This window comes from Esox lucius, chromosome 14, assembly GCF_011004845.1.
Source record: "Esox lucius isolate fEsoLuc1 chromosome 14, fEsoLuc1.pri, whole genome shotgun sequence".
Lineage (NCBI taxonomy): Eukaryota > Metazoa > Chordata > Actinopteri > Esociformes > Esocidae > Esox > Esox lucius.
Genome location: NC_047582.1, coordinates 23,957,458 through 24,076,035, shown reverse-complemented (window position 1 = coordinate 24,076,035; position 118,578 = coordinate 23,957,458). Strand labels below are relative to the sequence as shown.

The window sequence follows — 118,578 nt, the reverse complement described above, 5'->3', positions numbered from 1 at the left end:
GTATGCAGGTTAGCCGGCTGTAGTTACGCTGACCTGTAATCAATAACTACACAGTAATTATCTTTTGTATTCCTTTTACACAAATATGTTACAATGGCATGTTGTACTATCACAAAGCAATTATGAGGATGGCATGCAAACCAGGGAAGAAATTCAAAAACTGATCTTATCCCTTAAGCTGAGAAAAACAATGTTCTCCTAGTATACACATAATCTGGTTATATTTTGGTCAGAGAATACACTTAAAAATAAATGCAAAAAGAAGACTTATTTGGATGGTATTGCATAATTTTCGTATCAGGAAATTCATTACAAAATAAATGCATTATTTACTGTATAATAGAAGTGGAATTTATATAGTATCCCACTTCATCTGCAATTGCAAAGGCTAATTCCATGTCTGCCATTCTTGCATTTCCTAGTAACAGCAGGATAGTCGCCTGCATTGCTGTTTGAGCAAACCTACCTCTCCATAAAGAGGGTAAGAGGACTCAAGTAATTTTAGCAAGGACATGGCCACTGAAGGCTTCCACCATTTAAATGTAAAGTGGGTTGGACTTTCAACTTCATCTTTTCTGACAGCCCAGTCAACCAGATGGGACTGAATGGCTAATCATTCCTGATGACAGGTGTCATGCCCTGCAATCTGGGATATTCCAGGACAAGAGATACTCTTGTTCAAGGAATGAATGAGAGTCAGTTGAGCACCTGTTTAAAAACCCAACATCGGCATGAATTGTATGAACAAGTATCACACCGTCATGAATATATTCAGACATCTGAACCATGTAACTGCCTCTCAGAGACACCGGCCGTCATCATGACATTATTTACTTTCAAAGAAAAGTAGCAGTTTTACGACTGGCTGTGTACAATGGTTTTTAATTAACTTAACAACCATGTAACGTGAATGTGATTGGGTGACAGTGTATTTTACAGGAAATTATGCATTACTCAATTTATTGTCCAAAAAGATTAATATCTAATTTCTGTGATGTCACTGGCTAACCAGACATGCCAGGTGCAAAAATGCATGACAATATGTTCCCCAGCTGAGAGTTGCAAAGTATGGAAACAACGTCTTGCCAGAAGTCAAAATTTGTAGATATGGCGGGAACATTAAAAAATGCTTTTAAAATGTTTTCCTTTTCAACATTTCCAGATCTACATGAGACACAAGGCAAAAATGCAGACTCTATTTTTATGTTCTCTGTCCTCTCACATTTGATAGATGATTAAGGGAGTTTAGCATGCGTGTCACCACATATTTATACCCCAATGAAACAGGAAGTTGTGGATGAGTATTCCTGACTCAGCTGAATATAAAATCTATATAGTGGGGCAAAAAAGTATTTAGTCAGCCACCAATTGTGCAAGTTCTCCCACTTAAAAAGATGAGAGAGGCCTATAATTTTCATCATAGATACACTTCAACTATGAGAGACAAAATTAGAAAAAATATCCAGAAAATCACATTGTAGGATTTTTAATGAATTTATTGTTAAATTATGGTGGAAAATAAGTATTTGGTCAATAACAAAAGTTAATCTCAATACTTTGTTATATACCCTTTGTTGGCAATGACAGAGGTCAAACATTTTCTGTAAGTCTTCACAAGGTTTTCACACACTGTTGCTGGTATTTTGGCCCATTCCTCCATGTAGATCTCCTCTAGAGCAGTGATGTTTTGGGGCTGTCGCTGGGCAACACAGACTTTCAACTCCCTCCAAAGATTTTCTATGGGGTTGAGATCTGGTGACTGGCTAGGCCACTCCAGGACCTTGAAATGCTTCTTATGAAGCCACTCCTTCGTTGACCGGGCGGTGTGTTTGGGATCATTGTCATGCTGAAAGACCCGGCCACGTTTCATCTTCAATGCCCATGCTGATGGAAGGAGGTCCCATTCATTCTTTCCTTAACACAGATAAGTCGTCCTGGTCCCTTTGCAGAAAAACAGCCCCAAAGCATAATGTTTCCACCCCCATGCTTCACAGTAGGTGTGGTGTTCTTTGGATGCAACGCAGCATTCTTTCTCCTCCAAACATGACAAGTTGAGTTTTTACCAAAAACGTATATTTTGGTGTCATCTGACCATATGACACTCTCCCAATCCTCTTCTGGACCATCCAAATGCTCTCTAGCAAACCTCAGACGGGCCTGGACATGTACTGGCTTAAGCAGGGGGACACGTCTGGCACTGCAGGATTTGAGTCCCTGGTGGCGTAGTGTGTTACTGATGGTAGCCTTTGTTACTTTGGTCCCAGCTCTCTGCAGGTCATTCACTAGGTCCCTCCGTGTGGTTCTGGGATTTTTGCTCACCGTTCTTGTGATCATTTTAACCCCACGGGGTGAGATCTTGCGTGGAGCCCCGGATCGAGAGAGATTATTAGTGGTCTTGTATGTCTTCCATTTTCTTATAATTGCTCCCACAGTAGATTTCTTCACACCAAGCTGCTTACCAATTGCAGATTCAGTTTTCCCAGCCTGGTGCAGGTCTACAATCTTGTTTCTGGTGTCCTTTGGTCTTGGCCATAGTGGAGTTTGGAGTGTGACTGTTTGAGGTTGTGGACAGGTGTCTTTTATACTGATAACAAGTTCAAACAGGTGCCATTAATACAGGTAACGAGTGGAGGACAGAGGAGCCTCTTAAAGAAGAAGTTACAGGTCTGTGAGAGCCAGAAATCTTGCTTGTTTGTAGGTGACCAAATACTTATTTTACCGAGGAATTTACCAATGAATTCATTAAAAATCCTACAATGTGATTTTCTGGATTTTTTTGTCTCTCATTGTAGCTACGATGGAAATTACAGGCCTCTCTCATCTTTTTAAGTGGGGAACTTACACAATTGGTGGCTGACTAAATACTTTTTTGCCCCACAGTATACTGCACAGTGCCTCTCAAAAGTATTTACCTTGTTTGAGTTTTCCACATTTTATTGTGTTACAATATGAAATTGGGTATAATTGTCACAGAGGTGGAGAGGCAGAACACACAGAGCAGAACTGAAATGCATTTCTTTATTTCTTTGACCTCAAAACAACACAGGCGCACCACCTACCAAGACAAAGGGGCCTACGGCATAAATAAATAATCCACAACTCAAACGACAAAAGGGACAATTTAAATTGGATCCCCAATCAGAGACAACGCAGGGCAGCTGCCTCTAATTGGGGACCAACAAAACCAAACATAAAGATGCATTGAGTGTATCCCTACAGTCAGGCCCTGACAATAATTGGATATAATTAGGGGTCGATAAAAATATATATAATTTCAAAGTGAAAAATAAAACCTGCACATTGTTCTAAATTAATTGCAAATGTAATTTATTTCATAGGTAATTCCTAACAAAATGTATTCAAAAGTACCAATCAGGGATAGGATATAAGAACATCTCCAGGGCATTTAATAATACCAGGAACACTTCAAAGGCACTAGTCAAGTGGCCTATGGAAACTAAAAAGTTAAAAGCTTTCAGCTTGAGCTAGGATACACTGTGCATACAGCACCAATAGCCTTTATGGGAGAATGACAAAAAACACCTCAAATGTTGATTCCAGTTTGCCAAAAGATATGTGGGAGACACTGGAGTGGCTTAAAAACTAAAAGGTCTGTGTCCTGGTGTGGCCCAGTCAAAGTCCAGACCCCGACCAGATTGAGATTATTTGAAAAGAGTATTTGCTGTTCAGCAAAGGGCCTTATCCAACTTGAAGGAGCTTAAGCAATTTTGAAAGGAAAAATGGTTGAAAGTTGCTCTGCAAAGCTGGTACCAAATATTGACTAAAGCTTTGAATACTAATGAAACCAATTATTTTATGCAATTGTTTTATAAACTGACCTCAATTACAAGTTTGATTTCTTAAATTTTCATATGATTTAGCTGAAAAACTAAAATTTTCTCACAATCTACCATTATCAAGGTTGCCAATAATTGTGGAAGGCGTCTGTACTTAAGTGTTAACGTGTTTGTTAGAAGGGAGCAACAGATAATACACCAAACAAGAATTACGAGAGTACAACCGACAAGTATAGAGGCCAAAAAATTAAGCAATGCTTTTTGTGTGTTGATTCAAACCTAACACAGCTGATCCCTAAACCAACAAGGCCTAATCTGAAGAGGCCTACAAAGGCCACAGTGATAGATTATATATTGACAAATGCGTAAGCAAAATATATGGCAAATAATACACCGATCAGCCATAACATTATGACCACTGAGAAATGAAGTGAATAACACTGATACACAGATCAGCCATAACATTATGACCACTGAGAAATGAAGTGTATAACACTGATACACCGATCAGCCATAACATTATGACCACTGAGAAATGAAGTGAATAACACTGATAATCTCGTTATCATTACACCTGTCAGTGGGTGGGATGTATTAGGCAGCAAGTGAACATTCTGTCCTCAAAGTGGATGTGTTAGAAGCAGGAAAAATGGGCAAGCGTAAGGATCTGTGCGACTTTGACAAGGGCCAAATAGGGATGGCTAGACGTCTGGGTCAGAGCATCTCCAAAACTGAAGCCCTTGTGGGGTGTTCCCAGTCTGCAGTGGTCAGTACCTATCAAAAGTCGTCCAAGGAAGGAAAAGCGGTGAACTGGCGACAGGGTCATGGGTGGCCAAGGCTCATTGATGCACATGGGGAGCGAAGGTTGGCCTGTGTGGTCCGATCCAAGACAAGCTACTGTAGCTCAAATTGCTGTAAAAGTTAATGCTGGTACTGATAGAAAGGTGTCAGAATACACAGTGCATCACAGTTTGGTGTGTATGGGTCTGTGTAGCCTCAGACCAGTCAGGGTGCCCTGTCCACTGCCGAAAGCACCGACAATGGGCATGTGAGCATCAGAACCGGACCACGGAGCAATGGAATAAGGTGGTTTGGTCTGATGAATCACGTTTTCTTTTACATCCCGTGGATGGCCGGGTGTGTGTGCATCGCTTACCTGGAGAACGCATGGCACCAGGATGCACTTTGGCAGGGCTGGCCAACCCTGTTCCTGGAGAGCCACAGTCCTGTAGGTTTTCTCTCCAACTCTTATTCAGCACACCTGATTCTAATTAGTAGTTGGATGAAAAGCAGACTCAGGTTAGTCACAAATGAGACTGAAGAGAAAACCTACATGACTGTAGCTCTCCAGGAACAGTGTTGGCCAGCCCTGCACTATGGGAAGAAGGCAATCTGGTGGAGGCAGTGTGATGTTTTGGGCAATGTTCTTCTGGAAAACCTTGGGTCCTGCCATTCATGTGGATGTTACTTTGTGGATGTTACATACCACCTACCTAAGCATTGTTGCAGACCATGTTCACCCTTACATGGCAACGATATTCCTTGATGGCATTGGACTCTTTCAGCAGTATAATGCTTAGGTAGGTGGTATGTAACATCTGTAGGATGTGCTGGACAAACATGTCCGATCCATGGAAGCCCATCCTTGCAACTTACAGGACTTAAAGGATCTGCTGCTAAGGTCTTAGTGCCAGATGCCACAGCACTCCTTCAGAGGTCTAGTGGAGTCAATGCCTTGACGGGTCAGGACTGTTTTGGCGGCAAAAGGGGGACCTACACAATATTAGGCAGGTGGTCATAATGTTATGGCTGATCGGTGTATATGGCTATTTCTATTTGATGTTAATCACCATCACTCTATTCAGTGTCTCGCTTACAACCTTAGCAATGGTGTAACGATAAAACAAATGGTTTTGAATCAACATTTCTTGCAGTGCACAATGGAGTTCTCCAGGGTTTCATTTGGGTCTTTTACTTAAATTTGGGTCTTTTACTGTTCACCTTTATATTCCAAAAATCTAGGTTTGGATAATTTTACAATTACAATAAATACGCTGGACATTTATGTTATATGTGTTAGTTCATACAAAAATGTATTGGAACAACAGCAGTTATCAAACACACTCACAGGCCTTTATTCAGAGATGGATAAAACCTATGTTAACTACTATGACCCCACTCTTGGAAATGTTCTGAAGGCCGACCTTAAGTTGAAGGCCTTGTGTTAAGTTAAGTGACTAATACACTGTAAAATGCTGGCATCAAATTCAAAATGGGCATGTATTTTTTCAAAAACTATTACATTTCTCAGTTTCAACATTTTATATTGTCTTAAATTAAATACAGGGATAAATGATTTGCACATAAAAATTTCATGATTTGTCATAAGAATTCCATTGTACAGAATGACACTGTGTTGCTCGGTGCATTTGAAAAAGAAACTTTGAAACTGAAACGCATCATTGCATTCTGTTTTCATTTGGATTTTACGCAGTGTCCCGACCTTTTTGAAAACGAGGTTGTAAAATGTTCCTACATTTGTCACACACTCATGGGCACGCTCATGCATATACTGCCGTTCAAGATGACATGGTTTTATATTAATTGACATCTGATATAATGATAGCTGATACTGAAAGGTTATTTGATACAATCTAACTAAATTTGCAGGCCTAGACTACTTCATTCTAATAAAAGTTAAATGCATTGGAAACAAGATGAGCACTGATGTCACAAAGGATAACGTCCAATATAATTACATAAATGTAGATCAAGGAGGAATACATATTAAATTAAATGAATACAGTGTTATACAATTATTGATGCCTTTGTATCTTCTTGCAGTGGATTAGACAGATTAAATAAAGCCACCAGATCTCCAACCCAAAACCAAAAAACATAGGCAAATCAACACTTACATGAAAGGTAATGGTTTGCTTGAATCTGTGAATATAAACAATCCTGCAAAATAAGCAAGGAAATATCCAGTAGTATTCAGTACGTAGGTCACATTTAGTCATGACAGGCAGTTTATTTAAACACATTTTTATACCAAAGACAGGAGTTTATAGTTTTTTTTTTTCAACCCTTCACTAGCACCGCATTTAACTAATCGTGGTCTAAATTGAAAACATGCACAGTGCAATTGGAACAGACATTTTCTGGAACAGAAGTCACGTGTTCAATTTAGAATGACCTGCAGGACTTACAATGACATGGCAAATCTGCATGATTAACAATAACATTGGCAAGTCTATTTCTATCTAACATTTTGTACAATCCTGTGTACAATCCTGTGTACAATCCTGTGTACAGTCCTGTGTACAGTCCTGTGTATCATCCTAGTGTCTGGCCACTCCCACAGGGTGTCAGTTCCAAGGTGTTATGCTGCTATATTATTGTGCTGGGAGATATGAGGAATGCACTTTCTAACTTTTCTCAGTCTCCTCCAGTTTTAGATTTTAGGAGGAGATGAGGTCCTGGTCCACACCTGCGTAGTACCTGGTTTGGGGGGCCCGTTGCTGTCCCTGTCCTTGTCCACCTGGTCATACTTTTGACCTAGTCTAGAATCAAATAGACTCTGGATTTAGCCCAGAGAAATGTATTTATTATTGCAATTGGACTCTTAATATCTCACCCGGCACAGCCAGAAGAGGACTGGTCACCCCTCTGAGCCTGGGTCCTCTCTAGGTTTCTTCCTAAAATTCGGCCTTCTTAGGGAGTTTTTCCAAGCCACTGAAATCCAACACTACTGTTGTTTGCTCCTTGGGGTTTAAGGCCGGGTGTCTCTGTAAAGCACTTTGTCACAACTGCTGTTGTAAAAAGGGCTTTATAAATACATTTGATTGATTGATTGATTGTCAGGACAAAGGCTGGAGTAATTAACCTCACTGCTGGATTTTCACTGCTGGTCTAGCCACAACTATTTTGTTTATGTTGTGTTGACAGTTTTGCATAATTACAGTCTTGTTTATTGGGGATCACTATTCATTTCAATAAACAAATATTTCACCTTCGTTATCTTTCGATTAAGAGTGTTTCCATTACATCAGCATGTTTTTCGCTTCAATAGTTTCATTTAGATTACCAGATTTGTGTCGGAGTCTCATTTTTTTATAGTGTAAACAGAGGAACATGTCAGTTGTCACCGCCCCAAGGTAACGTGAGACAGTTTACACATACTCCCCTGGCTACTGAGGTCTAACCATTATGTCGCACTCAATGTGCATTGCAGTGGAATGACTGCTGATGTAGGAAGTCTGGTTCTGTAGGTCCATCCAGCTCCATGAACCACATCAGAAAAGAAAATAGAAATATTTGCGAAAAACTAACAACACCTTAAACTGAAACAATTCAGCTTCAACCAGCAACAACACTTGTAAAACTTAAGAGAGCCATTTTAGTTAGTGTGTGAGTTCATAGCCTTCCAAGTCAGGGGTCTGGCTAAAGCACTACACATGTGTTGCTCGTTGCTAGGCTGAAGAGAAAATTATATTTACATATTATGTTAATGTTATTTAAATTAAGTCGCTGTCGCAACAATTTATGTAGTGCAAATAGGCTCTTAGTTGAAAAAAACCACACCAGTTGTAAAAATGTTGACTAGCAAAAAAAAATGTTTTGGTATACTTGCCAACTGTCAGAGCCATAATGTTACCCTGATTAAGGCTGGAGGATGCTAGCTGAAATAGAGGAGCAAACGTTGGGATTGTGAATGCCAAGGACATTTTAGCAGCATACGCCGGCCAAAACCAAGGCACAGACATAAAGATTGCCAATGGACATTTCTCTATCATGCATGGAGATACGTTTTTCAAAGGCCTGTGTTCAGCAACCAGTTTATAGGACTGGCAGTACACACCGTTGTCTCTGGTAAGTCATATGTGAAAAGTTTGCAAATGAATTACCACTTTGACTTTTTTCAATCATAGTTATTGTAATCTTACAAACATTTTTTTATTTTTATATTGCTATTGGCTAAAGCATCAAATTATGATGTTTTATAAAACCATTGTTAATTAAGTATTCCTTTAGGTCAAGTCATGGCATCTATCAGCTGCCTTTCCCCAAACTAGAGGAGGAAATGTAAGTCTGATCAATTCTTGGGCAACTTCAACCTATTGGCCCTAAATATTTCTCTGCTCATGTATGTTTTCAGATGAACTATTATATAACAATATACACTCACCTAAAGGATTATTAGGAACACCATACTAATACTGTGTTTGACCCCCTTTCGCCTTCAGAACTGCCTTAATTCTACGTGGCATTGATTCAACAAGGTGCTGACAGCATTCTTTAGAAATGTGGGCCCATATTGATAGGATAGCATCTTGCAGTTGATAGAGATTTGTGGGATGCACATCCAGGGCACGAAGCTCCCGTTCCACCACATCCCAAAGATGCTCTATTGGGTTGAGATCTGGTGACTGTGGGGGCCATTTCAGTACAGTGAACTCATTGTCATGTTCAAGAAACCAATTTGAAATGATTCGAGCTTTGTGACATGGTGCATTATCCTGCTGGAAGTAGCCATCAGAGGATGGGTACATGGTTGTCATAAAGGGATGGACATGGTCAGAAACAATGCTCAGGTAGGCCGTGGCATTTAAATGATGCCCAATTGGTACTAAGGGGCCTAAAGTATGCCAAGAAAACATCCCCCACACCATTACACCACCACCACCAGCAGCCTGCACAGTGGTAACAAGGCATGATGGATCCATGTTCTCATTCTGTTTACGCCAAATTCTGACTCTACCATCTGAATGTCTCAACAGAAATCGAGACTCATCAGACCAGGCAACATTCTTCCAGTCTTCAACTGTCCAATTTTTGTGAGCTTGTGCAAATTGTAGCCTCTTTTTCCTATTTGTAGTGGAGATGAGTGGTACCCGGTGGGGTCTCCTGCTGTTCTAGCCCATCCGCCTCAAGGTTGTGCGTGTTGTGGCTTCACAAATGCTTTGCTGCATACCTCGGTTGTAACGAGTGGTTATTTCAGTCAAAGTTGCTCTTCTATCAGCTTGAATCAGTCAGCCCATTCTCCTCTGACCTCTAGCATCAACAAGGCATTTTCGCCCACAGGACTGCCGCATACTGGATGTTTTTCCCTTTTCACACCATTGTTTGTAAACCCTAGAAATGGTTGTGCGTGAAAATCCCAGTAACTGAGCAGATTGTGAAATACTCAGACCGGCCCGTCTGGCACTATCCACCATGCCACGCTCAAAATTGCTAAAATCACCTTTCTCATTCTGACATTCAGTTTGAAGTTCAGGAGATTGTCTTGCCCAGGACCTAAATGCATTGAAGCAACTGCCATGTGATTGGTTGATTAGATAATTGCATTAATGATAAATTGAACAGGTGTTCCTAATAATCCTTTAGGTGAGTGTATACCATGCCATCAGTGCCATTTAGCAATAAAATAACACGTTTTCAGGTAAGACCCAGATGCAGATAACGTCAAAGTAATACATTTATTAAACGAACAGGGGCAGAAAAAGACAGGTCAAGGGCAAGCAGAGGTCGGTAATCCAAATAGGGGGTCAAAGGTACAGGACAGCAGGCAGGCTCAGGGTCAGGGCAGACAGAAACCTGGGAAAACTAGGAAACAGGGAAAATGAAGAGACAGGAGCAGAGGGGAAAACCACTGGTAGGCTTGATGAAAAAAAGGAACTGGCAACAGCCAAACCGAGAACACAGGAATATATACCCTGGGGATAATGGGGAATATATACCCTGGGGATAATGGGGAATATATACCCTGGGGATAATGGGGAATATATACCCTGGGGTTAATGGGGAATATATTCCCTGGGGATAATGGGGAATATATACCCTCTGGATTATGGGGAATATATACTCTGGGGATCATGGGGAATATATACCCTGGGGATAATGGGGAATGTATACTCTGGGGTTCATGGGGAATATATACCCTGGGGATAATGGGGAACATATACCCTGGGGTTAATGGGGAATATTTACCCTGGGGATAATGGGGAATATATACTCTGGGGATCATGGGGAATATATACCCTGGAGATCATGGGGAATATATACCCTGGAGATAATGGGGAATATATCCTCTGGGGATTATGGGGAATATATAACCTGGGGATAATGGGGAGGGTTGGGGGACAATCACAAAGACAGGTGAAACAGATCAGGGGGTGGCTATTAAGAACCCTTCATGGAATCTATGTTTTGCTTAGTATATCTACACACTCAAAATGTTCTGTGCTGTGCTTGTGTAAAATATGGTTATAAACCTTGGGGAAATTAAAGCTCTGTTGTCAGCATGTTAGCTTACATCTTGAGTTGTTTTAGGGCCCAAACGGTTGATGTAGTGTCACGTGATAAAATGTTACATTGCTCTTCTTTGACAAGCAACTGCTAGTGTATGCATGCACATTCGAAACAATACAAAATGAGATCCTGCACATTTTGTTATCCATAATGAAAGGTAATATCTACATTTATTCTATTTAGATTTCTTTCCTGCAGAATGTTTCTGTGTGTGACATGCCTTTCTTCAGTCTGTGTTGCAGTGACCCACATTGCTCTTTTGACCAGCAGATTATAAGTACTTTTTGTCAGTTTTCCTACAACATTCTTCAGCCTCTAGATGAAGTAACTAGCTAGCCATGACATGAACATGTCATGTCTGAAAATTAGCATTTCATGAGGTGTTATTGCCAATGTGTAATCATAGCTATTTAGACCAACCAGCTGGCTCAAATTTGCATTAGCCATCTGCGTAGAACTGCCTACTAACATTACTAATCATCATCACCACAAGCAAGCTTTTAGGGAAGTTAAGCTGTTTCATAAAGATATTTCTGAGATCACTCAAATCCTGTAGCTGTCTAGCAAGACAACCTCTGCATTCATTTAAAGAAGGTTTACATTTGTATTTTAATGGAACTGTTCATTTTAGAAGAGAGAACAAATTAATTCTGCCATGGTTTTTTGTTTTATTTGTCATATTGATACTTTGACATTCTACTTCAGGTTTCAAACGTTCCTGCACCATTCATCACCACCCTGACCATTATTTATCTGCTGCATGTGGATATCATTAAAATGTTTCTACCCCAAATTTGTTAATGTGTATTAGTAACGTCAGATTTATATTCTGGTGGATTTGGTCTGTAGCTTTACAGTGCCAAAATGATTTAGAGTTGGTGGACAGGTTTAATGACACGGTTGATGTAAAAGTAGACTAATCCGGGGCTTCAGTGCAATATGCCTTTCACATTACTTAAGATAATGTAATTGGTTAAAAAGTTATGCATGCCAAAAACAACTAAGGTTGATAAGACGTATCATGTAGTATTATGTCAAAAACATATCAAACATGTAAAAAAATTCACTTTTGCTAAATGTTTAACGTAGCATACCATTATATTTACCTTGGTTGTCTGATGCATGCTATACAATTTTCAGCTGGTGATGCCTCGTCCTAATTAATTATACCCCAACATTTGCAACAAACGTCAGTGTGAGTCATTGTTACTTCCGCTTCTGTGCTACCTCAAACTGTTTTGATTACTAGCTTAGATGAACTTTAACAGTTGATTTTACTCACACCTCAGAGTTTGTGTTTGCAGTTTCTTAACATCATCCAAAAATGGATTCTGAGATTGAAGCAAGATTGTCTGAAACATGATTTAACAGGATTCCTATTACCTTTTCTGAGATGCTTTGTGGTCGGGGGACCAGGATTCAACAGTGCTTAAGATATCAATGAGAAGATCATTGAGCTGTAACCCTGGTGTTTCTTGACAGCAAGAAAAAAGACAAGGTGTATCCATATCCATCTAGTGACAAAGTACAGGACGTCCCTTTTCCCTGCTGAACTCCTGCTGTCTACACTATGTACATATTATTATTGTCCTCTCTTTACGCTTAAAAGCTATTGATATACTGTCTATGTATACTAATATTATACTGGCTATATACCTCAATAATATTGTTGAACAGTCTGATTACATACTATTATTGTATAATCATTGTAATCCCTATTGTTATACTGTCTATATAAATCAGTACACTGGGGTTGATGGAGTTCCTGTCTGCCATGAGTCACTATTAATCATTGTGTCAAAGCAAAACAGGCCTCCCAACTCTCTTCGTGGTGTGTATATGGACATGATGCCACCATTCTCCACATCGAAAAGCTTTGCTAATATTCTTTTTGAAGTTTGGGTGTTGTTGCGTTCACTGTGCGATGTAAATTCACACACTGTTCAGAATCACTTCTGCCGAAAGTGACAAAAGATGAATTTGGAAAAAATTGAACAAGCTGATAGCAGTGCCGCTTTTGTTCACCACTGACTCACAGCAATTTACTTTGATAATGAGTTTTTGAATCTCGGAAATTGGTTGCATACTGAGAGAGGAATACAGAAAAAATTGCGGAAGATTAAAAAGTGACGCAGAAAGACAGAAAGAGAGAGCTGGATACAAAAAACCTGAAAGTCAGGGAGAAAGAAAAAGAAGGATAGAGAGGAAATGAAGAAGGCACAAAGTGTGATTTGACTTGGGGCAGAAGAGTGCCAGTATTCACTGCTGGTCGCTATGAGGTAGCTTCACCATTGTTTTGTGATGCTTTCAATGTTGGCGTGCTGAGCATATAGCAGTATTGAATGTCCTCGAGGTTAGTCCATGGGTCCCACAGAGGGTGATACAAATACCTGGCACCGTCTGGGTTTTGGGGTTTAGTAATTGATGATGGTTGTGCTCTAGTGACTCCTTCAGACCGCTTGGGCACCTGTGAGCTCAGTTGATGCTGAATATAGGAGAGTGCATTTCTTCCAGAAAGTAAGGACTCCAGAGTAAATCCCTTGTTAAGCATGCAGCGTTACAAGAGGCAGAACGGCATCAGATGTCCTTCTGAAGATGCATCTTGAAATCGACAACCCACTGGGAGTTGTAACGATGAAGTAGGGCCTTAATCACAGATTGGATCTCATGAACATGGATAGTAAAATAAATCAATAAATCTACACATAATGACAATACTTTTGTGTCAGTACAAGAAACCAAGCAATACAACTGCCCTCCCTTAGTCCAAGGCAACAGGTACTAAAACAAATTCCATCCATTTTCACCAGATGGAAAACATACCTAGCAGAGTACCAGGACCAGATTAATAAAATCCCAAATTGAAGAGACGGAAATAGTTTGTATCTCAAGCTCTGCTGACTGGCTGAGCAGTCGTACATCTCATTCGTGATAACAGGTTATTAAGAAAAAAAAATACAATACCTTCAGTCAAAACAATAGATGGAAATCCATCAGATTCATGTCTTGCTCGGGGCACTACAAGGGGTGCAAGGCTTATTGTTGGCCGTTCTCCAGCCGTCACCCTCCAGCCTGGATTGTAAGGATAGCATTACTGGGCGCTGTAGTAACGAAAAACATGAAGGCTGTGAAAAAGGTTACAGAGCAATGCACCGAGAGTTGTCACCATTCTAAGCTTTCTCATCACTGCACACCACTGTTATTCCTATAGCCAAAAGACATACCAATAACAGCCAGGTTTAGAGGTGAGAGGACTATAAAGTCCCCACAATAGTTCAATGGAATCTTGCAGGTGGGAATTTGTGATCATTTCTTGTGGTTGGTGAAGAAACAACGCGGAGACCAGGGCAGAGAAAAAGCAGTTCGGCAAAACGAGCGAAAGAGAAATGAACAGAAACTCAGAGGGACACCAATGATGAGGTCTGCATGGAACTTTGGATCCCCAGGAAGTAGATCAAAGGAAATGGAGGAATCAATGATTCTTTCTGGTGGCAGGTTGGCAAGGTGACAGCAGGGAGAACAGTGCAGAACATGGTGGGAAAGAAAACGTAACTGCAGAGTAGACGCAGTAAACCAGAAAAACCTCAGCCAAAACTAGTGGCTTGTCCAGGAGCCTGGGGTCTAGTAGGTTAAGCAGGCTGGTTGGTAGGTTATTTAATGTAACAATAAATGTGCAGGAAAACGTTGTTTCTTTTTTGACCTAACTAACTGTGTGAGAGCTGGACCAAAAAAGGGCTACTTTAAGGCGTGCTAGTGTCCACAGTTGAATAAACATTGAATTCTATGTTGTTGTACCAGGATCCTCCCATTGTTTCCAAAACCAAGCTTTCATTTGCATACCTGTTAATGTTCAATGTTACAGTATTGCACCATGTTATATCTTACAGGGGACAGAGAGAGATGAACTGTAATATGGACTGAAATCTTCTGATTGTCATGAGTTCCCATTGTCTGACATGGAGGATATATTTGGATATGGGCACTGAATTAGGACTAATGCAAAACTATAGTTAAACAATTAGAATCTCTGTTTAATCTATGCTAACCTTTTTGGATAATTTTTGTAACTCTTTCACTGATGTTTCTGGCTGATGACCTGTCTAAATAGCTGATAGAAACTAAGAATGAATGTCATTCACAGTTAATAAAAACAGTATTTCTAAATGTGCAGATGAGGAAGAGGAGGGCAGACTGAGGGTAGAGTAGGTTGTCCAGTATTACAGGCCTCTGGTGCTCATTCAGCACTGTAACATGGTTTAATGTAGCCCACAGTTCTTTCAGCAAAAAATAATAGGCTGTCTCTCTCTATTGTATTTGTCTAGTAAAAAATGTGTGTAAAATATAGATGAAAAAACACTTCACAAGTTCAGTAAGTTGTTCTGCATAAAATAACCTATAGATTAATGTTCTTGCTTTTCAACAAGGTTCTTCCAATCTTTTGTTAGATACAATTATACAAGGTAACCCAGATCAACACTGTGTAAATAGTAACCGTTTGTTAAACATCAGCAATTGTAAGACTAAGGGTAACTGTGTAAATTGTTGAACAATATCTCTATCACAGGTCTCCAGGGGGTACAGTGAAGTATAACCTTAATAAAATAATGTGTAAGGGTTAATTGTGTGTGTCTGAGTCTTTTATTTTCCAGACCACGTTGAACTCTAGTCAATGCGGTTATCCTATGGCTTGCATGACCAAATCAGTGCCCTTCTGCTTCTTGTCCTTCCTGACAGTTTAGTCACTGACAGAGTGGGACTTAATGTATTTCTGCTTGGCACACATCCTTAAGAAGAAAAAGGTGGTGTATTTGAGCTTCAAGCTGCCTCACAGTACAAAAACAGGAGAAATCATTGTATTAATACTGTCCCACAATTTCTGTTTCACACACACAGTCATTGTGTCAAAATATACAGCTATATAAATATACTTTGTTGGACTAGAAACATTTCAGTAGGCTATATCCATCTACTCATCTATTAAATAGTGTTGATCACTCACCATGTCTACCGTTAGCTACATACAGTGAACTAACCATTATATTTGTTTGCTTTGCTAAATGTTCTTGAGTGCTGCTATATTTGTATATTAAATTTTATTATATATTGAACTGATATCATATATAATAATTAATCTTTATAAGGTGTATTTATAAGGTGTATTTGTGTTAAAAAATGTCTTTCTTATAACTGTAATAAAGGTGAAGATAAATATTTTTTGTGTTGGTTAACACTGATATTTTATAAATCATTATTCAATGAGCTATATAAGATGTGGTAAGGGATATTTTATTTCCTTTAATATGTAAATATAGATAAATACATACATGTTTAACACCTAAGCAGGTTGAAACATCTCCTGCCCTTTTGTGAACAATCCACTTACATTTATTCGGATTTAAGTGCCTGAGTTTGACCAACGTTTTTCAGACTGTCAAATATGACCTTCTTGGGAAAGCGTATAAGAAACTTTTGAAGTAAGATAAAAACATTTGCAAAGATGTTATGATAGATGGCACCACATAGTAGGAATAACCCAGCTTGGTCTAACACAACCTGCAAACAAAATTGCAAAGCATTATTAGTATTTTATTTAGGGCAGCCTTGAACCACATAAAACTCTGGTTCCCTCTCCCTCTCTTTTGTTCCCTTCTTCTCTCTCCATGTGTTTGTCTCAGTCACCAGTTGGGGACCTACTTCATGTTGTTTTGTTGCATTCTGAATAGTGTCTCAGTCTCTCCAAATGCCTGTCATATTGTAGACGAAGCATCACATGTCACATGTCTACGTTTCCCCTCTATGTCTGAGCCCTCTATTATCCCCTTTTACATGTAGCAACAAGACAGTTTCTTTTGTCGTGTTTCTTTTGTCCAGACAGTCCTTTGGTCTGTGATGTCTACAATTTAATCTCTTAAAAGAGGTTTATGATTTCTTTAGAGGTAGTAATTTTTATCATCCCCTTTTTGGTAGGGATTTTTTCTTGTTCTGACATTTAAAGCGTAGAGTTGATTATTGTTAAGCTATGTAGTTGTCCCACCTAGCTACTATATATTATCTTAAGGTAAATTACCTGACTGTAAGTCACTCTACATCAGAGGGCTCAATTACTGAATTGTCTGCCGAGTGTCATTGGGTGTTAACTCGAATAAAATGGAATGAGGGGGAACACAAAACATAAACAGTATTTAAAACAAATGCTTTAATATTTTAAATATATTTTAAATAATAAAAATGAGAAGAGAAAACATACTTGTATTCCTGGGCTCCCATTAGCTAATACTTTGATTGCCTAACGGAGAAAGGTCTTGGCAATTGTGAGATAATTTCTGCAGATTATAATGGTTTGATCTTCTGACTGACTCATACAAAGGACTGATCTCATCAGAGGCCAGATGGTGTGTAGGAGTGTGTGTCTGTGTGTGTGCTTGTGTGTGTGTGTGTGTGTGTTAGTTTCCGCTCTGTGACATCACCTACTGCGTTAGAATGAACGTGGGAGATCAACAGCACACGCACCAACACATTAGCGTTACACACACAGACACAGCTCAATATCAGTGACATGTGATGTCATATCAGGATACCAAAATAACACGTTATCTCCACCTTCTTTAGATCCTCTTCTCATGTAAACAAACAGACTATTCTGCAAACTGTGAAGATCGAAGATTTTAGAAGTCTAGTGATTGGCATTGTATTAGCATTCTACTGTATCTACCATGAATCATTTCACCACAACAGTCTCTTGAAAGAGATAATCTCTTTGTATTTGTCTGTCAACCAGTCAGTTACTCAGTCTTCTGGGTTGGATTAGGTCAACTTTTTTTCCAAACTAGGAGTTTGGGTCAAATGAGATGAGTTATTGCATTCATCTATAGTGCTGTCACACAGCATTTAGGCACACAACGTTCCATAAAAGAGCCAGTTGTCCCTATAGAGGAAGCTGCACAGACTGAAAATAATCACATGAACTTATTGCCTTTAAATTTAGCTGCATCTTTCAGACAGCCTTTGGCGAGTTCGGTTTCTATGGTTTTAAAAGCATTTGGCAATTCTGCCAGGAACGACAATGGGAAATGATATCTGTGGAGCATGAGTTCCAGCAACAACGTGCGCAGAGGCAGAGAAGCACAATGGCAGCAGGAGAAGAGACCGAGACACTATTTTGGGGACAGCGGCTGCGTCGCAGTGAAGCAAATGGATGCTGTGACATCATCACTGCGATGGCAGGACACGTTACATTGGGGACAGCAGCTGCGGGAAGTTGGTGCCTTGATGTTGCCATGACAACAACAAATTAGTAGCGATGAAACAATTAGTCGAAATAACTGTTATTTTTCAATTATGATGGAACAAACAGAACCGAGCAACGTCAATTCAATTAGTTGGATTCCATTTCAATCAAAAGGTTTTTGCTCAAATCACTGTATTCCTCAGATATTTTGTGGTTGTTTAATAAAAAAAATTGGTAGTTATAAAATCTAGAAAATCGTTTTTTTTCTAAATTATTAACGGGACACTATCATAGCATTGTAATCCATGACTGTTTTGCTTACATGATGTCTGAGAGGATCTCTCTGGTCAACATTCACCTGTATTACTTGTGGCAATCTGAGGATAATTATTTGTCCCATCTGACCATCCAGCATCTTATCGTTGCACAGTTCAAAAGCCAGCGTCCGTGATGCCATGGGGGTGCATTAGGGCACATGGCATGGGTAACATGCACATCTGTGAAGGCATCATTAATGCTGAACAATATATACAGGTTATAGAGCAATAAATGCTGCCATCCAGACAACATCTTTTTCAGGAAAGGCCTTGCTTATTTCAGTAAGACAATGCCAAACCACATTCAGCACGTATTACAAGAGCATGGCTCTGTAGTATATGAGTCCAGGTGCTAAACGTACCTGCCTGCTGTCCAGACCTGTGACCCATTGAAAAAATTTGGCGCATTATGAAAGGAAAATATACAACAAAAGGAGACCCCGAACTGTCGAGCAGCTGCAATCCTATATCAAGCAAGAATGGGAAAACATTTCACTTTCATAACTACAGCAATTGGTCTCCTCAGTTCCCAAATGCTTACAGAGTATTGTTAAAAGAAGAGGTGATGCAACACAGTGGTAAATATAGGGATAAATGATTTGCACATCATTGCATTTTGTTTTTATTTGCATTTTACGCAGTGTCCCAACTCTTTTGGAAACAGGGTTGTAGACTATACTAAACAGACTATGCAAAAAATGCTATGGAAAAAAGACTAGGAAACAGACTGAGAAACATAGTGAACAGACAAGACAAGATAAAATAAACACAGACTATGGGACACAGACAATGGTTATGAAAAGGTGGTGCAATGTGGGCCTAGCACAATACCATCTGAGACCTGTAAAAGGTGATAAAAGGTAAAAGTGCTCTAAGTTCAAGGGGAGCCTGTTGTTTCCATCAAAAGGACCAAAACCTGAAACATCATCCTCAGACACCTGTTACAGACTGTAAATGGTAGCAAAGATCAAGGGGACCCTGTTGATTCCATTAACAGGTCCAATGCCTAATACAAACCATTAGAGCCCTGCAAAGGGTAAGGTCAAGGTTCAAGGGGACAGAGTTCATTTCATGAGTAGCTTCAAAGCCTTCAATTATCTCAGTAGAGAAATGGATTGCATGACTCTGATTATTGTGCCCTGGGAGATTCACTGCCTTGTGGTATGTACTCTGTTATGGTGTTTACAAACATATTAGAGTTAGATATATTTGAATCTTAATGTTCTGTATTATGTGTTGTTTTATGTGTTGTGTGGACCCCCAGGTGCTTGTTTTGCTAATACTGCAGTAGTTAATGGGGATAAGAATAAAACAAAATAAATTACACACAGGATTATACACAACCATTGCCTGATCTTCCTCAATGTTCTTCTGAACCTCCTTTCTAATGCATTTAAAACCATACCTCTTTCAGATTATGTATCATTACAAATCACTCAAAATGTTGGAAATATTGTCTCTTACAAAAGAAGGCAACATTTGTCATTGAAAATATATTGTAAAAAATGTTATGTGGTGGGGTTGCAAAAAATGGGATAGCAAATTTGGTAAAGATTAGGAACTTCTGTCTGAATGTGTATTTTGCAAAGAGCATTGGGGTATCTTATTGCTGCTTTTGCTATTTCATGTTCCTCACATGTTAGGAAGGTAGGACTTTACTGGCAGCAGGGCATTCTCTTTGGTTGCTCCATGACTCTTGAACTACCCTGCAGCTAATTAACTATACCAATATTGTATTGTCTGTCATCAGTTCTGTTTAACTATTAGAATGCTGTATGATCAGTCAGCCGTTCTGTTTAACCGTAAGAATACTGTATTATAGTGTGTAATAATAAGGGTTAAGTGCATTGCCCACAGGCAAAACAACATATTTTTCACCTAGTTGGCTCTGGTATCTGTATCCGTGATGTTAAGTGATTTCCTAGTGGTAGTGGCTAGCTTACATTAGTGAACAGCAGAGATAACGCAACCCTATCCAGACAATATCCACGGTTTTTGTCAGGTCAGTTGAACAGAGAAATCCTACAGTATTATTCAGTCTATCTGTGCTCATCAACACATGCACCCACACACACACACACACACAAAATCTCCACTTCAGAAGTGATTAATGCTTTATATTAGCTGCATCTTCACTGAAGTCCCTACACCATACCCTCCCTCTGCCTTTCCTCGCTCTCTCGCTCTCTCTCCCTGCTCAGAGCAGAGCTCAACACAGACAAGCTGATGGTATCTGAGCCCAAGTTTGAGGCCCCGTCCCCTGGGAGTGAAACAGCCTATAGCTCAGCACATTTTAACACAATAATACTGGCCAGGAGAGTGGAGAGATGGGATCAGGCAGGGATAAGTCAGGTTGAGGAGAGGGGAGAAGCGGGAGATTGGGAGAGGGGGACGCTAGGAGGATGAAATGGGATTTGATGTGAACCCAATCTCCCCCTGCCAGAGACACTTACCACACCCTGCTGTCCTGCCATCTCTTCTGGTACTCTTTGAATCATTATCTCCCTGCCTCTCCTTCCTTCATTATCCTAACCACATTATCCTCCTCACATCTGTCCTACCCATTACCCAGACTTCGGGCTGTTATCATCGGAGCTGATGTGCATGGCATGGTCACACCTGACCAATCACGACAGAGCGTGATTATGTGCTCCTCTCCACCTTTGAATCGCTCATTCCAATTCTTGGCTCCTTCTCCGTCATGTCTCCTCCTCTACATCCTTCCTTGGGTCCAGATCTGGCTGCTCAGTGAGATGAATGTTGTTGTAATATAAATGAGAGCGGTCAGGGTAAGTCCTTAGTAAGATGAATGAATGCGATGGGGTTCTGGAGAATCATTTAATTAGATAAAGGCAGCAGTAGATGTGTGCGGGTAGGCTTGGCTGCTGATGGGTGCCAGGGTCGGCACAGTTATGTGTGTTCATGTGACTTGGTGGGTTGAGGGGAATCAGGAAAAGAAGAAATAAACTGAACACATAGTTTTTTCACATGCTTTTCTGGCTTGATTTTCACTTTTCATTATGTTATGGTTGATAGCCATTTTTGGAAATGTTTTATTCCACAGTGAATCAGACAGATTGTTTTACTTTACATTACAGACAGTAGAGGTTTTCAGGGAGGAAGAGGGTAGGGAGAGAGAGAAACATAATCATTACTGACCTGTCTCCCATGTTTTCAAGATCCACCTACACTCCTAACAGAAAACAGAACATTAACCTATATGGTGAATTTCATGTTTTTAAGTTAGCTCAATGTTAACCAGTTCATAAAACATCAGTACATGCACAGAGGAGAAAGTTGAAAGCTAAGATTCAGCTATGTTTTATTAGGTTAAAGGAAACAGAGAAAGTTTTAAATCCCTATAGGACAGATGATAGACAGTCATTTAGGGTAACAGTTAGGTTGAAGGGTTAGGCTGGAGCTTTGGGTGAAGATGCAGAGATAGGTTGGAGGGCTCCAATGCAGGCAGAACAGTGACACAGGTTTGGTTGTTTTCGCTCTGTACTCCGACACATTGGAATTGGAAGAGGTTAACGTGCCGTGTCAGCATTCATTTGAATATATTATTCAAATTAATATAACATTAAAAAAAATAATACTGTTTAAGAATTATAACCCATTTTATACATAGCCTTCTCCCACTTTAAGGGACCAAAATTAATTGGACAAATTAACATAATCTTAAAGTGTTCATATTTAGTATTAGTTACAAATCTTTGCTGTCAATGAGCCTGAGATATCCCCAGACACTACATATGCTGTCTAGTGATGTTCAGCCAGATCTGTACTGGAGCCATATTCATTTCTCTGTTTGTTTCTGGGAATTTTTGCCTTTAGTGTTGTTTTCTTCGGCAAGTGAAATGCATGCTCAATTGGATTCAGGTTGGGTGATTGACTTTTTGGCCCTACCCTCACAACTCACACCAGCAACTGACTCCAAATGCAAATGTAAAGTATTTTTGGTAACCTTAAAAGAGGGGACCGAAATTGAAATGGTAAGAACATTTGACCACTAAAACTATACAATGCAAGAGAAAGTCCAAGAAAATAGCCCATTTGAATGTATTTCGAATGTATATATATTTCTATTCATACCAGGAGGTGCACGCCTTCTCATAGAATATTCATATAGACTTCATATAATATTTAAAGGGCTGTGTGTGTGATTAGAGAACAGTTCGGCTGCACAAAGAAAATATTAGACAGTGTGAATACGAGAAGATGAAAATGCTCAGGGTTAAACAGCCCAGTTATTGACTATGGTATTGAAATCTGGGGACACAAGTGTGGGAGCTGAGATGAGAGATGTGTATGTACATTCTGGAAACATTTGGTAAAGCTGAGGACCTCAAGTTACAAGATGCAGCCAGGTTGGACGACGTTGCATTTGGTTTGTATATACTGGAACAGCTGAACAATTTGAAGGTGAAACTCCAGCTAAAGGTAATTTTTTTGCCATTAACTTCAGTTCAACATTTGCAGTGTTCAATGCAAAACTGATGTTGCTCTCCAGACAAATTAGCAACAGATCCCCATGTTAATTCCCCAACACTGACAACACGGAACGCGTCCCCACCGCAGTGCAGTGAAGTGCAGTGCTGTGCTGTGACATACAGAAGAACTTTGATCGACTTGTATTCCAAGTTCCCCAGACACTACTCAGACTTCTATGAAAAGTGAGATTGAAACTGAGTTCCAGCTTGTATCATGCTCCCCGTCTTTCGACAGCACCACCAGATACAAGCAGAGTTCATCAACATCCAGTGATGGTGCTTTGAAGGAGAGACACTACACAGCCACAATAGAACAGTTTTATGGCTCTCTGAACAAATCGTTTCTGGACATAAAAAAGCAAGCCCAGAGGATGGTTTTATTTATGAACTACCACAAATCTTGTCACAGGTCAGACTTAACAAATGACCCCTTTTTTGTTTTCCTTCTAGCAATGTATAATACAGTGAGGACTAAGCATAAATGCACTTGAATGCTGTCCTTGTCAACTTTTGACAATGAACACTTACTACAAAGCATAGACTGTGCTACTTTATTTAGGCTGAAATTATTTCAGAACTTTTCAGTAATCTGCTTTCATATACAGACTACGATTAATATTAACATAAGAAACTATGTATTTTTTAAGGGTGGAGGTGAAATAAAAATTCTTCCATAATTTAACACTGTAATGAACAGGCTATTCTATAATAACCAAATAATAAGCTTTTGGTTCTTACGTGTCACTCAGACTGCACTTGAGGTGGAGGTGTTTATTTAGTGCACTATCCTATATTTGCTGTCATATAGTAAGTAACATTTCCTTTTCATCTCCAGTTATATAAACATTTCTTACTCCCATATTTCCTAAGATTGCACTTATTGTGTCTGTGTGTCAGACTGCACATTCGATGGGTAGAAGCAGTGCAGAATCGGGTTATATTCTTAGCAGCATATGTACACCTATAGCACACTAGTAGTGAAATATCAAAGTAAACAAGAACATAGGCTTTGCATTAAGTCATACAGTATGGGGGCCTTTATTTGCTTTCAAAGCTCAATGCGTCCTTGAGTAAAACCCAAGGTGTAGACCATCTCCAGGCATAATCACTGCACGACTCCAGTACTTAATTTGTAGCTTTATGGTGGATACAAAAAGTCTACACACCCCTGTTAAAATGCCAGGTTTTTGTGATGTAAAAGAATAAGACAAAGATAAATCATGTCAGAACTTTTTTCACTTGTAATGTGAACAATTCAATTGAAAAACAAACTGAAATCTTTGAGGGGTGAAAATGAAAACTAAAAACCTTGCAATAACCTGGTTGCATAAGTGTGCACACCCTCTTATAACTAGGGATGTGGCTGTGTTCAGAATAAACCAATAACATTCAGACCCACGTTAAATAGAAGTCATTACACATCATTTAAAGTGACTCTGATTAATCACAAAATTTAACTGTTCTAGTAAGATCTTCCTGACATTTTCTTAGTTGCATCTCAGAGCAAAAGCCATGGTGCACAAAGAGCTTCCAAAGCATCAGAGGGATCTCATTGTTGAAAGATATCAGTCAGGAGAAGAGTACAAAATAATTTCCAAAGCATGAGATATACCATGGAACACAGTGAAGACAGTCATCATCAAGTTGAGAAAATATGGCACAACAGAGACATTACCAAGAACTGGACATCCCTCCAAAATTGATGAAAAGACGAGAAGAAACTGGTCAAGGAGGCTTCCAAGACGCCTACAGCAACATTAAAGGAACTACAGAAATTTCTGGCAAGTACTGGCTGTGTGCTACATGTGACAAAAATCTCCCATATTCTTCATATGAATGGGCTATGGGGTAGGGTGGCAAGACAGCCTTTTCTTACAAAGAAACACATTGAAGCCGGGCTGAAGTTTGCAAAAACAAACGTCAAGTCCCCCGAAGGCACTTGGAAAAATGTGTTATGGTCTGATGACACCAAGGTTGAACTTTTTGGCCATAATTCCAATAGATATGTTTGGCGCAAAAACAACACTGCACATCACCCAACAAACACCATGCCCACAGTAAATCATGGTGGAGGCAGCATCATGCTTTGGGGCTGTTTTTCTTCAGCTTGAACCGGGGCCTTAGTCAGGGTGGAGGGAATTATGAACAATTCCAAATACCAGGCAATTTTGGCACAAAACCTTCAGGCTTCCGTTAGAAAGCTGAAGATGAAGAGGAAGTTCACCTTTCAGCACGACAATGACCCAAAGCACACATCCAAATCCAAAAAAGCATAGCTTCACCAGAAGAAGATTAACATTTTGGAATGGTCCAGCCAGAGCCCAGACCTAAATCCAATTGAACATCTGTGGGATGATCTGAAGAGGGCTGAGCACAGGAGATGTCTTCGCAATCTGACAGATTTGGAGCGCTTTTGCAAAGAAGAGTGGGCAAATATTATCACGTCAAGATGTGCCATGTTAATAGACTCCTACCCAAAAAGACTGAGTGCTGTAATAAAATCAAAAGGTGCTTCAACAAAGTATTAGTTTAAGGGTGTGCACACTTATGCAACCAGGTTATTGTGAGTTGTTATTTTTTTTCAAATATTTCAGTTTGTTTTTCAGTTTAATTGTTCATGTTATAGGCCACGTTAAAGGTGGAAAAAGTTCTGACATGATTTATCTTTGTCTCATTCTTTAACATCACAAGAACCTGGCATTTTAACAGGGGTGTGTAGACTTTTTATATCCACTGTATATGTCTGCCTTTTGCTCTTAGTTTGCCACATTCAGTGTGATCTGTCCTGCTTAGGGGCCCGATTGTATTAATCCACATTAAGTGTTTTACCAAGGAACCAAGGGAAAGTGGAGTTGAGGAAATTAATATAACCATGGTTCCAGGAAGGAGATACAACACAAACCGAGTTCAAGTCACAGTAAACAGCAGACCTGAATCAATCTGGGTCAAACAGAGTTTTATCACTTCTCAGACTTCTAAGACAAATCGAGATTGAAACTGAGTTCTACCTTGTATCATGCTCCCCGTCTTTCGACAGCACCACCAGACACAAGCAGAGTTCATCAACATCCAGTGATGGTGCTTTGAAGGAGAGACACTACACAGCCACAATAGAACAGTTTTATGGCTCACTGAACAAATCGTTTCTGGACATAAAAAAGCAAGCCCCGAGGATGGTTTTATTTGTTATGAACTACCACAAATCTTGTCACAGGTCAGACTTAACAAATTACTCCTTTTTTGTTTTCCTTCTAGCAATGTATAATACAGTGAGGACTAAGCATAAATGCACTTGAATGCTGTCCTTGTCAACTTTTGACAATGAACACTTACTACAAAGCATAGACTGTGCTACTTTATTTAGGCTGAAATTATTTCAGAACTTTTCAGTAATCTGCTTTCATATACAGACTACGATTAATATTAACATAAAAAATTATGTATTTTTTTAGGGTGGAGGTAAATTTTAAATTATTCCATAATTTAACACTGTAATAAACAGGCTATTCTATAATAACCAAATATGTCTTAGCAGCATATGTACACCTACAGCACACTAGTAGTGAAATATCAAAGTAAACAAGAACATAGGCTTTGCATTAAGTCATACAGTATGGGGCCCATTCATTTGCTTTCAAAGCTCAATGTGTCCTTGAGTAAAACCCAACCCCAGGTGTAGCGCATCTCCAGGCACAATCACTGCACGACTCCAGTACTAAATTTGCAGCTCTATATGTCTGCCTTTTGCTCTTAGTTTGCCACATTCAGTGTGATCTGTCTTGCTTAGGGGCCCGATTGTATTAGTCCCCATTATGTGTTGTACCAAGGAACCAAGGGAAAGTGGAGTTGAGGATATGAATATAACCATGGTTCCGTGAAGGAGATACAACACAAACCGAGTTCAAGTCACAGTAAACAGCAGACCTGAATCAATCTGGGTCAAACAGAGTTTTATCACTCTGCAGACAAGGCACCTAATGGACCTTGACGAATATAAATACATTTTGTGTTCAGGTAGTGAGTACACGAAGGCATGTTCACCACAGTGTGTTCCCACTTTCAGGGAACCATGGTAATATTCATAACCTAAAGACTCAGTGTGAAGTTCGCAGGGCCGGTAAAGCCATGATCGGCTAAACAGTCTTTCCAGGCATGGTAGTTTAGATAAATTTAATTTTTTCAGTTTGTACAAACTGAAAAAGGAAAAAGATGTAACAGCAAGCTGTTAAACACACACACACACACACACTCTCCCGACTCAACAGACACACCCCTCTGCTGCAATTACAGAACTGCAGGGGCTCCGTTTCCATGACAACACTTCAGTGGATCGGATGAATCTGGCCCGGGTAGCCGTGTTTTGCACCGGGTGAACATTTATGACATTGGTTTGGAACCAGGCTGGCATCGGAGCATGAGGCAGGGGCTCTTTGCAAAGACCAAGGCCAGATTAGCTCAAAACAAAAGAGGCGTAATTAAGCATGTGTTGTGATGGGTAGGATTCAAACATTTACTTCATGGAAAGATATTTTTCTAGACAATGAACCATGCAGCCCTGTTGACAACATTACTGAGTAGTACAGATAACTGGTCCATTTGAGTATGGCAAACCTCACGCAGCTTTCGCCCTGTCCTATTGTTTAGCATAATTTATTCCGTCATTGTGATCCTCCGATCAGGGATCGGCCTCGGCAGTTGCTTAATGAAGTAATGGAGTCCGACTCCTGTGGTTCATTCCGTCCACTTAACAGAACCTTTAAGCAGCAAAACGTTTTGCCAAATGGAATGAAACACGGTGGGAAATACCAGGATCTTTCCAATAGAACATTTGTTGCAATTGAACCTTTTGTTTGACGGAGTGAACAAACGTCTGACAGATTGATCAGTGAAATGAGTTGTCCACCATGGAGGAACGACTTGGGACGTTGCTTGGAAGCAAGTACCAATCTCACCATTGACACCATCATTTTCCGGAGTTCGGCTGTGGGAAAGATCTGGCTCCACAAGTCATACTGGAGTTTCTTAGCTGTAATCCCATAATGTGAAGATTGTATTTTGGAGTTTTCGACCTATTAGGACAGCATGAGAAAAAGACTGGATGTGGTCGGCAATGGAAAGGGCAACTGGTTGATCCCCTGTCTTAATTTGCTGTGAGACTGACAGGTTAGAGATTACACCTCTGTGTGTGTCTGCTTTATCTCTATCACCGTGCAGACATTGTGCTTTCTGCCATCACTAATAACCGCTGTGTTAATATTTACATGGTTGACAGAGGTTAATAATTGAAAGTGTCTGCTAATTGTCTGAGTGTCCCTGTGTGCGCGTGCGCGTGAGAGGTCTTTTCACATCCATTCATATGCATGAGGCAGCCTCCGGGCCTTTTGGTACCAATTGTCTTCCATCTCCCGATGTGATACGTGTTTAATGAAGCCAGGGGCGATGGGCGCCATGTGTGTGCCGGCATTAATCGGCTAATATGGAACTGCTTGATACCTCCTCGGCGTGTGTATTCAGGGAATACGTTAAAAAGCTACCCTTCACAATCAGTTGCAGTCAGATAAACAACAGTCAACAACAAGGTGGCTATGGCATCCAGGGCCAACTTTAACTTTCCCAAAGAGCCATGAAATGCAATAGCCCGTGGTGAGGAGCCGTGGTGAGAACAAACGCACACACCAGGGTCAAGGAGAGGAGGGCGTGACTGTCTCAGACCCATCTGGCTGATCTGACCCTACTACCCCCAGGGCTGGAGCTGACAGGGGGTTCTCGGAGCAGACACGTGCCCACAGACGTTTAGCCCTCTATGGGGAGGAAGCCAGGGTCAGATAATCTGGACCTCCTGGAGAGGAGACCAGGCTAGCAGCAGCCTGAAGGCAGGTCAGTTCCCTACACATCAGACCTCTGAGTTTCAGAGCGAGGAAGAGAAGATGTATAGAGACAGGAGTTACAATGGAGAGAGAGGAGAGAGATTAAGAGAGACAGAAAAGAGAGAGGAAGGGAGAAAAAAAGGGTATGGAAATAAAGATGGAAAGAAGAAAAAGAGGAGAGCCGTGGCTTAGCAGAATCAGAAAACAAGTAACATCCTCTCTGCATTTTAATAAAGTAACTTATGCAATCCTCCTGGGTTCCTTTTCCTAAACACACTGTCTGTCTTTCGAGCTCTTCTCCTCTATGGCATTCATTCTATGACTTCTCACTTATCATATCTCTTCCTCCCTACCTTCTTTCCTTCTGTATAAATAATTTCCTAGGTTGTCCTCCTCACATCTGGCATTTCTCAGACCTGTAGGGCGTGACTGTACTCTTCCCCCTTCATCCTATCTCCTTCTTTCAAACCTCTCCTCTCCAACTGAAGGAGCAAATTAATGCTAATGTGTGGAGGAGAGGGGGCGGTTCTGAACAAATTAGTAAAAAATACACTGAAAAACATACCCTGGACCCCGATCTTTGCGACAGCTGAACTCATGACACACACCACTGAAAATGGCATCTTAGCTGTGAATTCAGCTCCAATGGTGAGAATGGTTCTTGCTTTCCTTCCAAGAAATGTTCCAAGTCGTTCCTCTAAAGTACACTCACATATTCACACATACTTTTTTCATTAAGGGTGTATACACTTTACAAAAACAAAGTGTTTTCGTTCCAAACAATTCTACAAACAGATTTTCTGTTGGTCTGACTTTCTTTCTCCTTGCGGTTTCCCCCTTCATCCTATCAAGTACCCCTCCTCTCAACCCCTCCTCTCAAAGTGGAAGACTAAATAAGAAGTAATGTGTAGATAACAGGGAGATATAGTGGTACCAGGAATTAGTCAGAACTACATACCCAAACACATACATACTCAAAGAAACACACACACACACACACCCGCTTACACATGCACACGTACATACAGAAACACAAAAACACACATACAAATATGTAGTTGGGCATTACTGTCCTTTCCTATCAGTAACCATGGAAACTCTACTTCATAGGCCACAGGGGATTGTAGCCCTGGGCAAATCTCCAGTGACCACCTAAACCTGGGCTATTCCCTTTCCGCCAAGCAGGGCACTCCACGGGCAGCATGGTGTCTTAAAATATTGCACTATAGGGAGTTATGTGTCGTTTGAGACACTGGTGATGTCTGGCAAAGAAGCCACATGTATAGGCCATGATAATGCCACTAACACGGGAAGACGTGGGTTAACATCAACATGATAACCCTAATGCTTCAGGACTTGACTATTAATTTGCTAATTAAGAACTGAGGCCATATTTGATGTTGCGTCTGACACAGGATAAGCTGCTTTGTCACCAGGTGACAGCACAATAGACCCAGATGCCTATCCAAACGAACCAGCTGAATGACTCATTCAGACACACTCAGAGGAATAACAAGCCAGAGGAGATGGGTTATAATTACAGCAACGTGTCAGTGCCAGGAGTCAGTAATCAATGATGTCATTATGTAGGATATGTATGGAACATCTGCAGAGAAACGCAGAACTGGGGGATGTAAAGGTAGATGTCTCCCTCTGCTGGTGACTGTCTACAGGTAGCCACCCAACATGACGCGCCTGACAACCTGACTTCCAAGTTTTCGGGGCGTACTGGAGCGTGAGTGTGTGATGCAACTTCCGCATTTGGCATAACTCCATCTTAACTCCCCCTCCACATTTACTGGATAGGTTGAACAAAGCAACACCTCCCAGGAGTGTCCAGATGCAGAAGAAAGTCTCATCAAAACACTTCCAACTAAATAACCAAATAAAATGTTTCCACAATGAAAAATATAATTGCAAGTGTGATAATAGTTTCCATCCAAATGCCAACAGATTATCAAACTGGCTGTCAAAAAATCGTTATCAAACTGGCTGTCAAGAAATCTTTATCATGAAAATAGACCATCTGTAAAGACACAGCAGTGCATATAAACAGTGGTGTATTTTTCTTATGCATGTACTGAAAAGCATCAGCTTTGTCGCCCCAAAAAATAGTTCTATCTGATAAATTTGACCAATCTTGATACCTGGGCCCTGGCATCACCACACAGACACAGTGGGGTAGGCTACCCAACATAAGATCAGTATGGATGTGTACATGATTTCTCTGCCAAACCTCAGCCATGTATCAGTCATCTTCTCAGCACCCTTGATATTTACATCAGTACACTTTCACCATGCTGTGAAGTTCATCATAAATTATTTACAGTTTTCTCTGTCGCTTTGGCTCAACTCCTGAATGAGAATATTTTTTTTCAAAACAATAAGTTCAAATCTCTGAACAATGAGTTTCTTGCTCACACCAGATTATAATTTCTTATTCATTTCAGCCAATTGCATGTGTTTTGGCACATGTAAAAGAGTAAGTATAATTGTTTACAATTTGCCCAATACCTACATGCACATGGTTTGCTGATCAAAGCTGATGAGTTTATTCTCAGTAAATTGTCATACTCTTCACAACTTCTAAGCATTCTTTCACCGGGTGAGCAATAACTTGCAAAATGATCTGTTAAATTATCAAAATCTGTCAGAAATACATGTACAGTAAGGGAAAAGAGTATTTGATCCCCTGCTGATTTTGGACGTTTGCCCACTGACAAAGAAATGATCTGTTTATAATTTTAATAGTAGGTTTATTTGAACAGTGAGAGACAGAATAACAACAAAAAAATCCAGAAAAACGCATTTAAATTTTTTTATAAATTGATTTGCATTTTAATGATTCAAATAGGTATTTGATCCCCTCTCGAAAAACAATATTTCTGTCTCCCAGGTGTCTTTTATACAGGTAACGAGCTGAGATTAGGAGCACACTCTTAAAGGGAGTGCTCCTAATCTCAGTTTGTTGCCTGTATAAAAGACACCTGTCCACAGAAGCAATTAATCAATCAGATTCCAAACTCTCTACCATGGCCAAGACCAAAGAGCTGTCCAAAGAAGTCAGGGACAAGATTATAGACCAACACAAGGCTGGAATGGGCTACAATACCATCACCAAGCAGCTTGGTGAGAAGGTGATAACAGTTGGTGCGATTTATATGAAAATGGAAGAATCACAAAAGATCTGTCAATCTCCCTCGGTCTGGGGCTCCATGCAAGATCTCACCTCGTGGAGTTGCAATGATCATGAGAACGGTGAGGAATCAGCTCAGAACTACAATAATCTCAAGGCAGCTGAGACCATAATCACCAAGAAAACAATTCGTAACACACTACGCTGTGAAGGACTGAATTGGACAGTCAAATCTTTAGTGAAAACCTCCTTCCCTTAGCCAGGGCATTGAAAATGGGTTGTGGATGGGTATTCTACCACGACAATGACCCAAAACACACAGCCAAGGCAACAAAGGGGTGGCTCAAGAAAAAGCACATTAAGGTCCTTGAGGGGCCTAGCCAGTCTCCAGACCTTAATCCCATAGAAAATCTCTGGAGGGAGCTGAAGGTTCGAGTTTCCAAACGTCAGCCTCGAAACCTTAATGACTTGGAGAAGATCTGGGACAAGAGAAGTGGGACAAAATCCCTCCTGAGATGAGTGCAAACCTGGTGTCCAACTACAAGAAACATCTGACCTCTGTGATTGCAAACAAGGGTTTTGCCACCAAAACCTGTAAGCCACCAGGTACTAAATCATGTTTTGCAGAGGGGTTGAATATTTATTTCACTTATTGAAATGCAAATCAATTTATAAAATTTTTGATGTGTTTTTTGGGTTATTTTTTTTTTTATTCTGTCTCTCACTGTTCAAATAAACCTACCATTAAAATTATAGACTGATCATTTCTTTGTCAGTGGGCACATGTACAAAATCAGTAGGGGATCTAATACTTTTCCTTCACTGTTTATTCCATAAATATCTATGACATGGAAAGTTTGTGACGTCTGCTAAATTGGCAAAACACCTGCCAGGTGACATAGTAATGACATTTCTGAGATTTCTCTGCCATGCATCAAAAGGGAAAACATCAGATGTGATGTTGATGAAAATATCTTGCCAGACCAACAAGAGCAACATGATGTCCACCAAAAAGAAGTGTTACGTGCTGTGTGGAGATACAATTCATTGTTTTTTACAGAACTACCACAGGTTTTTTCATTGTTGTTGCAGTTTTTTTTCATGGATGTCATTTTGTGGCAGATTTACAGCTCACATATCTATCACTTTATAAGAAATATGTAAAAATGTACATGCAAACCTGGGTTTTCTGTTTACAAGTAATACTTAGCTAAATTTACTGTATACATACAAATGTGCATATCCCTTTTCTGTGTACTACAGTATTGTACAGTATTAACTTTTCCCAGTAAACCTCCACCTACTGTTGAAGTAGGCCCGACGCCAAGTAGAAGTATCTGAGGAGGCTGTTAAAAATGGCAAGTTTTTAAAACTTAAACTGGGGGGACCGAAAATATAACTGAGGGGGCTAAGCCCCTTTCTTGCCCCCTCGTGTTGAAAGCCTGTTGTAAGAAAACATTTCTCTATTTAAAAGTATTGGACACCAAATGATCACCACCATGTGCCATGCAAAAGCAGCCATCCTTCTTTTTGACCCACAGTCTACAAATAAGACAAGCAAATGGAGTCATGGTTTACTAGTCTGCCCACATTGGCCACTCAGTTGTTCATCAAATGGGATGGTTACATGTCACATTATACACTGGTTGAAGCACATCAAATGGAAAGGACTGCTCATGCTGGTAATTTATTTTCCTCCTGTTTGGCTGTAATCCACTCAGCTTCATGATTAACATCATAGGTTATTGAAGATGAGGCAGAGGAAGATAGTGTTTGTTGATACTATACTTCACTGACATTCAATTAATGTAGTGTAAAGTGCTTGAGTGGCTATTGTGTGCATGTAGAACCTATGGATATCCCTGATCTCCTCAGAGAACAGATTTTGAGCACAGAAGAATACATTATCAAAGTTCTTTGCTTATTTTCTCAAAGGGTATTAATGATCATGGATCACATTCTGTTCTTCATCCAGGAAGTTTCTTAAATATATTCATTTATTTTGTTATGGCGCCATGTGACAGGGCCTATAACCTAATCCTTATTTGGTAATGGATGGGATCTTTTGTGTTTCTTGGCATTGCTTAGTCTAGCCATCAATTTGAATGTTGAATACAAACAAAACAGACCCTTTTCTAAGTCGCTCCAGACGAGTTATGACGTTCACTTTAATTAGCCTATGGGCTGAATTGTTACATAATGCATATATTTAATAAAAATACATCCCCACCATGCCTGCTACAGCAATATGAAGGGCTACACACAGGCCGCTAACCTATACCATCACAAAACATTTTAAACAGAAACCAAAATGGAGAGAAAGACTTTATTGGTTTGATAAGAGTGATAACTGGACCACACACACCATTGTACAGTACATAACGTAAACCACTGTTGAATGGAATTGTTTGAAGAATATTGCGTCCCACACTAGGTATTCTGTACCCTTTTAAACAATAACTGGTACTGTAACTACAGATTGAAATTGAGGTTAGCAGGTTAGAGGATCAAGTAGCTGATTAAGATAAAATGTGGAATTGGACAGCAAGAAATTTAAATAAACATCACGAAAGAAATCCAGAGTTATAGCAGGAGACCAACATCCTAATTTAGAATATCTTCCTCCCAGGACACACACTTCCGGAAAGAGCATTGCCATTTCACAGTCCAAACCCTCATCATCCTATTCTAAGAGCTGGAATTTTCAGAGTGAACATAATGGTAATAAGATGTGTGGGTTTCAGTGGGGCAGCTCATGGGGCACCAGTTTGTAGTGGGAACCACAGGAGGGACAGCGTTGAGCCTCGCCCTGATGGAGCCAGAACCACACCACTGCTGTGTTGTCCTCCTCACCTAAAACACATCAGGGTATAGAAGCAATTAGACCAGAACGCAATGAGGAATCAGACTGGTACAGTACGTGTCAAGAAACAGCAACCAGACAGCAGCTGTAGAAACACCAAGCCATTCACATACAGACACAGCCCACAATCCTCTTGGTGGTGATGGAGGGCACCAGGTGAGGGTCAGCCTTGGAGCCAGCATACTCTTTGGGCTTCAGCATGCTGTAGGGGTCCTGGGAATGATTAAAACGAGGCAGGTTACATTTTGTAAAACAGGCTATTCTTGGGATACTTGAATTCTCAATTTAACATTGGATTGGCCCTGGGCCTGTAGGTCGAGTTAACCTAGCTACAACCAGGCCAAGGCACAGAAAGGAATCTTGTCAAGAAACTTTGCTAAATTGGTAAAGTAACGAGGTATGCCAGTACAATCACTGTCAAGCTATGCAAGTGTTGTCCCTTACAATGGCAGGTATCAGTAAACAAGGTATTTACAGATACCTGTAAGTCAGGAAAGATAGCTGATGTTCCAATATGAATACTTTTATAAAAGTAACAAACGTACTGCGCCCTTTTTTGCAGCATTCAAAACGATCTTCTCCAGACCAGTGGCTTGTTCCTCGTCGGTGGGGATGCCTGAAAACATGTCACCAGAAGTGTTAGGTAGCAGGTGTGTCTAGTTTGCTATGGAATTCGCCATGTTGGAGTTAACTAGCAAAATATGAAATGGGCTGCTTCCACATTTACCATATTCAACAACACATTCTAAAACTCGTAACTCGTTACCGTGTTTAGCGAGCTAGCTTAAGTTCCGAGCCACCTCCGGTCGGCTAGTAAGGTCGCTAGCTAAAGGGTAAATAGCTCAATACTACATAAAAATGATAACCATATTTGCTCAGGTACAGTAATTAATGCGAGCAAAACAATTAACAGGTCTACAAAACAGAAAACATTATATAATAGTTACTGTGCTTACAGTTACTACACTACAGTAATTAATGATAGAATAACTTTGCTAACACACAAGACTGAGGAACCCTTCCGCAATCAGTTGAATGGCTAAATGACACAGCTGGTCCTTGGCAAAATGACCCGTTTCTTAGACGATACCTCCGCGGTTTCTATTCAAAACATTGACATTCCAGACTTACCTCCAGCAGCCATACCACGGGTAAGAGCAGGCACCGGGGCGGCACGACAGGTTGTCGCGGCCTTGATAGCCGAACGGAGCAGTAACCTTGCAGCCATTTCTTCCCCTGATCGAATATACAACTGGCAGCACGTTGATGACGTTGATATGTACGTGACACTCGCGGACCTTTGACGCTCAAGTATCCCGCGATAATGTAATGACCAACGCTCGTTTCATTTTTGTTTAATGTTTTACATGAAATATGTCCGCATTATATCAAAACCTCGTTGCATTTGCTCTAACTGTTTTAAATATTCGTACAAATCAGTAAAACATTAAGATTGTGCATTATATATAAACAGATTATATATCTGTGAATTATCTACTATCCGTGTAGCATTTAAAAAAAATCTGATTTCTAAACGGCAATTGTTCTATGCATTTTGTTGTTAAGATATAGTTTCACGTCAGTCCATTTTTCCCAAAACACAAAATAAGAGAGTTTATCCAAAACCCCTAAAACAAATACGAGTAATTTTAAATCCACCAAGCTTCAGAGAAACCAAAGGAGTAATAATATTTGTACGGTTTTTGTACAAATATTATTAGATTTTTTTGTATCTTCTAAGCATCGTATGCTGCATTTTCAATTGTGACCTGTAATTTATATCTGGGGATAGCCTTAAGACCTAACATTGTAAAACTGATACCAACTTTCTGTCCTCTGAGGTTTTCCCCAAAAGTGTATTCAGTTCCCCTCTTCACTTTTCCAATTTCAAAATTGGAAAATAATAAAGTGAACTCCAAATGTATGTAAAGCATTATTTTTTTATTCAATCAATATTAACATATAAAGGGCTATAGTTTAAAAATCTTGCCACATATTATTTCAAAGTAGGAAAACATTGCTATTTGAATACCTGAAGTCACGACAAAATCTCTGGATAGCATTATGCAATGGTTTATGTCCTTTAACATATTCAATATTTTTTATTTATTTAGGAGTTGAATATCCAACTCCAGCTATGATGTTCATCCAAACAGAACTTAAGGTTCAATGAGCGCTGATAATAAAACATAACCCTGTGATCTGATTGAAGACCATGAAATAGAAACTACTCGGAAATCTGATTAAATTATACAGTCATAATGAATAGCCTATATAGTAATTAGTTTACTTTACTTTCCCTAAAAATTCAAGTAATATTATAGTACATTATAGACATTATAGTATTTTGATGGTGAGGGAGAAATAAACTCCTGTATTGTTGGCAAAGGGCCTCAAATTTATCTAACAGATCCAACTCTAACGGGTTGTTTAGGCATGTGACGGCTTTGAAACTACAGCAGCTCAACGTAATTGGCCGGGAACATTCCATAGTGCCCATCTGGTCCGTACCCTCTCCACCAACCCTCATCTGCCATGTCTATTCCTGTAATGATGTCATCGGGATCAAAGGTGATCTCAGTGTCATCAACTGAGGAGCAGAAGAGGGAAGGAATGAAGAACATTTAATTAAATACAAATGTAATAGATCGTTATAAGCAAAGGCTGAGAGGAGTGAGAAGAAATGGAAGAATAGAAGGTTGACATCGGACAAATTATGATGGAAGACAAATCGTATGAAAGAAAATGTGTGAATGATGGAAAGGATTAACACTCACTGGCTTGGTAGTCATATAGGGCCCTGGCACACACATTCTGTCCCCTGGCCTCCTGTCCTGTCTCCTGCTCCAAGACCTTACACACAGATTTATCAGTCGACCGGATGTTAAAGCAGATTACAGAAACATTGTATTTATAACATCAGTTTTAACCGCTTTAGGATCAGAAACAAAAATAAGTAAATAAACCCAACCAAAATGAACATGTGTTTCAGAACATAACTGTTCAAAAGCACCCCCCCCCCCCAAAATCACACAGAACACAATCCAAGCAATATAATGCAGGTACATAATGCAGGTCTCCATTTGTCATTAAGAAACCTTTCAGTGTCAGGCCTGGCAGCTGAAGAGCAGATCTCTTGGCGGCACCCTGTGAGGCTGCCTTGGTCTAGTGAAGGCTACTATTTTTTCTTACATTTTCTTACTAAAGCTGACTGAATATTACAGACACATTGCTGGATTGTTTTCATCCTGACATTCTATCATCATCCATTCCATCATCATCCATGCTTAGCCATCATCCAATGACTAAGCCTCAGATTTCAAGCAATGTCTACGGTCCTGGAAAGTGGATGCAGCGAAGGAAGAAAGCTGGGTCTTTGGTTAACTTCAGAAAGATGTCTACAGCAGCCCTAACAGGTCTCTTCTGTTTTGATATCTACTAAAGAAGAACAAAAACACCTGATGAAAACTAAAAAAACTTACTGACTGCTCTCTTCTTTAGATAATCATGACTTGGTGACTACATTCCCAACATTGTGAGGAAATAAGCAGGTCTTTAGCTGTACTGTACTGAACACAGCCTGGAAAAATGCAGTGAGTACAAGGGTGGTGGAGTGGGTTATTATAGCAACTCAACAGTTTCTATAACAGTGTAAGCATTAGTTCACAAGAGGTTAATAATTTCTGATCAATTTAAAGTCGAGAACTCATAGCTTCAGTGGGAAGCAGGTTCTCCATTCAGGTGTAAGGAAAGAGCATTGACTGGACTGACCAGCAACTGCCCTCCAATAAGTTTGGGAAGGCAAAAAGACCAAATGTGTAATAATTGAGAGCTTCGTTAGATACGTAGGGTTTGAGCATTACTTGATGGTAGACACAGTACCCCTAGCTGGTCCGTAGGTAAATGAAAGAACTGTTGAAAGAACTGAAGAGGCTTTAGCTCTCGTATGAATTGATGACAACAGCCAAAGTCATTCCCCTCCAATCATGGCACTGATTACCCAAGCAATGCAAATTGCCCTGGCCCATAAACCTAATTACTCGGTCAACAATCACCCATAAACCCAATTACTGTCAACAACCTGTTTACAACCTGTTGTCTGTGAACAGTTAGGGCTTGTCCGATAAAATACTACAATAGAGTATGACAGGAATATACTGTGTCACTCAAGTGCCCTTTCCCGTCACAGTGCGACCCAGCTTCCCGTGAAGTAGGTAGGGAAAAGAATAGTGAGACTCCAAACCTTGCATCCCATGATTTAGCCCGACCCCAGTAACCCCAGAGCCGCAACAGGAGACTGAAAGCCAGGAACTGACACCAGTGAGACTGCCCAGATGATGCCACCTTCCCAGCAAAGTGGTTTGTCTTTCAATGTTGAGGTTTACCCTGCTCCTTCTGGTATTTCTGTTGACAAAACACCCTCCAAGGCCATGAGCAATTTTCCTGTGTTGGTTCCATGCCTCTCTATGTTACAACATCTATATATCAATCCTTAGAGCAGAAGGTCTTTAGCTATATGGGACATGATATACATAGATGTTTACACCACCTGGATAGATGTTGATCTAATAAACATGTTGATCTGGAGTAACCTAGCTCGGTCCAGAGTGATTGTAAATTATTTAAACTCCAACCCCTTATTCATTACTTAATCTTAATTCATGCAGACTCACAGTAAGTGGATTCTGGTAGATATCTTCATAAATGTCCTCCATTGTCTCTCCATCCAATGGCAGGGACTTGTATGCAGTGTCAATGAACGCCTCTGTACCTGGAACAAGAACCACAACTTTTGGCACCGAGATTACATATTTAAACACTTCCAGGGTTATTATTTGAAGTGTTAAAAAAATGCAAACGGAAAAGATTGCACTTACTGTCCTCTGGGGCTGTGTAAACTGGGTCATCATCAAAGTCATCAGACCAGTACTCCTCATCTGTGAAAGAATACTATATGTCACACACATACAAATAAACACTATTTAGACAGCCTTAGCCTTGTGACAGGGACCAGTCTGCAGTTTAATGCATATTAGATTAGATTCAACTTTATTGTCATTGAACAAGTACAGTAAAACGAACTGCAGCTAGTATCTAACCAGAAGTGCAAATAAAAGAGGGCTGAAAATGTATTCAATGTATATAAAAAAGTATTAAGTATAGTGTATGTTACAGGTGGGATACATAGGTAGGAACAGTAGGTTTGGGGATCAGAGCAGCAGGAGTTCCTTGAAAACGAGGGTCAGAAGCTTCTGGTAAAGGAGGAGCAAGAGATTTGATAAAGGAGTATCAAGTTTTCTTTTGAAGGAGGATGAAGAGTTTTTGGTGAAGGAGGAGCAGGAGTTTCTGTTCAAGAAGAAGAAGGGTTTTCTGGGAGCAGTGGTTAAAAGCTATACGATACAGAGACGCGAGTGGTTGCATATTTTACCTGTGTCTTGAACAGCTGGGCTCAGGGTAGTTGGTGCCTCAGACTTTGGCAGTAGATGGGCAGGGACCTCTGTCAGGGCTGGGGTTTCTGGGAGAAGAGAAGCATGTGATTGTGGGGACCGGGGTCCGATGGGCATCTCTCCCTCACTAGACATCTGAGACATGAAGGGGCTCTGCAACTTCCCTGAATGCAGGGGGAGGGAGAAAAAGAAAAAATACAGTCCATAATGATTCATTGGAAACTATGTAAGACTTCACTCTCACAGTCATTCATGCTGTAACAGTGTGGTAACCATGTTAGAAAAACAAGGGAGGAGAAAAATCTGTGTTCAGAGTTGTTGAGAAAATGTAATCAATTTGCTGTCAACTTAATGCATCTATCTATGTAAAGTCTCTAAATGTACCTTTCAGAGTGGTTAGTGTTGACTGTTTTTCTGTGTCGATAGCTACCTGGCTGGTTGTTACTTATCTACACAAAACTATGGACATGCCAAATGTTTTACCCGGCCTGGAGCTGGGTCGTGTGTATCCATTGTCCAGGGAAGCGTTCTGCTCCCTCTGCTTAAACAGCTCCCGGGGGTTTAAAGGCCTCTGGGAGATAAGACTGGCTGCCTCCTGACAGACACACACACAGTTCAGTAAAGTACTTCATAGTACAGACACACACGGACACATAGTAACGTTAGTGGGACTCACATTTGCTTTTTGTACAGATGCAGGCCTTTTCCTCTGAGAGGTCTGACACTCACTTTCCTGCTGCTTCTAACAAACACACACACACACACACAATATAGCAACTCGCAATACCATTTTGTGCAACATATATAAAACGCGCTTAGTGCCTAGTACGTCTCACCGACTGAGAACCATGTATATCCTGGTCTTCATACTCTGTCTCCTGTTGCTTCTGGTGAGCCCTGTCACAGACAAATGGACACATACACAAATGCCCTCAAACAAATGGACACAAACACACACAAGTGGAGACACACAGAAAATATACTATTGTTCATGTGTCTGTGTCTATTTTGTTGTGTGAGTGTTGTGTGTGTGATGATGACTGACTTGGCCTGGTCGATCTGAGAGGCTCTTTCCTTGGCCCTACGTATTCTCACTGCTGCTTCCTTTTCATCCATCTCTTTCCGCTCCATCTCCACCCTTTTCCTCTCCTTCTCCACTCTCTTGCTCTCCTCCTTCTGACGTAACTCCTCCTCTCTCTGCGATGGAGGGATGGAAAAGAAGAGAGACGAATGGAACCTTCTCTTTGAAGCAAAGTCCCATACGACTAGCAGAGTTATGTAGAACAGGATTTCAAAACAAGTTTTCACAAGGAATATGAAGAGTGATAAGAACATTTCAGAAAACGCTTTTACTTTATTTTACCTTGTGAGAAACAACGTCATTGTAGCTTAGTAGCTACACACAATACATAAAATATAGGCTAGACTTGGAAGGTCTACCTGTGATTGGGCCCAGAAGTTGTCCTTGTCAGTTTGCTGGATCTCATCCACTGCATTGGTCTTCTGGTACACTGACCCCTGAAACACGGGCATAGCAAACCACGGGAAATTCAGCGAGGTGGAGGACATTCGGCTGTTTTTCACAAACATGTGGCTATTTTAGGATCGCAGGGTAGGATTAGGATTAGAATTAGGGTTTTCATAAGGGGCAAGGGCAGGTGTTAGGAGTTCTACTGTACCATATGTGTTCTTACCACAGGTGCTCTGGACGTGTTGTTGTGTCCCTGAGTCTCTCTTGTTTGCAGGATCTCATCCACAGCGTTAGTCTTCTGATACACCGACCCCTGAAACACAACACATTATTTGGCACATGGGTGTGTGTGCGTTTGCATGTTCATGTATAATGGGCGCCTTGAAGGCCTGCGTGTGTGTGTGTTCTTACCACAGGGCCGCTGGGTACATCTCTGTATTTCTTTGTCTCTTTGCAGAAGTTAAAGCTGGCACCCGACGCCTTGGCCACTTTATCCATAATGCTCTCTGGGTCCACATCGTCTTCTCCCCGTGCATTTATGGTCACGTGAGCACCCTGTAGTGACAAGATTGGTCAGACAGTAAGTGAACATAGTACAATTTTAACAACATTACATTGTATTTATCAATTGTTCTCTTTAAAACTCACCCTTAAAAAATTTGCCATGGCAATAACATGGTTGGCACACTGTCCTTTTCTAGAGTCCTTTACCCCATCACCTGTCTAAACACACACAATTAAATGATGATCGTTTGGCTTTGGTGTGTGTGTGTGTGTGTTTGTGCGTGTGTGATCTTGTTCTATATGTACATGTGAGAACCAGAAGTTCCCAAAAAGTTAATCTGACAAATTGTTCCCCTTTAGGAAAAATTTGATTTCCAGGTTATGGTTTAGGTTTAGAGCAAAACATACTATTGGGAATAGTGTTTCGAATTATAATTATGGTTACATTCAAGTTTAGAAATGATATGTTAGATTTAGGATTAGGGTAAGGCATCAGGGTTAGGTTATGTTCGACCATAAATGTTAGGTTATCGAAGTTAAGGTTATTGTTAGGTTATGGTTAGGTTAAGGGCTAGAATTAAGATTAGGTTTAGGTGATAGGGAACTGGATCTCTGGTGCCCAAAATAATAAAAGACAAACATGTGTGTGTGTATGTGTGTGTTACATTAACTACTTACCCAGTTGATGAGAACATATTTAGACAGGCCAGAGTTGGGGTCCTTAATGCGACAGAAGGCATACATCACCTTGCCACTGCTCAACGCCTCCACCATCTCCTCCAGACCACCATCTACACACAAACACATTAACACAAAGTGAACCTGGACTGTCAGTGTTACTGATGATCATGTCAGCCAACTGAATAGACCTTTACTTACCTCCCTTCTCTGCCAGGCGCATGTCATTGGTGTTCCCCTCATACGTGAACAGTGCCCTTCAGACATCCAGAAAAACAAGTGCAAGATGATTCTGTCTCTTGATGTTGCTGATTTAACATTTACATTTAGGTAATATAGCAAAGGCTGTTTTGTTCTATCCCCCACTGAGAATCCACAACCCTTTCATTGTAAGCACCATGCTCTATCAACATAATTACACAGGAAACCCCTAATATATCTATTTTTCTCACACACAATCACACACCTGTAATCCCTGTAATTGAACTAATCGAATCTTTCTTCCAGTGTTTTTTGCTCACCAGTTGGTATCAGACCTCACATCCACCACTTCTTCATACGCGGCGGTGAGCGATGCTCCATTTTTACTAAGATTCACTGACATACTGTTGTCTCTAACTCTCTGCCCTGTGAAATCCAACACGTCAAAGCAAACGCCACACAACAACTGTCCAGGAAATCAGAAATGCTCACGACAGTTGGACTAGCTGAGATATACCGAATGATGAAACAGCAGTCTCTAGGGGGTAAAGATGGAAGTTCAAATGAGAAGCTAGTTTTGTTCAAAGGGGATTCCTACAGTTCTGTAAAAACTGTGATTAATCACGATTACAACTGCAAAACTATGATTAACCTATTCCACCTACATGAAATGAATGAAATAGGACCCACCAACACATATTACCACCAACACATGGACTGTTCAAGCTGAATCCATGTACTTCACACCAACCCCTCTGAAACGTGTTAGATCAGTATGTGTGTGAGAGAAACCGGTTAAGGGAGAACCGGAACAGTCACATTTTTTAAATTGGTGCTGCAGAATCACAAAGTCCTTCATTATAAGCAGGTTGGCTGACTAAATATTTCCTGCTATGTAATCAGATGCCTGCTATTTAGGCTTCAGAGGAATCACAAACATCTGCCTTGTTGATAAACACTGTAAATGTACAGAGATCATCAGAATACTCTGCCGTGTTATGTTATTCCATACACAGCAAAAAAGGCTTCCTGAAAAGTAAGAGAAAAATGCTTGAATCAAGCAAAATAATTTTTTGCTTGTAACAAAACCAAAAAGTCTATAAACAAGCTTCCTCTGTTTAATTCAAGCACATGTTCCCTTTGTAATTTCTTTTAAACCTATCTTTGAGGAAGCATTTTTTGCAGGGTTCACTCTTTCCTATCTCCTGCTCTTAACAAGCAGTTCCTTCTCTCCCTCTCTTTCTCTGTAGATTAGCTCCCTCCAGCTGTCAGATAGCAAGGTACATCCGTCCCGTTTTAGCCTACTGGTTTACACATTCATACACAAAAACACTCACACTAGCTTCCTCAGGAACAAAAGAGGGGTTTCCTTTTCATCAACAGACACACACACACACACAAACACACAGAGAGAGAGTGAGAATATTTTTTCTTAGCTGCAGTCAAATCCTATTGTCCTAAACTTGTTGGTGAGTGGTATGAGTGGTATGTTTGTCAATTAAAAACCTATATTACACACACACACACACACACACACACACACACACACATACACTCTCATCCAATATCACTGTAACCTAAAAATGCCTTTGGTTTGCTATAGAATTTTTTAGCAAAGACCTGATGTCACACCATCTGACTGGATTCTAGAGTGGGGGGATCTGATAACAGGCTTAGAAGGGCTCACGTTACACACAAAAAACACAAAAAGGGAGTGAAGAATGGTGGAGAGAGAACATCATCACATCAGCATTATCATAATCATTCCCATTAGGAAATCCTACATTCTTCAAAGATCTTCATGAATATGCTCATTCCCAACAGGAATCAAATTGTGTGTAGTAAAACAACAGCTACATTTAACGAGATGTAGCGTGAATTTTCAACTAGATATACAAAATGTCTTGCCAAAAATCTTGCCAGAACTTTCCCCAACATTTTTTTAGTCTTAAGATATCAGCTGGGAAAACGTGGGGCACTCCACATGATTGATGGCTACACTGGCATTTCTCCGCCCAAACATCTTCCCTCCTCCCCCTGTCTACACTCCTCCTCCCGTCTTTTTTCCCTCCTCCTCCTTCCCCCTCCTTGTCTCCCTCACCCCCTCCCCCAGTCTCCCGGCGGCGGCCTAGCTCTTCCTTCCACTCCAGAAACACCAAACGACTTTTCTTCTTTCCCACGCCACCAGAGACATACAAAAACACACAACACAACCTAGCTACATAGAACGCTAGTAACTTTTTACTGATCTCGCAAATATTGCATTTTCTTCTTCTCATGGATAATAGACGACGAAATAGGTAGCTAACTAAGAAAGTAGGGCTGGTGTTTCGGACGGATTTTACACGGGGGGGACAAGAGGAGAAACTTTTATGTGCGTGCGTGTTTCAGCAAACTTCTGCAACGCACAACTTTTCATTGTTGTCGTTTTCCCTTTCATTTGGAGGAGATAAATAGCTATTTTTACCACAGCATATCATTATTTGTGGATGTAACTTTTTTGAAGCGTCGAGGTGGGTTGTTGCTTGTTTTTCAACCCCAAAAGACGCGACAAGGAACGAGGGGTACAACTCAAGGAATCGACCAGGTAGCTAGTTAGCTTAGCATGGCTAGCTAACGTTAGCTAGCTAACAAAATGAACAGTCGTTGAATGCTTATTTTTCGCAGAGTTTGTAACAACTCGTCTTGTTTGTGGATAAACTCATTACTGTCATCGGGAATCCAATAAGAATTGCGTTTTAGCTCTGTGACTATCAAAGTTATCTAGCTAGCTTAGGGGTTTAAGAGGATATTTTGGAACTCGGCAGGATATTTTCCAAACGGAGTAAGAGCACTTCCACCGCAAGATAAGGAGTGTTTTTAGAAATTCAAGATGCCGCAGCTAGACGGGGGAGGAGGAGACGATTTGGGAGCCAACGACGAGCTGATCTCTTTTAAAGATGAGGGGGAGCAGGAGGAAAAGACTGCCGAGAATGTGTCCTCTGAGCGGGACCTGGACGATGTCAAGTCGTCTCTGGTCAATGAGACCGAGAACAACAGCAGTTCGTCTGACTCCGAGGTAACGTTAGAATCCAGCTGTAGGCTAGTCAATCGAGTAAACTAACATTCTGTAGCTAACAAGCTAAGAACACATGAGTGAATCACTAGTAAGTTAAACCCTTTTCTACCAGCTAGTTATTCTAGGGTTGTTTGATAAACAACAGTGTGTGTGCGTGTTCTGTCGACAGGCAGACAGTCACAGACGTAGCCAGCAGCACAGACCCGATTGGGAGAGCTATGCCAGGCAGAGGGAGTTCTTTGCTGAAGGTAAAACTCAAAAAAACTAAGAAGTATTATAATTGTCTCTTCTCTTCCCCGCGGTTATCTCATCTTCTTTATACCCCCCTCTATAAGCTTTCCGTCTCAATCCCTCCCATTAATTTCCAAAAGCTTTGTTTAAATGAGAGGTCATCTTATGCCCCTTAGGAAAAGCACTGAACATATAGCTATAAATCAACAACTACAAACCCCTTCTGTCCAGCCTCCTCACCAGCCCTCCCTCCATTTGTTTCGCTCACAATTCAGTGTGCTAGCAACAAGAGAAGTCACTGTCATTCATAGCTACCAAAGCAACAAAACATATCATAATAGATTGACAACAGCCCACCCCAATGTACACCAATCCCTGAGGAGACAGTAAGTCAGTATTGTTAAAGTTAACTGTGTATCTCCAGCGCTGAGGAGACAGTAGGTCAGTGTTGTTAAAGTTAACTCTGTGTGTCTCCCAGCTTTGAGGAGACAACAACACGACAGTGGGTTGTTCAAGGCATCACCTTATGCTGGCTATCCTTTCCTGATGATTCCTGACCTGGGTAACCTAGCCAACCTGGGTCACCTGGGCAACCCCTACCTGTCTCCAGGAGGCCTCTCACCCGGGGCCAGGACGGTGAGTCCACCACACATACTCAATCTTATAAATTTATATTTATAAGGAAGACTGTTGTACTAACTTAGCTCTCTGTGTTGTGTAGGGTGTATGATCTGTGTGTATTTTCTCTGTATGTTTGGGGGGCTTATAGTGTGTGTATGGTCTGTGTGTGTGCGCCGTCACTGAACAGTGTGTTGTGTCTTGTAGCATTAACGGTGTGTTATCATAACACTGGCACTACTGCAACAGACAGGTCTGAACACAGTCCTGCTAAAACATTGCTGCAGGAATGTGTGACAGACAAAGGGTTGTGGGGGGGGGTGCTTGTAGTATCTCCGTAATAATCATCATCATCCATGTTTCACTATGTTGTCCTTGTCACCAACTTTGTATTTAGTTTGCGATCTGTGTTTTGGGGCTGCTACCCTTTTTGAGTTTCTATACTTCAAGCGGTGTGTTTGAGAAGACAAAACCCATCGTCCCTTGGACACGACTGGATGTAGTTGCCCACCCCCACACGCCCCCACCCTGTTGGCCTTTACATTCCCCTCCCCAGGTATTAATGGGCTATTGTTCTCATTAAAAGGAGGTGGAGAAGCTGAATGGACCCATTGCAGCTCTCCACAAGAGATTAATACCACACACAAACTCACACACAGAGGGTGGTTGTTGTTGATTGGGGTAGGCACTGTGGTTGAGTCTCCTTCCTCCTCCCCGTTGCATTGTGTGTGAGAAAGTTAAACATGCTAATGCTAACTGTACAATAGTTGAGACATAGCACACCACCAAGTAATGTGACCAAAATGGACCCTCGCCACAATATAAACCAAAACCTCCAAGATTATTCACAACACAGGGAGTGACGTCACTGGAGGAGGTACTGCAGGGTTCGACAATAAGACTTGTAATAAGTCAGACAAGGAGAATGTACACTGCGCATGTCCAAATAGAAAAGTGAAATAAATCCTTATTAAACACCAGTTACAGTGATTTTTCATTTGCATTCTCAGACATCGTACTCTGAGAGCCCGAGATGGCTACTGTTAGTCCTTCATCATAACTTGTCTGAAGTATGAGTATGCAGGTTTTGATTTATAGCACACACAAACTGACATGCCTGTTTTCAAAGTATTTCTGTCGTTTGTTTAATAGCTTGATTTTATTGCCAGACCGTGTAAGCAGAGCCGGCCTAGAAAAGCAAATGTCTCTTACTGACTGACTGACTGACTGACTGACTCACTAATAGTGTAGTGGTTAGAGACGCGGACTACTGAACTACAGGTCCCGTGTTCGACTCCTGTTACAATCAAAACTAATTCTGCGCTAGGATTTGTTCAGGATAGACAAAGACTTCGCTGGCTACAACCTCCAGTAGCTACGTTATAGGAAGGCTAAAATAAAACTGTTTACTGTTATAATGCGACTATTTCTGGTGGATTTTCGAAACATGCATTAGAATTTATTCAGGATTGACTAAAACATCGCTGGCTACACGATTCTCATCTTTTTACTTAACGAAAAGTCAGTTAATGTCACCAGTGTTGATAGTTATTGTATCAATGTCATTCACAAATGGCTAATAAGCTGCTAAAATGGCCAGTGGCAAAAGCCATAGAGTTCATAGATGCTATTTGTGGTGGAGGTAAACTTAATAAGAAACGTTAGTCAGTTTATTAACACAATGCATAATGCTGTCTAGTGAAATATTATTGGCTAATAAGCTTTTAAAACAACCAGTGGCAAAAGTCATACAGTTCATAGATGCTATATGTGGTGGAGGTAAACTTAATAAGAAACATTAGTCAGTTTAACACTAATTAGCCATTTTATAGCAAAATATTCAAACTTGGCATGATGTGTGACATTGATTTAATGTTGAAATGCTATACCAACTCTCGGCAGATGTATAGCTCCATAGCGTAGTGGTTAAACATAGCCTCTTACGTGGGAGACCCGGGTTTGAATCCAGGGAGGGCAACTACATTAATTACTTTAGAATGCGGGCTGGCTGAACTAGGCTTTCCTTGTTCCTTTTCTGTATTTATTCAACAGCAGTCAGTGGGAGCCAGGCTGCTTAATGCTGCCGACAAAGGAGTGTTGAAATATAGATTTTTAGAAGCCCAACGCAGAAGAATATTTCCTTAGATTAAACTTAATCCTGTATTTCTTAGTTTCTGACATTGTTTTGTTTACCAGCTTTGCAGTATTTTAATGTTATAGTTTAAACTGCAGCTGCTAACAAAAAAACGACTAGTAGCATTCAAGCAAGCTGGCGTTGGACAAATACATTCTCCAAGGCAGGTTAACAGAGGCAAGGGCAGTGACTCTGTTGCCTTGGTAACCTTCTTGCCATTAATATGGCCTTTTTTTGTCACATCTGATATTTTAGTTAAGGGAATTATGTATGTATTAAATATGGTTTGGCTCTTAATAATTGGATTAAGAGCCAAACCTAGCCAATCTAGCTACCTGCCACAACAAAATGGGGGTTTGAGGCACCATGGTGTTTTTATTTGTGTAATATGACATGCATAACCAAAGGCAGATGGACTTGGTACTCGCCCTAATTTAAGCACCCCACTGACTTAGGTAAAATGGCTATGTTCCTAAAATCACAGAATTCACTCCCTGATTGACATTTTTTAATGTAAATTAGTTCCAAAATGGGTAAGACTTTACCTGGGTTCAGTTTGATTCCGAGGGAGAGAAATACATCTCGTTATTGCAGACGCTTGTTAATGAAAATACTAGAAAATTCTGTTTCGGAGTATTATCTGCTATTGGACCGGTAAAAAATAAAAGAGAGACCCATTCCAGTGACCAAAATATTATCAAGCCCTGTGCTGTCCACCCAGGACCAGGCAATTGAAACACACTCCTGATTGGCACCTTCCCACACACACCATTTGTTAAATATACATACTGTGTGTGTGTATATATATTTAGACAACTGCACCTTTTTCTTTACTCCCCAAAAACTTTGAATAGGAAGGTTTTGAGTGAGGAACAAAAGCATTAATTTTGCAGTGGTCTATTAATTTTTTGCGGAGCTTTATGTGTGTGTGTGTGTGTGTGTGTGTGTGTGTGTATATTGGGACGTTATGGATAATATTGTTGGAAACCCTCAGCCTTGTAGTAAGTGACTTTTTTCCCACGGATACTGTAACCCATAGTTACCCCAGGGAGAGTAGCATGTGGACCGTTTCCTCTTCTAACACACATTTGTCAGTTGACTGTGGGTGTGTGTGTTTGTATGTCAATGCCAAAGCTTTAAGAGTGGTAGCAGTGGTTGCCGTATTGCGCGTTAAGTGGCTGAACCTTACTTGCCAAGCTTTCAAAACCCTAATATGGGTGCTTTGGGCTCTCAGGCTGGGGGTCTGTATAAGCACTTTGTGAACTGCTGATGTAACAAGGGCTTTATAAAATACATTTGATGAATTTAATGCACTGGGCCTTCAAACTTGTCAGTTTTTTTGGCCATTTTTTTTTAATGTAAAAAAGGAAACCGCCCATCCACATGGATCACACAGATCCGGGGAGGGGGAGGGGGGGGGGGTCTCTTTCCCCATATGGAAGTGATTAACTGAGCACAGAATGCATCTTTCCACAGGAGAATATCAAACCTGTTTAGACTCCTGGATCTTCCAATGCACAGAGTTTCAGCTTACCACGTCTAAATTGTAGATGTCAGATTAAAATCACTGAGTATTTCGTTCACATTTCACGTTGGGCGTCTACGTTTGATCCGCAGTGTTTCCTGCCAGTGCGCTTTTTCACCTTTAGTATTTAATTCAGCCATGATGGCCACCAGTGGAACTTCCTAGGTGTTACTGGCTGCGTTTAACCCCTGGGCAATATCTTGTTTTAAAAAATAAAATAAAAATAATTTCCAAAAATGTCAGAAGGTAGGTTTTGAGTGAGGGACAGAAGGGTTAAAATTAAAAGACCACTGCAAATTGAACACTTCTGTTCCTCAATCAAAACTTTCCTTTTCAACTTTTTGGGAAAGGAAAGAAAAAGGTGTAGGGGTCTCTTCATTTTTTCCCGAAGCTGTATAGATAATAACCCCAACTACCAACGATGTTTGGGCCAATGCACAACTAACACAGCTTTCACAGTTAAACCATTATTTTATTAATCTATTAGTAATACATTAATCATACTGTCATATTGTTAGAAAACATGTATTTATACTTCTTGACATTGCTGCTTTTAATTGAAAGCACATTTTCTGCCTTTGTGCTACAGTCACATTTTAGGGCCCTTACCAGTTTGGATCCCTCCTAAAATCATAATTTTATTTTTGATGACTGGCAAATGTTTTTTGTACAATTTTTTGTAGTGCTCTCCATGTAATTTCAGGAACTCAGACATGTGGCCCTACAAGTGTGTGAACCCACACACAACAGTGCTTCTCAGTCACCCTTGGGCATTAGTGTATTTCAAGAGGGTGGAGAGATTGGTGACACTGTTCTAACATGCCGGTGTGTGTGTGTTTGTGTCGTTGAGAGACTTCTATCCTGGTATTTTAAGACCAGTGAGACAATGTGGAGAAAACACAGGCCAGAGGGCCTCATACTTAACATAAACACACCACACAAAAACGGACCATCTGAACTGTGCAGTCAAATGTGACAATGAGGTCCTGTGCACGGTCTGAAGAGTCCAAGTAATGTTGACCGGTTCTTTTGTGTTTTTTCTCACACACTGAACTAAAGTAACTGAATTTTGAAAGGAAACACTTGAGTAAATGAGGTATATTACAAGCAGGTGTTTCCTCACAGGTGTGGCATTAACATCCCATCGTGCTTAGGGTTATGTAGGGAGGTTCTTTGCCGTCTGAGTTGCCCATTGTTTTGGTTAGCAAGGCTTGAGGGGATCTGTGCCTGAAAAAGGGGTGATTATTGGAGCTCATTTGGAAGGAGGTTCAGTTTCTTAGACTGGTGAGCTTGCTGAATCACTACAATATTCCATGACTGTCTGTGTCGCCAGATCTCAACCGACATGTGATATTCTGTTGTCCCACCACCCTTCACAAAACTCCAACTGATGCTATGTCTTGTGGGAGATCCCCCGGGCTCGGTGAGTCCATGGACCCGGGGCGTCCCATGGTGGCCCAGCGTCCTGAAACGCACAGCAGTGCTTCGTAACACTGTTTAGGCTCCCTGTGATTAGCCTTTCCTAAAGTGTTTACTCTAAATGAACCTGGGGGTGTTGTTGTGTGTGGTTTGTCTTCGTATGAAGCAGTACTTTCAGCCACCAGCCGTGTAGTGACTTCATGATTCTATGGCTAACTTCGATAGTTCAGGGATAAAGCGAAAGTGTGTGTGTGTGTGTAGGCTTCATCAGTATGGTATTTCTAACAGCTGGTTTCAGTTAGAGCTCACAGCCAGAACTTCCTGGGGCCTTGGAATGGGGGGGTGTAGTGGGTGTATGGTGGTGGGAGAAATAGAGAATGGAGTGCTTCAAACCCCCCCCCCCCCCCACACACACACACACACACACACACTTTCTCTCCTCATGCAGTGAACACGCACTCCTTGCTGAGGCAACCACTTAATGTGTTCTTGTGGTACTCATTATTAGAGTTTTATTTGACCTGCTACACAATGGGGCCCTTATTCCTGATGTGTGTGCATGCATGTGCTTGGTTTGTTTTCTCCTCATCTGAAGGTCGGGAACATGTCGTTGTTGGTCGGCTAGGAACATCTTACCACACTTCTGGTAGTCTCTGTTTCTCCTCCATATTGCCGTGGTCATTTTTAGCCCTCTCTTATCTTTTTTTCCTTCCTGTCTCACCTCTGTTGAATGGAGACTGACCATTGAAGGCTTGGTCTCTATGTTGAAGCTGTGCGTGTCCGATGTTTTCCTAAAAGTAAGCGTTCCCACACATAAACCCTAATGTAGAGAGACGTACAGCTGGAGTCTGATACGCTCACCAGATGGTGTGTGTGTGTGTGTGTGTGTGTGTGTGTGTGTGTGTGTGTGTGTGTGTGTGTGTGTGTGTGTTTGTCAGTCTGTAATCTGACCAGGACCCATGTGGAGAGTGAGTGGAATTCACTTCTCTCTTACCTCTCACATTCTGTAACACACATCCTCTCACCACCCCCCCCCCCCCAAGTCCCTCTGGAGACCCCCCCCCCCTCATACCCATTTTAACGTGTAGGTTTTTCTCTGAGAAGTTCAAATATTGAATTGATGCGTATTACATGCCGACTTCAGCGAAGTGTTCGATGTGTTTTTCTGTCTCCAGTATCTGCAGATGAAGTGGCCCTTGCTTGATGTTCCTGGAACGTCTGCCTTAAAAGACCCTCGCTCCCCCTCCCCTGCTCACCTGGTGAGTGTGAAGCTCTTCAGTCTGGGCACTTGGCGGTGACGTCGTCTCCCTGGTCTCAAAGACCAACCTTTGCTCTGAGTCTTCCAAGCTGTCTCCTCGCTATGCACTTTGCTCTGGTACTATCGGCTATTTAGCTTGTCTCCCAGATTACCCACGGACACGGCATTCAGCTGTCTTGACTCCTGACCCCCTATAGCCTCTTTCTCTCTCTCTCCTTCTCGCACACAAACGCGCTCCTCCTGACCTCCGTCGAACCTTCTGCAGACAGACAGACGCTGGAATGTTCCGTCTGAATGGTGTTAATCCGCCCAGAGACACAGAGGGTTGTCACACCTCTGGGATGGTGGTGTTTGGCGTGTGCACTTATAACCGTGCGTTCTCTGACTGACGAAGGGGTGTGTGGTTGTGCATATTGATATTAATTGCAGTGTCCCCGTCACTGCCCTGGGGCATTGTGATGAGCTACCCGGGATAATGATTATGTAGCTGCTCCACCACCGCCAGCCGTTGTCTCTGCCCTCTCGGGAGACACGGCAAGTGCCTTGATACAACACCGGTGCCTCAGCCATTCACACTAGCATGACCACCGGTGTGATCACACTAGCATGACCATCGTGTAGCAAGGTTGTGTAGCATGACCACCGGTGCCTCAGCCGTTCACACTAGCATGACCACCGGTGCCTCAGCCGTTCACACTAGCATGACCACCGGTGCCTCAGCCGTTCACACTAGCATGACCACCGGTGCCTCAGCCATTCACACTAGCATGACCACCGGTGCCTCAGCCGTTCACACTAGCATGACCACCGGTGCCTCAGCCGTTCACACTAGCATGACCACCGGTGCCTCAGCCGTTCACACTAGCATGACCACCGGTGCCTCAGCCGTTCACACTAGCATGACCACCGGTGCCTCAGCCGTTCACACTAGCATGACCACCGGTGCCTCAGCCATTCACACTAGCATGACCACCGGTGCCTCAGCCATTCACACTAGCATGACCACCGGTGCCTCAGCCATTCACACTAGCATGACCACCGGTGCCTCAGCCATTCACACTAGCATGACCACCGGTGCCTCAGCCATTCACACTAGCATGACCACCGGTGCCTCAGCCATTCACACTAGCATGACCACCGGTGCCTCAGCCATTCACACTAGCATGACCACCGGTGCCTCAGCCATTCACACTAGCATGACCACCGGTGCCTCAGCCATTCACACTAGCATGACCACCGGTGCTTCAGCCATTCACACTAGCTTGTTTTCCAGGGTTTATTAGTAACGTTTTAATTGACCTAGCATTTGATAATGACCAGTGTCCTTATGCGTTGAGTGTGTAACCTATGATCAAATAACTGTGCTAGCAACAAAAGCGATGGCACTGATCCAAGATTGGTGGTTTGACATTGATTCAGTATACTGCCAAGTAAAGAGGTTTGCTTTGCATGTCTGATAGTGGAACTGTATATAGGGTCTGTAAATGGGAGCAGATACTGTTGTTTTCGGTTGTGCACCTGAAGCCGTATCTGGCAGCAGAAATGTCTGCTTTAGTTGGAAACCCTTTCAGTATACTATCCACCCACGGTAGATCATTGTAATAACGGTTTTTAATTGCAAATAATGGTGGTACTTATTTACTTAATAATTATGGCATTTCAAAATAGTAGTCTCTTGTTTGATAGGTTTCTTAAAAACATTTAACTGGTTATATATATAAATATAAATAAATAATACACCAGTTAAATGTTTTAAGAAACTTATCAAACAAGAGACTACAATTTTGAAATGCCATAATATAAATAACTTATCCTAATGAATCTATTATTTATTGCCAAATTTAACCAAACCATTCCCTACCCATGGAGCTTTTTACCTAAATAGACATTTAATCAACAATTTGTTTTCTATGCCCAACCAGAATACCTGTGCATGACCAATGACATTTGATATACAAATTAAGGGAACTCAAAATAAACAAACATGCCTTGTCAGAGTTGGACATGTTCATGTGCAACTGAACATTTGCGTCCAGTAAGGGGATTGTATAAGAGGGAGTTACTAGGCTTTTTAATCTGCAATATCACTCTTTTCTCTGAAAATCTTTGCCAACTGTCGTTTACAGGGTTTATTTTATTGGCCTGAAGAGAGCATTTGCCTCATGGAGCACAACCGGATCTTGCCCTGCATCTCACTAGCACAATTTTAAGCTGATTGCTGTGTCACTGACATCCAGGAGGGGAACAACATTTCAGCCAATAGTAACCATTGTTACTCTCTTAAAAAAAAAAAAAAAGATCTTGCAGCTTGTTTTTAAATACAGCTACGTTATTGGTTGGGAATACTGTGTTGAAAAGTGGTTGTGTGATGTCGCTGGCATTTGCTTTATCCAAGCTATGACTGTCACTGATACATCCAGTCAGAAAAAAACAGAGGCTCTCTCCAGAAGCAAGCCCCTACACCACAGCCCCGGCTTCCTGACGCCTTTCCCAGATGTTTTGGGATAGCCGGCCCTAGTCTTATGCTCGTCTCATGTTGATAGAAAGCATTGTTCTGCAGCTTCATTCTTTTCACGAGCTGTAAAGGAAATGTTGCACCTAGGGGATGAACAGTGACACCATGTGTCCCGAAAACAGTATTACGTCCTCTTCCAGTCTAAGTCTGCTCTCTTCTTTCTCTCCCTCTAGTCCAATAAGGTACCAGTTGTGCAGCACAGTCACCTGCCCCCATTCTCCCCCCTCCTGTCCTACAGTCCAGACCCCTTCCCTCCGCGGACACCCCCTCCTCACCTCTCACCTGACACGGGTATGGAACCGCCGTCCTCTCATCCGTTCTTATGTAGTGTGGACTGCTCAGTGTTTTTGTGTCAGGTTTATGTCAGGCATGACTTGTTTCTGTACAAAAATAGATGTGTTTGTTCCTCCAGGTGTTCCTCGAACCCCCCACCCAGCAGAGCTCTCTCCATACTATCCTCTCTCTCCTGGAGGCATGGGACACATTACACACCCTCTGGGCTGGTTGTGAGTCACACGCACACACAGACACACGCTCATTCACACTGTAACAAGAAATACTATGATGGTTTAGCTCATTGGTGTCATTGATTCCACCCCTGGGACTGAATTTGCTCTGTGGTCTCTGCCACACTACATTTATTTCACTGTGAAAAAAAAAATGTGAAGCCCTTTATATATATATATAAAAATGTATATTCATCATTACATAAATATCCAGCCCAGCCACCTGTTCCTGTTTCTATGGATAGTTCTTGTTAAGAGGATGTTATAAAGACACACACACACACTGTATTCATTGGCTTGAAATTGATTCTCCTCAGAATCTAGCTCAGTCTTCCATGCTCCTCTCTGTTCCATAAAGTATTGTTTCCTAGACTGAATGTTGGCTTTTTACCACACCTGAATGGCAATGGTGGCATCAAAACCTTAAATAAAAGGAGTTCATAGCTGAACAATCAGAAGATCTAAGAGTTGGTCATCAGGCATTAGTTTAGCTGGTCTTGTTAGCTAATGTTTTGAGCCAGTCTAAATTAAGGTACACTTAACCAAGGCAAGCACTCACTGTTAACAAGTCCAATCAAATCTAGAAGCCGATTGCATGGTCGATTTTAAGCAAAATCTTAATTTCCCCCAACAAGGCTGATGGAATGTACATATACAAAATGTACAGTATATCCTTCAGACTACAATGTCTTCTATTTTCAAAATAATTGTTGAGGATGTCCGTACCTCATTCACTGTTTTAAAGGGACCTGTCTTGACTAGTTCTGTGGCTCTACATTTCACATGACAGTTTGATCAGGTTTCATTTGCGTCCATTTCGAGATTTTTCATCAAAATCTCTAATTGATTTTTCTAGCCCTTGGAGTATAGACTTCATATTAAATAGTGCGTAGTCTGCTATTTGGAGTCAAACATTAGCCATTTGCACTCATTTCCCACATCTTCGCCATGACACTTTTGAGAGAACTGCCTGTTTTCCTTTTTTTTCTCTTCATGTTTTGTAGATGTTACTGCTGAGATTTTGACACCAGCCAACAACGTGACACCATATTTCTGAGTTAAAAGCTACTGCGTAGTACAGCTCTGCTCCTACTGATTTAATTTACCTCAGCAAAAGAGTACTTGTTTGGCGCTGACAGATTTGATTGTAGGGCGGAGTACACAATCTCTCAGCAGGTCTGTTTATGTAGACCAACCAGACAACATAACTAAGCAGACTTTTGGCTTTAAATGTAACACAATCCCAGTAGCGCTTGGGCTTTGACTGTGATTATATATTGGGAGCCGTTAATGCTCAGCAGGATATTCTTTATTGAATGTCAAACAGGGCACCTAACTCATCTTTTCTGTCTTCATACGTGACAAACATCTGAACAAATTAATTGTGAACATGTGCAACAATACACATAATCAGAAAAATGGCAAATACTTTTTATTTTTGATTGTACAACACTAACATTAAAATAAACACATGTATACATTAATGCAAACACCCAAAAATATGTCTGTGTCTGATGAACAGTCACCCAAAAAGGTCAGTTGTGCAACAGAAGGAAATCCAGTGAAGTGCTTGCTCAGCATCTGGCAGTCATCTGGCACCAAAGAATAAGCTTTAACTGTGAGAAGATTTCTTACAAGAAATGTCCATCTTTGACTAATTGGCAAACACATTATCTTCCAGATTGATAATGACCCTAATAGGGCTGGGCGATAGGACATTGTCTTGCAACAATGTAAGACAACCATCATTGATGGCAACAATGTCAAAAACGAACCTGCCCTCACTAACCTGCCCCGCACCACTCACTTCCACCAGTACATAAGTGTCACATGCAGCGAGCAGCAGGGCAACATTCCAAATGGTATAGTCCCTTATTTCCATATATGTCATAGGCCATGTCCTTCTTGTTTTAAGACATACAGTACATGGTAGTTAGTAGTTAGTTAATGCAAGGGAACAATAGACTGTAGAAGAACCGATAGAGCAGAGCTTCAGTAGCACAGAAAAGTCAAACAGAGTGATGTCATTTTCTGTCTCCTCTTTCATGATCAGCCATCAAATCTAATACTTCTGGGAAGTATTTTTGACCTAGTATAATGGAAAGAATTTGGGTGGCTAGGTCCTAGAGGTTACCGCATCTGACTAGATGGGTTCCTGGTTGTTATCCCCCAACCGCCAAGTCAAGACTATTTCCTTCTTCCCCGGAACAAGACTGTTAACTCTAATTGCTGCTCCTGGTACGTTTATGCAACTTGCTTCTCCTGGTGATTTTCTGCAACTTCTGCAATGTCTACTGGCTCACCATTATTTAGCCTGATGCTAAAGAACTGCCAGACAGATGAGGAAGCATTTTTTCTTTCCTGCCAACTAAAATATATTTATCTTTTTTTTCATGATTTAGTTTAAAGCAGTATATGACCGTGAGAGCCCATAGGAGTAGTTGCAAATTAATAAAAAAAATATTTTGCCTGCTCCGGTTATTTGTCTGCGTTATTGTTATTAAGTAGCATATACAATTTTCAGAGTTCACATTTAAATATTTTTGGTATTTATAGCTTTTATAACGAGTTAACTGTTGTTAATACATATTGTTAATCCTGCCAATGAATTCCTCCATGCTTACAGCGCATACGCCCATTCCATATATCGTCTATTGACAATGTTTGGACAGGTGTTTGGGACGATGTATAAAGCCAGACATTGCCCGGCCCTAGACCCCAAGCACTCTGCAAAGTCCATTAAGACATACTTGGAGCAGAAGTCTAGAGATGGAGCACTAACAGTGTTAAATTGGCCATGTGAGCATAATTGAAGCTGCGTGGGATCACTTCGAAAGGACTACTGGGATTATTAGGAGTTTTGCATTTGAAGAGAAGGCACACAAAATACAGATTTTCTTTAATGAAGAAACACTTACTGCTTAGATAAGTGGTTTGAATAAATTTTCTCAGGTGGCCAATTAGTTTTTCGCAGTACACTATGTTGTTGCGGGAAAAAAGTACTATTTCACAATGTCTACCAGTGTACCTGCACCGAAATGTCTGTATTTTTCCATCCTTTTGAATACTATGGCAAAAAACGAACACGTGATTGCGACTGATCTGCAGCAGACGTATATATTGAGTCATATGTTTTGAAGATTAAAGTGCCATAAGTACAGATTCCGTACACATTATCACCACCTAGTTATTTTGGAAATGTTGCGTTTGTGAGTTTCCTACTCCTAGCCTTAGAAAAACCACCCACGGTCCAGACAGGATTGGGACCCCCCAGCAGGCCCATTTGACACCCCTGGTTTATTTTGACAACAACTTGTAGTTACAACGCAAGTGACGCTGTTTCTGCTCCTTCTCCAGGCAGGGCCAGTCCATGTATGGTATCCCAGCAGGAGGGTTTAGACCGTCCTACCCTGCAGCTCTTGCCATGAACCCTTCCATGTCCAGGTGCCGCCCCCCGAATCTCCCTCACAGTCACATCCATGTGTCCAGGGTCCACTTCCCAACTAGTAACATTTGGGGGTGGACTTCTGGAAGATGTTTCGAGGTGTACTTATCTTACAGACTTTTTGTCTTGCGGACAGCTTGGTGTCCAGTCGTTTCTCGCCCCACATGGTCCAGCCCCCCCAGACCTCTGTTCCCCACCCTGCCATTGTGTCCACAGCAATCAAACAGGAACCAAGAGAAGGAAACCAGCATGGGTATGCACACGGGGACACACACACACGGAGGGACACTCACACACACACACACACACACACACACGGAGGGACACTCACACACACACACACACGGAGGGACACACACACACACACACACGGAGGGACACTCACACACACACACGGAGGGACACTCTCACACACACACACACGGAGGGACACTCACACACACACACGGAGGGACACTCTCACACACACACACGGAGGGACACTCTCACACACACACACGGAGGGACACTCACACACACACACACGGAGGGACACTCACACACACACACACACAGAGGGACACACACACACACACACACGGAGGGACACACACGCACACACACGGAGGGACACTCGCGCACACACACGGAGGGACACTCGCGCACACACACGGAGAGACACTCGCGCACGCACACACGGAGAGACACTCGCGCACGCGCACACGGAGAGACTCTCGCGCACGCGCACACGGAGGGACACTCGCGCACGCGCACACGGAGGGACACTCGCGCACGCGCACACGGAGGGACACTCGCGCACGCGCACACGGAGGGACACTCGCGCACGCGCACACGGAGGGACACTCGCGCACGCGCACACGGAGGGACACTCGCGCACGCGCACACGGAGGGGCGCACGCGCACACGGAGGGACACTCGCGCACGCGCACACGGAGGGACACTCGCGCACGCGCACACGGAGGGACTCTCGCGCACGCGCACACGGAGGGACACTCGCGCACACGGAGGGACACTCGCGCACACGGAGGGACACTCGCGCACACGGAGGGACACTCGCGCACACACGGAGGGACACTCGCGCGCACACGGAGGGACACTCGCGCGCACGCGCACACACGGAGGGACACTCGCGCGCACGCGCACACACGGAGGGACACTCGCGCGCACGCGCACACACGGAGAGACTCGCGCGCACGCGCACACACGGAGAGACTCGCGCGCACGCGCACACACGGAGAGACTCGCGCGCACGCGCACACACGGAGAGACTCGCGCACGCGCACACACGGAGAGACACTCGCGCACGCGCACACACGGAGAGACACTCGCGCACGCGCACACACGGAGAGACACTCGCGCACGCGCACACACGGAGAGACACTCGCGCACACACGGAGAGACACTCGGAGAGACAGACTAGGGTTTAACATTGGAAAATGAGAAAAATGATCTCCCTGCTTAACTCCCTCCCTTCCCTCTTCCAGGGTGGATGTTGACCAAGCAGTAAATGATGATAAATCATAGATATGAATGTAGGGCAGGGCAGTGTGGCTCAGAGCTTAACACTATATATTCACGGTTTTTCTTTGATACAATATTAATGCCGATATATTTATTTGTATGTCTATGTCATCATTACAATCTTAATGTGTACTTATGTTTATTTAAGTCTAGACATCCTGATGTTTCTTTTTATACTGTTTAAGTTCAAAGGTAAATGCAAGAGGTCAAGAAAGGAAAGCTTTTGTTTGAACTTTTAATGATAGCATTTTCGTAAATCACAACCTAAATATCCGAATAGTGCACACAAAATATCACTGCTATGCAGCATTATTACTACATACCAAATGAAACATCCTTTCTTATTCTGAATAAAGTATTAGCAAAATAAGCAATATATATTTTATGAATGAAGAAAAAAGATTAGCTGGTTTTAGGATTGTGCGTTTTGATTCTGAACCTTCCAATCTCAAAATCACTTCAATAATTGCATTGTCTGTAAGTATGGAAAGGCACAATCTTAAGAGAAAAAGACAATACTACTTCTTTCAGTCAAACGTAGGCTGCAACAATGTCCTTTTTCAATAGGCTGCATGAAAATGCATAACGTTTTCATAGTTGTCCAATCATAGCCCGGAAGCCAGATTTTCGTGGTGTATTTTCTATGGAAACATTAAACGCTAACGTGCCCCCTCTGACCGTGTCTGTTGTGTGTAGGAGGTGTGCTGGGTCTATAGGGGACAGGGAGAAGGAAGAGGAGAGGAAGCCACATGTGAAGAAGCCCCTCAATGCCTTCATGCTGTACATGAAGGAGCAGAGACCCAAGGTGGTGGCAGAGTGTACCCTGAAGGAGAGCGCCGCCATCAACCAGATACTGGGCCGCAGGGTGAGTGGCCACATGGCATGTGTTGGATGTCCTTCGTGTGTGTGCGTGGGTTGGATGTCCTTCGTGGGTTGGATGTCCTTCGTGGGTTGGATGTCCTTCGTGGGTTGGATGTCCTTCGTGGGTTGGATGTCCTTCGTGTCCGTGCGTGTGGTTCATGTCCTTCATGTGTGTATTGCTGTCTGGAATGTCTTCCTCAATTTGATCTGGGAAAAACCCTTTTAATTGTGGCTGATTTCAGTTTTTGTGAGACCTAGACAAGACTAGGTGTTGTTTTCCACCCTAATTGCTGGGTGTTAGGCCGGCCCGTTGGTGTGAAACCACACCAGGTTATGACAATAACATCCATATGTTGTGTCAACCTTCAATACCAAGTGCACCGTAGCAACAGGTCGCTTTCTCTTCTAAAAACATGATTAGTGTACTACACCTACAATACCCTTCAAATGATGGGAATGCTACTGCCAGCCTACAGACACCGGCTCAGGCAGTGTGCTGAAGGCCTCGCCGTTCTCTACCAGTAATTACAGGGTGTAGATCTGGTGAATTTCAGTGTATTTGCCACAGTAGGCTGGCTTCAGTCCAGTCTGCTCTGCCCACGTTCTCACCCTTCTCTCGACAAACCCTCACATAAGAATTGCACGGAAAATAATATTCTTCCAAACTGAGTGTTTCAGTTGCAAACTAAGTGCTGGTAGAAAGTGAAATGACTGTTGAATGAAATCTGCTCATTGGATCCGTCTGTCTACAGTGGCACTCTTTGTCCCGTGAGGAGCAGTCCAAGTACTATGATCTGGCCCGCAAAGAGAGGCAACTCCACTCCCAACTCTACCCTGGATGGTCAGCCAGAGACAACTACGTAAGAACCACGCTCATTATTTACTCAGGATTGAATTGGTTGCCGTGAGTGAGGGTGTGACGTGATTGGCTGTTCGTGTGCAGGGCAAGAGGAAGAAGAGGAAGAGAGACGGCAGGCCAGAGTCTGTCCCCGAGGGCCAAACAACACACACCCAGTCTGCAGCCTCCGAGGGTGAGACTCAACACGTCCAGCGAGACGACGCCACAACACCTCTGCCTTGCTTAGAAAACTGGAGGGAATAGCCAAACTAATCTGTTTGTTGGATGTTGTGTCTGCAGAGCACGGGGAGCAACTGCCCAAGAAGTCCTGTGTGTCCTACGGAGGTCAGGAGAGGCCCAGTGTGTCTCACACACACCTGTCCCACACACACCTGTCCCAGGCTAGCCCTGCCTCCTCTCTGGACTCTCCAGCCACGCCCACCACTGCTCTGGCCTCTCCTGCAGCCCCGGCGCCCACGCACACTGAACACACACACATTCAGTCAGAACACACACACCCAGAGCAGGTCCAGCCCCTCTCCCTCACCACCAAACCTCCTCGTCCGCACTCCCACCGGGACGCTCATGGTCAGATTCACACCCACATCCAGTCTCACACACACCCACACTTATTCACTCACACACACCTGCCCCCACCCCCTGCCCCTAAGACCTCTTCGTCTCCATCTCCCTCCTCATCTTCCCCCTCTTCCTCTCATCCACCTTTCTCTCCCCACATGAGCTCTAGCAAGCAGATTCCACCGCTTTTGTCTCGACCAATCCCCTTTGCTTCTGGCTTAGCTCCTCCCACCTCCATCCACCAATCAACAATGAGGTCCCATCATGCCATACTCCAGTCCCAACCTCTCTCTCTTGTCACCAGAAATAATCATTGAAAGCCCAAAGACGCTAACCACATATCTAGGATCAGATTTGATTAAGCCCTGTCCCAACCTTAAACATCACACTAACCCTTTACACACAGGTCTAGGAATAGATTCCTATACTCAAACAGACCTAGGATCAGATTCCTACACTCAATCCACAGATCTAGGATCAGATTCCCATACTCAACCCACAGATCTAGGATCAGATTCCTATACTCAACCCACAGATCTAGGATCAGATTCCTATACTCAACCCACAGATCTAGGATCAGATTCCTATACTCAACCCACAGACCTAGGATCAGATTCCTACACTCAATCCACAGACCTAGGATCAGATTCCTACACTCAATCCACAGACCTAGGATCAGATTCCTATACTCAACCCACAGACCTAGGATCAGATTCCTATACTCAATCCACAGATGTAGGATCAGATTCCTATACTCAATCCACAGATCTAGGATCAGATTCCTATACTCAATCCACAGATCTAGGATCAGATTCCTATACTCAACCCACAGATCTAGGATCAGATTCCTATACTCAACCCACAGATGTAGGATCAGATTCCTATACTCAACCCACAGATGTAGGATCAGATTCCTATACTCAATCCACAGATCTAGGATCAGATTCCTATACTCAATCCACAGATGTAGGATCAGATTCCTATACTCAATCCACAGATGTAGGATCAGATTCCTACACTCAATCCACAGATGTAGGATCAGATTCATTTATGCCCATTCCCAACCTTAAGTATCACACTACCCCTGTCTACAGATCTATGATCAGATTCCAAAACACCCACTCTGACCCATAATAATGGGTAGATGGAAAAACTGAGTAGGAGACCAAGTAGGAAAGAAGGATCTCTAATCAGGGCAGGGGTAAACAACTCCTTGAAGGCAACCTGATTTCCAGGCTTTAGCTCCAGCGATACATTCATTTTGAATTAGTGCTTGAATGGTGGTTTAAGTTAAGGTCATCATTAGTGGATTTGCTTAATCATGTTAGTGCTGGGTTTGAATGAAAAGCATCCAGCACCCCAAAGCCCCCGATGCCTGAAGATTAGAATCCACTTCTGCCTACTCTCCTTTTTTACCTCTTATCTAGTCTGTAAATAAACTGTTTAACCTTTTATAGATAGTAGACCTGCTTTTATATTAGTATGAAAAGGAAATTATTGGTCAATATTTGACCTCATCTCTTTTTAACTTGTCTTTATGAAACTTAACATTTTTAGTCAGATTTTTGCGTTTTGCAGAATCTTACAATTTTTCAATGTCCAATTTGCTACTTGTATAAAAGACAAAATTGTAAAAGTAATTTTTTTATAAAGAAAAATAGATTAAATGTGTTTCTTTCTGTCTACACTCCGTAGCCAGATTATTTGCTACACCCATTTGCCTCCAGATCAGCATGACTTATTGGGGTATGGAATTTTCTGTTTCCAGAAACATTCAACAGGGATATTTTTCCTTCCAGACACGTTGGCATCAGAAGGTCGCCACGCATTAAGTGGCAGTATATTCATGCTGCAAGTAACATTTCTATTTCATTCCAAATATGCTCTATTGGGCTGAGGTCTGGGGACTGTTCTGGCTACACAAGTAAACAGAACTCGCTGTCATGTTCCTGGAACCATTCTCAGAAAATACCTGCACGGCGCATTATCCTGCTGGAAGGATCCCTCTGACAGACTGTAGCCATGAAGGGATGCACCTGGCCAGTAACAATGTTCATGGACGCTGTGGTGTTTGAATGTTACGCAGTTGGTATCAAGGGACTGAACGTGTGGAAAACATTACCCACACCATTACATCACCACCACCAGCCTGTGCTGTGGACTCCAGGCAGGATAGATCTATGGACTCAAGCTGCTTGTGCCAAATCCTGACCCCACCATCTGCATAAAGCAGCTGGAACCTGGAGTTGTTTTTCAGTTGTACATAGTTGCTTATCCCTTGCCTACTGGAGTGCTTCTACATACTTTTTTTTTTTTTAGCTGATAGGAGTTTAGCTTGATGTGGTCGTCCTTTGCAACAGCCCATCTGTGACACCGAGCGATGAATTGTGTGTTCCGACATGCTGTTCTGCACGCTGCTTTGGTACTGTGGTGTTATTATTGCACTGGGTTGTGGCCTGCTGTTAGTTTAAATGATTCTTGCCATTCTTCTTAGACCTCTGTCATCAGTGAGCCATTTAGCTCACAGGACTGCCACTGACTGGATGCACTGTTTGACCGTGTTCAGGAAGGTGGCCATTTCATCCCTCCAAAAAATCACTGATAGTTTTGTTCATTCCTATGTTCAAACCATAACTGGTGCCTCAGACCTTTTGGTGCTTGTGGGGGTGTACCGAATAAACTGGCTACTTAGTGAATGTGGTAGTAATGAGTGTAGATCTGTTTTCCCTCCCCTTTTCTTTTACAAAGTCCCCCTATGTCATGTCTTTTTGTTGATAATAAAACATTGACTTATTTCTGAAACGTGTCTGTGCCTGTGGTTTTGGTAGGATACTTTGACATCAGTGGTTCTCATTAAAGCTTGCATTATAAAGTGGTGTCAAAATGTAATATAGATGTTTTCTTAAACTTCAACAGGTTTTCTTAACTCATTACTATAATGAACTTCAAATTGCATTTATCAGAAATGTTCTATAACTTGCAAAACAAAATAACAGCTGGAGGGACAAACCTTCATGGTATAATTTCAGTTTTAGCAGGGCAGAGCATCCTGATCTGTGTTCATGTTCAAGTCCATGTCCTATAGCTCTGGGTAACGTCAAAGCAGGAAAGTGGGTTATTGAGGTGTAGAAGCAGTTGTGTTGTGACAGGTTTGCTCTATGAACTCAGTACAGCAGCTGGTCTGCTGGCTTGAAGATGTAACTGATAGACTTGACCTGAACCATGATAAGGAAATGGTGACGTGTAGAAGTACTGAATCATTTGAATGTTTTCGAGCTGAACTGTTTTATCTTTGTGTTTGTATGTACAAGACTTATCAAGTGTATAGCGTGACAGGTATTCATCATTTATTGAAGTGTTGTCTGTCCATCTCAGCCTGTCCCACTGCTGAGTATATCTTCGTCCCTGTCTGCTACAACTGGTTTTAATCTAGCTGTATGAAGATTGCAGTCCCTCCTGCTGGGCGGAGCCTGATGGCAGACTCAGCCGTGAGATGTTTTGATCAGATGCTGCTGATAATGGCAGAGCGAGTGGCTGGCTGACGCACGTCTACTTCCCCTGGATGTGGGTGCTCTGGTGTGGCACGTGTTCAACTTACCCTCCATCTTCCTGTTCCAGTCAGGAATAAACTAATGAATATTACAATCCTAAAAAAAAAAACATCACTGACATATTCAAAAGAAATTCAAATATCTATTAATTGAATTTTTATTCAAGTAATTTTTTACTCCGTGCATTTTGCTATTGAGCATTTTACATTAACATGAGTGTTTTGAAACAGGACATACTAGTAGCAGCTATAACTCATAAGTTGTCCATAACTTAGCAAAATACTCAAATGATAATATTGTGTTATTAATTTCTAGATGTCCAGTACAGTTAAAGTGTAGCTTATTGTTTATTGTATATTGATTATCTTAATTCTATTTATTATTTCTTTGTTTATAGCCTGACAGTTGCAGCAACCTGATAATGTAATTATTGGGGATATTTTAAAATGCCTCAGTCTGTAGAAGTCACTCTGAACCTGTCAACATCTCCAAATCTGTTCCTTTCTTTGCATGTCTGATCAGCGGACTTCCTTTTAAGTCATCCAAATTGCACACAAACTTAGGCTGTACACTTGTAACAGTGGAAATTCCGTCTTAACCTACGCAAAAAACTCCCAACCCTCTGGCTAAAAAGACCTTGTCAATCAAAGTCAGTCCACGATTTACTGTTGTCTTTAGATTTTATAAAAAATGTGGGTTCAGCTTATAGATGGTTTGCGAGGTCTGTTGTACACCGTGTCAACCAATGTCGTAGTAGAAAGTCCATTGGCACCTCCCTTCTCAGGCCTTGCAAATGGGAACACCTCTCTGGTCAGTCGCGAAACGAAGCAGGGCATTTCCTTTTTCCCCCCAAACACACAACCTTTGGCCTCAAAGTGGAATGCAACACGGTGGGAGAGGCGTGTCAGAAGGCGTGTCAGCTCCATGGCCCCACCCCCTTCCTCCTCCAAAAGGATGCAGAGTGTCTGAAGGAAGACAGCTCCCAGAGGGTGCATGAAGGCCCCGTAACCTGGCGTGGTGGCGTACATCACTGCCGTATCCATGGGAATGGACAGGTACTGACAAAGGGTGTCCTCTGTTCCATCACTTCCAGCTGAATCTGTCTCCACTGTTACACCATCATCCAGCTCACCCCCACGACATGCCTAGAGAGACAGAAAGAAAGATGGCGGCTACTACTTATTATATCACTCACTGACTGACTGATTGTCTGACTTGTTTTGGTGTGAGGCGGGTGATGATGCTATTGACCTGGATGAAGAACAGTTTGGTCTTGCTCTCCATGTGGGTGTTGCTGAAGCAGGAGAAGATGTGGGACAGTCTAACAGGCTGTCCGTCCGCGCCAAACACACAGCCGTCCTCCCCGTGAGACGACAGCACCGCAAGGAAACACTCCTTCACTTTCCGTTCACTCTCTACGATCAGCACATTGACACATCACTGTTCTTGTGGCCAACCGTCGTTAAAAAGTAAAACAGCCTATAGTCCCACAGTGACAATGCAGCAGCACACTCAGCAAAAGGGCAAAACCTTGAGAGGAACCAAACAATGGATGGATCCTCCTCCACTGCCTTAACCGGTAGGGAGGAGGAGGGCTGGGACATGTTTTTCCTGGCTGTGGCATGTGATGGTGACAGACCATTGCTCAGAAAAGTTTGCTTTAATTATCCTGTGCATTAGTCACCTTATGTTTGCATGGCTGACGACAGAGTGTGTGAATGTCTTCAGGTGTTTACACAGTGCTTGTTATACTGGTGTTTTCAGAAAGGTGTGTCATACATTATCACGAGGACAGCGGTTTTGTAATTTTTGAAAATCAACTACCCCAAAATATGTGGCTCATGATGTTGAGGACCATACCGGTGTCCAGTGGCTCTCAAAAGTATTCACCCCCTTGGACATCTACCACATGAACCCAAAATGGATTTAAGGAGTTTTTGCCACTGATGAACACATCCAAAGCCCCCAATGTCATAAGTGTAAAATAAATCAGCATATTTTTTCTAAAGTAATTATAAATATAAAACAGGAAATCATTATTTGGGTATTCACACAATAACTGTTTTTGCTAAGGCACATATGAATTCATTAAATGGAGTCCCGCTGTGTGCAATCAAGGTGTTTCACATGATTTCAGGTTAAATACACCCATCAGTTGGTTAGTGCAATTCTTAACGAAAACTGTACGAAAAAATTCATGGCCACTCAAAGAAAATCTGGAATAAGGTTCTTCAAAAGCACCAATTATGGGTAGGATGTAAGAATGTTTCCAAGGCTTTGAATATCCCCATTATCAAAGCATTGAAATGCAAATTAACTACTTAAAAATCACATAATGTGATTTTCTGGATTTTTGTTTTAGATTCTGTCTCTCGCAGTTGAAGAGTACCTATGATAAAAATTACAGACTTCTACATGCTTGGTAAGTGGGAAAACTAACCAAGTTACCAAGTTAATTTCACTGTCATTCTTTTTGAGATGTTGGGTTATTTTACAATTTTTCTAAAATACGCAAGCATATATTGCTATAATTATTTAAGATACTGCATTCCATTGAACAAGACCTTTTTCTAGGTCCTTGATATATCCTAACACTCCAGGTTTATAGACCAGATCAGGCTTCCAATCTAGATTATCCTGGCTTGCAGCGGCAGTTCCATCTAAAATGTACCCAGAGTTTGAATTTCCAACAGGTGGAATTGATCATCACAAACAACATGCATTAAGACTTATTGCTAGGCTCAGATGCTGAGACAACTGGAATATTTTAAACTGGAACAACAAACGACAATACATCTAATTACTAATAAACCGGATTAGTTCAGAAAACTTTAACTGTTTTAAAAAATCTGTTATTTATCTTTGTGTAGCATCAGATGTATCAACGAAAAAATAAGTTAAAGGCACACACTACAAGTGAAACTATTAGAACAAACAATTCAGAAATCACACTGCAATGCTGCAAACTATTATTGTTCTATGTTAAACTCTCCTGGTCTTTCAAGGAATCATTCTAATATTGATATTACTAAAGTCATGTTATGCTGGTAGTCCTATAATAAAACTAATATTTTACTGCACTACCACATACTTTTATTACATTTGGATAAGAGAATATGATGTGCTCTCAACTGACATGCATCATTGGGCTAACAGGGTACACCCTGTCCTTATATAATGTAATGTAACCACATTCCTGGGTTGGATGAACGGTTGATTCAGAGAAGGCAGGTGTGTGTCTTACCTGTCTTGAAGAGTGTTAATATCTCCTGAGCATTAAGGTCTGTGTGTATTTCAACTTTGTAACCCAGCCTTGTCAGTGTACGGTGGAGTCTCTTGTTGTCTTTCTTTGCTCCTGGCCTCTTGCATAGCGGAACCCCATGGTCGAAGGTTGACACTGAGACCAGGATGGCCCGATTGCACTCCTCATCTCCAGCTCCTGCCTGCCACCTTGGAAACATGGTATTTGGAGACCAGTGGTCAGGTCGAATTGTTGTAGTAGGGATCCTTTCTATCTATCCTTGCTTCAGACAACTGCTTGCAGTCAAGTTGAGGCACTTTCAATGTGACAGAAAGTGTGCTGGATGTAGTGACCTCTCTACTCTCTTGGTCCAACAAGTGAAACACATAAAATAGACCACTAGCAGGTCAATATCTACCTGAGCTGTGTGTCAGTGTACAGTCTGAAAGTGTCTGGTTCAGGGTGTGTATGAGTATATATATTTTACTGCAGTTGTTCCAACTTGCAGACCGGTAAGCTACACGCCCCGCCACTAACACACCTAGAAGGCTGAACTTGGAATTATATGTTGTTTCATAGATCCTAGTATTGCTTAACTCTGTTCATTCCTGTCACTTGTCTATGGTCTTTCCTGTGTTTAATGTTATCTCACCTTTGTACTCACTTTTAAACACCTAGCTGATAATCAGCTGATCTATCATTTTTACAGGCCTTGCTGAATAGTCCTTCAGCTGTAGCTTCACTTTCAGAATGGCTTGGACTCATGTAATGCAATGGAATCTTTAAGTCCCATTATATAAATAAGAGTTAATGAATATGAGAAAACACATGACCATTTAGGAGTACAGCTTTTGGTTGCCCTTAGATAATGTAGGTATTTTCACCAATGGGAAAAACCAGTAAGACCACACCACTGGAATTCTTTGCATTTTAGTTCATGTTAGCAAAATATGAAGTTCCTCTACAGTTCTTAGTCATTTAGCAGATTTAATATACAATAGCAGATGCATACATTTAAGTAATTTACATGACACATTTAGTCATGCAATCACAATTGTTTTCTACTGGTGCCAAGTGGGAATCAAACGCACAGCCCAGGCATATGAAGTGCCATGGTTTACTAATTGAGCCAAAGTGACTCACTGCAGATATCAAACACCTACCTTGAATACACACCCAAACATACTCAAATGCTACAGGCAGCCCATCACTGTTAAGAGTTATGGCTGACTCCAATCGACAAGTAGACAGACTCTCAGCTAGTGAATTAACTGTTTATAAAGCGACAACTATGTCTGGGTTACAGCCATTTAACTAGCTCACTTATCAGTTCGTTTGTTGCTATTGGCTAACACACACTATATTTCAGAACGTATTGCCAGTAGAAGTAACATTCACTATTAAGTAAGAGTCAACCCGAGGAAAAAACTGCCTCCACACAAGAAAACGGGATACCACAAAGGTAAAATGTTACTTTATAAACTGCCAGTCAGCCTAAATGTTAAACGGTCGTTAGAAAGCCGATCACATTGACCTGCTCTCGCTCTACAGATGGGAAGACTCAAGCAGTGGGAAAGAGGATATCCCGGACACGGCTAATAACTTTTGAAATTCTCCGAAAACAGGTAGCAAAGCAAATGGCCCCATTGCCCTGAGATTGTATCTTGGGGAATTCCCATTAGAACAGGATGCAGTTTTGATACGGTCTTAACTGTCATTCAAATTTATGAAAGCCTAAGGAGCCGAGTGAACGACTTTGCTCACGTGCAGGGTTGATATCACCCACAATCCTCTGCAAATTGTAGCCACGTCGCTAAGTTTATTCTACATTAAATGTTTGGGTCAGACTAGAACCTAATTGGTTACATTGCTGTTGAGGTGCGTGAAATCCGTATCAAGTTAGATCATTTCAATTAATGGCAAGCGCAGGTACACGTGGGTGTGATTATGTAAAACGTAATTGAAGAGTGAATCTGAAATCGCATACTACCTACAAATACATATATTGCGGTTGCAGGTGAAGTTAGCTTGTAGGTTGGGCCAGAATTGGGACAAAATATCTCGTCATAAAATTGCTGTCAACATTAGATTATTTTGTCGCGCATTAATCGCCAAGCTTGAACTCACCAATACGTGAATGACAATGATATAACGTATGTGACGTCAAATGAAAAGACGATAGAATCGTTCCAAACCCCTCTTTCACTTAGTGCAAGGGGTTGTGGTCTATAAAAGGCATGTTGCATAGGGCCTTCTTCAAATATCCACCAGAAATATTAGACCTTCTTGGCACTTTTTGCGTAATATGGTTTGGGGTATACTAATCTTCTTGCATACATATCTGTCATACGATTTAGAATGTATGTGATTTAAGTTTTGGCCAAGGTCTAAGAGGGGTTACCTTGCCATTGGCCCAACAGGCAGGGTTTCCCGATTTTATTGACAGATACTGCCCAATCACCCGGACTCTACAAAAACATACAAACGCTATTTTTTGCCAATTTCTGCCCGCAAACGGTCATCAAAAATAGCCCAATTTTCGGGAATCTATTAGTTCTGCCAACACTGCCTGCCTGTATGGATGGATGACGAGTCAAAACTGAATTACAGATATCTTTAACTGTAGTGTTGACTAGTCAGAGTGTTAGATATCTTGAATCAAAATTCTGACAAGTCACAATGTAATTAAGACTAGTCAAAATTACGGTGTTGATATCTGTCATGTTAATTCCGGATAATCAAGTATAGCGAATAAATGTTAAAAAGGTTTGCCATAGAAATTTCCCAGTTTTTAATTGCGTTAAAAAGCCGCAAAGTGAAATCATATTTTACGTGGCAAAAAAGACCGGGCAGCAGAGCCTATCGGTTGCGCGATGCTTGTTTTTGGCCAACAGAGGGAGCTGCACGCTATAGTAGCTTCAGTCACTCTTCTGCCAATGACTTGCTCACGCTAATTTTAGAAAGAACTCATGTGGGGAAACTCGGCCAGAAGCTAACAAGTGTCCACAACAGTGAATCAACAACATCACCATAGACGTATTTTCTAGACAGGTTTCAAATACGTTCTAAATAATAGCTAGCGATGTTATAATGTCACAATGTATTACTATTAAATAGATAGATGATCTGCTCTATAAGGTTTAAAATAGGTTATTTTAGGTAACGTTAGCTATGTAGAGGTTCGCTAGCTACTCTAGATTAAAAAACGTTCACATACAGTATAATACTAGCCGTGGACGGGCTATTTTGAAAATATGATCATATTAAATGAATGCACAATTAATGATGATATTTATTTGTTTTATACAATTTAAATGATTTGACAGGTATTTTTAAAATATATTTTGAAATCTTAATGGATAACTAGCACATTTGTTTCTGTTTGAGTGGAGAGGAAGGAGAGGAGGAAGAGTAGATTGAGAAGAAATAGTAAAGATATGATAACAAAACCAATTTATTACTACAATGTTTTGAGATAAAATGAGATAAAAATAAAAAGATTAGGCAAGCAATGGAAATCTGTTATCCAATTTTTTTTTTCTAATAGTATACTATTAAAGATTGGAGAGGAGAGTGAGAAGGAAACAGTAATAAGAGTGAAGTGAGGAGAGTGTAGAAGATGAGGTGGAAAAGTAAAGAAAGGGAAATGAAGAACGAGAAGAAATGAGTAAACAAAAGAGAAAGATTGTAGAAGAATTTTATTAAGTCCATTGTCTCTGTTTTTCAATTTTGCTCATGTTTTCTTCTGCTCTTATTCTGCCCAGACATTCAAGACCACTGAATGGCTGTTCAGATTGGACAGTTCAGACTTGTCTGTGGTGTTTCTGTAATATAGTTGTTTTCTCTGTCTATCACAATATGCCCGTTAGACTAACTACAAGAAACCGGAATTATCCCCATTTCTATTTCATAGATAATAACATCAGATACTTTAATGATATATTGACCGCCAAACTGGAAATATCCACGGTTTTCATTTCAGACATCTGTTCACCTTAATGTACGGATGCAACGTAGAAAATCCAGCCGAAACAATAACTATTGGCATAATATTTTCAGCGTACAATCGTTTGGACATACTAACTGGCGTACTATATAGTATAGAAGTATGCGATTTGAGATTTAGTTTCCTTTTACCTGGTTTCTCTCCGGTTCACCATATCCATACCAGTAGGGGGAAACCGAGACATTTTGGTAGTTACACTAGTCTGTTTACGTCATTTACATTCGGCAACTGGAACGCTATCCATGGGGAAAAAACTATGGTTAGTTTAATTTAGTTATTCCTCTTTCAGATAAAACGAAATATGATTTGAAACCGCGGAGAAGAGTTCGTAGTTCAGGGGTGTGTAATGAATCCAATAACGTTACAGCAAAACGGTCGGTCCACTGAAGAGAGCACTGCATTTAGTTATCAAGCTAACGTTAGTTAGCCAACGGCTAGCTAGCTAAACAGCTAACTAATCTTTGGGCAAGCGACTGCGTCTGGGTTGCTGAGAGACAGGGAGCCAATTAACTGATATAGCTTTCCGTTACTAGTGACTAATACGTTCTTATATTTCAGATCACGTTGCCTGTATAAATAACGTCAAATATTACCTGCGAGAAAGTCAAGAAAAATATGCCTCCACATAAGAAAAAAGGGATACCGGACAGGTGAAGATGTACTCTTTAAAGTGCTAGCGAGCCTAAATGTTAACATGTCTGTTTGTACGGCTATCATATTATTGTCCTGCACTCGCTTCTACAGATGGGAAGACTACCAAGCAGCAGGGAAGAGGATACCGGGGACACGGTTCATCTCGTTTAAAGTCCCCCTAAAACAGGTATCAGTCAGGTGTTTTAGTTCAGTGGTTTAATGGGCCAGTGGGGTAATGCAGGTAATCCGCAAAATGTTTTTGTTTTTTCTCTCCAAACATTAATTTATGAGTGTATAGTGCACTGTCAATACTAATAATCATAGTAGACCTGAATCTTTTACTTTCACAGTTACAATTGACAATGTCAAATAAAGATAATGCAAGGGGTAGTCCTTGGGAGTCCCCAGAATGGAAAGGTTTGGGACTTGCTGTTCTTGCTGTTCTAGTGCTTCTGTCAAGTATAGGAATGTCTGCGGCAATGTGTGTTCCAGGCCCTTTGTGATCTCGTGGAGCATTCTGAGCCATTTGGTCCAAGGGAGCTGATGCAGATTCTGGAGAAAGATGGACAGGAGCTTGGACTGATCATAGACCTCACCTTTACTACACGATACTACAAACCTGAGGTACACGCACTCACCATGGTTACACACACAGAGTTTTAAAAGGCATTTCAAAAGGCATTTCTGTGAGCCATTTCTTTTGGCTAGGTTCACTCGAAAGAGCTGGCTATTAGAGCGTGAAATGCATGTTCAAATAGGTTACATCTTACCTGTCCAAATTATTAGGTCGCCCTGTTGTTTTCCCTCGACTTTAATTGACTAGAACATTTTATTTAACATAAAAAAGTACTCCTCACACTTTGTATTTACTTATTGGTTCTGCAGTGCGCACACAGTGTTTTAGAGATTATTGTTGCAACGAATATTTTGGAAATCGGAGAACCAAATGAACATACTTTTTAACCAATGCAATTTATTCAAAACAGCTGTTCAAAAAGTGCTGTTAGTTTGCGAATGATCCATTAATAATGCAGACTGTATGGTGTAGTTTCTTATGCGTGTGTTTGTGTTTAGGACCTTCCAGACTCAGTGTTCTATCTGAAGATCTTCACAGCTGGTCATGAAATTCCCAGTGATTCAACAATCCTTAGTTTCAAACGTGCTGTCTGCAGGTTTCTACGGGACAACACAGACAATGGTCAGTCAAACACACCCAGAATACACACACACACCCCAGTCATTAGTGAAACGGATTGGCTGTGTTGTTTTAAAGAGCCCCTCCGTTCACATGATCCCAGCTTGCAAACCAATAATTGGTTTAGCCTGTTAACACAGAGAGTTGTAACTTTCTCTCCCCGATAGACTGGCTGCTCACCGGAACATAGTTATTAGCAGTGATATGTCTGACAGCTTGAGGTCGCTTTTAAACAAGAATAGTTCACCTTTTTAGGTTAGTGTGGTTTTGGAGGGGCTTATTAATTTCAATGAGGGTGATCACATCACCTTGAATGCATCTTTAATGATCAGCGGGAAGACCAAATAACTTATTTAAACATTTTTATCATCAATGTTTTTCATAGATAAGTTGATCGGAGTGCACTGTACTCATGGTCTCAACAGAACAGGCTACCTGGTCTGTAGGTAAGGAGCATTTAGTTTACTTTGGTGGATGTCCTGGCAAATTCTATGTTTCCATGTAACAGGCTTATTTCTTCCTCCTTTACTCTCAGGTACCTGATCGATGTGGATGGGATGGATCCTAACATGGCTGTAGAGTGTGAGTACTTAACATCCTTGAAGTTATGTATATCTGCAGTCATGCATGTATGTGATGTGCTTTACCTCTGTTATTTCAGTGTTTAATTCTTCACGGGGCCACTCCATAGAAAGGAAGAACTACCTGCAAGACCTACAGACTGGGCCAAAGAGAAGGTTATCTGTCTGTCTGTGTCCCTCTGTCCAGTTTATCTTGATCTGTTCGTTCTTACTTTCATGCTTTCCCCCCTCTCTATCTCTCTCGGTAGTAATGATGGAATGGAGAAGTCGGAGCTGGAGCCAATCAGAGGCGGCTATAGAAGTTATCCTGACAATCATCGTGACAGCCATTACAACCGGCATTACAACCATGGCCCCTCTGTGTAAGTACTAGGGCTGTCACAATATCAGATTTTCCCTACACGATTATCGTGGCCAAAATAATTCACAATAATGATATTATCGTGAAATCAAATTTTTTTTTTTTTTTTGAAAGAACAAAATAGTAATGCAATCAGTCAAATTTATATTCAACTTTGTGTTTGAATAATTTTTTGGCAAATAAATTACTCAAAATAGTGTAGTGTAGGGAGGAAAGAGTCTGTAACCATAACTGTACAAATAAAAAAATAAAAGCGTGCAAATAGAACAGTTACACTTAATGGATAGTGGAAAGGCTAATAAACAAAAGATCCACAAGGCCTAACAGAGAAGAGTTTTTGGAAAACAGATTTTCACCTAGTGAGTAGGCTACGAAAACTAGTTTGTGTATGGGTGACATGAATGAGCTATAGAAAAACCGCTAGGATGTTTTGTAAAAAGTAAAAAAATTCTCCAAGTCAGTAAGCTACAAAAACGGCGCATCTTTGCAGATCTCTCCCAGTGCTTCTAGTGGGGCTAACAAGTTGATTTCAACAATAGGTCCAGATTCCTAATTTAAGCACATATTGTTTCTCTTGTATCTTTTGAATAAGCTATTAAAAAAACTGAGAGGAGTGTTTAGAAAAATTTCATTTTTGCTTAGTGAATACTGTCTTATTAACATTATTTCAATATATATATATTTTTAATATCGCGGCTATCGTCAATCCCGGTATATTGCGACACCCCTGCTAAGTACCCTTAGCTGCCACCCCCGCCCTTTACCTCTTCAATCTCTATTACTCTTCTCTCCTATACTCTATTATAGCAGAACAGCTGTTAGGGCTGTACCTGTACTTTGGCCAAACACTTCTCATTACAAGTATTGTGAAGTGTTGCACTCTGAATAGAATCACAGGTTTGGCTCTTGAGCGTTGTGTAAAGAAACAGGTAGGATATTGATTAAATGGGTAATCCAGTGGAACACTGGACCAGCTCTATACCCTCTACGGGGTGTTGGAGGGTTCATGGGAGTTTGCCCAACCAATCCACATGTGTTTTGTGGATTTGGAGAAGGCATTCGACTGTGTCCCTCGCGGCATCTTGTGGAGGGTGCTTGGGGAATATGGGGTCCTGGGTCCTTTGCTAAGGGCTGTCAGGTCCCTGTACAACCGAAGCAGGAGCTTGGTCCGCATTGCCGGCAGTAAGTCAGACTTGTTCCCAGTGCATGTTGGACTCCGGCAGGGCTGCCCTTTGTCACCGGTTCTGTTCGTAATTTTTATGGACAGAATTTCTAGGCGCAGCCAGGGGCCGGAGGGTGTCAGGTTTGGGGACCACACAATTTCGTCTCTGCTCTTTGCAGATGATGTTGTCGTGTTGGCCCCTTCTAACCAGGACCTTCAGCATGCGCTGGGACGGTTTTGCAGCCGAGTGTGAAGCGGTGGGGATGAAAATCAGTACCTCCAAATCCGAGGCCATGGTCCTCAGTCGGAAAAGGGTGGCTTGCCCACTTCAGGTTGGTGGAGAGTGCCTGCCTCAAGTGGAGGAGTTTAAGTATCTAGGGGTCTTGTTCACGAGTGAGGGAAGGATGGAACGGGAGATTGACAGACGGATCGGTGCAGCTTCTGCAGTAATGCAGTCGATGTATCGGTCTGTCGTGGTGAAGAAAGAGCTGAGCCGCAAGGCGAAGCTCTCGATTTACCAGTCAATCTACGTTCCTACTCTCACCTATGGTCATGAGCTTTGGGTCATGACCGAAAGGACAAGATCCCGGATACAGGCGGCCGAAATGAGCTTTCTCCGCAGGGTGGCCGGGCGATCCCTTAGAGATAGGGTGAGAAGCTCGGTCACCCGGGAGGAGCTCAGAGTAGAGCCGCTGCTCCTCCACATCGAGAGGGGTCAGCTGAGGTGGCTTGGGCATCTTTTTCGGATGCCTCCGGAACGCCTTCCTGGGAAGGTGTTCCGGTCCCGTCCCACCGGGAGGAGACCCCGGGGAAGACCTAGGACACGCTGGAGGGACTATGTCTCCCGGCTGGCCTGGGAACGCCTCGGTGTCCCCCCGGTAGGGCTAGAGGAAGTGTCTGGGGAGAGGGAAGTCTGGGCATCCCTGCTTAGACTGCTGCCCCCGCGACCCGGCCCCGGATAAGCGGAAGAAGATGGTATGGGTAATCCACCCAAAATCACACATTCCTTTGACAAATGTTGTTAAGCCTTTGCCTATTTTTGGGGGGTTAACCGTTAATATCCTTTTTAGAAATATTCATGGTTGTAAACATTTTTAAAGACTGCACTATCAGTTTCTGACTGAAAAGGTCAAATATTGCATTTCCATCTCAGTGTTTAAGTAACTGCGGCAACGTGCAATGTGAGCCTGAAAGCAAGACAGGGTTGCCAGGTTCATCACAAATTTCCAGTCCGGTGATTACTCAAAATTCTGAGCACTGAAGCAGAGAACCAGTGAGGAGAGCAAACTGATTGGGTCCGGTGTAGGTCCCGTATAGCTCCGTTGGTAGAACATCGCATTTGCCACGCCAAAGTGGTTAGTCTCCAGATTTCACAGATGGTCCACAAGTTATTTTACCCGCTAATAGAACATACGTTTTCACCCATTAGATAGGAGTTTCATGACTTGTGTTTTTCTTTTTATTACCCCATTAAGGCTGTCGCCATAGTTGGGTTGGGACAGTGGCCTCTCTCCCCCTTCCTTACAGTCATTCCCCAGCCCCAGTCACAGACACCCAGTGGTTTCCGGGGCACAAGTATCTCCTCCTCTCTACAAAGCTCCAAACATTATGTGGATCACAATCCTTAGTTAGTAATTGACATCATAACTGTCAATTTACTTATATGTTCTGTTGACATTTCTGAGGCCATAGTCATCTAGCGTTGTTGTATATCTATTGGGCGCTGCCTAGTTTCTGTCCGTCAATATTTTACTGGTAACATATTGCTGGTATCTCATCAACTAAACCCATGTTTGCTTGCTAATAATAGTCTTACCTAGGTGTGTTTACCAAGACACGGGTATTAGGAAATAATATACTGTAAGAGTTCGAAAAAATTATTGTGCTTGAGCCATCTTCTGATTTATCTTGATGGACCCAGAGATATAGCAAAGCATCGTTTTGTTTGATAAAATCTGTTTTAATAATTGAAAACGATTGTTCTTCACAGCGTAATCCAACTCGATCAACTCTGAGCAAAACTATTCATGATATTCAAAACCCTTATTAGGTTTTAACACAGCAATAATTGGTATTTCTGAAAAGAAGAGTCTCTAGCATGTAACCAGACATAGTTTATTCTTCTATGTTGTCTATATGTTTCGCACCACGCCAGCAAAGACACTAAACAAGCTAGGTTGAGAGAACACGATCCACACTTGGTGAGTACAATAAGATAGATTACCCAAAACATAAAATATATTAGCATTAGCATGTTAGGCTATGTCATATCATATGATGTTAGATCACCACATATGATGCAAACACCACATGATGTTAGATCATTGGATCCGCCTCCTTGTTGTGCCTCCTGTTAGGGCCTTTATGAAGGGAAGCACATTTTCCATCATGTATAACATTCCTGGGAGTGTGTAACCCTTATTTTTAATCACCTATGCACTGTTGTATGTTCTGTGTAGGTATGAACCTGAAAATTCATAATGTCCAAAGTGTCCAATTTGGCACAAATTGCTTTACAAATGAGTAAGTAGATCATTGAATTTTATATCAAATGGCCTGACACTTTACCTTGATCCTGCTGACATCTAGTGGATCAAGTGGAAAGTTTCTCCAGATTCCTAATCTATGTTTGGCCTTCCCCACTGCAATTCAAACATGAGGATTTCTTTCTTCTGTTTAATTTTTTTAACAAAAAAATAAGTTTTTGGTTTGTTTTATCTTCTGCCAAATCTATTGTGTTATACTTTCCTGCATTAATTTATAATTCCTACCAACTACAGTGTCTCCTTTCAAATGGAACCAAACATTTTTCTACTATATTCAGGTCATGAGCTACCAGCATTTAGATTTGGGTACATCATTTTAGGCTGATATGTACGGTTTTTGCCCATTCCCCAACATTAATGAGTGGAATGTAGTTGATCCATCTGCAAAACACGACTAGGTGTCAAAACCCTTGTTTGCAATCACAGAGGTCAGACGTTTCTTGTAGTTAACCACCAGGTTTGCACACATCTCAGGAGGGATTTTGTCCCACTCCCCTTTGCAGATCATCTCCAAGTCATTAAGGGTTCGAGGCTGACGTTAGGCAACTCAAACCTTCAGAACCCTTCACAGGTTTTCTATGGGGTTTAAGGTCTGGAGACTGGCTAGGCCACTCCAGGACCTTAATGTGCTTCTTCTTGAGCCGTTTATTTGTTGCCTTGGCCTTGTGTTTTGGGTCATTGTCATGCTAGAATACCCATCCATTTTCATTGCCCTGGCTGAGGGAAGGACGTGCTCACCCAATATTTGACGGTACATGGCCCTGTCCATCGTCCCTTTGATGGAGTGAAGTTGTCATGTCCCCTTATCAGAAAAACACACCCAAAGCATAATGCTTCCACCTCCATGTTTGACGGTGGGGATGGTGTTCTTGTGGTCATATGCAGCATTCCTCCTCCTCCAAACACGGCGAGTTGATTTGATGCCAAAGAGCTCGATGTTGGTCTCATCTGACCACAATAGTTTCACCCAGTTCTCCTCTGAATCATTCAGATGTTCATTGGCAAACTTCAGACAGGCCTGTACATGTGCTTTCTTGAGCAGGGGGACCTTTCGGGCACTGCAGGATTTCAGTCCTTCATGGCGTAGTGTTACCAATTGTTTTCTTGGTGACTATGGTCCCAGCTTCCTTGAGATCATTGACAAGATCGCCCTGTGTAGTTCTGGGCTGATTCCTCACCATTCTCATGATCATTGCAACTCCACGAGGTGAGATCTTGCAATGGAGCCCCAGACCGAGGGAGATTGACAGATCTTTTGTGTTTTTTCCATTTGCGAAAAATCACACCAACTGTTGTCACCTTCTCACCAAGCTGCTTGGCGATGGTCTTGTACCCCATTCCAGTGTAGGTCTACAATCTGGTCCCTGACATCCTTGGACAGCTCTTTGGTCGTGGAGAGTGGAGAGTTTGGAATATGATTGATTGCTTCTGTGGACAGGTGTCTTTTATACAGGTAACAAGCTGAGATTCGGAGCACTCCCTTTGAGTGTGCTCCTAATCTCCGCTTGTTACCTGTATAAAAGACACCTGGGAGCCAGAAATCTTTCTGATTGAGAGGGGATGAAATACTTATTTCACTCATTAAAATGCAAATCAATTTATAACATTTTTGACATGGGTTTTTCTGGATTTTGTCTCTCACTGTTCAAATAAACCTACCATTAAAATTATAGACTGATCATTTCTTTTTCACTGGGCAAACGTACAAAAGAAAATTCCTCACTAGCACCTGCCATCACTTATTGCTTATATATTTAAGTATTATTTGAATATATATTTTTTAAAAGGGAACTAACCAAGGATTATAGTGAATAAAAGAATGTAAAGTGGCAAATCAAAAGTAAACAAAATCTGGGTAAAGACTGTCACAGACTCCACTGCAAATTGAATGCTTCTGTTCCACACTCAAAACCTGCGTTTCCAAACTTTTTGGAAAGGAAAGAGAAAGGCGCAGTGTCCTCTTAATTATTTCCAGAGCTGTATTATAAGTGTAGAGTTATCACCCTGGAGTATAATAAAAGATTACATAACTGTGTAATGTTTTGTTAGATTTTAGTGTATACACTTAACTCAACACCAACACATTTAAAATGGCCTATGTAACTCCATCCAGATTTAAAGGTATGAATCATTTCATTATTAAGGGCTGGCTGTAATACCATGCAGGCTGACTCCAGGAGGCCTACACAGGCGTCGTTTGCGGGGAGGATGGTGGAAGCACGCGTGTACAATAACATTTGTCTTGCATTGCAGACTGCAAAAAGGATTTGAAAGCTTGGTTGGCTGCTCCTGTTTTACTTGACATTAAAGATAACTTGGCACTGAGCTGGTGTCTAAAATTAATGTAGGTGTTTTAATGAAGCCAATGAACTGCCATTGAAATTCACCCATATACTACACCCGAATGAACCGGCACAGACCAGCAAAGATGTGCCGTTCTTATAGCCTATTCACATGGCCGAAATCGGTTCTTTCGATACATTGTGTCACCTATGAACAAACAATGCATGTTCTTAAACTAGGGGTATTGATTGGCCAGTATCTTGCACATGCACAACATGGGGATGTGCCAAGTATCTAAAACAGCACTCACTGTCTTCAGTCTGATTCTATCTGCTGCTCTGGGCTTGATTGGCATATCTGACTGTTAAAGTCCCGCCCCCTCATTAGCTTAAGTACAAGGAAATACAGAAACAAATAAATAAATCAATAAAATATTCCAGAAATAAATAAATACAGGAATAAAACATGGAAATAAATGAATAAAGACTGAAAATAAAAATTTGGATTATTATTATTAGGAACGTACTAATTAATGCTGTGTTTTACAAATGTCACTGATATTTATTTCTGTGTACATTTACATTTTGTTGCATATATAATTTTATTTTTAGATTTTGGCAGCTCTGCTCCTCCATCCTCCATCATCCTATGACATGAGTAATATTGCCTATGTAACAGTCTTTCTCTCCCCCTCAAGGCCTCTCCACCGGAGGGGAATGAACCACCAGAAACACAGCCGATGCCTCCTTCCACCTCCTCTGCCTCCGCATGGCATGTGGTCCCCACAACCTGGTCTTCTCCCTCCGCCTATCCTCAGCAATTACCAGTGGAGGCCCCCCCCAGCAACATGGCGACGGTAGGAGGCCCTACCCCCCTGGAGAGCACAGGAGGGGTGAGGCGGACTGGAGGTCACCCCCCCACCATGAAGAAGATAGAAGTCGCTACCCATCTGGGCCTCCCCCTTACTCCCTCCCCCGTTACTCCCCCAATGGGTGGACTAATGAGCCTCCGAGGCTTGCCTCTTCACTGTTCTCTGAAGGGATGAGTGGACCACACAGGTTTGCCCGCCCACGGCGCAGGAAGTAGAGCCTGGATTCATTGGGAGAGGAGGGAGGGAGGAGTGCAGTTGGTCTTTGATAGAAGTGGTCTAATAGGATTTACTTTTTACAAACAGGTTTTTGATGAGTCAGAGAAACCTTAGTTCACTTAAATAAAGTGCCTGATGGACTGTCATTTTACTGGCTGACCTGTGGGGGAATTGACTGACTGTTGAGGGAATTGACTGATGGACTGCTGGGGGACTGACTGATTGGTTTCGGATGTGAGTTTCTAGTGCACTCATTTAACAGGGCAGGGCTTGTTATGCCATTTTATTGTGATTGCTGTAGTTTCTGTTGAGTGCTAATAAAGAACATTCGCAGCCCAGGGGTCATACAGTGCTTAAGAAAATCAAGTGGCAGGATACCATGAAAATCACGTTGCCAAGGATTTCATTAGAGAACTGTGAGAGGTAGAATCTTCCCCTGGTTTCCAGCTGATATGACAGGTGTTGCTTTTGTCTGCTATGCTTGTTGTGGCTGAACCTTTTGGGATTACTATTGGGCAACATAATCCATTGTTGACATTAACTTGTCTTTTTATACAACACGTTCCTTTGCAAAAGGTTGTCATTTTCATGTGTATGAGAATACATTTCCTCAGTTTTTAAGGCCCAACGCAATTTGTATTTCAAATATTTTATAGGAAACACATAATATTTTTAACAGGCTTGTAAACTTGACCGATTTCTCTGCTCACTCTTTACATATCCTCATACTGTGCACTGTGTATACCAATAGCAGTAAATCCACAATTTACTCAGCTCTGTATAAAGACAAAGAAATATGCTGAACTAGCTTTGAGAGTGAGTTACTTACATATACAACCAGGCTCTGCTCACTGTGTGAGAGCTGCACCTCAAACAACTTGGGTTTGTGTGGCTAATCCTATGGCTATACCTGATGGGAATTTGTTGTAGAACTGTTAGGAGATTATTGGTCAATGCCCACTCAATTCGTTGCTTCCCATGGCTATCTACAAATGTAATACATTTTTGCCCAACTCTGAATAAAGATACATTGCTATAGGCTCAATGCCAAATGTGACAATGCTGTTGTTGGTAAAATTGATATCAACTGTATTTGTATTAGAAAGAGCAAAACATTGTAAATGTTGAGCAAAACTGCGTTTCTACAAATACAGGTATATGTTTCAATTCATTCATTCATCTTCTTCCGCGGGGGCAGCAGTCTAAGCAGAGATGCCCAGACTTCCCTCTCCCCAGACACTTCCTCTAGCTCTTCCGGGGGGGGACCGAGGCGTTCCCAGGCCAGCCGGGAGACATAGTCCCTCCAGCGTGTCCTAGGTCTTCCCCGGGGTCTCCTCCAGGTGGGACGGGCCCGGAACACCTTCCCGGGAAGGCGTTCCGGAGGCATCCGAAACAGATACCCAAGCCACCTCAGCTGACCCCTCTCGATGTGGAGGAGCAGCGGCTCTACTCTGAGCTCCTCCCGGGTGACCGAGCTTCTCACCCTATCTCTAAGGGAACGCCCAGCCACCCTGCGGAGAAAGCTCATTTCGGCCGCCTGTATCCGGGATCTTGTCCTTTCGGTCATGACCCAAAGCTCATGATCATAGGTGAGAGTAGGAACGTAGATTGACCGGTAAATCGAGAGCTTCGCCTTGCGGCTTGATATATTTCAATCTAACCAGAAATTGATTCCCCTGGAGTACTTGTAGACAGGTTTACAGGCCCTTAAACTGTTGAAAATATATCTACTGTGGATGACAGTGTTTAACAATACCAACAAAACAAGGGATGACACAAAATTACATTCTGCTTGTGCAGCCTTTTGTAATAGTTGAATTTTTCAACTTTAGTTGATTACACAACAGGAGCATGTATCCATGCTTTTAATTCTTACTGCAACACATTTCCACCCAAATTGTCTAAATGTTTAAGCATTGTTTAATTTTACCCAGACATTTTTCTGGATAAAAAAAGCCAACAACTCCGCTTCAGGAAGAAGTAGAGATTTTTTTGTATCATTACCAAAGATTGTGGCGATATTGTTACATATTCTGTTCGTACTACAGGAGCATTAATAGATAATACCTTGTTGAATCTGAACTGCTGAGGGAATGTACAATGTTTATCTGTCTGTCTTTTTTGAAATTTAGCAGAGTCTGAGCCAGAGGACTGTGAGAGATGCTGAGGTGAGTGATAAATGGGACACAATAGAATATCTCTCTAAACCGGTTAAGTATGTAATGGGCAGAGACTTAGAGAAGTGATGTTGCAAGTGTTTAGGGCCCTGGAGGACATTTATTACGTAAACAGCGGAGGTTAGGCGAAATCAAAACCAAATGACAAAACCGCTTTGCTGGGGATGAGGCAGCATCTTTCTGGGGGCCTCCCATCGGTGGTTTGGGAGGAAGGACCATGGCCTGACTCTGCTGCCTCCTTCTTGCTGTTTTCCTCCAATGGCTCATGCATGGCTTTGGCTGAGCTGTCTCCAGAAGGTACCGGATCCTGCCAACCTTCTCCATGCGACACTGATGCAGCAGTCGGGGGGACGTTAGTGGCACAAGTGTAATATGTATTTTGGTGCTCTGCTACAATTTACTGCAATATTGTCTGAACTTATGGCCTACCATTTGTATTCAGGCCATTGTCATTATCACATCCCAAAATACAGATCTTGGTCATAATTACTGCATACCCACTTCTCTAGGCCACATTAAAGCACTGGATACACCTACATATTTTGGGGGAAATAATTGCATTTTTGAATGGGAAGTAAACCCATTTCACATGTGGCCTTATTTTCACCAGGCTTTTTTTTTTCCGTTGTAAGGAATATTACTTCTCATTGTTCGCCATTGACTCAATGCAATATGCAGATGTTAAGCAAGGTTTAATAACACGTTCCAAAACACTAGAAACCATCTCAAATAACATAGTATCTTCTCATTCTGAATGATGTCACGACACATTCTTTTCATGGATTATACAAATGTTTACCCCCACTGTGCCATAATTCAGTTAAAAATGATGCAAATGTGTTTTTATGGGACTTTTCTGTGTCGAGACATGCAAACGAGAAAAGTATGTAATATGCGTTAGTTTGGAATGTTTTGGCGAGTTATAAACCATGCGTAACCCAGGTAGTTTCTGTGTAAGATAGACATGGCTATCTCATAATTTCCGAAAGCTTTTACAACAGTTAAAATAGATTATCTGAAATTCTAATGAAGTAGACATGTATTAAAACGGTAAAGGTATGTTGAATGTTATATTATACCCGTACAGTTTTGTCAAACTGCTATCAGGAGCGTTATTGTTATGTCAGTTATACGCATTGAAATAATAAAACGAATCTAGGAATAATCTCTATCTTGTACAGCTCATTCGTGTACAGATCGCATGCGCAGTCCTACTACCCCAACTCCAGAGGTAAACATGGCGCTGAAGGTATTGAAGGGGATGGTGAGCGGAGCCGTTAACGAGATCTCCTCAGCCGTTACCGGCGGCAACAAGGCGGCTGCATCCCGGGAGCACGTCCTGGCCGTTAATCGCGACTACATCTCCCAGCCCCGCCTGAGTGAGTTATTAGTTACCTGGTAAACAAAAGAGTAACTGAAGGATCAGCGGTGCTAGACAGACGGGCCTATTTGAGCGTTGCGCAGTCTGCGGCAAGTGATGATAGTATTCAGGAGCATCGATTGGGGCCATTGAAACCCATCCTCATCAGCTCTTTGCTAAAAAAAATGAACATATTATTAATATGCAATCGAATGTCATCATTACAATCTTAACAGAATGTTTTCCAGGAGTTGCATCCATGACTTGCAGCTTTCTTACTGCAAATACTAAAGGTGGTCTATTATCATGTCGACTATTAAAATACTATTTTTCTCAAAAACAATATTTTTGTATTTTACAGCAAAACCATATTTTTGTATTTTGTTAATTATTCCCCTGATTATAGAATCCCCAAAAATGTCAGCATACATTGATGTCAGAATGCATGATCACAGACATATTTTCGTCTTTATATAGGACAAATGAAATCCCTGGTGCTTAGTAGTTATCCATGCTTCAAACACTTGCGTCTAATGGAAGAAGGCAGCCAGAGATTTGTTGTAACTGTATGTACTCTTCAAATATGTAAAACAATGTACAGTGTACTAATTTAATGGAATCTTAAAGTAAAGAGAATTGTCTTTCTAAAATCATATAGTAAGCAAGGATAATTAAGAACTAAATGTTAAAACACAGCAGCACGATTGTTGATTATTTGAAAGCAAGCCAGATTTAGGAAGTACACACACTTTTATGGGCACACTTCTCCTGTGCACTTCATATTGTAGTTGGTAACTGAAGAGAAGACAGAGATTTGTGCCCGACTTGTATAAATGTGTCCTGACTTAATAATCCTTGCTCAGCATGGTTTGCATTTGTCTTTATCCACCAAGTTCTATAGATCTAAAACAATTTGTGTTACTTATATTTACTATCCCTTAATCTAAATTAATTACTAATTTACCTTAGAACTCATACATTGCTCTTATTCATTAGTAAATTAGAGTGCAATGAGGGTGGTATTATTTTCATTGGATAAAACTAACTGGATGTGGTAGGGAACAAAATGCAAGGGAATTATGTTCCATTTACACATACAAACCTATAGTTTGAATCAGTCCCATGGGGCCAGCTTTGGTCCAAGTTCAGCTGAGAAAGAGGGGGAAGCTGTAAGCATCTTTAGTTTGTTTGTAGGGTTGGGGGCTGTGTGTGTCTGACTGTGTTCTCTGTTAATAGCCTATAAGACAGTGTCTGGAGTCAATGGCCCTTTGGTGATTCTGGACCAGGTGAAGGTGAGAGATCCCAGATCAGTGCTGTCATGTGCTACATTAATTAATCGCAATTAATCGCAAAAACGTCTGTAGTTAATTGCAATTAATCATCATTTTAGAATATGTTCAAATTTGTATAAATAAACACTTTTCTGTTTAAAAAGCAGTGCATTATGTTGAAAACATTATGTTTTATTGTAAACTTTGGACATGATTGATTTTAAGTATGTGCAGCAGCTGTCTTTTTCCATGTCGGTCCATTAGAACAGGGTGTGTCATGGCCCTTAAATTTCTCCCTTCAAATTACCGCGATGACTGGCAGAATCTACTTGTTGCCCATGTAAATTGAAATAGAATGTTGTTTGTCTCTGATCCAATAGTTCTACCATCTCCTACCATTATGGTTTTCATCAAGGCACCGATTAAAATAATGTTATGTTAGGATTCTGTATAAAACACCCATCAGCCTCTCTGTCTGGAAAGCTACAGACATGTTATCCAACACTTAATCACACCGATGCTTCTCGTGGTTTTGGCCTTTGATTTTTACCTCAAATGTGGTTAGAATAAGGTTCAGGTGAGGACCTGGAAACAATTGGCTTTTCTAATAGGTGTTTGGCCGCAACCAAATACGTGTATGTTTATTAAATTATTCCCCAGTGTAACCAAATGCAGTAAGATAGGTAACTTAAATAGGCAAAGGAATATTGGAGGGGAGGCAAGGTAGCTAGAGATTTTTATCTACCAACATTAAACATAATTTATTTATGAACAAACAGGGAAGTTGTTGATTCCACAATTAAGGATATATTATAGTGAAAATGAAACTGGCAACGATATCAATGCTTAGCTTAGGCTAGCCACAACGTAAAATAACGAACCATGCTAAAGGCAAGGTTAACACGTGGATTTGAGCGTCTCGGGACCAGCTTCAGAAAAGGGTGACGGGGAGACACAAATATTCTTAATGTAGATATTCCAATTTACAACAACTGGGAACAGCTCAGACTGTGTTCTAAAGTACGAGTAGGTAACGTGCTGTTAGGTGGTATTCACAGACAAGTGGCGAGTTAACACAATTCACGAGAAGAATGTGTATAGGCTCCTCTCCATTGTTGTTTTGAACTCCAACACAAGTTCAACGCAAGTCAAGTGCCGAAAACATTACGTGTACACTGTTGCAAATCAATAAGTGACTGCTCCCGTCCAAGTCAAGCACTAACTACAGGTGCTGGTCATAAAATTAGAATATCATCAAAAAGTTGTTTTATTTCAGTAATTCCATTCAAAAAGTGAAACTTTTTTTTTTATATTCATTCATTACACACAGACTGATATACTTCAAATGTTTATTTATTTTAATTGTGATGATTATAACTGACAACTAATTAAAATCCCTAATTCAGTATCTCAGAAAATTTGAATATTATTTAAGACCAATACAAAAAAAGGATTTTTAGAAATGTTGGCCAACTGAAAAGTGTGAACATGAAAAGTATGAGCATGTACAGCACTCAATACTTAGTTGGGGCTCCTTTTGCCTGAATTACTGCAGCAATGCGGCGTGGCATGGAGTCGATCAGTCTGTGGCACTGCTCAGGTGTTATGAGAGCCCAGGTTGCTTTGATAGTGGCCTTCAGCTCTTCTGCATTGTTTGGTCTGGAGTATCGCATCTTAAGTATCGCCAATTAAGAACAGGGATACCATGGTCCTTGAACCAGGTACTGGTAGCTTTGGCACTGTGTGCAGGTGCCAAGTCCTGTTGGAAAATGAAATCTGCATCTCCATGAAGTCGGTCAGCAGCAGGAAGCATGAAGTGCTCTAAAACTTCCTGGTAGACGGCTGCGTTGACCTTGGACCTCAGAAAACACAGTGGACCAACACCAGCAGATGACATGGCACCCCAAACCATCACTGACTGTGGAAACTTTACACTGGACTTCAAGCAACGTGGATTCTGTGCCTCTCCTCTCTTCCTCCAGATTCTGGGACCTTGATTTCCAAAGGAAATGCAAAATGTACTTTCATCAGAGAACAAAACGCAGCAGCAGCAGTCCAGTCCTTTTTGTCTTTAGCCCAGGCGAGACGCTTCTGATGCTATGTCTTGTTCAAGAGTGGCTTGACACAAGGAATGCGACAGCTGAAACCCATGTCTTGCATACGTCTGTGCGTGGTGGTTCTTGAAGCACTGACTCCAGCTGCAGTCCACTCTTTGTGAATCTCCCCCACATTTTTGAATGGGTTTTGTTTCACAATCTTCTCCAGGGTGCGGTTATCACTATTGCTTGTACACTTTTTTCTACCACATCTTTTCCTTCCCTTCGCCTCTCTATTAATGTGCTTGGACACAGAGCTCTGTGAACAGCCAGGCTCTTTAGCAATGACCATTTGTGTCTTGCCCTACTTGAGCAAAGGGGTCAACGGTCGTCTTTTGGACAGCTGTCAAGTCAGCAGTCTTCCCCATGATTGTGTTGTCTACAGAACTAGACTGAGAAACCATTTAACAGCCTTTGCAGGTGTTTTGGGTTAATTAGCTGATTAGAGTGTGGCACCAGGTGTCTTCAATATTGAACCTTTTCACAATATTCAAATTTTCTGAGATACTGAATTTGGGGTTTTCATTAGTTGTCAGTTATAATCATCAAAATTAAAAGAAATAAACACTTGAAATATATCAGTCTGCGTGGAATGAATGTATACATTATGCAAGTTTCACTTTTTTGAATGGAGTTACTGAAATAAATCAACTTTTTGATGATATTCTAATTTTATGACCAGCACCAGTATGTATGATTCTGAGGCTCGAACAAGTAAAATGCATTAATGGCAACGAACGGCTTTAAAATGAACGGCGTTAAGCATTTATAATTAATCCCACGTTAACACGCTAACTTTCACAGCCCTAATTGAAACATAGAAAGTCTGTGACCTTTGAGTGTGTGTGTGTGTGCCTGTGTTAGTTCCCCAAGTATGCAGAGATTGTCCACCTGACCCTGCCCGATGGAACCAAGAGGAGTGGCCAGGTGTTGGAGGTGACAGGTTCTAAAGCTGTGGTTCAGGTGAGAGAGGAGACACATGGACAGAGTGACTTTTCTGTTAGCACTCCAAATGCCCATACCACAATACTGAGGCCCACTTGTCTTCACCTGTAACTTGTGTTTGTGTGCGTGTGGTTCGTGGTTGTGTGTAGGTGTTTGAGGGGACATCAGGTATTGATGCTAAGAAGACCAGCTGTGAGTTTACAGGAGACATCCTACGTACCCCTGTCTCTGAAGACATGCTGGGTAGGACATACTGGATTCTTTCAATATATACAGTCAACTCCACTATTGTTGGCACCCTTGATAAAGATGAGCATAGGTAATGCACTACAATGTATGGTTCCAACATGTGGAATTAATGGAACTTCATTCATTAGTAATGAATGTATTTCACCAAAAATTAAGTGACAGAATTATTGCCCATTTTGTGTTCAAAATCTTGTGGAGCACAGAAATGTAACAGCCCTGAGCCTGTATGAGTACTGAGAAAACGTTTTGGATCATTTATCCATACTGATCCTGGTAATCAATTGATTTGTCATTTGTCTCACAATGATGAGGAGTTTGTGATAACAAAATGATGGGGTTTAAGTTCCCAAAATGTGCCAAATATCCTGGCACAGGGAACATTCCAATGCCATGGCCCCATGACTATTTGAAGACAAACAGCCTTATTAAATCAAAATTCTACCACCATATTTTACAGGAGGTATGGTGTTCCTTTCTGTTTTTGCATTTTCATTTTGATGGCAAAGCAATATCTGGTGTTCTTGGTATATTTGGTCTACCAAGACACCGGTTCCGATCCATGTGCCATTGTTGTCTATCAAGCCCAACACCTTTCTCTGTCCGGACCACCAGTTGTTTTTTGACCTTTGACATTAAAGCATGTCGATGACCTGAAGCCCACATCAGAATTCCACAAAGAAATGGTTAAATGACAAAAAAAAAAAAAAGTAAATTACTGTACATTTGTAACCCTATTAAAATCAGTTCTCAAGGCTTTCAATTTCTCTGTTTCTCATTCTCTATCTGTCTCACTCTCTGTCTCTCTCCTTGTCTGTCTCTCTCCCTGTCTGTCTGTTGGTCTGTGTGGGATGGGGGGCATGGTTCTGTTTGCAGGTCGTGTGTTTAATGGATCAGGCAAGCCCATCGACAAAGGCCCCACAGTACTGGCAGAAGACTACCTGGACATCATGGGTACACATCTGGAGATACAGTATACTGGAATTGATCATGTGTTTGTCTGTTCGTGCGTGTGTGTGTGTGTTTGTATAGTATTATTAGTAAGGACCAAATTTCCTAAAATAAATTGTAGTAAACCAAAGATAGTACAGAAAAGTGATGACCTTTTGGGAGCTTTATGGTTAGAATTATGATCGGGGGTTGGGGTTAGGAGTTATGGTTAAGTTAAGGGTTAGGATTAGTAAATCCATGACCCTCCCCAGGTGTTAACTACTAATAAGTACAAGACCTTCGGTGGGTGTGCGATACCACAGTGTTGTATCCACCCATATACCTACATACAATCAATATTCCATCAGTTACCTATGTTATCCACAAGCCCTATTTATCATGTAATTACGTTTATTGGCCTGTCAAACAAGGCATTTCCCACATATGATGTCCACCCTCAACATTATTCCTCTATAGAAAGAAGTGAACTACATCCACAATGTGATTAATGGAAAGAGACTAACCAAAATAGTTAAATATGATACTGTGATGCGCTCATGTTTAACTGGTACAGTGTTTCCACCACTATTTATTTTGCCAGGATGCTGTACTGGACTGCTCCGGGCTACTTTTACAGCTGATTCCATATATGTATGTATCAATGTATGTACTGTATATATATCCAGGATACCCAATCATCTATCAGTGTCGTGACAACCCAGAGGAGATGATAATATATGTACTGTGTATATATCCAGGACACCCAATCATCTCTGTGTCGTGACAACCCAGAGGAGATGATAATGCATGTACTGTATATATATCCAGGACACCCAATCATCTCTCAGTGTCGTGACAACCCAGAGGAGATGATAATGTATGTGCTGTATATATATCCAGGACACCCAATTATCTTTGTGTCGTGACAACCCAGAGGAGATGATAATGTATGTACTGTATATATATCCAGGACACCCAATCATTTCTCAGTGTCGTAACAACCCAGAGGAGATGATAATGTATGTGCTGTATATATATCCAGGACACCCAATCATCTCTGTGTCGTGACAACCCAGAGGAGATGATAATGTATGTACTGTATATATATCCAGGACACCCAATCATCCTTGTGTCGTGACAACCCAGAGGAGATGATAATGTATGTACTGTATATATATATATGTATATATATATATATATATATATCCAAGACAGCCTATCAGCTCTGAGTGTTCTATCAACCCCGATTAGATGAGAATGTGTGTGTGTGTATCCAGGCCAGCCTATCAACCCTCAGTGTCGTATCTACCCGGAGGAGATGATCCAGACAGGAATCTCTGCCATAGACGGCATGAACAGCATCGCTAGGGGCCAGAAAATACCTATATTTTCTGCTGCAGGATTGCCACACAACGAGGTACACACACACGCGCGCACACACACACACACACACGCACAAGTCCTCTGAACCCCCTGAACCCCGTCTTGAGCTTTGAGAGCTGTGTGAATGGCCTGGTAATTTGTGTGAAGGTATTAAAGCAGCACATCCGAACGGTCTCGTGCTGATTAAAACCCACTAATTAAATTGATTCATTAATTTGTATCATTTCCTTTTAATTAGTTAAGTTTGATTAAATGGGAAATGAGCTTGAATTTTCATATCCTGCACCCTATTTTTCTCTTTCTCCACATGTCTGCACCCCTCTCCCTTCTTATTCCCACCCACGCTCTCTTTATCTCCCCCTTTCACCCCCCCCCCATCTCGTCTCTCTCTCTCTTTCTCTCTTTCTAGATAGCAGCTCAAATCTGTCGGCAGGCGGGACTTGTGAGGAAGTCTAAAGACGTGATGGACTACAGTGATGACAACTTCGCTATTGTCTTTGCCGCAATGGGGGTGAGAGCCAGTTACAGAACTCTGTGCTATCACAATGGAAGTACAATGTCCCTTTACCCTTGACCTCTAACCCCCGACCTCAGGTCAACATGGAGACGGCTAGGTTCTTTAAGTCGGACTTTGAGGAGAATGGTTCCATGGACAACGTCTGTTTGTTCCTCAATCTGGCCAATGACCCCACGTATGTCACCTCTGACCTTGAAACGCTCACATTTTCCCTTGTCTCAGCTTTGCAATAACCTGCCAATAAACGTGCAATGTTGACCTCACACTTGTCTACACTTCACCCCCTCCCTTTCTCCACCTCTGCAGTATAGAGAGGATCATCACCCCTCGCCTTGCTCTGACATCGGCAGAGTATCTGGCCTACCAGTGTGAGAAGCACGTCCTTGTCATTTTGACTGACATGAGCTCCTACGCAGAGGCACTTCGAGAGGTGACACACACACACACATGCGCGTGATGACATCCCCACAGCAGACATTAAAATTATTAATCATTAAATGAACGATGAGGATGGAAATGTCATCTCACCTCTCAGGTGTCAGCCGCCAGAGAGGAGGTCCCAGGTCGTCGTGGTTTTCCAGGCTATATGTACACTGACCTGGCTACTATCTATGAGAGAGCAGGCAGGGTGGAAGGACGCAACGGATCCATCACCCAGATCCCTATACTCACCATGCCCAACGATGGTATGTCCATCACCCAGATCACTATACCCACCATGCCCAACGATGGTATGTCCATCACCCAGATCACTATACCCACCATGCCCAACAATGGTATGTCCATCACCCAGATCCCTATACCCACCATGCCCAACGATGGTATGTCCATCACCCAGATCACTATACCCACCATGCCCAACGATGGTATGTCCATCACCCAGATCACTATACCCACCATGCCCAACGATGGTATGTCCATCACCCAGATCACTATACTCACCATGCCCAAAGATGGTATGTCCATCACCCAGATCACTATACCCACCATGCCCAACTATGGTATGTCCATCGCCCAGATCACTATACCCACCATGCCCAACGATGGTATGTCCATCACCCAGATCACTATACTCACCATGCCCAACGATGGTATGTCCATCACCCAGATCACTATACCCACCATGCCCAACGATGTTATGTCCATCACCCAGATCACTATACCCACCATGCCCAACGATGGTATGTCCATCACCCAGATCACTATACTCACCATGCCCAACGATGGTATGTCCATCACCCAGATCACTATACTCACCATGCCCAAAGATGGTATGTCCATCACCCAGATCACTATACCCACCATGCCCAACGATGGTATGTCCATCACCCAGATATCTATACTCACCATGCCCAACGATGTTATGTCCATCACCCAGATCACTATACCCACCATGCCCAACGATGGTATGTCCATCACCCAGATCACTATACTCACCATGCCTCTCTTTCAGACATCACTCACCCCATCCCTGACCTGACGGGTTACATCACAGAGGGACAGATCTACGTGGACAGACAGCTGCACAACAGACAGGTAATATCAGAGACACACGCATATACACACCCAGATTCTCAGATTCCAGATGGATAGGATTCCAGTTGAAATAGTTTGGAATGTCGATTCTCTCAAGTAATTATTTGTCTTTCCCTCCCTTACTCTTTCTTTCTCTATTTCCCCTCCCTCCCTTCCTCCCTCCCTCCCTTGCTCCGTCCCCCCCCTCTCTAGATCTATCCTCCCATCAATGTTCTGCCATCTCTCTCTCGACTGATGAAGTCAGCCATTGGAGAGGGGATGACACGCAAAGACCACTCTGATGTCTCAAACCAGCTGGTACACACGCACACACACACATGCGCACACGTGCGCACTTGCACACACACACACGCACGTACACTACTTAAAATGTTTCCATACTAGTTAACATCTGTGACGGTGTGTGTGTGTGTACGTGTGTGTGTGTAGTATGCATGTTACGCTATAGGCAAAGATGTGCAGGCGATGAAGGCTGTGGTGGGAGAGGAGGCTCTGACGTCTGATGATCTGCTCTACCTGGAGTTCCTACAGAAGTTTGAGAAGAACTTCATATCCCAAGGTACACTGCGGTACAGGATTAGGGAGATGGGGTCAAGGAGCTGTGTGTGTGTGTGTGTGTGTGTCTCTAAAATCTTTCTCTATGCGTTTTAGGTGCTTATGAGAACAGGAGTGTATTTGAGACACTGGACATCGGCTGGCAGCTGATGAGAATCTTCCCAAAGGAGATGCTAAAGAGAATCCCACAGAGCACACTGGCGGAGTTCTACCCCCGCTTGAAGTGAACACCATAACATGTAGACATAACCCTTCCCTCCTGCTCTGTCTCTGTTATGGTTTTGCTGTTGTGACATTACCTGTGGCTTCTGTGCTGTACGCCTTATAATGACTAGTGTTGATGCTGCCAACACCGACAGACATTCTGGGTCCACTTTCAAAAAGGGGATCTGGGGTCTGCGTCTCAGATAGGATCAAATGCATAGATATTTGAATGGAACTGACTATTCCCCATTCTAGTCTTATTTGTCGGTTTTTTTCATCCTATTATGCGTTCAATCCTGCCCTGTCCAGACAGACACGTGCCACTGGGGGTGGCATTCCCCTGGTCTGGTCACATGACTTTCAGATTTAGAGGACAGTGGATAATGTATATGAGACGCAGGGGATGGCAGGATGAAAATGTTACAGAGTATAGTATATGTTGGTATATTGAGACCAGTAATGACATGTGAATGTGTGATTGTTTACATTTCTAATGTTCTTTTGTTTACAACCACAACGTACTGCTTTCATTATCCGGGTTGTGGCTGCTCTCTGCCGATCGGCGCTGTTCCTGTGCCGAGTCACCCCAAATGGTTCCCACATCCATTCAGCCAAAGCCACAGTTGCCATGCAAACACGATGCACCCAGGACTGTGGGTCCTGCTGCCTGTTTATTAAACATGCCATCTATAAATGTCCCTCACTGGGTGTGATATGGTAGCTGCTTCCGGCACGCGCACACACCGTGGCTCAGTAATGACCGTCTAGTGGTTTACAGTGAAAACGTCTAGAATAGCTGGACATAGTAATCCAGTGTGTGTCCTTGTGTGTGTTTTTGTGTGTAGATGTTGGCTGGCGTTGTTTTGGCGTGAATGCATGACTGCTGTCTGCAGTGATTCTGTGCAATAAAGGAATAAACACTGTTCCCCTCAATACTGGTCCCTGGGTGTTTAAGGCTGAGGACACAGGTGTTTGGTTTCAGTGGCAGTTGCCTTTTGAAGCAGATGCTGGATAAAAGTGTTGATTGTTTGAGAATAAACACACTGTGGGCCTTTGTGTTCGTGCAATCCCGTGTCGTCCAGTTGATCGAGCACCATGCTCACAACAACAGGGTTGTGGGGAAACATGCTATGAGCACGTATTTACACACTGCTATATGTTGCTTTGCATAAGAGTGTCAAAATGGGTTAGACTTGAGCAATTTCATCCATCTTCTTGCGTGTCTGACCACAGCCACACCTCTGCAGTTGCTTTGCCGTTAAGCAGCTGGCCAGATGGTGGTGCTGTTGGTCTGTGCAATAAAGGATGTGCTAAACGACTCTTGAATAAGTAAACTAAAACCAAACATGAAGATTTGAAGTCTTGACAATTGCTCTCTACTGAACACGTGCTGAGAAACAAGCAGGTTTGATCTTCAGTCCCACGGAGTATAGATAGGACGTTTAGGGTTTCGGAAGGTATCGTGGAGAGCCTTCATGATATGGCCTGTAGGCAGTGTACTGTATGTTCCACAGCACCGTCCTCACATACACAGACCGTTGGTTCTCTGTGGACTAGACTCCACTGGCTTTCAAACTGTGTCTCACCCCTCTTCCATCTCCTTCCAGACTCACACATTCACTAAACACCTCTCTGTTGGGGCTGAAATGGGCTGTATCTTCCCTGGTGAGGACAGGTGTGTGGGGGTGTGTGTGTGTGTGCACAAGTACAAGTATGTGTGTGTGTGTGTGTTTAGGGAGGTCAGTCAAGTCCTAGAGGGAGCTGAATCACTGCATGTAAATCAGCCATACCAGCCGTGCAGAACAAACACACACACACACAAAGACAGACACAGACGTACAAACACACACAGACGTACAAACACACACAGACAGACACAGACGTACAAACACACACAGACGTACAAACACAGACAAACATATGCACAGACACACACAGATGTAGTAACACACAGACAGACACACACATATGCACAGACAGATAGACTTACACACACAGATGTACTAACACACAGACAGACACACACATATGCACAGACAGATAGACTTACACACACAGATGTACACAGACACAAACATACACACACAAGGAGACGCAGATGTACACACACAAACACACACACACACACAGTTTGGCACAAGGCAGGTCTTGGCGTGGGGTGGCATTTTTAGAGGGCATGTGTGTTTATCATTCCTCAAAGCCTCAGTGTGTCAGCCATGATGACACACACTGTCACAGTCAATAGATCACCCTCACACACACACACAGACCCAAAACTGTGTATGTGAGCAGTGTTATTATTCAGTGTCACATGCTGGTAGGTTCTTCTTCATTCTGTCACTCATATCTTTCTATTAATCAAACCTATTTGTCTGTGTGTGTATTAGTGTGCGCGTGTTTGGGACGTGTATTAACACTCTCAAGTCTTTTGCAGGGTAAATAAACTCGTGGTTTTTCCAGACGCAAGGAATTATTCATGAACTGTCTGCACGCGATCACAAACAGATAACCCACATAATTGAAGTAATGACGATAACATTGGGAGGTGCACTGACACACCCACCCACGCACACACACACACTAACATGGCCTGTATCCAGGCAACCATGGTAGAGCGGTGTGAATGGTAAAAGTGGACTATTATTATTAGCTATCTGTCTATTTAATCAATATTTAATTGAGCCAACCTTAACCCTTTACACAGCCTCTATAGTCCTTTCATGTATTGAAGGAGACACATTGTGCTGTGTGAGAATAAATGGGAGACCAGGGGGAGGAGAGGAAATGAGAAGAGACGAGAGGAGACGAGGTTAGAAGAAAGGAGGGGAGAAGAGAGGAGAGGACGGGAGTCGAGAAGAATGGGGGGAAGCGGGGATGAGGGGACAAAAGAAGGGATGAGTGGGGACGAGATGAGCCAAGTGTAGAAGAAAGGAGGGGAGAAGAGAGGAGAGGACGGGAGTCAAGAAGAATGGGGGGAAGCGGGGATGAGGGGACAAAAGAAGGGATGAGTGGGGACGAAATGAGCCAAGTGTAGAAGAAAGGAAGGGAAAAGGGGGGGAGAAAATAGGAGATGAGGATAAAGCAAGGGGATTAGTGGAGATGAGAGGAGTTGAGGCTGGAAGAGAGGAGGGGAGAAGAGGAGGTGAGGGAAGGAGAGAGGGGATGAGGGGAAAAAGGGGATGTGTGGAAAAGAGGAGAAGGGATGAAGGAAGAAGATAGGAGATGAAGGAAAGAGGAGATGAAGAGAGGAGAGAGGAGAGAAGCATAGGGCTAAGGTTAGGAGAGAAGCGCTGAGATGGAGACGAAGAGAGAAGTGAAGGGGATAAAACCAAAGTCATTTAGAGGAGTAGAAAGAAGACTGATTGTGTTTGTATCTATGAGAAGCATAGTGTGCATGTCATTTTGGTTTTGCTATAGATCTAGATAAGTCTCCAGAGCGAAACCTGGAAAATCTGTCCCCAAATGTTTTTTTAATTGTACCTAAACGTGTGTGTCGTATGTGTGACCTGAGATGTAACAGTGAGTTCTGAAAGAGCAGGGTGCAAACCTCCAAACTGAGTCACTGGAAACCTTCAGGGATAAATGCTGAGGTGTGTTTGTGTGTGAGTGTGTCTCACAGTGAAAAGCCTTGTTTTGACAGAAAGGGAAATCCATTTGCAGCATCTGTCATGTTGTGAATCAGTCTATTTGATCACTTTCTGCTCCATGTAACTGTGTGTGATGTGAAGTCGTATATAAACATGGGCAGACCAGGACTAGAGTTCTGCCTTGGCCTTTTTCCACACCAACTCACACTGCCTGACTGGATTCTCAGACTATTATTGCTAGCAATATTTTAATGTCGATGTAGGATGCTACAATTCTTTATGAGCGCTAACTATTATCAGAAGATTATTCATTTGATATTAACTGAGGAAGTGGAAACTCCAAACACATTTAGATTGCTAATTCTAAATACATATATTCATGTATTCATCTAACAGTAAATGTAATGTACAAAACATTTGTAGGCTACCAACAATGAGGTACACTGGTTATCCTATGCCACTGTATTGACCGGTGTGTATTACACAGGCGTGCTGTTTTTTTAACTGAAAGCTATGTTAAAAATAGTGGTTTAAAATAGTTGCTATTGAACTGAATGACAGTTGAGGAAAACAGAATACCTAAAGAAAGCTGAGGCCATCCTCTCTTCAGCAGGAACAAGGGGCCATAGCTTCCAAATCAATTGCATTTTGAAATGTTATCCGATCAAAAAACATTTTTCTCTGAAGAGCGGCTCACTCATTTTTGCAGCGGGCCCTAGAGAAACAGACACGGCGGCGGGGCGCACTTCCATTACAGCAATCATGAAGATAATACACTTTACTGTTTGACCAAATGATGGTTAGAGCTGCCCAAAAATGATTCCATTTTTGAGTGTGGCGCCAGTGTTCTGTGCAGTAGCAACCCTTTTAAACTTCTTCTTCCAAATACAGAACCTGTTCCCAAAACCTTCATTATACTCTTATAACACAAGCTTTGAGTGTCAATTTCAACCAGTCCAAACAGCTAAAGGATGGTGCAGGGCCGAATTGCCAGATGGCTGGTCCATATGTGTACAACACACACTCACTAACATTTATGTACACACAAAAATGCACACACATATACACACACTAACTATACAAGCAAAGTATTATCTGTCCTGATTCCTTCAATTATGTAAATTGAAGTCGCCTGGTCCTTCGGGACGTTACTAGTGAATAAGGCCTTGTTAGGAGAGTAAACGACAAGAAATGAACAGATTGGAGAGGAGAGAGGAAGAGAGAGGGAGGTCGTACATCTCCCTTACTGCATGACAATTAGGCCCAGGACAAAGAGGGAGAGAGAGAGTGTGAGAGAGGGGGACCAGAGCAGCGACTGAGGGATTGAGAATGTAGAATAAACCGCAGGTCATGTGTCAACAAGGCAACAACAAGCCCTAACTTCTCTGTTTGTATCTTATCTAATGGATCTTTCTTCTCTCTAATGCCATCCCTTTCTCTATTATGTATATTCTTACCACTGTGACTTGAGTGTTATTCTAACAGACACCCGCTCACAGCGTAGAATCAGTGAATCTCTTCTGACCTACCTCTTTTCAACTTCCTTCCGTTTTTTTCTCTTTGATTGGAGTGGAGAGTTTGCACATGCATGTTTGTGTGTTTATGACTGGTTGGAAGTCTGTAAGCATACATTGACAGGAAGACAGACACCCGACTCTTCCTCCTGCCTCACTCCACTCTATACCTCCACTCTCGTAGTTAGCTATTCCCTCCCGATTGATTCTCTCTCTGTCTAATCTCTTCCCCCGTCTCTCTAGGGGGTGAACGGGGGAGAAGTTGGGTGACATTTGGAACTGAGCATCATGCAACTGCATTCCAGTGGAACCAGAAACGGTGCACGAGTCAGTAGAAATGATCGTGTATGTTCATTATTTATCTTTTGTTCACTGCCAGAAAGAGAGAGGGACAGTTAGAGGGATTTATATGTATAGAGTGAAACATAGAGAGAGAGTGGGAGAGATACACTGTTGAGCCAAAACATGACCACTCACAAGTGCATAACGATGATCATCTCCTAATAAGAGGTCTGGGTAGTTTAGATGGTAAATAAACAAGTCAGCATGTTGGATGCAGGTGAAATGGGCAGGAGCAAAGACCTGAGCGACTTTGACAAGGGCCAGATTGTTATGGTCAGGTGACTGGGTCAGAGCATCTCTGAAACAGAAAGGTGCACCAGGTCAGGTTGTGAGGTGCACCAGGTCAGCAGCTGTGAGTACCTACCGACAGTGGTCAGAGGAGGCACAAACCACAAACCGGCGACAGGTTGTTGGGCGCCCAAGGCTCATCGATGCTCAGCTGCAACGAAGGCCATCCCGTCTGGTCCGAGCCGACAGAGGGTTCTACTGTGGCACCAGTCACAGAAAATGTTAATGATGGTTACGGGAGGAATGTGTCACAACACAGAGTGCATCGAACCTTACTGCGTATGGGGCTGTGTAGCTGCAGACCGGTCCAAGTGCCCATGATTACCCCTGTCCACTGTTGAAGGTGCCTGCAATGGGCACACAAGCATCGGACCTGGACCTTAGAGCAGTGGAAGAAGGTTGCCTGGTCCGATGTGTCCCATTTTCTTTTACATCACGTGGATGTCTGTGTACGTGTGCACCAATTACCTGGGGATGTGATGGCACCAGGATGCACTGTGGGAAGACGACAAGCCAGTGGAGGCAGTGTGATGCTCTGGGCGATGTTCTGCTGGGAAACCCTGGGTCCGGGAATTCATGTGGACATCAATTCGACACGTGCCACCTACCTAAACATTGTTGCAGTCCAGGTACACCCCTTCATGGCAATGGTATTCCCTGTGTGGTTTTGGCTGGACACTGAGGACGAGCAGCATTTTAGCAATTGTTTTGGCTCATCAGTGAATATAGAAAAAAAAATAGAGAGGCAGAGCTAGAGAGAATTATACATGTAGAGAGAGATGGATTGATACCGGCAACAATGACAGCTCCCCATCATTGCCAGTGTTACACTGAGCATGCTGGAAGCAATTCTGACACGTACACACACATCACACACACAGACATAACACACACACATTACACACACACATGACACACATCACTGCACTTCTATCAACTAATTAACATCCATTTAGTGTGATGAGTAAGAGTCAACAGAGACACTAATGACTGACACATTAACAATACAGATGTGACATCCCATATTAGAGCATAACACACGCATAACATTAACACACACACATAACATTAACAATACAGATGTGACATCCCATATTAGAACATAACACACGCATAACATTAACACACACACATAACATTAACAATACAGATGTGACATCCCATATTAGAGCATAACACACGCATAACATTAACACACACACATAACATTAACAATACAGATGTGACATCCCATATTAGAGCATAACACACGCATAACATTAACACACAAACACACACATAACATTAACAATACAGATGTGACATCACATATTACAGCATAACACACACATACAATTAACACACACAACATTAACATGCACACATAACATTAACACACACACATAATATAAACAAACACACATAAAGCATTTACACAAACATAAAATTAACATGCATACATGATATTGACATGTACACATAATATTAACATGCACACATAACATTAACACACACACATAATATAAACAAACACACACAAAGCATTTACACACACATAACATTAACATGCACACATAACATTAACACACACACACATAATATAAACAAACACGCAGAAAACATCATCACACACACATAACATTAACACTTACACAGACTAACATCCACATGAACAGACAACATACATTTACACAAACTAAAACACACATACAGAGACTAACACACACACACACACACAGACTAACACCCATGTAAACACACTGGACCATCACACACAGACACACAAATCCTCTGTGGACCACGTAATAGCCATAGAGCTGATGGCCAGATCCTCTGTTTCACCTTGACTGCAGTTATTCTCTGTGGTTTGGACAGAGTGAGTTTGGACCACCTTCCTTCCTGTCTGTCCTCAGGCCTCAGGCCACATGCCTGTCTATATCTGGATGAGGACCTTCTCAAGGACAGCACAGGACTGGTGAGTGACTGAATGTTTGTGTATGGGTATGTTTTGTATGTGACTTTGTGATGGCATGCTTTTTGTCTCACACACACACACACAGACACACAAATCAGCTAGCCTCTCACCTGACAAGGTAAAGACACTCTAATCAGTTGAGCTGTTTAACCTGTCTGATCTCTTACCCAACTTTAATCAACGCTTTCCCTCCCCCTTCTCTCTCCTCCCTCTCTCTCCTTCTCCCTCTCCATCCTTTCCTCTCTATGTGTCTGTGTTGCTTTAATCACAACTGCTAGATTTAAACCTGATGGTAATTAACCACAAGGTTGACACCAAAATGATCAGCTGAAGATAAAGTTTCACAAAGCTATATCCTTCCTCAGAGCAACAGGAGTGGTCCCAACACCTGGTCTAGAGTCACACAGAGCAGGTCATAATGACTCATCACCACATGCTGTTAGCTTAGCGTCTAACCTCCGAGCTCTTTAAAGCTGCTTGTGTGTGTGTGCGTGGGTGTTCCTGTGTGGTCCAGAGCTGCTTTATGGTCACGGTAGGAGCCTCATAACTCAGCTCAGACAGATTTACAACAACAATATACACCGACACTGACACACACACACACAAACAGACAGATACAGAAACACACATACACAGAGACACACTGATGGGTCTCAATTTCTCCAATCCCACTAAGCCAGAACAAGTCACCGTATCTCATTCATAAAACCCTCTCAGATTTAACCAAGTAAAGAACCTACAGCTTTGTTTGGCAGCACACCTGTGTATACTATCTTTGCATTATACTAGGGACGCGAATACTCTCTAGTATACGTGTGTGGGTGAAAGGGAGTGTCCAGGCCGTGCTTGGGGAATGTATAATAACATTATTTAGAGGAGCTAGTGTCAAGTATGGTCAGTTATGTTTCACACAATTACCTTTACAATTGTAGTTATTTAACACATACCAAGTTGAGATATCAACACAACCCCACCAATAGTAAGTACACTTTATTCCATTGAAAAGCTATCAGCAAAGTCTGCGCTTTTCAATGGAATGAGAACAATGAGTGCAAGCATTACAGTAGCTCAGTGTCTCTTACAATAACAGCAGCACTTACCTGTGTGTGTGTGTGTGTGTGTGTGTGTGTGTGTGTGTGTGTGTGTGCGTGCGTGCGTTTATGGAGAAAAAAAGTCACATGTAATCCTTGTAATCAACTTGTCATAGTTTAAAACCAGCTGGTTCTTATTTTGTATGTCCTAACATAACATGAAACAGTAAAATATATTGTTGGTCAGCTGCATGATTACATTCTGTGTCTCAGATGTTGTGATAGTAAATAAGGTTTATCTGCATGTGGATGCAAGATATCACTCAACATGACAGTACATGAAGAGCCATAATGTTATCTTTATCAATGGTCAGAGGATCGGGTCTAGTTGCAAATGTGGAGATTATGAATCCTTACCAGCATCGGCTGGTTTGAACAAATAGACAGACATGAAGATTGCCAATGGAGATTTCATGCATTGACAAAAGTTGACTGGACCAACAGTGAATGGTAGCTGTTAGTCCTATGAACGTATCTGAACATCCAGATGGCTCTGCAGGGCAATGAGGTCGTGTTATGTCGTTCCTTGGGCTACAGCTTTGTTTATCACTCCAGTGATGGTATTTTTTGGGCAGATATTGAAATGTAATAAAAGAGCTAGTTAGTTTATTAAGCATCAAAGATGCTCCATGTGTCAAAATTCCCATCTAGCGATTTCACATCTTTTAAAAGCATTATGTCATACTTAGTTTTTCTTCTACATGCTATATACAAGTAAGAGATAAAACAAGCATTCCCTATAGTACCTTGTAAATAATTGATGACCCAAGGGGATAGGGTGAAGCGTTCATAAAATATAAAACTAATCGAATGAAAAACGGGGTTGCGTCTGTAGTAAGCAAAACATAAAAAAGCATAAATTCACTAAGAAATGTTGAATTATAAACGGAAACATGTAATTTCTGCTAGAATAAGTTTGCCTGTATTTTTTGTTCCTTGGCAAGTGTTGTATAAGTGGTATAAACTCTTCCATGTTGGTGTGAATTGCCTTTTAAATGTAGTGGTTTAGCATCCACAAATGCAAGTTAAAACTCTACCATGCAAAGAAACCATATGTATGATCCTTGCTTTTTGCTTAATACAATGCCAAACCACATTCTGCACCTATTATAACAGCATGGCTCCGTAGTAAAAGAGTCTGGGTGCTAAACTTGCCTGCCTGCAGTCCAGACCTGTCACCCACTGAAAACATTTGGCGCATTATGAAACGAAAAACACGACAAAGGAGACCCCAAACTGTTGAACAGCAGGAATCCTATATCAAGCAAGAATGGGAAAACATTTCACTTTCATAGCTACAGCAACTGGTCTCCTCAGTTCCCAAATGCTTACAGAGTATTGTTAAAAGAAGAGGTGATGCAACACAATGGAAAACATGGCCCTGTCCCAAAATGTTTGAAAAATGTTGCATGCATCAAATTCAAAATGGACAGGTATTTTTCCAAATTCAATATAATTCTTATTTTTGAACATTTGATATATTGTATTTTCATTTAAATATAGGGATAAGTGATTTGCACATCATTGCATTCTGTTTTTATTTACATTTTACACAGCGTCCCAACATTTTTGGAAACAAGGTTGTATATTCTCCTTTGGTATAGCCAAGCAGTTGGAATGCTGTCTTGAATATTCAGCAGACAATTAGCTTATGCTGTAGATTTCTATGTGACCAGTGATTGGAAAAGGATAAGTACTATTAAGGTATATAATCAACTTTTACTAGTAAAACTAGTAACAATTGAAATAGTTATTATAAAATGAAAAGTGCTATTTGCTTTTAAATAAAGACTAATCAGTTCAATGGATTCAATCTTAGAGGCTTGCGTGTGTGTATGAGTGTGGGTCCTTTGTAAAGCTTCTATCTGAGATTGATGGGTCAGACAATGGGCCTGTCTGCTATTCAAGACAATCACATTTAACTCTACCTTTATCTACTACTCCCCACTCTCTCTCTCTGCCTGCCTCCTCGTTCTTTTATTCTCTTCTTTACCCTTTCAATTCTGAACCACTAACCCTTCTCCTCCTTCCCTAGCAAATCTCTTCCATCTCCCTCCCCGCATCTCTCTCTCCTCATCTGCCCTTCTTCATCACTTTCACATCTTCTCTCCTATCTTTCTCTCCTCCTTGTCTCTCTCTTCCCTTCTAGTTACATCTGAGGCTGGGACTGGTCTCCAATGCTGAAGGGTTCTTTTCATTGAATGAGGCCTACCACCTGTAACTACTTATTATGACTTATAATGGCTCATAATAGACGATTATGGCCTCAAATGGGCACTTAGTCCATTCTTCCCTGAAGAAGAGGGAGATCAGTCCTGTCACTCTAGCGACACTGTGTGTGTGTGTGAGTGTGTGTGCCAGTGTGTGTGTGCCAGTGTGCCAGTGTGTGTATTTGTGTGTTTGCGTGCGTTAGCAGAGATGTCTGACTCCCTAGCTAACACTGGCCTGTGTTCATACAGCAACAAACAGACAGACACAGTTGCTATAGAGATTACAGTGGAACTGCAGCCCATGTGTGTTTTGAACGTTGGTCAGTCACAGTGGAAACACATCCATCATAATCAATGAGACATGCCACGTCGGAGGCACAAACAGCACATCGTTGATACAGCACACCAATGAAGTATGTGTGTGAGTCTTTCTATGTTTCAAGTCTATTTTCAAGGGTTTAATGAGTCTGTGAAGTGTAAATCATGGATAAAAATATTTTATGCTTTCATCATCTAGCAGCTAGAAATGCATGCTAACAGGACGCTCACGGAACACATTTGCTGTGTAGATTTTGGTTTGAGGCCACACAAACAGTTGGCCTCAACTTTTAAAAGTATTTTCCTTCATTACTTTAAATTCAAAGAACCCTCTAAAGTATTTTTGCTATAAAGATTAGTAACAAGTTAACATGCAATTATTTTAAAACGATCACAAGATGACAGAAAAAAAAGAGAATCCAGTAAGTGTGGTTATTTTCTGTGGTCTAAAATGTTTAGTCTTGACTGTTGGTTTTGAAGATAGATACATTCTGGGGAAGGTTGCAGGCATCCCAAGATCCTGCTGATCAGGCACATTTGCATAAGTACAAACATTTGTGGGTTCAAACAAACTAGCAAGCATCCTAGCAAGTACAAGGTAACAGAAACCAATCGTGTAGGAGCTGGAAGCTATGGTGATATTTGATTGGTCAATAGCATTGCGATGTTGTGTCATATTTGCATAAAATTACTCTTTTATTAACTTTAGTCTCAACCTGTTCATGCCAACAAGTTGCTTGCATGAACTGACAGCTCCCAGCTCACCATGTTTCCCGTGTTTTAAATGAACGGGGCTCCAGCGTTTCATTGCCCCCCAAAGGATACTGTTTTTATGTATTCTTTTATGGGGTAGACACGCTCATCCATTGCAGTTATAGATCATCATTAAAAAGTTACTGCCCCACCATTTGCATGATCACATCCCTCTTCCCTTCTCACCCCTCTCTTCCCTTTCAGTTCCCTTCAAAGAACTTTCCCTCCCCCAGTCCCACCCCAACCAACAGGAGGAAATCACAGGAAACCACCTCTCTGGCCGTACATTGTTCAACAGTAAACGTGTCAAGATCCAACCCTCCACTGTTCGCTGGTCAGCCCATCTTTCCCACTACTATATCATCTTACTGTTTACTTTGGCAGTACACCCCTCCGGTTCCAACGTGGTATCTCATGTTTGGGAACCTTGTCATCTAGAACGTATCTGCTCACACCGCCACACAATAAGAATCGCTCTTCCCAAGAGCACAACAGAGTTTGCCATTGAATGAGCGTGGTCTCCCATGTCTCCTGATATCACTGTCTTCATGTCCAGTCCCACTCCAAAACGACGGTATGACAGCCATTCCTGAACTTGCCTCCAATGGAGAGGTCCAGAAGGGATGGTTCTGATGATTCTGTTTCTTGGTGACAGAGCCTGGACCAACTGGACTTTTCAACGACCCAAACGCTGAGTATTCTTTTTTGGAGCTACTATACAATTTAACGTGTTACATTAAAATGCATGAATGGATGTGTCAATCAGTTTTTATGTATCGGATCATAGGCCGTATGCCTTGGTATCTGTTTCCAACTGACTTACACTTCATTCAGCTCAGCTGTCAAAACTTTAGACTGTTTTCCAGTTTATGCTTGCATTACAGATTTTGCGCCATGTGTTCTGCCCCTTCTGGTGAATAAAATTTAAATATTAACCAGTTCTGTATAGCTTTATTTCAGACATGGATAGGTTTTGAATGTGAAGAAATGCTTAGTTTCAAACTGAATAACAACAGTCTTTTAAACATGGGATTAACCCTTAGCCTGCTGGAAAACCATTTTGGATTTAAATACAGTCTTGGTGGAGGCAGTTTTGGTATTGATATATTTAAGAGTTTCAGTTCTCCAGGTTCATATGTGTTATGTAGGGTGGCAAGGTAGCCTAAAGAATCCTCCTCCCTCTGTAACATCCCCCATAGACCATTGCTATAAACGGGAAGTGTTCTTTATCAACTTGCCCGATTAAATAATGGTAAAATTGTAAATTTAAATTAAATAATGGTTTTCCATTCCAGATAAATTCAAATAATTTCATTTCACTTTACTTGAAAAAGAATGATCATGGAGTTAGTATAACCGTAAATAAATACATAAACTCCGATGTAATCAAATAATAATATAACATTTTAATAAGTGTCCCTTACAGAATAAGTGGTTCCCCAAATACAATAAAGTTTAGGGGTTACATTTGAAGAACCGCTAATGTCCTCCGAGAACCTTTTGTTTTATATATATATAAAGTTCTTTATATATATTTTAATACATTTTATTTTATGAAAAATTTCAAAATTATACATTTGGACTGAATAAGACAGCAGTGTTAAAACTCTGTATGGGCGTTGATGGGGAGGGTTGTAAGGGTTATCACATTCAACAATGTTCTCTCAATCTTATCAGGTAAATGTTCTTTAATACTGTTGTGTGACATTCTCTTTATAAGCTGTTGAAAAGTAAATGCTACCCTGCCCCCAGTGCCTGAACTCTCTATTCTGTTTGCTTATCAGATCATTGCCTTTATCATCAGAGGAGCGACATCTGTGAGATAATAACAGCTTCTACTGCGCGAACAGAATCTCAGATTCAGGCACTTAATTCAAAACAACAAAATGTAGATTGCATTATCACCAATACATCTGGTAAGACACAAAGAGCCTTTCATGTTGTGGCTTTGTGGATGCGGTTTCATCTCCTGTTGGGAAGATGTATTAGCTTAACACAATGGTTCCCTATTATTCTGATTATTTTTAAGTCTGGCTTTGACCATACTCTGAAAAGTTGGAATAGGACCTGTTGGTTGGACCTGAACTGGTCCAACCGCACCAACACTGTGATAACAACAGTATAACAACATCTCATGATCCACATGTTGTGGAAGACATCTGATGTGTCTCCAAGGACTCTCCCTCACCACCTTCTGCAGCTGCACCATCCCAATGATCACTCCGACTGCATCTCCACCTGATACTGCAACTACACCACCTTCTGCAGCTGCACCATCCCAATAATCACTCAGACTGCATCTCCAGCTGGTACTGCAACTACACCCCATCCCAATGATCACTCAGACTGCAACAACACCACCTTCTACAACTGCACCATCCCAATGATCACTCAGACTGCAACTACACCACCTTCTACAGCTGCACCATCCCAGTGATCACTCAGACTGCATCTCCACCTGGTACTGCAACTACACCACCGGTGACCGCATGCGGAGAGGTCAGTTCAACACACAGTTGGTGGCATGCTCCCTGCCCTTCAGGACATTTAGTCAATACATTATCACATAAAAGCCAAGAAGATCATCATCAACATCAGACAGCCGTGAGCTGTTCTATCAAGCAAACAGAGCATTGTTCAGGAGCATTATTTACTAATTTAGCTGACACTATCCAGAGGGACTAACAGGTGCCATTAGAAATAACTGTCTTGCTCAAGGACATTTTCTCAAGGACATTTTCTGGGACCTGGAATTTGATCTAGCAACCTGGTCGGATGCTCTAACCCCAAAACTATCGACCACCCTAAACCACCGATATGCATACAGATATTCAAGCTGCTGTCCCACGTTCAATGTTATCTTTGAACAGTGCGATTTCTTGTGGTATCCATGCACAGACCCCCATTTGGATTACATCAATATTGTTCTATATTTTTCAGTGTACTGAATTGAACTTCATTTTGTCAGTGGTTACTTTATTTTATTGACTGGATTGCTTAGCGCTTGAAATACAACCACTACACCACACCTGGGACAACATCTGAAATACAAGCACTATGCCAAACCTGGGACAGCATCTGAAATACAAGCACGGCGCTACACATGGGACAACATCTGAAATATAGGCAGTATTTCACACCTGGGACAACATCTGAGATATGAGCACTTTGCCACACCTGGGACAACATCAGCTATAGTGTGCATGCAAACAGTGCATTTTGAAACTTGAAACTGCCAGTTGTCCTAGTATGTTCTATAATTAATGTGGCATTCGTTGTCCGGCTGTTAGCTATTTCACCCTGGCATGCTTACTGATATCGGTGAAAGTGTGTATGTGTGTGTGTGTGTGTGTGCGTGCCAGGTCTGTGAGCTGCCAGAATAAGCTCATTATCATCACAGGTGCCAGGGCTGGAATGTAGAAATTCATTAGCTCGAGTGTGTATGTATGTGTTGGTCCTTGCCTGTGTGCTTGTGCTCATAGCTGTTTACACATATTGATACGGGTGTCTATGTATGTGTGTATTTGATGTGTTATATGTCATTCCAAGCTCCAGGCGAACTCATACTTACACCCCCCCCCCCCCCCGCCCCCACCCTTGCCAACATCCACCACCCCGTGTGTGTGATTCACTCCAAACACTCACACACTACTCATACCTGTTCCTTTGTCTAACCTCCACACCCCCCTCCCCCCCCCGCCATCAGAATTAGAATGCTCCCCACCGTCCTGCTAAAGGTTTGAGTTCCGCTGCAATTTACTGTTCAAAGGATTTTAGTCTGAGGAGCCCAGCCACAATTACCGCTACAAAGGCATGACCGACCGGGAGAGACGCCTTAATTGAGTTCAAATTGAGTTTCTGAATAGATCATTCTGTTAATTTTCAGAATACATATATATTTCTCTACTATCAGACAATGCTGGAGCTCAGGAAGGAGAGAGGAGAGATGATGAAAATGATGAAATCTCGCTTTTCAAGTTCTAGTACAATACAAACCCACACACAAACACACACATGCACACACACAAAGGACACAAGCACACAACGTGCACACACACGTAAACACACATGCAAACACAAATCCCTAAAACCCTAAACCTAACCCTAACCGAACCCAAACCACAACACCCTCTACAATTAAATAATGTATGTCTAATCGTAAGCTAGCCTTAATGCCTAACTATACATTTTGGTACTATTATCAATAGTATGTGGTGATTTTTCAAAACTTTAAACTTACACCACAGTTATCACAATTGACTGAAAATGGTTTTCATAATTTCTATTCAATAATGAAATATGATACTCATATGACTAAATGCAGACCCATTTGCTGATTGAGTTTTTCCGATTTCCGATTTTTCTTCTTTCCGATTCTTTCTTCTTTCATCACTGTGACACTATTATTCAGCAGTGCAGCCGTGTACATTTAGCATTATTATGTAATTAGTAGTCTGAATTAATTGGCTTGCTCATAGTTAAATTGTGTTGCCACATGGAATAATCGCTTTAACCCTATAGAACCAGTGATTCTAGAGAAAAAAATATGGGAAACCAGATCATTTCATTAATTTTGAGTTTCATAGAACAAACAATCATAGAAATATATTTTATAATTTAATATAATAACAATCTGCTATATACAATTAGTCAGTGGCTCAAAATTGAATTCACTCTGGTCTGTGATTCAAATGGACAAGCTAATATGTGGGAAAAACACTGAGAATATTTATTTAAATTATGTATTTTTACAAATACATAGATGACCCATTAATGCTTGTGTTCTTCGATAACATCACCTGACGTGTCGTCTGCCAATGGATACGTAAAAAGGGATGTAACTGTCTTGTTCATTACGGCACTTTTTGATGCCAGGTTTCATACATAATGTAATCTGGTGTGTCGTCTGCCAATGACCAGGCAAAAAGCATTGTAATTGTCCTGTTATAAATTAAGCCGTTTCTGACGCCTAGTTCAACTTGAGTACACCGTCTTTAGCTAATGGTTATGACCCCTTTGGTGTTCCATAAACAAACATCGTTACCCTTTACCTATTTAAAACCAAGGACAACATCACTACCCTTTACCTATTTACAACCAAGGACAACATCATCATCCTTTACCTATTTAAGATCAAGGAGAAGATCATCACCCTTTACCTATTTTACACCAATGACAACATCGTCACCCTTTACCTATTCACCACCAAGGACAACATCATCACCCTTTACCTATTTAACACCAATGACAACATCATCACCCTTTACCTATTTAACACCAATGACAACATCATCACCCTTTACCTATTTAACACCAATGACAACATTTTCACCCTTTACCTATTTAACACCAATGACAACATTGTCACCCTTTACCTATTTAACACCAATGACAACATTGTCATCCTTTACCTATTTAAGATCAAGGAGAAGATCATCACCCTTTACCTATTTTACACCAATGACAACATCGTCACCCTTTACCTATTCACCACCAAGGACAACATCATCACCCTTTACCTATTTAACACCAATGACAACATCATCACCCTTTACCTATTTAACACCAATGACAACATTTTCACCCTTTACCTATTTAACACCAATGACAACATTGTCACCCTTTACCTATTCACCACCAAGGACAACATCATCACCCTTTACCTATTTAACACCAACAACAACATCATCCCCCTCTACCTATTTAACACCAATGACAAAATCATCACCATTTACCTATTTACCACCAAGGACAACATCATCTCCCTTACAGACATTCAGGAGGTGGAGAACTAATAGTAATAGACATAAAACGATATTATTCCACATGCTATGCACTTTTTAAATCTGCATTGGAATTATGTATATTTATTGCTGCACAATTTTCACTAAAACTCCTCCATCCCCCCCCCCTCCATCCTTAACCCCACATCTTCTATACTCCATTTTTAAACGTCCCTCTTCCACCCAACTCCTCCGCCCTCCATAAGCCAATGTACTAGGTGCTACGTCTGAAATGCCTTTCGTAGGGACTGACCTGAGCCTCCAGCCTTGATGGTTCTGTCTGACCATCACCTACTGGTACTGTGATGCTGTTTCATTGGGAGTCCAACCACATGATGTGCTCCAGGGCTCAGCTGTACTTTGTGTTTGCCTTAGTCATTTCTACTCATGTCTGACTGGCATGAGGCCACAATTGCGACACATTTTATGTTTTGCTATTCATGTTTGGGCCTCAAGCCTTATTCCTATTCTAAATCCTATGTTCCCTAACCATAAGCCTAACACTTAGCCCAACCTTCACCAGGTATTAACCAAACCCTTACTGTAATCCCTCAAACCTAGTCTTTACCCAACTCTTACACCTAACTCCTCTCTGCAACCCTAACCCCAATTATAACTTAAAGCTAAACAATAACCCATAAGTCACACATACCCTTTTGGGAACAGTGAAATGCATTCCCTGCAAGATTAAACATGTATTTTGTACTTACAAGTATAGCAAGACTAGTAACAAACACAAACACTAGCACACATCTGAACCAATGATACTAGTGAGCGTGTTCAAGTCCGACTTGTTTGCTGTTTGTCCTGAATTGACCAACACTGGCCTCACCATCCTCACCACCCACCCACCTCCTCCCTCCCCATCAGTAGTGCATAATGGCTTTGGAGTCAAGCCTGCTCAGGGCACCATTAACCTCACATCACTTACAGAACAATATAGCCCCTGCATGTGTATAGAGGTTTGTGTGTGTCTGTGGGATTGTGTTTGAATTCATGCGTGTATTTGTGTGTGTTTATGTAAGTGTGTAGGTGACTAATAGTGTTTTTAGATATCAGAGCCGAGAGGGAATCTGACACGCTAAAATCTCTCGGCAGACATTCAAAAATAAACGACAAAAATAAACAACCAAAACCCTCTTCTCATCTCACCTCATGTGGTTTGTGCTGCGTCTGTATTTCAAGTGAGGTGTTGTTTGTGTGTGTGCCAGAATGAGTGTGTGTGTGTGTGTATGATGACATCAGGGGAAAATCTCTACCAAGTTTCTCTCTTTTTCTCCTCTACCTGGCTGTCTTATCTGCAGCTTCAAATTTCTTCAGCAGGATATCAGCTCTCAGGCTCTCTTCCTCTCTTCTCCTTTCTCTCCATCAAACCCACGAAGGATGCACCCTGACTAATCTCCTCCCTCACCACCTGATCAAACGTGTCACTATGTCATCAGCACTATACAGGCCTACCTCACCCTGACATCTCTACTCTCAATACTCTGTCATGATAAGAAGACATATCAGAATAACTACTGACACCAATGAACAATGGATGGCTCGAGAGGTTGTTTTCTGTTTATCCTCCATTTGGGTTGGATGGGAAGGAATGGGTAGATGGGAGGATGAGGGATAATAACTGAGGGTAGAAGATATGGAAGAGATGTGGGAGAGGTTTTGATGTAGGTGTTGGTTTTTTTTATGTGACGACGAAACCCAAGAGAAAATGGAATAATTTGAAATTATGCAAGAGACAGTGACAGACAGAGATGCAGTGGCAGAGAAGCTGAGACAGACAGTGACAGAGTGACAGACGCAGAATGATAAAGACAAAGACAGTGACAGACACAGAGTGACAAAAACCGAGCAAGAGAGACGGAGTGAAACAGTGACAGAGACCGAGTGACAGAGTGATAAAGACAGAGTGACAAAGACAGAGTGACATAGAAAAAGGCAGAGAGAGACAGAACTACAAAGACAGACAGAATTGTAATTTACGGGAAAAAAACATTCTGCCAAATGCTACAGTCTTTCAGTTATGAATTCTTAGTTCGCTGTCAAAAATAAATAAAAATGAAAACACTACCAAGTCAAAGCTAAGGCCCTTCTCCTTCCACTCTCTCCCTACAGCCCCACCTTCTGTCCTGCTGGCAATCTACCAGGGAACCATGGGTATGCTTTGGAGCCAGCCTAGTCCCAGCAGCCACAGCAGTGCAGCTGTTGGCTCCATACACACCGCTTCCTGCATCTGGTGCTTCTTGGTCTTCTACACTGCTGCTTAGGCCTGCTCCGACAGATTACTAGGCAGACCATACCCCTCCCCCATCGGGCTGTTTCTGCCCGTTCACAACCAGCCATGTACACCATATGATAGAAAGCCACCCTGCCAGCCTAGAACAAAAAAAGGAACAAGTACTGCACTGTCTTCCCTCCAACAAATGCAACACGCTCTATCCTGTTTCATTACACATTCTAGTAATTTAGCAGACTGATCCAAAGCAACGGGGGAGGTGGGGGGGCAGCTGAGTTCTTTTAGTTATCTTTTAGATGAATATGGGTAGGGACTCTAGGCTGGCTCTTCAGGACAAGCTAGTTCAGGACAGAGAACAGTTTTGATTGGTCAGATTGGGAGCTGCCCATTCCGTAAATAGTTACTTATTTATGGAGCAGCAGTACAATACTCTTCAGGAGGCTCCCACAGGGAGGGCCCACATCCTCTCACTGTCTTGGTGTAAACTTGCAGCAGTACTGAAATGGAATCTGGAATCTCTGGGTCATTTGAGGTGGTCCAGTCTTTGCTAATTCCCCGGCAGCTGTCTAAACTAGCATCGTATAGCGGCCTGTTGGACTTCACAAGGGAGACTCTGCCTTGTTGCTTTTTGATTTCTAGCCAGTCTCTTCTTGGAGGTCACCCAACTCACCAGTCTGGGCTGGTCATAGGTTAGGGCTGTGGTCCAGTTGTCCGAGTTGCTGTCCAGGATTTAATTTGGGTCTATTTTCACGCTTGTAGCATAATGCAGTAAAACTGAGTAATGGTTGACATGCCTGTCATATCCTAGGTTCTCT

At 41.8% G+C, this 118,578-nt stretch overlaps 6 protein-coding genes and 1 long non-coding RNA gene across 12 annotated transcripts; 4 read left to right on the top strand and 3 right to left on the bottom strand.

Annotated features, from left to right (window-relative positions):
• Positions 1 to 34,462: 34,462 nt before the first annotated feature.
• On the bottom strand, positions 34,463 to 36,293 carry zgc:86599 (cytochrome c oxidase subunit Vb). The gene is made up of 4 exons (NM_001303998.1): positions 36,144 to 36,293; positions 35,558 to 35,628; positions 35,126 to 35,225; positions 34,463 to 35,002 (listed from the first exon to the last, which is right to left on the bottom strand). Exons 1-4 carry the CDS (start codon positions 36,238 to 36,240, stop codon positions 34,890 to 34,892), a joined length of 381 nt encoding a protein of 126 aa, NP_001290927.1. The 5' UTR covers positions 36,241 to 36,293; the 3' UTR covers positions 34,463 to 34,889.
• Positions 36,294 to 36,933: 640 nt separating this feature from the next.
• Positions 36,934 to 44,022, bottom strand: dbnla (drebrin-like a). Of its 2 annotated transcripts, none has more exons than XM_010878139.5 (16): positions 43,634 to 44,022; positions 43,314 to 43,369; positions 43,113 to 43,225; positions 42,579 to 42,653; positions 42,342 to 42,485; positions 42,139 to 42,243; positions 41,900 to 41,977; positions 41,505 to 41,656; positions 41,296 to 41,356; positions 41,136 to 41,201; positions 40,943 to 41,054; positions 40,441 to 40,623; positions 39,890 to 39,949; positions 39,686 to 39,783; positions 37,790 to 37,865; positions 36,934 to 37,602 (listed from the first exon to the last, which is right to left on the bottom strand). In XM_010878139.5, the coding sequence occupies exons 1-16, from the start codon at positions 43,714 to 43,716 to the stop codon at positions 37,466 to 37,468; spliced, it is 1,599 nt and encodes a 532-aa protein (XP_010876441.2). In that variant the 5' UTR covers positions 43,717 to 44,022; the 3' UTR covers positions 36,934 to 37,465. The 2 variants fall into 2 exon arrangements, with proteins under 2 accessions (XP_010876441.2, XP_010876442.2); XM_010878140.5 differs by having other exon boundaries at positions 42,154 to 42,243; positions 43,634 to 44,020.
• Positions 44,023 to 45,412: 1,390 nt separating this feature from the next.
• Positions 45,413 to 66,138, top strand: tcf7l1a (transcription factor 7 like 1a). 3 transcript variants are annotated; one of them, XM_013137185.4, is made up of 12 exons: positions 45,413 to 46,371; positions 46,541 to 46,619; positions 47,081 to 47,238; positions 53,474 to 53,557; positions 56,245 to 56,362; positions 56,484 to 56,577; positions 59,935 to 60,021; positions 60,159 to 60,275; positions 62,240 to 62,408; positions 63,157 to 63,264; positions 63,348 to 63,435; positions 63,543 to 66,138. In XM_013137185.4, the coding sequence occupies exons 1-12, from the start codon at positions 46,186 to 46,188 to the stop codon at positions 64,136 to 64,138; spliced, it is 1,884 nt and encodes a 627-aa protein (XP_012992639.2). In that variant the 5' UTR covers positions 45,413 to 46,185; the 3' UTR covers positions 64,139 to 66,138. The 3 variants fall into 3 exon arrangements, with proteins under 3 accessions (XP_012992639.2, XP_012992640.2, XP_012992641.2); XM_013137186.4 differs by lacking the exon at positions 53,474 to 53,557; XM_013137187.4 differs by lacking the exon at positions 59,935 to 60,021.
• A 1,367-nt stretch (positions 66,139 to 67,505) lies between these two features.
• LOC105015185 (caspase-3) lies at positions 67,506 to 74,826 on the bottom strand. The gene is made up of 4 exons (XM_010878130.3): positions 74,751 to 74,826; positions 70,617 to 70,822; positions 68,624 to 68,787; positions 67,506 to 68,517 (listed from the first exon to the last, which is right to left on the bottom strand). The coding sequence occupies exons 1-4, from the start codon at positions 74,801 to 74,803 to the stop codon at positions 68,071 to 68,073; spliced, it is 870 nt and encodes a 289-aa protein (XP_010876432.1). The 5' UTR covers positions 74,804 to 74,826; the 3' UTR covers positions 67,506 to 68,070.
• On the top strand, positions 71,790 to 85,507 carry dusp11 (dual specificity phosphatase 11 (RNA/RNP complex 1-interacting)). Of its 3 annotated transcripts, XM_010878133.4 has the most exons (11): positions 71,790 to 72,075; positions 72,165 to 72,238; positions 75,178 to 75,269; positions 75,364 to 75,439; positions 75,745 to 75,876; positions 76,327 to 76,450; positions 76,833 to 76,893; positions 76,983 to 77,029; positions 77,109 to 77,184; positions 77,277 to 77,390; positions 84,078 to 85,507. In XM_010878133.4, exons 3-11 carry the CDS (start codon positions 75,235 to 75,237, stop codon positions 84,238 to 84,240), a joined length of 828 nt encoding a protein of 275 aa, XP_010876435.2. In that variant the 5' UTR covers positions 71,790 to 72,075; positions 72,165 to 72,238; positions 75,178 to 75,234; the 3' UTR covers positions 84,241 to 85,507. The 3 variants fall into 3 exon arrangements, with proteins under 3 accessions (XP_010876435.2, XP_010876433.2, XP_010876434.2); XM_010878131.5 differs by lacking the exons at positions 71,790 to 72,075; positions 72,165 to 72,238 and adding an exon at positions 74,776 to 74,878; XM_010878132.4 differs by lacking the exons at positions 71,790 to 72,075; positions 72,165 to 72,238 and adding an exon at positions 74,869 to 74,958.
• Positions 85,508 to 87,850: 2,343 nt separating this feature from the next.
• atp6v1b2 (ATPase H+ transporting V1 subunit B2) lies at positions 87,851 to 98,754 on the top strand. The gene is made up of 14 exons (XM_010878129.4): positions 87,851 to 88,023; positions 89,241 to 89,296; positions 92,236 to 92,334; positions 92,466 to 92,559; positions 93,439 to 93,516; positions 94,770 to 94,909; positions 95,285 to 95,386; positions 95,470 to 95,567; positions 95,699 to 95,822; positions 95,928 to 96,078; positions 96,846 to 96,928; positions 97,121 to 97,225; positions 97,358 to 97,487; positions 97,580 to 98,754. Exons 1-14 carry the CDS (start codon positions 87,882 to 87,884, stop codon positions 97,708 to 97,710), a joined length of 1,533 nt encoding a protein of 510 aa, XP_010876431.2. The 5' UTR covers positions 87,851 to 87,881; the 3' UTR covers positions 97,711 to 98,754.
• A 4,295-nt stretch (positions 98,755 to 103,049) lies between these two features.
• LOC105015183 lies at positions 103,050 to 107,050 on the top strand. The gene is made up of 3 exons (XR_828358.4): positions 103,050 to 103,133; positions 105,311 to 105,372; positions 105,651 to 107,050. It is a non-coding gene; the product is annotated as an uncharacterized LOC105015183 (long non-coding RNA).
• The last annotated feature ends 11,528 nt before the right edge of the window (positions 107,051 to 118,578 follow it).

Excerpts from the sequence above, each read along its gene's own strand:
- zgc:86599 (NM_001303998.1), bottom strand. The coding sequence starts at position 36,240 with ATGGCTGCAAGGTTACTGCTCCGTTCGGCTATCAAGGCCGCGACAACC. Across the intron at positions 35,629-36,143 it reads CCGTGGTATGGCTGCTGGAG|GCATCCCCACCGACGAGGAA; the intron begins GTAAGTCTGGAA and ends ACATGTTTTCAG. Across the intron at positions 35,226-35,557 it reads ATGCTGCAAAAAAGGGCGCA|GACCCCTACAGCATGCTGAA; the intron begins GTACGTTTGTTA and ends AATCATTCCCAG.
- dbnla (XM_010878139.5), bottom strand. The coding sequence starts at position 43,716 with ATGTCAGTGAATCTTAGTAAAAATGGAGCATCGCTCACCGCCGCGTAT. Across the intron at positions 42,244-42,341 it reads ATGTACCCAGCGGCCCTGTG|GGGTCGGTGTATCAGAAGAC; the intron begins GTAAGAACACAC and ends GTTGTGTTTCAG. Across the intron at positions 39,784-39,889 it reads TTACACAGCCCCAGAGGACA|GTACAGAGGCGTTCATTGAC; the intron begins GTAAGTGCAATC and ends TTCTTGTTCCAG.
- tcf7l1a (XM_013137185.4), top strand. The coding sequence starts at position 46,186 with ATGCCGCAGCTAGACGGGGGAGGAGGAGACGATTTGGGAGCCAACGAC. Across the intron at positions 53,558-56,244 it reads CCCCCTCCCCTGCTCACCTG|TCCAATAAGGTACCAGTTGT; the intron begins GTGAGTGTGAAG and ends CTCTCCCTCTAG. Across the intron at positions 63,265-63,347 it reads GGTCAGCCAGAGACAACTAC|GGCAAGAGGAAGAAGAGGAA; the intron begins GTAAGAACCACG and ends GTTCGTGTGCAG.
- LOC105015185 (XM_010878130.3), bottom strand. The coding sequence starts at position 74,803 with ATGTCTCGGTTTCCCCCTACTGGTATGGATATGGTGAACCGGAGAGAA. Across the intron at positions 70,823-74,750 it reads GTGAACCGGAGAGAAACCAG|GTGGCAGGCAGGAGCTGGAG; the intron begins GTAAAAGGAAAC and ends CATGTTTCCAAG. Across the intron at positions 68,518-68,623 it reads CCAAACTGTTCTTCATCCAG|GCATGTCGTGGGGGTGAGCT; the intron begins GTCAATAGCATC and ends CTGTCTCTCTAG.
- dusp11 (XM_010878133.4), top strand. The coding sequence starts at position 75,235 with ATGCCTCCACATAAGAAAAAAGGGATACCGGACAG. Across the intron at positions 75,270-75,363 it reads AAAAAAGGGATACCGGACAG|ATGGGAAGACTACCAAGCAG; the intron begins GTGAAGATGTAC and ends TCGCTTCTACAG. Across the intron at positions 75,440-75,744 it reads TTAAAGTCCCCCTAAAACAG|GCCCTTTGTGATCTCGTGGA; the intron begins GTATCAGTCAGG and ends TGTGTGTTCCAG.
- atp6v1b2 (XM_010878129.4), top strand. The coding sequence starts at position 87,882 with ATGGCGCTGAAGGTATTGAAGGGGATGGTGAGCGGAGCCGTTAACGAG. Across the intron at positions 94,910-95,284 it reads CAGGATTGCCACACAACGAG|ATAGCAGCTCAAATCTGTCG; the intron begins GTACACACACAC and ends CTCTCTTTCTAG. Across the intron at positions 96,929-97,120 it reads GACAGCTGCACAACAGACAG|ATCTATCCTCCCATCAATGT; the intron begins GTAATATCAGAG and ends CCCCCTCTCTAG.